Genomic DNA, 142,533 nt, shown 5'->3' with positions numbered 1-142,533 from the left:
ACTGGTGAGTCTACTAAGCAGCCTTTCTACTGATACTCAGTAGTTTTGCTTGTTCTCATCTGAAATGTGGTAGGAGGGAAGGTGAACTATGGAGGCAGGAGAGTACCCTGGATTTGAAAACCAAAGAAGCTTCCTATTACTGCTCTCAGTTTGAGCTAAAATTTCTCTATCAAGTTTGTAGCTGCCAGCATGCGGGTGGAAATTATTTGCCTTACTTTTGCATGCCTGTGTTTTGAATAACATAAGTCTTAATAAGAAAAAAAATACAGCCCGAAAGCTTGACATCGTTTTGCCCCTTTCGATGATCAAAAGTTCTTTGTGCTGCCCCTGTTGTTTTACATGGAGAAGTGGGGCTGCACAGGCAGCTGCAGAGAAGAGGATTAAACTCCAGGAGTGAGCACCTGGTGATACCTGGAGGTGATGTGTTTTGTACAGAACATTTCATTAGCTCCCACAACGCTAACGGACGCCTGTTCATTAGCCATATACGTCCCAAACCAATTGCCACGTAGCTTTATCCCAGCAGTGCCGTATGCAGAGCAGGAGCATTCTGGAATTCAAGCTAGCCCCTCAGTAGGAGATGAGGGAGGTTGGTCCATCAATATTTCACTGCATTTCTGCCCTGCGACAGAAGTGGCTGTGGGATGTTTCTCTCTAGCTCTTGTGCTTCTCAAACTTATCTCCTTGACAACTTTAAACAAGGTTTTTTTGGAACAGGAGCTGTCAAGGAATGACTCCAAGGAAGTTTTCTTGTTAAAACATGTTGGCTCGGCAGCACCATCTTCTGTTCTGCCCTTTGAACAGCCTTGGACATCACACAAAGTGAGTGAGCGTTGTCTTGGCTAGCTCAGGGCAAAAGGAGAGTTTGAAAAAGATGGAGCTCATGTTTTCCAACGCTGGGAGCCTGAACCATAGAGCTGACACGGGAGGTGTGGGTGCAGGTCTGCAGAGCAGGAGGACAGCAGGGCTGTGGCACACAGCGGGAGCTCCTTCGAGCAGCTGTGGGCACAGTGCTGGCAGCACAGTGGAGAAGGAGAAAGTGAAAGAGGCCGTGTGCAGACCCAGACTCGGAGTCTGAGGACTCCAGGGAAGTCAGTAGGTCCCATCAGTGTGTTCCCAATGCTTACAAGCTCTGATGCTTTTATCTTTGCAGTACCAAGCTTGATACCTCATCGTATTAATATATCGTATATATATATTTATATATATATATATATATTAATTATATATATATATATATATATATATATATATAATATAATATATATATATTAAATATAATATATCGTATATATATATGAGAGAGAGTATCTATGTTTTACTTCTGATTTAGAGTGTTTTTGTTAGGCCATAAGTAATTAATACATGAGCGGCTCAGATCCTTGCATGGTAATCCCCACGCAAGAGAAAAGTGCTCCTATAAAAAATACAACAAAGGCCTTAAATCTAAACCACAACAGCTTTCTTGTCAGAGACACTCGGTGGCAGGAGCCTGCAACACAGCCATCAGCCCCTTTTCAATATCCACAACACAACAATGTGGGAAATACTTGGACAGCAGCCACAGCTCTCATAGCAGCTGCTGCTACATTTTTGTCAGGATTAAGTTCATTTCAATTATAGAAAGGCTTGTGGTCACCTGCTAGGAGGTTTTCAGCAGCTCGGGTGGCCGAGGGCATGTATACAGCTATATTTAGCACTGACCCCCTTACGTTTCCTGCACTATCCCATTTGCAGAGAGCTCTGTGGACATTCCCTACAAAAGTGCTTAAATATAGATTCCTTCTTCCTTCACGGCTTGATACGATGGAATTTTTTTTTTAAGATCCCAGTAAATCCTCATTTAATTTGAGGAGAATTTAAAGGAACTGAGGAGACGGACATCGGGTCGTGGATCCCTTTGTTACTGCTGCATTGCTCAGGCTGTGCCAGTAGGGGGCTGAGCACTGCAGCTTTTGGTGCTGTCCCACCCCTTCGCTTTCCACAGCCAAGTGTAAATAGTGCCAAGGGCAGGAGTGCTGGCCATCGCCTCACAAGGGAGCATTTCATTGGCACAGGGGCTGGCGATGATGCAGGCATCAAAAAGCCGGGGCTGAGAAGGCAGCATGGAGACCCGGAGCCCTCTGTGCAACTAGTGTGGAAAGGGAGAAAAAGAGGAAAAAGAAGATGCCCCATCCCTGGAGGTGCTCAAGGCCAGGTTGGTTGGGGCTCTGGGCAGTCTGAGCTGGCAGGTGGCACCCAGCCCATGGCAGTGGGTTGGAGCACAGTGGTCCTTAAGGTCTCTTCCAACACAAGCCCTGATTCTGATACGACTAGATCCTGCTTTGACTAATGGTTACAGCCAGAGGATGCTCAATTTCACATGGCCCCCCTTGATCTTATCCTAGGTGTAAATGAACCCAAGCAGCCTGAGTATATAAGTGGTCATTAATGCTCATCACCGTGCCATTCCTTGCTGGTTGTCACCAGAGTCCTCCATCACTAGGAAGGTGACAAGTTGGCAGTGAGACGTGGCCTCCAGAGTGTCTGCACTCACAATTTCCTGTGCCTGTCTGCTTTCACTCATGTGTATCCTTCCTTTCCGTCCATGTTTGAATGAGACAGAGAGGGATTTCTGACATTTGAATGCCACAGACCAACTGATGCTGTTCTGCACGTTTGCTTGTCGTGTCCCATCAGTGCCACGGCACCATCACACAGGATGTGCTGCAGCAAAAAGGGACAGAGAGCGAAGCGGCCAGAGGACAACGTCAGCAAAAGGGAAGCCTTTGGTGACAGCAGCAAGTAGGGTGCTTGGCAGCTATGGGAAGTGGCTTCTAAGGAGAACGTCTGGCACCTCACCTTCTGGTAATGTATCTGGCAGGTGAGCCACAGCTATCGTTTGGCTTGGGGGGTGCTGTGATTTGGTTGTCTTTTTACAAATAAATTGGAAAGTGGCTAACGCCAATTTTTAAGCATCTGAATAACTGAAGCTTCGTAGCACTTTCCAAAGTGCTGCCAGAAGGTTGTTCTCAAAGGAATTCATTTTGTCTAATTAAATATCTCTGTAGAGCTCTCCAAGTATCAAACCAAAACATGCAGCACTTTGCACGCTGGAGCCTGGCATTGTGAGCTGACAGGCGGGCAGATGGAGCTGATGGTGGCGGTGGAAAAGTGAGAGGATAAGCCTCCCTTCCTACCCCGCCCCAAATAACCGGTTTTGTCCCCCGTCTCAGTTCACCCATCTGTAAAATGTCTGGAAAATACTTGCTATGGCAGGATTTACCCAGAGGGAAGCTGGTCCTGGTCACGGAGCGTGAGGCAAAGGCTTTGTGTGAGCTGAGAGCTTTGTGCTTTTTGGATGGTGTTCTGATGAGCAGGGGCAGCAGCCCTGGTGGGAACCGGAGGATTGCATTTCTCTCTGCACTGCAGCAAGGCAACACTCAATGCTTGCAAACCCCAAGCATCCATCCATTGCCTGGGAAAATCATGGAACAGATCCTCCTGGACAACATGCTCGATCACATAAAGAATGAGCATGTGATCCGAGACAGCCAGCACGGCTTCACCAAAGGAAGGTCATGCCTAACTAATCTTGTGGCCTTCTATGATGGAGTGACGGCATTGGTGGACGAAGGGAAGGCGACCGATGTCATTTTCCTGGACCTGAGCAAGGCCTTTGACATGGTCCCCCACCACATCCTCATCTCCAAATTGGAGGGAAGTGGATTTGATGGGTGGACGACCCGATGGATAAGCAATTGGTTGAAAGGCCGCAGACAGAGGGTGATGGTCAATGGCTCTATGTCCAGGTGGAGGCCGGTAACAAGTGGTGTCCCCCAAGGGTCTGTCTTGGGACCGGTGCTCTTTAACATCTTTATCAATGACATCGATGAGGGAATTGAGTGCACCCTCAGCAAGTTTGCTGACGACACCAAGCTGAGTGGTGCGGTTGATACGGTGGAAGGAAGGGATGCCATTCAGAGGGACCTCGACAGGCTGGAAAGCTGGGCTCGGGTGAACCTAATGAGGTTCAACACGGCAAAGTGCAAGGTTTTGCATTTGGGCCGGAAGAACCCCAGGCACCCGTACAAGCTGGGAGGAGTGGTCCTTGAGAGCAGCTCGGCAGAGAAGGACCTGGGGGTCCTGATGGACGAGAGACTCAACATGAGCCAGCAGTGCGCTCTGGCAGCTCGAAAGGCAAATGGGATCCTGGGCTCCATCAGGAGAGGGGTGGTCAGCAGGGACAGGGAAGTGATTGTCCCTCTCTACTCGGCTCTTGTGAGGCCCCATCTGGAGTACTGTGTCCAGGTGTGGAGCCCTCAGTACAAGAAAGACATGGAGATTTTGGAGAGGGTCCAGAGGAGGGCGACTAAGATGATCAGGGGGCTAGAGCACCTCCCCTATGAGGACAGGCTGAGGGAGTTGGGCTTGTTCAGCCTGGAGAAGAGAAGGCTGCGGGGCGACCTCATTGCAGCCTATCAATACCTGAAGGGAACCTACACCCAGGAGGGGAGTAAACTCTTCATAAGGGCTGACAATAGCAGGACTAGGGGAAATGGATCCAAGTTGAAGGAGGGAAGATTTAGGTTGGATGTTAGGGGGAAGTTCTTTACGAGGAGAGTGGTTAGGCCCTGGAACGGGCTGCCCAGGGAGGTTGTGGATGCCCCGTCCCTGGACGTGTTCAAGGCCAGGTTGGACGGGGTCCTGGGCAACCTGATCTAAATGTGTATGTTTGGTGGCCCTGCTAGGCAGGGGGGTTGGAACTACATGATCCTTGAGGTCCCTTCCAACCCGGGTGATTCTGTGATTCTGTGATTCTGTGATCCAGGCCTGCCACTGTGTGCCCAAGGCTGGCTCGCAATCTCTGGGCATTGCTGCATGTTGCACACCAGAGCACTGAGCTCCAGTCTGGAGCCAGAGGGCATCCACCACAGAGTCCTGCCCTGGCGCATCCTCTTGGGTTTCCACCTCACACAAAACACCAGGAATTTCTGCTTTCAGCCTTCTGCAGCTTTCTTCCTTTTGAAGTCCCTATGGAGTGCATACCTTGCAATACAGCTCCCCAGTTGCTGCTGTCAGCTCCTCTCTATTGAAGCATAGTGTTTACATACATTGCTGTGTTTTTGCAAGCCAGAGAGATTTTTCAAGCTTGGAAAGCAGAGGTTTTAAAAATATTTCTTACCATAACACCTTCGATTTTATAAAACCCCTAACAGTCCTTACAAATGAGGTTAAACAAAAAGAAGTGGAAAATGGCAAAGTCCTCAGAAGGTATAAATAGCAGTTGAAATGTCAGGTGCAGCCAATTGCTGCTTGGTGTGTGTTATAATATGTATGTTAAGTACCATCTCAATTACTTCTCAGACCATTCTGAGTTTGCTGCCTTTACCTATAATGAGCCTTTTCTCTATTTATAGGAGACTCTTCTATACTGTTCAAATGCTGGTGAAAGCTGTCAGATGCTGATTACCTTGCAGCAGACAATAAGGTAATCCTGGGGCTTTTGGGGGGCTCCTTTAGCGAAGCTGCAGACACTGAGATGAACGTTTGCATGCTGGATGGTTTCCATTGACAGGAATAAGTTCTTTGTTTGGCTAAGCAACTGAAAGTAATAAGGGATATGTAAAAAACGCTCAGTGTTCTGTTTCTGTATCCACTGATAATTCAGCACATCTGGTAACTGACGTGTCCAATGGCCCCATTCCTGTCAGTGCTGGAAGGCTCCCAGGGGTGGATAGGGGCTCAAGGTGATTTTTGACAGGAGGGGGAGCTCTCTCTGCACCAACTGCTGTGGAAACACTGCTTGCTTCAGGCGGAAGGGCAGGGAAAAAGCCACGCTCACCATTTTGTTCCTTTGTGTGTTTTCTCATCTGTTTGTAGGAATTTTGCTGTTCTAACCTCAGTGATTCAGGTTTATACATTTACAGCAAAGCTATATAAACGTAGCAGTAATACAAGCTTCTGTGCAAGGTGTGGTTCAAGAAGAAACATGCCTGCTTAAATCCAACAGCTTGGTTGTTTTGGCACGGGAAGGGGATGGATGGTGCACTGCTCACATCCCTCACATCCCTAGGGGAGAACACCTCCCTTGTAATGTCAGGAGTTGCTAAAAGTATGCGAGGCAGTAACACACGGTATCCAAATTTCTTATTAGCAGCAGCAGATTTCATATCAGATAAAAATATTGCTGCCCTTCAAACTCACATAAATAAGAAAAAACCAAGGACTTAAATATGAAGGGAAAGGAAGAGAAGGGAAGGGAAAGAAGCTGCAGCAGGATTCATTTCTTTGACTGAGATTTGCATGTTTACAAATAAACATAATCCCAGTTTTCTGATCACGAGGACTCCGTTGGGGCAGTTCCCTTGTTCAGCTGTTCAGCACTGTGCACCATAACTTGTTTGGGCTGTTCTGGAACACCTTTGTTTCTCACTTGCAGCAGTACTGCTGCTTACTTTTCAGTTTATATCACACCCTTTTATCCAACGACAAAACACCATACATCCACACACACACACTCATCCAAAAGCCCCAGCGATGCGAACCAATCCAGAAGCTAAAGGCATCATTTATTTCTCGGCGGGTTTTTACTGCATTCCTAGTTTCTGTTTGTTAATTTAATTATCTTTTTTCCCCCCAGCTATTCCAGGTTTTGCAGCAGGGCAGAGGCCCGGGGCCGTGCAGCCGGCAGGTGGCAGCAGCTCGTTTCCAGCGGGGCCGGAGCGGCTCCCGGTGCGGGATCGCAGGCACCGAGATCGGTGAGCGGAGCTGGAGAAGCCGAGTTCTATTTGCTCGCCAATTTTGTGCTTCATTTCAGTCTGTCCGTTTGAATATCAGATGTAGTTTAATTCTCCTGGCTGTTAACGCGCTGAGCGAGTAGGGCAGATTAGCAGCCCTTGCACTTGAATTCCCAATTCCTTTTTTGTCTTAGCTTGTAAGGCGGAATTACTTTCCAGTTTACTGCAGTGGACAAAGTGTGTGGCAAAGATGTGATTCCTTTTTACACACTGTGCTGGTTTTGGTTGGATTACAGCTGTGACCTCAATCTCTGTATACAAACGTGTGTAACAGAGGATTTGCACAAGTTGTGATAGGTGTTAGGCAAAAAGCACAGCCAGACAAGCAGAACTTCCTTTTTGCAATTCTGATCTTTGTCTCAGAACAGGAGGAATTTAAAGTCTGCTGGTATCCATCTGGTGAAGCATCCAGAACATTTTTCATTTTCATTATTTGTTTCTTCTCTGAGATATTTGCAGACTTTAACAAATTGTGTGATCCCAATGACTGTTGTAACACATCACCGAAACAATTCATACTTGCAACAGCCTTCAGAGTCATAGTATGACTGCCTGCTGAAATAGTTTTGCTCATTGATGATAGAACGTTTCTGTGTTTAAATAAGACATTCTGTCATGAAAAAAGCCAAGATAGAGCTTTGATTACAAAATTCCCAGCAGATGAATGGCATTTCAGGGCCAATTTTATCCCTGTGTATTTCACAGTTTCAGGAAGATTCAGAGGACTTCAGCATTTCATGCTGACAACAGGATGGAGATGTGGACCCACCTGAGTGCACCTCCCTGGGCTGGCATGGAACAGCAGCCCTACACTCACTGTGGAGAAGGAAATGGGACCAGTGCTGCATATTTTCCAGTTTCTGGCAGCCCCATCTCAGGAGAGGTCAGTACAAACCCTTCAGTCCCAGTTTGCAGATGTGGGTGTGAAAAATCAGTCTTCACATACAGTGTGGGATGGTAAAGAGACATGGTTAAAGTCAAGGTCCCCAGAAACCCTTTCCTCATAGCACTGCTTTAGTCTCTAGCCTACCCTTGGCATTCACATTCATTTTTCCCTTAAAGGTTTTGCATTTATTCAGTGTAATGTGTCAGTGTGGTAGGGCTGTGCCAAGCAGAGGGGCAGCCCTGACACCACCACCGCAGGCATTTACAGCACAGCTGTGCCAACAGGACATGGGGCTAAGGCTGGGGTGTTGATGTGGGATCTCCCAAGCGCTCTCAGGGCTGCTAGGTGGGCATTATGTGTGTTTTGGAGAGCAACATGCATATTTTAGCATATTTTCCCAGAACAGACAACTGGAACCTGTTTCTCCATGAGCAGAAAATAAATCCCAGTTTCCTGCAAATCTGCGTCCTTTATAACTGGATTCCACCACAAGCATCCCAGCTGCCTGCCCACCCACACTAGGCGGGCAGGACGTGTTGTGATTAACTGTGCAGTAATTGTCAGCTACAGCACACGTGTGGGCTGGGGGGGGGGGGGCAGCGGGATGACAGATGGGTGCATTTACAGCCTCCTTACCCCCGGCTCAAGAGCATGGGATTTGGGAGAGAAAGGCGGAGACTTCTGGTGGGTTCGTGCACCTTTCAGACGGGGCTGAGGTCGGAGCTCAAAGTGTTGCAGGGAGGCAGTGGCAGATGGTGCAGCACAGCGTTTCCATGGGGAAGTAAGACAGCAGGACTGAGACAAGCTGAGCCTGTCACTGTCTCATGTGATTTCACAAAATGTCCACTTTCTGTATCTCCCAAACACCCTTCCCAGGTCTGCAGCTGCAGCTACCAGCACATCAAACGGGCTCCTGTTGGCTGCAAGCTGTAGCCGTTTCTGCATTTGGCCTTTTCTGGGCTAACACAGAAATACAGAAAATGTATAAATACAGAAACCAGAAATGCAGTTGGGTGAGTGAAAGAGCTGCTAGTGTCTCTCCTGAAGTTCCTCTTCCTATGTTTCCTCTACGTCTTCCTGCCCCTCTACGTGGTCAAACCTTATCCCAGCATGAAGGAAACGCAGAGCACGCTGTGGTGGCCATGCTCTTTCTCCCCCACTGCTGTTTTTGCAAGCTCAGCAGAGAGGTACAAAGCTGCAGCAGGAGCAGAGGCACCAAGGGAAGGTTCAGCAGTTTGTTATGAAGGGCATGAAGCTGCAGATTGACAAACATCTCCTGACATACTGGGGGCCGGCACCTGGCCTGGCCGAAACCCCTCTGTTTCACTGTCACCCAGAGCTGCTCCTCAGCCCAGCAGCCTGCAAGGCCACACAAGCACTGCTGCCAGCTCTCTCTCGTGGGTCTGTACCCAATTAAAATGACTATTAACTATGGCTCTCATTAGTAAGATTGACAACGACAACTTTTAATCATGCGCTTGGCTTGTGGAAGAGGTGGAGGAGGGAACGGCTCACTTTTCCATTTACCACGGATACACTCTTAAAAAAGCAACTACAAAAATTCCCTGCAAGTAATTTGAGTGCAGTGCAGCTGGATTTTAAAATTCAAGATTTAGGCCTGAGAAGGGCAAAACATGTTTTAAATCCCCATTTTCTCTCCCAAGCCAGACGAATTTGAGCATGGATCAGGTTCAGTTAAGATTATTTTCCACAATTACTTTTGTATTTCTGCCAGGACTGATTTTTTACATCCTATTTACAGTGGTGGGGGTAGAGTAGAGGTGCTGACATGGCTTCACCCCCACAGCGCTGCTGCTAAAGACACACATGGAGCTGGCCTTGGCAGCTTACCCAGGGCTCTTGGGAAACAGCTCTAAAAATAAGCCTGAGGAGAGCAAGCTGCTTGCACTGAGTGGGTGCAGCATTGCTGGTAGCTGCGCTGCAGTCCCAGGACACTGCCTAGGGCTTCTCTAGAATCACTGCCACAAGATGGGGTTAATGGCTCAAGGCGTGCTGGGAACTGCTGGCCTGATTTATGAATATCTGATATCCCAGGTGCATGAAAGGGAGAGGAAAAACCTAGCTGTGAGCTAGAATAGCCCTGTGTGGCCAAGGGTGGGGTTGATCAGAGTGCAAAGACCAAACACAGCCAATCTGTGCTGTGTCCTTCTGTCCCTATGTTAGTCCCTGGGAGCTGTGTTCCGCAAGGGCACTGCCCTTCCCTCACCTCCTGCTGAGATGCTCGTTGGGCCACAAACCACACGGTGAACCCACTGCAGGTGCAGGCCGTGACAGTTCTGCTTGGTGCCTGGATGCGGAAGGGCTGGCACTGCGAGAAACAGCCTTGTACTGAACAACACACAGTGTCTTAAGCTGGGGGCAACAACGTTATCTTGATTTTGAAAGAAACCCGGGCCAAACCTTTGAGCAAAGCTGAACCTGGTTGTTTGCAGTGGGCGGGGATCTGCAGAAATCAGGAAGCTTGAGGCTTGCTCAAGCAGAAATGCTTGCTCAAACCGCAACAACTGAAGGGGAATTTAAGAGAGCCAGGGGCTTTTTACAAGAATTTGCTCTTTTCACACAATGCGAGTTCCTCCAAGCAAGCAGGGCAGTGTGAGAGGAAACGTGAGAGTTGCTCAGGAGTCTCTGTGGGCAAGATGGAGCCAAAAGGCAGAGCACTGTGGGCTTCACAAGAACTGGAAAAATGAATTCAAAATGAATATTCAGGTGGATTTCTGCGCCCACCCTGGCTGCAGGAAATGCGGTTATCGAGTCACTGGCTGCATTTGGCCTTCCCCTTATGACAACAGTATCCGCTATATGGAATCCCAGATTGCACTAGCAAAGTTATAAAAAAGCCAGCAAAGCCATGACACATCTGCGTTCAGCTCCCTCATGCACGGTTACTGAACTTAAATTCTTTTGCTGTCTGTCAGAGCACAGCCTCAGCAGTGCAGCAGAAAACACCAGCAGCTCCACAGGAAGAGAAGCACGGGGCCACAGCTTACTCCAGCCTCGGATGCCTGCACATAGATCTCTTCTGAGCCCAAGATGAGCTTTCACCCACAATGCACATTTGTGGTTCTTCCAGGAGGTCTCTGTAGCAGCATTATGCAGTGCTGGAGGGTTTCATTTCATTTCTCTATGCAGCTGTAAAAGGTTTCTCGGAAACCAGAGATCGTTGCATTTGACTTGAGTTTGCTTGTCTGCCAGAGGCTGTTTCAAGTTACTCTTTGCAGCCATACCGAATGAATCCCGAGGTGAGAAGGAGGCAGCAACAAGTGCTCTTTATCCTTGTTTAGAAGTCACTGCTTCTAATTATGTTCCCTCCTTGTAATCATTAATATCAAGAACTACAAAATGAGGTCAACCTCTATTAAATGCAATGACTTTGCCTGCGGAGTTGGCGATGAAAGCAGCTTCACAATAAAGGTTTCCATTTAGGGGGAAGCTTCTGTTTCAAGAAGTCCCCTAACCCAGTGCAGCAGCTTCATTTTTCATGTGCTGGTTATAACAAAACACAGAGACTAGGGCTGAGATTTTAATCAGCAAAAACCCAGGAAAAACAGAAGAGTAAAATCTAAACATGCAAATTAAGAATACAAGAATACCAAAAGACAAGTTGCTGCAGGTCTGGCAAGCAAAACCTTAATTGGCAGAGATGACTGAGAGCTGCATCCTCGAATCAACTCAGGGTCATCATGAGCAACAGCTGCATGCAGCAAGAGGCAAGCAAGAGCAGCAGGTTTGCCTCATTTACCTGTAGGTAAGTGGGAATTCCCTGCACCTGGTTCCCTATAGGTGCCCCCAGCAAGCAGATACTGTGTGCTGTTTCTTGTGGTGGTAAAATGAAACTCGTTATGGATACAGGAGCTCATTTTGAGATGTGAAAGACTACTGGCTGTGTAGCAGCACTGCTTTCTGTCTGGTAGAGGAGTGTAGTCCTGTCCCATTGGTAAGTCTGCAATCGCTAATGTCTGATTTTCACCCAGCAGTAGCATGCAGTTTAAATCGGGTCGTAGTGTTATTACAGCTATTTGCGTGGCTCTTTAGTTTGGCTTTAAGGTAGGCAGGCACAGGGCTGCCTTAAGAAATTGGCCTCTTTTTCACTTGAAACTGGAGGTAAAGATGGCCACGATTTTTCAAAGCAGCTGATAAAAGCTTTGTGACTGGGGAAGTGAGATTGTTTTATTCTTAAGGACTCCTGCAGCTGAGGCAGAGCGTTATTGTGACTTCAGCTCATGGCTACTGTTAACTGCACCATGCACAGGTTGCCATCTCTGAGGCCGTGCTGAAAGCAGATCTACCATGTCTCCTCTTCGCTGCTCAGCTCTCTGCTTTGCATTTCTACCACTGCAGTCTGCTGAAATACCATGCAAATGCTCCCTGCCTTATTAACGCCCCAGCGTGCCGCTGACGCACTGCAGACCAACCTTCCCTGCTTAAAGGGGATTCTCGCCCTTTAAGAAAAAGCCCGCAGTAATTTTCCATTGCCCTGCTCCCTCTTGCCTACGTGGCAAGAATTGTTTGCGGAGGCCGGAGCGCAGCAAGCACCGATCCTGCTGCGTTGCCTGGGCACCCGCCTCCCTGGGTGGAATTGGGATTCTGTCCTCGTGCTGTGGGTGGGTGACAAATACTGCCCTTCCAAAGCAGCCTGGGGTTGGAAACACCAAGAGCCTCCCCGAATTGTGATAATAATAGATCGGGAGTTATCGCCTGCGATGATTTCTCTGCCTTCGCGCAAGGAATTGCCTTATTAAAATGAGGTCTTATTTGCCGCTGCAATAGTTGCTTCTGCAAAGCAGCGTGTCACATCACAGAAATCATACCAGCAAAATCTCTTACATCCCCCTGCTTCTGTTGTTCTCGTTTAATAAACGAGATGGATATTAGCTGCTCTGCAGCTTGCTAAACAGATTTGTTGGGCAGCCCCTGGGGTGCCACTGGGCGAGTCCCTGCCGCAGTCTGTGGAGGGCTGTGGGAAATGCCTGAAATACTTGCAGCACTGCTGACAAGCTGTGTAGCAGCAGGGAGGACTGCCTTTACGTGCTTTATCTGCCTGCTGATGCCAGGAGAGTGCAACAGGCATTGCCGTGGTGGCTCAGGGATCATTTATTTGTGCGAGGCTGGATCTTTCCACACAGATAGCACAGCTTCTGTGTGCTTCTGTTAGCTGCCTGTATTGTTAAGGATTTTCCCTACATCAGTGAGGTCTACCTCCTGTGTTGGGAATGACCAAGTGCCCAGATGCTGAGCTTCTACATCCCAAGGTCACACTTCCCCTCATGAGTAACTTTGAGGTTAGAAACAGCAGCTTACCCACCTGTGTGCTGCCTGGCTCCCTCTGCTCAGTTATTTTTTTTGACGTGTCTCATCTGTCCCTGGATTGTGAAAAACTTCAGCTGCTGCCTCTGAGCAATCTTACTCAACCTTGGTATGAGTTTGGCCTTTGAAAAGTAATCATTAGTAATGGCTGTTTTCCTTTTCACTGTATTTTCAGGCATGAAAAGCAGGAGGTCTGGGCTCAAGAATTTTCCAGCTAACCCAGCAGCAAAGGGGGCCCCTTACTAACACTGGTTTGGCCCCTTCTGCATCAGCTCCAATGTGCTGCCAGTGCTGGACATTGCTTGGCACAGTGCAGTGCAGAGGATCTGGTCCGCCAGGAGCAGGATTCGCCTCTTGTTGGAGCAGTCAGGAATGTGGGTGAGTCACTGCTTTGCCTGAGGAATGCGACCTTAGATCTTGGTTTCTTAAAACTTTGTTTGCTTTCAGAACTGCAGTGGTTTTGAAGGCAGCACACGCTCCTGGGTCTCCTTTGCCTCTCAGTCGTAACATCAGCTTTCATATTTTTCATTTCTCTATCTTTTAGAAACATGCAGGAGGGAATACCCATTTTTGCATGCACTCGTAAGTCCGTAGGATCTCATAGAATTATCTAGGTCAGAGCATGCAAAACGACCTGGCATTGCCCATTCTTCTCTGAAGCACAGCCTTGATACTGTGGTTCTGCCACAGTATCCTGACTTCTGTCCCCAGCGGTCAGGGCTCGTGTTCTGTACAACAACTGCAGGGTTCTTCCACAGCAATGTGACTAATGAAAGCCATCTCAGTTTCCACATGACACTAGAATGGTCTTTGAGGCTGATTTGTTTAAGGAGGGTGAGAAAAGCAGAGGAGAGAACGGGCAGGGAAAACAACAGAACACAGCACAGTCTTCCAACTTCTGTAGCTTTCAACTGTTTAATTAAGCTTAGGGACCTGTGGCCATTTTGCGAATGGTTCATCTGATTTCAAAGCGTTTGGATACCTGAGGAGCTATTGCTACCTTTGAAAATAAGGCTTTTCATGTGGATGCTTCAGCATGAGCTTAGGTTCTTCCTATTATGTTTGCAAAATGGAAAAAGATGACGCTAAAATATTGCTCAAATATTCCTCGTACTGTTTTCCTTCACGAGTATGTGATATCTAAGCCTGACTGTATTTATGTAATAGATATTTTCATTATCTATTTATTGCTGTTTTGCTTTTTACAATTTATGATTTAATTCTACCAGTTATTCCCAAGTACTCTATATTTATTCAGTAGTGAGCATGGACTGCTGTAACCACATAATTATATCAAAATGAATTTGGGTTCCTTTTGTTGCAAAACATTCTAGGGCTGCAGATAGAGACTGAATGTATGATAAGCTCTGAGCATTGAGATCACAAGAAAAGCTATCTACAAAATCCTACAGATTAAGGTCATGCACGAGTTACTAATTCTCCCTCCAGTGAGGTTTGATTGCAAGACATAGTCAGCTCCCACTGACTTCTTAAAATGAGATGGCTTGAAAAATTGACCAGATTCTGTCAAATCTGCTGCTAGAAGAGCTGGAGGTGTTGAAGAAATAGGAAACTGTCAGGAAAGAAAGAAGCAGGGACCAAGAGAGGGTCAAAATCTGTGCTGGCTAGCAGCTTGAGAGTGAAGGACATCACTAAGACTCCTCCTTTTTCTTTTTTCCCTTATTGGAACTTGATCTGCTGTGGAATTATGGTGCTCACAGCAGTGTTTTTGGGGCTGGGACTGAGGCTCCATTGTGCCAGAATACACATCTTTCCAAGTAAGAGATACGAGAGCAGAGAAAATATGGAGAACAGAATAGGGGGGTAATAGGGAAAGCACCTTGATCCTACAGAAAATTCAGTCACTGTCTTCTCCCATGGAGGCAGAGATGCAACAGTCCACAACTGTATGGGGAAGGACAACAGCAGCATGTGCTTTTCTACCTCAATTTGCTGTTATCTACGTTTGGTCAACACGTTTCCCTGTGATCCATGCAGCAGAGGGTAGCACTGGGCTCATCAACTTAGAGAAAGTATTTTTATTTGTTGCATCTAAGTACTTTGAAAGGTGCCAAACTGGATATCCCTCTAGCTTGTAGATTTTCGCTTGGTGTTGACTTGCAGTGCATCATGTGGCTTTGTGCTTGCTTACCTTCTGTTACACCTTGAAGCAACATGCCACAAAGCCCTGGTTTGCTGGAAGTTAAAATTGGATTACTCTCCATGGGCCAGCCCTATGGGAATGATTTAGAGTAACTCATTTTGCCAAATGAGTGAGGTGTATCTTTCCAGGGAGAAAGCACTGTGTTTTTAATGGTTAAATATCAGTCAGCTGCACACACATTCCTCTTGAAATAACCCGTGGCCGTAACAGTCTCATCCTGCAGGAGCTGTTATTAGTCTCCCCCTTTCTTCATGATGCCTGTAACTAGGGCACGCTGCTGCCTGGCTGCACATCCCAAGGGAGCCTGGTGGTGTTTGTACAAATGTGATTGGGCTGCAAAAGGGGTGGAGAAATGCAGTTCTCTGTGCAGGATATATTTAGTGAATGCAGCTGTGGGAGGCAACAGGAACAAGAGAGCTCTTGTACTGCCAAGGCTCAGAGCTTGCAAGCCTAAATCTGCTGTTTGCTTTGCAGTACATTTCTTCTCCTCTACAGTGTTTATTTGAATGTAGATTTGCACTTCAGTGTAGCCAGAGCTGCTCTTGGAGCTTAGAAATGAGATGTCACAGTGCCAACCCTGTTAGCTCCTTCTGCAGACTCTGAACTTTTTCCTGGGTATGGAGGGAGATTTGACCTCGTTTTCTCTGTTGGAGAGACTAGTGTTGTAGGAATAGGTGTGTCATATGCTGTGGCTCCTGCCTGGAGTGGAAGCAGCCTTGCAGCACCAGGATGGCTTCTCCCCAGCAGCGGGTGGGGAGCTTAGTGCATTTTGTGCTGCCATGTAAACACCCCTGGCTTCCCTGACAGTCTGATCCAATATTCTCTTGTACGTCATGGAATACAGAGAGCACAAAAATAGGTCTGCTGACCTGCCGAGTCAAGTGGGAGCCTGTTGCCCTTAGGTGCCCAGGCATGGTGCTGGAGGAAAGGGCTGGGAACTGAACCTTGTTTGTCTGCTTTGTTCGAATGCAGTTGGGGATAAAAAATAATAATAAAGATTAGCGAACGGAGGACTGTGTCTGGCCACAGGGGATTATGAAGACACATATGTTTAGAGGGAGATGGGTTCTATCACTGCTCTCCCATGCAGAGGTGTTGTTCTGCCTGGAGAGTTCGCGTAGGAAATGCAGCACTTCCCCATAGGATGGCACGGATCTGGAAGCGCTTAGAGCTTCATTAGAACTGGCACGCTTTAGTTCTGGATGCGGCCGTTTGGTCCCTGCAGCGCTTTCAGCTCCTCACCTCCCCGAGCCCGTGCCTGAAGCTCGAGTTTCCCCGCAGCGAAGCGGTTAACTCTCTGACTAATTGGCTCCGAGAGCTCCAACCCTTCGCAGCAGATGACTGCGGGCGGGGGAGCTGCTCCCTTCCCCCATCGCAGGAGCAACCGCTGCGCCGAGAAACCCAACACCGCGCGGCCCGGCCCGCTGTGCCCCACGGCGGGGCGTCGTCCCGCAGCAGTCGGGGGTGGAGCGGCTGCGCGGGTCAGGCTGAGGCTGTGCAGAAGGTTCTGCCCGCACCGCCCCTCTAGGCCTGAGAGCAGGGAGAGAAGAATAATAGCGAACACAAAAGAAAGTGGTGTTCGCGGCCTCCTGCGGGACGCCCTGCGCCTTTCCAGGCGGCGGTGGGTCGAGCCGCCGCCATTTTGTGGAGCGGGGCGGGAGGAGCCATGTTGTGGAGCCGGAGCTGCTCCGCCTGGAACGAGACAACCGCCCTTCTGTCGCCCTCCTTTAGTGCGAAGGATTCTAGATTCAGACTTAAGATAAAGAAAATAATAAATTATATACACACAAATTAAAGACAAGAAGGGAAAGTAAGGAAAAAATGTTTTCTCAGGGAATAAGTGAGCGGCGGGAAACAAAAGTCGTCTCTAGAGGCTGCAGAAATGGCGGAGCTGTAACGTGGCGTTCGCTGTGCGGCCGAGGTGCAGGGAGATGAGGTGTTTCAGCAGGAGGAAAAAGGTGTTTTTGTGCAATATTTGGCTCCGGTAGGAGAAGGTGGCTGTACACAAAGCAGCGGTACTTTCTGATGTGGCTTCCAGGTGTTGAGACAGATAGCTTTGATTGAAAAATCTCAGGCTGGCTGCAGCTGTCAGAGCTGCCTGTTAGATGGGGAGAAGGTGGAGGTTTTTGTCAGCGTGGCCAGGCTGACTGCCCTCCAGCAGACCATCCTTAGAGCAAAAAGCAGCATTTCTGCATGGGCCTCTGGTGTCTGAGTTTACTTTCTTTGCTCCTGGATCTCTCCCTTTCAGAGCGCGTTATACAGCTGGTTTGTTTAATGAGCCTCTGGGAGAGGGAGCGTTAATGCTGGCATTTGGGAAATACAGGAGAGATTGCTGCATGTGATTTTTGGTTTTGTGACATTGTTTTCTGGTTTCAGACTCAGGAAAAGCTGCTCATCTATTTTTCATGCGGCTGTATTTTTATCCTGGCTTCCTAACGAGGCAGAGCTTGAGAAACCGTGCTGTTGGAGGCCTTTAGCGTTTGATCCAATGGTGTGTTTCCAGCAAATTTCAGTGAAGTTTGTGGGAAGCTCTGGGTTACAGAGGCAAATCAATGCTTCCACTAGAGAACTTCAGTGTGTATAAGGGCTCATTGCTCTGCTGTCCTTGCTGCCCAGACCTTCAGCGTCTTCTGGTCAGCGATGCTTGGCACAGAAATACTCCAGCCCATGCTGTGTGGCACCCAGCCCTGCTCAGGACAGGGGGCAATGAGCTGAGATTGTTGGGGAGAGGAAAGAACCTGTACGCAGCACTGGGATTTCAGAGAGTTTTACTCGTAAATGAAGCCAAGAGTCAGCTTCTTCCATGTTAACTGCAGTTCAGTTTTGCAAGGTGCCCGATTCTCTGCCTCTAAAGGAATGTTTCCTTTCAAATTTGTCTCCAACTATGAACTGCCAGAGGCAGTGATTCCTTTATCACAGAAAAAGAATGGAAAGAAGCCGTTTTGCAACCTCAGGATCATTATTTTCTTGATTGCCCATCTGTATTCTACTTGGGGTACCTTAAATCCATAGGTCAGCGTGTCCTGAAAGCAGCGTGCATCCATTGCCAGCAGCATGTGCAGCATAGAGATCTGGTACAGAGTTGATGTACGTCTTTAGTTTGCTTTTGTAAGACTGCATTATTATCATAAAGAATATAGTAATTGTGATTTATAAAAATTACTTTCCCAGCATATACTAATACACTTTTCTGAACCTCTCAGTTAGGTTCTATTTTCTCCTAAGCTTAATTCCGTTTTAGCATCACTTGAGTAGACTTTCTGCATTTAAATAATTGATCTTCAGCTTCATTTTTTGTTCCAGTTTTGGTCATTTTTGAGTGTGTATGTGTATATAAAGACAATCCTTTATTAATCTTTTAAATGTGAGGTTTTGTTCATGCAGTAAAAGCTCTCTCCAAATACTTATTATCAGTACTTGATTTTCTAGCCAGCAGCGCAATGTTTTAATAATTGGGATTAAAAAAAATAAAGTCAGTTATTAAAATCCCAGTGTTTCGATTTTGGTTGTTATGATTCTGAATTATTCAAGCATTTCACTTAATTTCCTGCACATACACACTTGTATTCCCCATACGTTTCCCTCCACAAAGTGTTCTGGAATCTTTTTTGTCTTGTGTACGTTTGCTCTTACTCAAAATTCTTGCAGTTCATTTCAGATCCTTAGGACAACATTCCGTTTAGACACACCAAGAAAAAGCTGGAGTGATTCCACTGACCTAAATGTAATTACTCAGAGTGAATTAAAGGCACAGATGTGCAAGTTAAGGCCTATACATCTGGAGTAGCAAGAAGAGATCAAAATCACAGCTTTTGTTAAAATGTTAAATGTTTCTGCGTTTTAAAATGAGACAATTTCTAGAGCTAGTTAAATAACTTTTAGTTGCGCCCAGTATTCAGTCTTGAAGAAAATAAGTGATCTTTTTGGGCACACAGAGCCTGAAGTAGATCTTCCACTGGGCAAAACTGCAGTGAAGTTTGCAGTCCGATAGTGATTGGATGTCTGACCTGAGCTATCTTGTCTTGTGCCCTAATTTTGCAAAAAGCTCCTGGCCTTATGTTGTGGCAGTGCTGTTCTGACAGTGCTTCTTTAGGCTGCGTATGTTTTTTTTACCTTTCATACCCTTTTAATAGTATGCCCTTTTAATATTAAATCTTTGAGTAAAGATAAAAATAAATTCTTAGTGAATTATTTCAGTGAGACAAGATCTTCACCACTGATGACTTGGTTGGAGAGAGAGAGAACATTTGTTTCAGCATGCAAATTTATTGCTTTCAAGTATTAAACCTGCTTATTCTCAATAGATAACGTGCTGGACGTGCACAAAACTGCTCGAGTTTCAGGCTGGGTGAGGCCCTGCCAGCAGCCAGCGTGTAGCAAATGGACTGCAGGAAATAGAAAACCTCATGGGTAACATCAGGAGCTGTTTCTGGGAAGGTGACATTCTAATCCAAGCACATCCCTGATACAGTATCACTACATCAAAAATTGGCTTTCTCCTCATCTAACTAGTGTTGACTAATATAAAGGAGTTTGTTTTGAGCTATGAATGTAAGAAGCCTTCCCTTTTATATATGCAGTGCGTTGTCGTGCTGGTTGTCTATAAAATTTAAAAAGTAGGCTTGTATAATTTTGGAGAAAAGCGTGGTTCCTGTTACTGCATGTGGCAATTTGCTGAATAATGCATCATTTTGTCAACTATTATATAGTAATCAATACATTGCCCTGTGGTGCTACCTGTGCAGAAGAGAAAGGAATGAAGATTGTTATGGAAACAGGCTGTTACTACGTTGTTTGACTTGCTTGGAACAAGAATCTCATTCTGTATTGTATTTTTCGAGGCCTGGGTTGTTTTTCTTTCTTTATTCTAGAGTAGCTGTAATTCGTCTTGCTCTCTCCGAGTGAAATTCATCATGTTTGTAAGGGCAGCACAGAGCCCTCGTGGCCCTGGAACTCCAGAGATTTTTCAAGAAGAAACACCTTTTGTTATGTTTGTCATCAAAACTTCCATAAGTCTCCCTTGACGAAAATAAAAATTGAGATTTAATAAAAAATAAGAATTAAATCTTACAGAGGTTTTTTCCCTTGATTTTTTTTTAATCTGTGAACACAAGTTTGTGCTGTTTTCCCTATTCTCACACTATTCCTTAAACGCTGAAGCAGTCAAACGTTACTGACTCGCATTTGAAGAAAACGAATTGGAAGGATGAATAGATGAATGATTTCAGGAAGTAAAATTTAAATCTGTACAGGGCACAAGTCATGGTAGGATGTCAAATTATTGGAGTTTGAAAAATTACTTTCTAGAACTTCTAAATTTTTTTTTTCAGTTGTATTTGAAATCCAAATATTCTGAAGGTTTTGTTTAGAAACTATAAAATATTGTTTTTAACTCTTTGCATCTCAGCTGTGTGTTACCTTGGAACACAGGAGTATGGTGTCTTTATTTTGAAACGTGAAGCTGGGCACAGCTCAACTAACCTTGCCAATGCTTTCTTTTTTTTCTTTTCAGACTCAAGATGAAATGATGACCATTCCCCATCACAGCAGAACACTTCTATGACTTTGCAGACTGTATTTACAACCAGAATGGTAAGAATACTGATTGCAGTTCTTCATTTTAAACCCTACAGATTTGTCTGACCTTTGCATGACTATCAAGTCTTCTAAATTTCCAAAGCAGTGAAGAGTGTCAGTACAGAGAAGTTAAAGCATGTAACTCAAGTGATAAAGCCTGACTTCACATCCTGTAGCTGTTGGTGTTAAAGTTCCTGGGAATGTCCACGTTAATCTCGTTTGCTTTCAGAAGTGATGTCAGTTATAAGCAGAGTTGCATCATTCTTCTTCATGTCCAGGTACTTGTTAGCACTTGTACAGACTCAGGTGTTGAAGTAGGTGCATGGAAGGAGTTGATCAGTATTTTTTTCTACAATGTCCCACTCCTTTTATAAAAGTTTGCCAAGCCAAGAAGAATAGTTTAATAGTTACCTAAGAACCAAACTTGACAAACCAGGGCATTCCATAAGTAGCTGTGGTAATAAGCTCCAGTAGCTAAATATATAAAAACATCAAACTTCAAATTTCAGAGCTCCTTGAAGAAAAGAGCTCTAGATTTCTCCAGAAGAACAAGTGTGTATTCCTTGGTCAAGTCAATATAAAGTGCAGTAAGCACCAGGCAGTAGTTACCTTTTTTCTGTTTGCCTTATTGTGTGTGGGAATTCACACCAAATGAAATGAGCTGGGCAGGTTTTTGGGTGGTCTTAGATCTAAAATCTGAGCTCAGACCACAACTTCATGTGTACAGAAACAGTATCAATTCTTTGCGTTCTGACCAACAAGTCAAAAAAATTGCTTGGGATAGGAGACTAAATGCCACAAAAGATATTAGTTCAATTTCTCATTTTCCTTATGATATTATTTTCGTATTGATAAATTGTTTTTCTTTGAAAACATAAAAAGAGCTGAATTGTGGTTAAAAGAGTTTAATTTTGAATAAGCTGCAGAAAGTACGGGAATATGGCGTAGCGGACTGAAAGATTTCTTTTCTTTACCATATGCTTGTGACAGCGACAAAAATTTGTTTCAAATTATTCTTGGTAATAAAACTTTCTCTTGCTGCTCCAAAGGTTCATCGTTCTAAATGGGAGCACCATAAAAGTGCTAGCAAAAGTGCCATATTAACAGAATTGTCGTTTTCAGCATTAAGTCATAGCAGCAAAAAGGGCGTATGCAAAATTTCTCCATGTAGATGTGTTTGCAGTTGTTCGTTACGTGATGGAACAAAGGTCTGAGCTTGAATTCCAGTTCCAGACCCAGAGTAGAATGAACAGCATGAACTGACTGCTAGAACTGTTGGTGCTATCACTGCTTGCTGTGTGAAAGTAGCAAAAAACTTTAGCTAGGATCAATATACCATAATAATCTTTGCAGCCACAGAGGGAAGTTGGTTCTGTGCTTAGAAGAACTTTGTCTCTATTTACCTTTCTGTTTATTGACATTATTCTGTGTCAAAGTTTAGTCAAATCAATATCAGTCATTGTGAAAAGTCCACAAATGAGAGCAGTGCAGCTGCAGCTCTGTTCACTCAGCCTTGGTGCACGCTGCTCCAAAATTGCAGGTTTTCAGAAGTGTGATCAAAGGTAATTTTTATCTGCCTGGGTGTTACTGTGTTTTTAATTAATGAATTAAATAAGAAGGAAACACAAGTGAATTAATAAGAAGGAAACACAAGAGAAAACACTGTTTATTTTATTAACACATTATATACAGGAATGGAATGTAGGAGTAGACTTAGTTTAGGATGAAGTGACAATTTCTGTGAACACACTGGAGGAATTTAAATGCCTACCACAAAATCGCTTATGTTTTTGAAGGGCTTCTGTTATCCTGTTTGATAATGACCTTCATGGAAGCTGGGGAGGAAGGTTAAAAGCTCATAGAATAAAATTGGGTGCCTAAATTGGGAGTTGTAGCCACAGATGCAGTCTCAGAAAGCATTTCCCAAATTAGTAATGGAAACCCTAAGTTGCCTCATTATTCTCTGACAAGTGGTTCATAAAACATGGCTGAGGTATTTGGTTTAATGATACAGGAAGCCAGAAAAAGAAAGTGCTGTCTAGAATAGAATACAGTGTATAGAGGAAATTGCAGTTGATCAGAAAGAAATTTAGAAACCATAGAGGTGGTAGGAACAAGAATTTAGTGTTTATGCGGAGCTGACCATGGGAGATGAAAGTGTGAGAAAGGAAACTAGCACTGTTCTTCTGTTTTAGTAGGAAAACAGAATGCAAATGGTCTGTCATTGATACATGAACACGAAACTTGTCTGATGAGTGTAGTGACTGGTTGGAGTGACTGCACTTACATTCCCTTACATACAGCTCACTAGAAGCCAAGAAAGAGGAGGAGAAATGGATCCTTCTGTCAGTCTTTTTGGAGCTGCTTTTGCCTTGGTGGCCAGGAAGCAAACGAGCAGCACTGACTCTATTTAATTAGGATATTAGACTTCCAGTAACTTTCTGGTTATACTTAAACGCAGTAGAGTAACTGACTGTTAAAAACATACATCTGTAAAAGGTACAGGAATAAATATGTTTTTAACGATGAATAATCTATTACATTAGGTAGTCCTGGGGTGTTGGAGAAAATCAGATAAGCGTGCAGGTCAGGTCTTGTTCAGTTACAACCTTAAACCATTCTGGCTAGAACCACACTGTTCTTACGAAGTGCAGTTATGTCTTAAACACTTGATCTTTTCCATTTCATGTGGCTGTCACGAGTGATCGTACTTCGTATGCTTTTCTAGGAATGTGTTCTGGGAAGAAACAGCAGAAAGGCTAGGAGTCGTATATTGAACTTCATGTCTTTATCCTTGCTGTGAAGACAGTCCTTCCACATTGAGTGACGATGCCTGTGTAAGTAGCAGTGCTTTTGCTGTACTGTACTTCTGTGTGATTTGTGCCTCATTGTGGTTGCCTTTCCCTTCTCTTCGTTGTTGGTATTCTTCCAAGGAGCACAGGCAGCACCTGGGTTCTGTGCATGCCAGCACCTTTGCATGCAGTTATGCATGCACAGTTCCACTGAGAGCAAGAGGATTAGCTTTTGCTTTGCAAGAATCTGAATGGAAATGAAGCTGCAGAACAGGTTCCCTGTACCCCATATTTTCAACAAACCAGATCTCCGATTCTGCTTGTGGAGAAAAATCAAAAGGCCTTTTGTGCTCTGCCAGTGAGAATCCAATATCTGCGTGTTTGCCCCACCAGTACTTCCTTGGCTGGAGGCTCCCTTTATCACCATGTGGGCCACCAGCACTGCTTTTAGGAGACTGCTAATGCTGTATCACCACAGTCTGTAAGGCAGCAGATTTGTGCAGTCCTGCCATACAAACTGTCTCTACCTATCCTACGCAGAGAGGTCTGCGTTTCTCTGTATTTTGCAAAGAAATGCATCTCCCAGCTCAGAATCATTTTCCTTGGGGACATTAGTGAATGATTCTTTCCAGCTGACCAGATAGTGGCTTTTCCAGGGCTGCAATTCAGGAGACTGCTGCTGCAGTCCAATTGCATGATTTCCAGTGCCGGACTAGCTCTCTGTAGGCCTTCCCTAAACATCTCAGTATTGCTGACTTAATTGCTGCCATACCTACTCGCATTACTGTTTAAAAAAAGGGGAAGAACGGGCCATCTTTTTGCCTTTAACAGAGTAAGCTGTACAAACAGAAGGAGAAAGGCATGCTAATCGCTCACTGCGATCACTGAAGCATGTAAATATTAATTATGTCATTGTCACGTTAGCTGGGTGCAGAGCAGTATCCTCACTGACTGGCTGCAGGCTGACATCTCAGATGCTGGCCAGCACATGGGGATGCTCCCATTCTCTTGGTATCTGGTTTCCATGGCAGTAGTCAAAATAGGAGACAGCATCCCGGTGAGGTTGCCATATGAGCCAGTTTCTATGGTGTTGGCTAAAAAAAGCAGGGTGCTGCGTTGTGTTTGGGCGCTTGTGGTGTTTTTGAGAGGCTCTAATGCAGACAGTGATGCTGCAGGCAGGCAGGTGAGAGGTTCCTGCAGCTCTCTGCGTGGATGGGCGTGTGGAGCAGGTGGAGGCCTCAGAGAAGGCACTAGGGTGAAGGGAGAAACATCTCTGCGGTATGTAGTGAGGTGGGCCCTGTCCGGACACGGCTGCTGGAGGGGCCCAAGCGAGATGTCCTGCCTCAAGGACGAACGAGAGCTGAGGCACTTTGTGAGCGCCTGAGGGTTGTCGAAGCCCCGTCTGGGAAGGAGGCGGCGCTCAGCTCGAGCGGGGCCGAGGCTGGGAGGAGCCGGGGATGCCCCGGCCAGGTGGGGTTGGGGCCGCCGGCAGGGTGGGCGCTCGCGGCCGGCTCCCGCCGCCTCCTTCCCCCTGAGGGGAGGCCAGGGCGGACGGGACGCGAGCCCGCGGCGGGCGGGGCGGGCGCGAGGAGGCGGGCGGGAGCCAATGGGCGGCGGCCGGCGGCCTCCGAGGCGGGGAGCTGCGGTGCGCGCGGCCAACGGGAGACGGCGGCTGGGGTGCGCGCGAGCCCGGAGCGGGGAGGTCGAAGGAGGGCGCGGCGCGGCCAATAGGAGCGGTGCGCGCCCTCGGTCCCGGCGGGGAGGGCGCGGCGCGGCCAATGGAGAGCGGCGTGCCGCGCACGCGTAGTCGGAGGCGGCGGCGGGGGGGAGACGCGCGCCGTAGGTTGGGGGCAGGGGCGGCCCCGCCCCTTCCTCGCCGCAGTGAGTAGCGAGCGGGCGGCCATGTTGTGCGGGGGGGAGGGGAGGAAGGAGTTGAGAGGAGACGGGAGAGACTCCCTCACACACACGGCACAAGATGGCCGGGGAAGCAGCCGCCGCCGCCGCCCGGCTCCCGGGCGCTTTCCCCGCCGCTCGGAACGGGGGGGTCCGACGGGCGCTCCGGGTGCCGGGCTCGGCGGCCACGTCGGGCCCGGTGCTGCGGGGTCTCCGGGGGCGACGGAGCGCGGCCAGGGGAGCCGCCGAAGGGCTGCGACGGGCGAAGGGCAATGGCGCCGGGCTGCCGAGCCCTGCCCGAACCTCGCCCTCGGCGGGCGGGCGCGGAGCCGTTCCCCGGGCGCCGGCGGGGCGAGGAGGGCGGCGGTGCCCCGTGCTCGGGGCCCTCGTCGGCCGGCAGCGGGCTGCAGTCGCCGGTAAGTGCCCGAGCCGCCCTGCTCCTCATTGTCCTTTGTCCTTGGGAGGAAAAACAAAACGTCCTTGGAGCCGGGAGGGGGAGGGGGCCGCCGTCGCTCCCGCCGTCCCGTCCTCCCCCCCCCACCCCCGCCCCTCTCCCCGAGGGCGGCCCGGGGGACCCCGGCTCTTCTCCCCGAGCCCCTCCGGGCCGAGAGGGGACCTTGGGGCCGGGGTGCCGCGGAGGGAGCCCCGCTACGACGCGTCCTCCCCGCCGCCTCTCGGGCTGCGGAGCGCTCCCCGCCCCCCGCGTGCAGGGCGGCCCCGGGCCGGGGAGCCGTGGATGGGGGCGACGGCGGGCGGCGGCCCCGGTGCTGCGGCAGGCGGACGGGGGGCTGTGGGGCCGCACCGCTCCGTGCAGCGCCGAGCCGCCCTACGACTCCGCTGCAGCGGCGAGAACTCGGGGGGTGCGGACCCTGGCACGGCAGTGGTTACGTGCTTAGCCCCGAAGCTCCCGTCTGTTTAAAGAGCGTTTGTTGCCCGTCGCTGCTCGGATGGGGGGTATGTTTTCGTAGTTGATAAGAACAAAGACGCCATGTCCTTTTCTCTTAAAAATAAAACTTAGTGGGTTTTTTTGGTGGGGTGTTGGCTTTTAACTCTTTCTAAACCAGCAAGTGAAAAAAACAGGCTGCGGATGAGACAGCTCGGTACTTTATTGAGACAATGGATAGGAATATACCGCACTTGGAAAACAGTTGTTCAGGTGCTGAACTTTAAAGAAAACTCCAACAATTACGGATGATACGATTTTGCTATTTAAATGGCAATATGAAAACTTCCAAACATGAGGAAAACAAAGATCGGTGGTGCCAAGTCTGTAGTTTGAAGTTGGCAGAATACTACAGTTGTGATTTAGGTGATGGCAGGAGAAGGGAAGGTACTTATTTAAATAGGAATTACGCGATACGGAGGCGAATGGGTTCCCGTGTGACAGTAGAAGCTTTTAAAAAGCATTTATTGGGTGACAGTTTTGTTCTTAGTGTTCAGTCCGTGCATTTTTCAGGGAGCTTGCAGTCGTTTCAGTTTATATAGCATTTCTATCGTTGTTTTGCTTGTTAATAATTTAGAAGTTGTCCGACAGCTATTGCAAGACTTTTGAAAAATGCAAGTTTAAATGGAATGTCTGATGTTTGTTTTGTGCTGACTTACGTTCAGCAATTAACAATTTAGGGGTAAAGCTGTAATTCCAAATGTGTAAGAAGTCACTGCAGTAAAGCAGGAGGTAAATATTAAGAACTTCAGTTTTAATTGGATATTGTGTGTAGCCATATTTATTGCATTCATCTGTTGTACAAGATTATAAAACTCCGTGCAGGTTTTAAATGCTGCAGTTAGAGGTAAACCTACATTTTCATTTTTTTCCTCTGCAAACACGAATCCATCGTGGCAACAATGAAAGTGGCCTTTTTTAGAGATGGAGATAGAAGTTTGAGCAGCCATTGGACTTGTATCACCTTTATGCAGGGTGCTTCATATCTTTGTTTTAGGTTTGGGTTCTGGCTTTGTAATTCCAGCAACAGTTCTGCAGTGTAGAACAGGTTCTGACATGCAGACTTTGCAGAAAAGAAAGTTCTAGCTTTAGGTGGGGGGCTGTAGTTTTTTGCTCTTTTTTAGTATGTGAGGGGACATATTTTCAAATAGCTTTGGTTTGTTTCTTTCAGCTGCTGAAGCCAAAATAGCAGCCGTCGCTCACAATGAATTGCTTGTAATTTTTAACATATTTTGTTTAATATCTGTGCATTTTTGTGTACGTGGGATGTTGGTCTTATAATTTAAATCCTTAACGTAACATGAAAACGATTTTTAATTTACCCACATATGAATGGGATTATTTCAAACTTCTTCCAGAGTATGAAGTAGCGATGGCAAATGTGAGTGCTGCAGGATTAAATGTTGAGGCTTTTCACAAAAAGCGAGGGAAGTTGGCTGAAGGTAATGCAGATATGGGGTTGGGTGTGTGGAGGAGCACGGTTTGGGATCTCATGAAGGTCGGAGAGCTGGAGGCTTTAAACTGTATTCGGAGGGGCACGAAAGAAACCTTATTTGGGGAAATGAGGTAACTCTTGACTTAGCATTCAGAGAGGCCAATGACAGAAACCATTTCAGAACTTGCAGTGATAGCAAGTAATTTTAAATAACGTTGCGTAGCCTACTTGTAGGGACTTTAATGTGGGAAGAGTGCAGGGACTGAGAAGCGTTCTGCAATATAGAAATGACTCCTAAGGAAAAGCTAAACTGGTTAAGCATTTGATCTTTTGGTCAAAGGAATAGGAGACAGAAGAGCAGATTACAGCTCTTCATGCAGAAATAGAGATCGTGCATGTTGTGTGTCAGCCACTCTGCATCTCCTGTGTTTGTCTTCAGCCAAGTATGTACAGTCACCCGTACTTTTATTTTTAGAGTTGAGTTATAAAGATGCAGTTACTGCTATTGTAAGTTTTTCTTAATTTAATAATCATCAAAAGGTCAATAAATTTCAAGCATCTTGTCTTAATTTTCTAAAGCAAAATGCTGAGTGTATTTTTTTTTCTTTCAGGTAGAGTTCCATGAACAATACCTTGTTTCCTGAATGGCTTCCAGAAGAATCGTTGGTACCTTATTTTCTTAGGTAAGAGTGGTTATAACTTGTGTTAGTACATACAGTTATTGTTAATTATATGATTGTGAGTTTTGCTTTTTTACTACTGTGGGGGAAAAAAGGCAAAAAATTCAACTTAAATTGGAAGGAACGCGTTTTATAAACGGTCTGGACTTCTTGGATGCCTTCTTTCTGCAGACACGGGTAGACTTCCAGCAATTAATGAAATACATGCCCCCTCTCTTTTCACTTTAGCTTTTCTAAGGTTATTTATGAAAGTGGACTGTATGTGTGTAAATACACACACGTGTTGTATTTGAGGGAGGTGACAGTGTATTTGTGTAGACCCAGATAACTGCATGCGTCCCGTTTCACCTGTGAAAACAGGCATTCAGCTTCAAAAACTGTATTTTTTGTATTCAGAAAGTTTGTAGCATTAATGCTTGGGCGCATGGTGACATCTGTGTGTGACAGAATAACTTTAGGCTTCAGGTATTTCTGCAGAAGACCGTTCTGCGGGGTCTTGTTCGTTTTTGGAGACCTGAATGGTAATGCTTGGTAAATACAGATATTACCTTGTATTCTAGGTACAATTTTTATCAGTCATAAGACACCCAACATGTTTTCAAGAAGTTTATATTGGTCAAGAGCATAAAGACCATAGGTAAAACCTGTGTGTGCCTTTTTTCTCTGACAGGCTTGTTTCTTTTGCTTTGTTTTTCTTTAGGGGCTATTAATGAATACGGAGGATTCAGATGGCTGGTCAAGTAAAAGACCTTGATCAGAATTGAATGCTGTGTGTGCCAGGTATGTTATACCGTTGGTTTTTTGTTTTTAATTCTAGATGTGTTATTTTTTTAAGCAAAATAAACATGACGTGTTTAAGCTCAGACCTTGTTGAATTTTCTTTCCAATCTCAGTGCATTTGAGAACTGCTGTTATATGCTAAATAATGCTCAAGGCTCTTTACTAATTTTCTGATTTTTATGTTATTTGTAAGACATTTTTTAAGAATCTGAAATGAGCAGAACTGTGAAGTAAGCCAGTGCTTATGGGAGTTGCCATTCTTGTTAACGACGACCAGTTTAATCAAACTTTAGAAATAGTTAAACTGAAGGTATTGATTTGTTAAAGGTGATGTTTGTGAGTTTTTACGCACTGTTTTTACGGAAGAAACATAGAAATTCTCTTCTCAACATTTTTTAAATTTTTTCTTTACTCTTAAGAGCCTAAACCCACACTCAGTCTGAACAAAAAAAATCTTGCTGTCCTTGCAGTGTCAGTTAACCAGCGTTCCAATGTTTGATTATTATCATTATTTTTTACATTTCGAGGTTCTGTGTTTAGAGACAGAGTAACATGTTACATTTGTGCCATGCTTTTACCACTGTATAATTAAAAGTTGGGAATCTTGTTTGTCTGTCTTAACTGGTTCCTTTTTGCAGCTTACGATGCTAATGTCCTTCAATGTAAATTCGGGACCTCAGAGCTTAAGGGCGTTTACTTGGAGATGTGTAGCAGAACTCTCAAAAATACTCCTGACAATTTGCTTTTAAATATACACAGAATTTATCCTCGTAAGTTAAGAAGACCAGTCTTACAGACTTACCTGAGTGCAGCTATTCTCCTTGGCTTGGATGAAGCAACAGCCTGCTCGTATAAGAGGAGTTAAATATCTATTTTCTTTAGGCATTTTAAATCTGTTTTGTAATGAACTTTTAGCAGTAACTCGCTGCAGACAATAGGCAAGATGGAAATCAGTCAGTGTTTTCAGGTAACAGACATACACTGTACTCCGTGGATGTGCTGCAGCAAAGATTAGAAAGGAAATATGTTGTTCAGTCCATTCTGGACCTTCGTTGTGCCTCTGCCTGAGGAGAAGTTTGAGAAGTAGAAATTAGTAGGAATGATCTGATACCTTGAGAAGAGCAGCACAGCATACTTGAAATCCCATGTGAATCTTCAGTTATGAGGGGCCAGAATTGCCAAGCGTATTACAGTCTATTATGTAGACTGAGCTGTGATTCACATAAAAGAATATTCGAACCTTGGTGATAATAATGGAGCTAGTCAAACTCAAGATTTGTGTCCTAATACTATATCTTTAAGCTACTAAAATTACCACTCTTAATGACTTGCTTTTAAAAAGTGCTTAGAGCTGAGTCATCTTGACTGACCTGAGCATTTTAGAATGCATATGAAATTGAGCTCTTTGGTCTTAATTGTTTTATATGCTCTGTATGCCATCATGATGCTGTTTGTGCTGAATGGATACTTACAATACAAACAGTTTTAAAAGTCCCTTGTTGATTCTGTGACCTCTTTGGAGTCTCTTGTTTTTGTATGAACGTGTTTTCATCTAGTAAGTGTCAGCTTGCTCCTTGATTTAGGTATGCCTTACTGGGACTCAAGGAAAGGTTTAAGTTCATGACCACACTGCAGCATGTTAATAAGGCGTAACGTTTGTAGGATTGACAGCTTATGTGGAAAACCAGTGGAACGGCTATGGGTTGTATCATCTTCACAAAAATACTTCCTTAGTTTCTCCTGATAAAGAATGTGATGTCAAGTCAGTGGTTTAAGAGCAGCTCGTCTCGCCTCATTATGAAAGGAGACGTGTTTTCCTGCTTCGTGGACACACTAGTGCTAATCTCTTGGTGAAGGAGTAGCATCTGTGCTGCAAAGCATGTTTTCTGTGGGGGACTTACAACTTCTCTTTGTACTCTGGAAATATAAGATGCAACTGTAAGCCTACCAAAGAAGTCCACATTAGCTTAAAAATCTAATCACATGATATCTACAGCAATTACTGTGACCAGTTGGATTAAGAGCTGTTTAATTTGCCGTGTATGAAAGAATGCTAAATAGGAAATAGATGTGTTAATTGTCTTAAGCTTTTGTTTACTGTCTGCCCAGTCTGCTGCTCTTGGTGTAAGCATTCGGCTTTTGTGCTGCATTTAATAGTTAGGGAGTGAATACCTCTAGGGTATCGACAATTGTAAACTGAATTGTTAGGGTGTGTTTGAAAATAGTGAAAAAAGGATCACTTGTTTCTGTACATTAACTTGTATCTTGGTGGTGTTTTGTGAAACTCACTGTTTGGTGGATTCATCTGTTCAATGAAGAGAGGTTTCACTACTTCTTAGCAGTGCCACCACAACAAATACTGCATCTGTTCTCCAAGGTTTTGCTGAGTTGGGAAGAGCGCTGTCTGGTCAGCTCTGAACTGGAGTGTTTTGGTAGAGGAGGCTTTTACTTTGTGCTGTTACAAAGCCGTATTTTATATCCTCATGCAAGTTTCTGAGAAATTACCTTAAATGAATGCTATCTCTAGATTTAAAGAAAACGAAGTAGCTTGAAGGTAGATAATGTGTTTTCGTTGTTAGAAGTGATTGAGTGCTGTAACTGGAAAACCTTTCCATGGCTGGCTTTACTTAGTCTTCATCTATTACATTGCACACTCTGAGTGTTTTATTGAGTGTAATGTTAGATATAGGAGAGAAGGAGATTTGAAGGACATAATTAAGCCTCTTTATCTAGTCCACACATCTTAAGCTTTTCATGTGTGTTCTGAGTAAACGACTGATGGGTGCCTCTTGAATGGTCAAAAGCTGGCAACCATGTTGTGTTCTACAGACTCATCCACCATTTTAGGAGTGCCTTCATGTTGTGCTTTCATTTAGTAACAGCTGTTGGATCATCATTTTAAGAAGATGTTTTAAACATGTATATTTCATGTTCATCTTGATATCCTTCACGTTTATGCCACTCGTGCACTCGTGATCTTTATTAGTTTTTCCTTCTAAAGGGATTTTTTCCCGTATTAATTGTTTGAAGTGAATTGTAACAGCAGAGAAATAACTCTGTTCATCTGTTTTTCTTTCTACTCATTTGAGTAGCTATCAGTTTGAAGATGAGAATGTATAATACTGTAGGAAATGAACCTCATTATAATGGTTCATCATCCAGGTTCATTAGTTTTTACTTTGTTGGAAGGTGTGTTCTAGTATAAATAGAGTCTGAGAGATTATGAGAGAAGTATTTTCCTTCTACATTAGAAGGCAACTTCTGTATCTCATGACTGTAGGTTGATTGGTATGGATGAAATTCAGCAAGAAAAAGAGAGGAATTGGTGAGGTCTTGACATTTCAGGTTTTATTTTAGTCTTTTTACCTCTGCATAACGTGATTCTTAATAGGAGTTTATTGGTAGGGATTCCCAATAAGCATTTTCCAGATGGAGTTTTCATATCTGGGACTTGACCATAACGAGCAGCTTTGTAAGATACAGATCAAATAACTTGTTCCATGTGAGTCTGTTAAACTATCCTACTGCATCCAACTGATACCACCTATTTGTGAAATGAGTATTTTAATTACTTTTATGTGGAAGGCAGATTGGTTTCAGCATGTTTCCACTCGGTTTATTTTCTCTTTAGGAGATTTATGAGTAGTTTTTTGGGGGAGAGTTGTACAGATTCTTATTGCACATTGCCCAGTCATCCCTCAGGTTCAGATTCTTCATAAAAGTGCCTTCCATACTTTGTGCTTGGGAGTGTTTTTATTCAAGGGGGGAACTTCAACTTCTGTCATAAGCCTAGGCTTGTGTGTTCTGGTCTGCTACGTCTTTGTCTATGTTTTTATTTTTTTTTACTATTAATTTAAGCATTTAATATACTGTTTTTCCTGCAGATGTATTGAGGAAATGATTTACTGTAAGCAAAATAACTGCTCTTGGTTGAAGCACTGGTAAGTTGTTATTCTTAATAATGATTTTTACATTTTAGCTGTAAAAACAACTAAAAAAGAAAAGAACCAACATATGGCTGTAATGTTGAACTTGCTGAAGTTTTTGGCTGAGTACACTCTGAAGTCCTTGAAAATGTATTGCTGTGCATGTGTGTGTTTCTACAAGGCTCACTTAGGAGGACCACAGCAGCATTGTTGCTGAGCTATAAGAAACAAAAGCTATCTTTCTGGAGAAGAGCTTTCATATGTAATTGTGGTATTCTGCTGCTTCTGTCACTGAACTCCGTATCTATGAGCATTATTGAATCATAAATTTGCTAGTTTAGAAGGGCTTGACACACAAATGCCTGTCACTCTGCACTTAAAATTTAGGTAACAAATGGTGTGGAAAGTGTCACAGCAGGATAAATTTGCCTTACAAGCATTTCATGTTGTCCTTTTATGCTTCTGTCAGCCCCAGGAGAGTGGCTTTGAGCAGATAGTAATTGTCTCTGTAGACTTTTTTCTTCTATGATGATTCTGTTTCAGTTCCATCTTTCAGAGTGTTTCAGCTTTGCAGAAAGCTGTAATGTTGATACAGCTTGCTGCATTAAACTGCTAGCTGATAAACCTTCATTTAAGAATCGTTCCCTATATAGTCAACATGTAAAAATGACTTGAGTCATTTGGCTTGAGTAGAAGAGTTTATTCAGTTCTGCACTGGATGAACGTGGGGATGGAATAGTCTCCATCTTCCTTCACTGAAAGCAGTTTGGTCTCGATTTGTTTGCTGACTCTGGCACGTTCTGTGACTCTTTCAGGAGCCCTCTCTGGAAATACTCAAGTCCTTTTGTTTTCCTGTCTGCTTAAAGTTCCACATCCTTGGTTCTACGTTTTCACTTAGGCCATCCATTGGAGTTGTGTGCATCAAGTGACTTTAGTAGGAGGCTCTGTATTCCTGTGGAACTGTGCTCCTTTAAGAGACAATTTCTTGGAGGCAGTTCTTCCTGTTTGAAGGGGTGTCTCATTGAGCAGTGCCTGCCTTAGGCTGCAGGTAGCTTGGAAAACATGTTGCTCCAAGATGCAGATTTTCCCTAGTTTCAGTGATACACAGTAGCTGTTAACTTTTAACTGGCTATGTTAGCAGCAACCTCCAGCAACCAAACCTTAATGAGAACAAAATGCCATCAAAGCTGCCTCACGTGCTAGAAAAGCAACTGCTCCCAAGTCGCTCACTTTCTTCTGTTCTGTTCCTGTGATGTGAGGACTAAGATAGAGAGAGCTCTTCGCAAAGGAAAAAGGAGTGGGGGGGGAGAGTCTTTATTCGCTCCAGGATGTGTTGTGGCCTTGTGCTGCTTTTGTTACACTTCATTTTGGAGCGTTTTATCAGTGAGCGCGTTGGGTCGTGAAGCAAAAGAGTAGAAAAGACCAACCTTAGGGAATTCAATTTAGTGTGTGGCATGTTTTGGTGATCTTGGCTTAGTGTTTCACCACTTCTTCTGTTCTCTAAATTTCATTATGTTCTTCTAAAAGTATTAAGCTACCTTTCATTGTGCAAGTGTATGCAAAACAGCTTATTTCTTCAGGTGTTGTAAGCAGATGTTATTCTCTCTAGCTGTTTCTTGAAACTCTTGCTGAGCTGCTGTCCACTGTTACCTTTCTTCCCTGATCATCTGCTGTAATCTCTAAGCATGATTTATTAATGTGTTGCACTTGTCCGTGAAATATCTACCTCTTTCATTTTGTTGTATGTTTTCCCATTTTTTGTCATTGAAATGTAAATAAGCTGTGTCAGATCTGGTCTATTGAGGAGGGATTAGGCTTCAGGTTACACACTGGGTAATTTTTCTGTCCTTATTTTGTAATCTTTACCTCAAGGAGAGGGTAAATGTGAAAGTGCCAATTGGAGGCAGTTGTCTTCAAGATCTGTTAATTCAAAATGAATTTGCAAAAGAACGTAGGAATGTTTGAGTCTTGAAAAGCGTATTTTAGTACCGTATGTGGGTACCTGCTAGCATGGTTCCTGCTTTAAAAATGTTTTAATGTACTTTTTAAATACTTCTGATTTTTAATTCCTTTCTTAATTAGATGGGAGAGGAAAGCACTAGGAGCTTTAATGAAGTTAATGTGCTTTGCTATGTGCAGTAAAATCTACGTGGCTTATGTTCATTCCAGATACTTTTTATTTAAATGTGACTTACGGTTGGTTTTGAAAATAATACTCCTGAAAAGTGCAGCTGTACATGAAGTCTGTCCTTGGTCACATCTTACATTAATCTTTAAATCTGAAATACCTGGAAAACTGCTTTTCTCAGTTAGAAATTGCTGATCCCATGAGTTGTTTTTCTTTCACTGCTGTGCTTACTTGAACGTGCAGTAGTGTGAACGGGGACTTTGGACTGCCCAGAGCACCTAGTTACTTACTTGGAGGCTCTTAATGTCAACGGAGGGCACATGTGCTTTTCCTTCTAGTGCAGGAGCTACCAGAGGTATCTTCAGAATCTTTAATGACTCTTGAAAGTAAAATTTTTAATCAGCTTTGAAGTACGGAACTTGAGGTTTCATCTGCCAGAACCTCGTTCTGTCCATTCAGCTCCCTCTGTTGGAGTCCATTTCTTCAGCAGGCAGTTTCTAATCTTGTATACCAGCCTTGGAGTATGAGAGACTTCAGTCTGAAGAACTTGTAACTGTGTTGGTGTCTTGCACACTTGCACTGATACGTGGCTGTTCTGTATCTTGTCATTGGTCTTCAATCTCAATACTTCAGAAATAAAGGCTTTCAGCTGACACAAAAAAATGAGACCACAGTTTTGGCAGTAAGGGATGTGTGTTGCTGCTTTGGTCTCTGAATAGATACAGTATCACGTAAGCAATTACCTGAAGTAAAAGCTTTGTAAACACAAAGGTTTCAGGAATGTTACCAGTTTGCCAGACTGGTCATTATGTTACCAGTGGTTACCAGTTTGAGGGAAACAATATTACATTGACTACCCAGGTCCTTTTCTTTATCTTGGCCATTATACTGGGTATGGAAACAAATACATCGAATAGTAGGTAATAGAAATTGGAAAAATGGCAATATTGTCTAGCTGATGTTACAGAAGGAATTGAGTATGCAGCTAGCTGGCAGAAATTTGGCTGTTCATGGTTACACTAAATGCGAGGTCACTGCATGTCTTAGTGGAGGAGTATCTTTTAGCAATGCTGCTGAAATGTCTTAGCCATCTTTTTCATAAGGACAGCTTGTAAGTAAACAAGTGGTGTGAAATCATCTAATGAAGAAGTTTCACATGAGGCATATTGATTGCTCTTACGACGTTAGCCATTACTTCTTGATGTATGAACAACTTCTAGACCAGTAGCTGTTGCAGCATTTTCTTAATTATGCTAACAGTTCTGTTTACTGCTAATTATTTTGCAAGGTCAAAAGAAGTGTGTGAAGTGAATGTGACAGGGCTACTTGCAGAGTTTTTTTGTACAACCAAGTGTAGGTGAACCTAGTAAAGAAATTTGCCCTTAAATGTTTCTTGGCAGATCTCATTAGTGTTTAAGGCAGAAAGCTAACTCAACTGAAAAGGGCTTTTCAAGGTTGAGTGATGTATAACTAAATTACATTTTTGAGAAGTGGGAAAAGCTATTATCAATAATTAAATCCACTTGTTTCTTGAAATAAACAAAACATTTTAAAGATATTATTTGTAGGGCTTCCATTGCACTGCTGTTAATGCTTCTGAATATTTGATGATAACAGTAGTGTACAAATTAGTGCTGGTGATTTTTTTCCTCATGTTTTGGTACATGTTTGAACATCATTGTTAAAAATACCCAAAGTATTACTTTATTTTCAATTGGCTGAATGAGTTTGAAATTAGGCTAGCGTATAAAACAATCATTCAAACCAATCAACCAACCAATCCACAAACTGTTTTTTTTTTAGGTTAGCAATGAAAAGAAACCCTTCCATATATTTAATTTGTCCTCAGTGAGGATAAATTGAATGCTTGAAACAAAGAACTTAGGCAAATATGTATGTTTTCAGAAGCAGAAATCAAAGATCTGATGACTAAGAGTGCCATTAGTGCAAGTGATGCACAGTGTTTATTAAGGAAAGTGGCTGACCAGATCCTGCATTCCACTTCTGTGCTGTGCTGCTTTTCCATTGTGTTTAAAACAAAGAGTAAACTTTTCTATAGAGGAATGGTGCATGAGGCCCATAGGTGGACTTCATTATGGAAGTCAGGTGGAGGCTTGCTGCACTGGTTCCATCACTATTTACTTTGCTCTTACTGGTAATTTTGAGATGAGGATGGAGAAACGTGGATAATGGGGGCCCACTAGATGGCTCCACTGATTCTTGCTGTACTGTGGGTAATTTCTGTATCCCTTCTGAGAATGTGCCCACGACTCACAGGAGCAGCATAGGGGTGGAGTTAGCTTTCAGACTAAAATCTGATTAAAGCTGTGCACATTCAAAACAAAATACATAAATATATTGTTAGAGTGCAGATACTCAAAATCAGGAAGCCATTATAAAATCTTTATTGTGTTTCAATCTCTTGTGGTCATTGTTCATTTTAGAATGATATTTTGACCATAGAGTAACTTCCTGTTCTTGATGTTTGACTGTTAGGAGTGCTAGTAGTTTCCTTGAGGTACCCCAGCTTTTTACTCTTGGAAGAAAACGTAAAGGTGGAGACATTTGACTTTTGTTCATGCACATAGAATTCATTTGGGAAGTTTGGTTTTTGTAATTCACCTGTGGGCTGGATTGCTGTTACATGAAAATGAAGCTGGACTATGGCTCAGGAGTAGTATGGTGGCTTTGCTAAAGCAACTAAACTGACTCGTGACCTTATTTATCTGCTTTCTGACGTGTTTCTTCTCAGCAGTAACCAGATCAGCCATCCTGTTTGTTTCTAAGTGTTTTTTTGTTGAACTGTGTGTCTCCCATAAGCTAGAGAACTGTATTATGATGGTGTAATTTCAATAATGTCTTGTTTCCTGTCACTGTCTTCATATAGGAAGCCAGTTTTCATACTTTAGTGTTGGTTTTGGTGGATCACTGTGTTAGAAGAAAGGACAGTGAACAGCCGTTAAAAATTTTTGGGTTAATTATAATTAAATTGGCTTTTCTAAGCAGTGTCAGCTTTAGTTGATGGGTCAGACCAATAAAGATGGTTCCCAGGGCAAATATCTCATGTTTTTCCACTATTGATTTATCTAGTGTTTTAACACTATAGGAAAAAAGATTAAATGGAGCTTTTGGGGCCTGAAAAGGTTCTTGAAGTTGAAATCATTCCTCCTCTGCTTCTTTACAGTTTGGATTCAAGTTCATATTTTTGACTTTTGAACTGATGACCTTCTTAGTTGGTGAAAAAAGTAGTTATTTTTGGGTGCATGATATGGAATGAAGCATATTCTAAGGTACTGTTGTTGAATGTCTTAGTTTAAAGATAAGATGATGTGTATTCCAACAGCGTTTTTCTTTTAATTTTCCATTAAGAATCCAGTAAGATGAAGAATGTCAAAAGGAGTCTACGAATGAGAACAAGATGGCAGTTCCACTCTTGATTGAGAGGTTGAGGAAGTGGACTAATGCATGAGTGCTGTGATATTTCTGTCCAAGAGAAGGACGTTAAAACGTGGACTCCTGTGTTTTTTAAACCAGAGAAGATCTGGGTTGTGATCATCCGATCAAAATGGACTTTGCACTTGAATTGATCAGGGGACTGGGTCAGTGGTTGTCCAGTGATGGATCTGTTTGAGGATTGGGTGGTAAAATTTTATTCTCAGATTATATATGTTTAAGAAGGGAATTAAATTGGTAAGAAATCTGTTACTATCCCATTGGACAAAATGTATTTTTTTTTTTTAAAGTGACTTAATAAAAGGTTTTGGTTTCTTTCATGCTTTGTGTTTGTCCTTTCTGGCTGAATCTTTTCTTGGTCGTGTTGATATTTAAGTGTTGTATTTTTGGTTGCTATGAAAGTGAGAAATACTTTAGCTGCCAAACACTAAAGGCAAGGTAAAAATTTTATGTTCCTAATGTTTAAAATGTGGTTTTCATTTACAAATTATCTTCATTTTGCTATGACTTCTAATGAATATTTATTCTGGTTTGTTCATTTAGGTGCTTAATGTGGGGCACTTTTTCTAAACTTGGTGTGTTGTCAGGGTGCTTCTGCTGAGCCTCCTGAAGTTATTTTAAGGTGGAATCAGTATCATGCCGAAGGCTGGGCAAATGTGTTATAATAAAGGAGTACTTAAATGTTTTCTGTAGGTTTGTAAGATGTGCTTGTTCAGTCGTGTGTGTGTGTACAGAAACTGTTACCAGGCTTCCTGGACAACATACTTCCTAAACAGTCTTTTTTCCTAAAATTGTTCTGTACGTGTACCTGAACTGTTTCACTGCTCTTTAATGTGGACATGGCTTCCTGATTCTGTACCGTGTATTTGATGAGGAAAGTTGTGTTAATTTTCTCATTGCTGCAGGTGATGGTTGCTTTTTCAAATGAATTTGAAGGTGGTTCTTACACTAAAAAAAAAAAAAATCCAGATTTTTTGTGAATGAAATAATTGAACGATATTTCAAGTACATTTCACTTGAACTTCATGGTTGTCTGTGTCAGTTGGTCTTCATGCATAAGGCAGATCTCATTCTGAGAGCTTAAGCAATGGAAGTTGTTGTTGTTTTTGTTTTTTTAAAGAAAAAAAAAAAAAGAAAGAAGTGGGCTATTCAGTGATTTTGCTCCTTTAGGCCTCTTTGGAAATATCCACTTGTACCGTAATGAGTTGTTTGTGCTTGTTGGATCCAGCTGTTTCGATGATGCTGATGTCAATGCTCGCCTGTTGAAGTTTGCTTTTGCCACGCTTTATATGAGGTGGTGTTGGATGCTGGGACCAACTTAGAGATCCACATTCAGATGAGTGGATTTTCTTTACCGTTAACCGAAAGCATTTGCAATTTTGTTGTCCTGCTCCTTGGTTCCAGTTTAGGTGTTAAGGGGTCTTCTGTAAATTGTTGGTAAACTGACGTTCAGTGAAGTGGATGCTGACAGCAGAGCGGACCTTAATGTACCTCTTGGTATGGAGATATGATAGGTTGTTGGCAGAAATAGGCAGCAGGTGTGTAGAGTTCAAAGGAAATTTATTGGTTCAGCTGGTGGAAGCCAGTTGTTTCCAAGCTGTTGGGATGCTGTGCTGCGGACAGTCCTTGTAGACAGTGGAACTTGCCCAGTGCCTTCTTCCCCTCCATCAGTTACCCAATGGCTGATTTCCATCTCTGGTTGTGATGGCTACAAATGTGGAAGAAGTCCTTGTGATTTAAGTTGTCTGTTGCTTGTGGGGGAACAAATGGCGGTCAGGATGCAAGAGGCTGGGGATGCTTGGTTCTCCTCCATCTCATCTGTGATGTGTCTTCTCAGTACCCTGGATGTTGGACTGTAGACGTGGCTTGATTTCTGAATGTGCATCTTGGCTGTTTCGCGGCTTTGAATTCTTTTGTTTAAAATCTCTTGGCAAATATTAATGAGTTAAGAATGGAAATGAGAAATAATTCATTTGATGGTGCGGGACTTATTCTACAGCAGTGCCTTCACGTTGCTGATGAGATTGCCTTAGCAGTTGGGTTTGTGTTGCTGGGGCAGACCACTAGGGAGGCGCTGTTGAGCTGGAAGGGGTTGGAAGCACTGTGGGGCTTTTTCAGCAGCTCGTGGCACTTCTGTCCCAAGCACTACGTGCAAGCATTGGATGACAAAAGGAAGGGCTTTTGTCTGGGGGTACTATGGCTTAATTTAAAAATAAATGCCCCTCGGGTGGGGCGACCCCCAAGGTGGGCTGTTGCTGGCTGCATGGCTGTGAGCTCCACTGCCATTCTTTCAAAATGGCTTGTAGCAGCTGCACTTCCTGTCCAGGGAGGAAGTAATTTTAGCCCATGCACTGAAATATTTAGCAAATCTTTAAAACAAAAGGAACAAATTACGTTTCTTTCTGGTTTCAAAAGGGTGGCTGAGCCACAGGGGGTTAAGGTGCCCCTTCTGCTGGGGTAGTTGGAAGGAGCCAGGGCTGTGGGGGGTAGCAGGCACCCTTTAGGTGGAGGCTATCTCTTTTTTTGGTAGAAATGAAGGGGTGGGTCTATGGTACATCACCTGAGTTGTGGGGTAAATGTAGAGAGTGTCAATCAAAGGCAGAGCTCAGAGCTGGGAAGGAGCTCTAGATGGCGGCTGTGCCTTAGAGAGAGCGCGCTCAGCTCCGTGCCTTCCCCAACACTTTACGCAACTTTCCCTAACTTTCGGGCAGCCTCAGGGGGCCCCCACAGCCCCTTGCCTCTCCTAGGCACTAATAGGGGGCCGAGCGGACCTTTTTCGGGCAGAAAAGCAGCTTTTGAGGGCTCCCTTTTCGTGCCTTGCTGGAAAGAAGAAGCCGTGGAGAGAGCCCAGGTCGTTGTTTTTCCAGCTTAGAAGCCATGGCGTACCTCCATTTTTGTGCGCTCTCCTAATGAGCTTTTTCCCCCGGACATTTTTGTACTAATTATCGTTTCTTTTGCTTTACCGACAGCATATTTTTGGGATTAGAATATATATATTTTTTCTTTTTCTGAATTTCGTATTTTATCATTCGAACTCTAAATATTTTGGATCTAATGTTTTTCCACGACCCGAAACTAAGATCGACTTGGTCCTGGCGGCGGTGCATGGATCAGGTAGGTGAGCAATTAATAATAATAATTTTTAGATTTCTGCCGTTTTGAGTACTTTGATTTTCGACCGATTCGGGCTGTATTCGGATGACGCAATAAGATAGAGATTATTTGCATCCAGTGTTACTTTGGGAAAGTTTGCAGGATGCTCCTCTTCGATGTTTATTCCCCCGTATTTTTTTCTCTAAAAAATGATTATTTGTTTTAAATCTCCGTTTTGCTGTGTCGATCAGTTTTGTGTATTGTTACAACAATATCATTGCAGCGTCAGGACTTTGTTCCTGATAATGAAAGCCAGTGAAACGAGCTGGGACCTTACCTTTCTTTCAACTTTTGACAGTAAATACCTGGGCACAGGACTTCAAAGCAAGCAGACATCCCTGACCCCCTCTTATTATTTAAGAATAAAAAGATGATGAGAAATAAGGACAAAAGCCAAGGAGAGGAGGGTTCAGTCCACAGCAATGCATCGAGGTATGATCTATCAACTTTCTTTTTTTTTTTTTGGTAAAACCTGTGAATACCCTGTTTACTTTGACAGCCTTGGGTTCCTGTCAGTGCTGAATACAAAACATTTTACTGATTTTTGTTTCCTTTTTAAGGAATGACCTTGAGATTGTTAGCATGCCACACCCTAATTTTTTTGGTAGCAATTTCTGAAAGTTGTGTTGTGACTTAAGGGCCCATGTCATAGTCAAAAGGTACTGTACCTTCATTCAGGGGAGCCCTTTTCTCTGTATGATGTTTTTCCAGCTTTTGAATTTCAGTTTTTAGGTTTTTTGTGCTGTGAAAAATGACCTTGTCGGTTTAGCCATTGCTGCATTGCACCATTTTACATACAAGGCAAATTTTTCTTTGAAGAATCTCAGAAGTCTAAACTTTAACTGAGGGCCATACAGAAGCCTGGTGTAGTAGTAAATTATAGTAAATAGACACAAGAAAAAGTTGCATGAATGAAAAAAAGCTCATTTTAAAATATAAACTGAAAAGTGCCTTTCTGTCCGGTAGCCCTTACTTCATTTTTTATTTGAGCTTGTGGAACTTTGATGCTGTTTTGATATTTTAGAATATTTTCATACAATTTATACTCAACTTTTCTCCAGTGGCGTAGCATTTTGTATTATAAAATACAAACTGGGGCTGCTAACAAGAGGCTGCAAATGCATTGTCTGTTTATTTAATGTATTATTGCTGGGAGTATTTTTATTTATTTTGTGAAGTAATTAGATTCTTTACAGGTTTTTATGAACTGAACCTTGATGTAGGAAAAGTATGGAATACTGACAATGTTGGTTCGTTAAGAATGCACGAGTATAATTACCAATTGCTCATTTTTATATTTAATGGGTCGACTTAAAAAATATATATATTGAAAATTAATTTACATGCATTTTGTCTTCTGGTTTGTAAATACGCCGAGTTTTGCATTTTGTTAATTTTGATGGAATTCTGGCCTGCTTATTATTTTTCCTTTGGTGTGAAGTAATTTTTAAGTCGCACTAATAAAAAAAATTCTGAACAGTTTGTGGTATCACATGTGCTCTGATGTGATGTTTGCAGGTGTTTGACTGGTATTTTTGATGTCCATTATTTAACCTTAAACGCACACTTGAAATACTGTGGGAATATTATCAAAGTGCTGTGACATTCTAAAATACATTTATGGTATTTGAGATGTATTTAGACTGCGGTCAAATTTTTAATCCTAGAATGGATGGGGGTAAGTTTAAAATGATTATTAATAACGTTAGCTTTAGGGATGTTGAAACATTATGTATAGCACCTATACAGTGATGTTATAGTAATGCAATCTGAAAATAAGTCAGATTTTCAAACCTTAATATTCGTGTTGTTAGAAATACTGCTGATATTGCTTTAGAAGTCTTATTTAAAAAAAAGAAAAAAGAGTATTCACTTTGTTTTTCTGGTTGTTTTAAGTGCGGGTTGACAGCTAAAGCAATAGTAGGTGTGATTTGCTCAGGAAATCAAAATTAAGGCAGCGTATCTGCTAGAAATACTGTGCTGAATAGGAGGTGAAAACAGAGACATCTAGCAGTAGCTGCACAGAAAGAAGACCTTTGTGTTTTTGTCCTCGGGGTGATTATATTTGCATAGTCTCACATGTGTGATTTTGCTGATTTCTTTGAAAGGTTGTTTATCTCGATTGATTTATACGCAACACCTGTTGTGAGGTTACCCTGCCTCTTCCACTGTTCTTCCCTAAATAAACTTGCTGTGGGTAACATCCCCTCACCTGAGGTGTGGGAACAATTGAACACGGGCTGTTTGTGAGTGAGCCCTGTCGAGCTGGCTTCTGAGCTGTGAGTCAGCTGAATGTCGTAAAATGGGCTTTACTTCCTGAGGTTGACTTGAAGTTGCAGGGGAAATGATTTCTAGGAAGTAAAGCCACCACTTTGCTTTACTGCAGCCCAGAGCTGCGCTCATGTCTGCACCTCAAATGCTGCTGGCCTTTTTTTTTTTTTTTTTTTCTTTTTTTTTTTTTCTTTCCTGAGTTGTGACCATGTGTACATTTGTGAAGTCCTGGTCTGTAGTCCTGGATCGGAGGTGTGGATGGTGGCAGTGGGTGGATAAGGTGGATACAACCACTACCCCTTGAGCTGGAGATGCCAAAATACAGGACTAGGAAAAGATGTTAAAGGAGAAGAAAATATAATACTTCAGTGCTCCTTCAGTGCGCAGCCTGGGGAGTATTTGGAATTGACACCTGCATTGCCAGTCCCAAAGGAAGTGAAAAGCTGTGTGAACAAACCAGAATCCGTCTGAGGGTTGTCCTGGAGCGGGTGATCATTGCTGGGGACAAAACGATGCTGAGCCCCCAGTCTGTGAGCTGAAGGAGTGCTGTGGTGGTGCCCCTGGGGGACCAACCACACCTGCCCTCATGTCCCTTCTCCCCACAGTGCTGGGCCTGCCCTGCTGTCAAGTGATCAATTCTGGGCCACCTCCTCCACGTGGGTGAGGTTCTAATAACCACCACCTGTGTGTTGGGGGCATGAATTGCATGTAGCCAAACACAGTCCTGATGCTTCCCAGCATCCTTCGTTTTACCCTTCTTGAAAGGTGGGAGCTTGTGCTGGACACGTTCAGTGCAACCCTGATGTGAGCTGCAGCAGTGCAATGCAGGTGGGGGTCCTGTGACCCCTGGAGTGGTGCAGGGATAGTTCACAGCACACAGCCACCATCTTGGTTTCCCTTGGCTCGCTCCCTGCCTTTGTTGCAGTGGCTCTTACATCCCTGCGTGCGGGGAATTTGTTACGAAGGCTGCAGGGCTGAACAGCCCATTGCATTTAGGTCTTCTCATCGTTTTGGAGGAAAAAAAGAAAGAAAGAAAGAAAAAAAGTTAAAGCAGGGTGGGCCTGAGGCTGTGTTGTTTGGAGCAGCAGCTCTGACTCGGCAGTGGCTCTGTGGGCAGGGTGCTGCAGGCTGCGCTGCCGGCTCGGCCCAGAACGGCTCGCTGCTCCTCGGCAGCCATTTTATGAAGATGTAGTTCCAGACAGAGCACTTCGTGCGGGGGGGTGGGGGAACGAGGCTGTGAGCAGAAATGGCTGCACCTCTGTCAAGGGGAGCGTGGGGCAGCTCTTCCTCTTTTGCGGCACGAGGAAGGCCACGATACCCCGCGAAGGGCGAGGGGAAGGCCGCTCCGCGTGGCATTTTGGTGCGGGTCCGGTCGAGTCACAAAATGGCTGTTCCTTTGTGCCGCATAGCTGACAGACATACTGCATTGCACTGTGTGTACTCTAAAAACAGCAGGAAGTTGCTGGTGGGGAGTTCAAAGGCCATCTTGTGCTCGCCGGGGCCGGGGATTGGCTGCGCGCTCGCCTGGTAACAGCTGGCTGGACGGCGGCGCTGCGGGAGGCTGGGCCCTGCCTGGGGCTGCGTGCGCAGCCTGCCTGCGCGCTGGGTGCTGGGAGCGGGCTGCGTGCCGAGCGCCGGCTGCTGTGGGAGCGCTGGGTGCCCTCGGTGGGAGCCCAGCGCCTTCGCTACCCTTCTCTCATCCTCTGCCTTCTGGGTTTCCTTTGTGCTTCTACGAAACGAACCGCGGGCTGTTTTTGGAAGCGAGGAGGGGGTGACTTGGAAACGAGCGGAGCTATTTTTGCTGTGGCTTTTTTTGTACTTTGGAAGTAATTGCAGAATATAGTATTCCTCAAGCACCTGAATGTCTTTCGTAGCATTTCAGCTTGCAGCATTCTTAAATCATTGAAAATTAAATTTCCTTTTACTCCCTGCACGTTTTGTACGACTGGCTTTATCCAGGCTGAGTGGAGGCAGTGACTGTGTTTACTAAACCAGAGTTCTAGCTTTCCGTCCACGCTGGCAGGTTACTGTGTCTCTGCTCTGCCATCCTGCGCGCACAGTCTCTTTCGGTTTCACTTGCGCTGGTGCATTCTTAAATGAGATTTTTCTTCTTCCTACTTGATCTTTAACCCTTTATGAAGCTGTCGAAGGCCTTTTTTGGAAAAGGGAAAATGCTTTCTCAGAGTAGGAATCCAAAGGAGTAATGTGTGAGGAATTCGTACAAACAGTGATGTAAGCTGGGGGGGGGGGGGGGCACAAGGGAGATTGTTCTTCTTTCGTGACTTCTGTTTCACATTATCCTCTCAAAGGAAATGTCTCATCAAATTACAAACGCGCAATTCTGAGAGCTAAAACTTCTCAGTTTCCTGTTTTATGACTGCTGCCAGGAATGGATACTATATATAAAGCTCACCGACTGCAGGGAGCTGCATTTAGCTAGATTTCATCTCTTTTGGATTGTGTCCTTTAGTTAAACTTTCTAAGGTAGCTAATTAAATTTTATGTTTTCTTGAAATGCGTGACTTCTGCTGAATAAAAATGGAAAACCAGAGCTCACCTGGGTAATTCAGTAACCCTTCACAAACACTCCTGTAGCACGTGGCACGTGTTTCGGCCAGAGCTCTGCTGAGCTGGGGCACACGTGCCATGCCACAAACATCTCCTGCCTGCATTTCACAGTGCTGCTGCCATGAGGAGCTGCTGTGCTGAGATCGGAAATGAAACACCTGTTCTGCTTCCTTGGGTCGATGTTTCACCTGCAGCACTGAGGGCAACAGTTACCCTCTGCGAACCTTCCCCCATTTCTGAGTAAAGCTGATGTGGAACACTCCCACAGATGGGGGAGAAATGATGTCAAGAGCACAGCTATTTCTTTCAGAGTTGAAGTGAACTTCAAGTATACACCTGGGGCTGTGAGCAGTGCCTGAACTGACGCTTCTGATGCCGTGGCTGTGCTGCTTTTGAACTCCAATCAGCTGCAGTGAGGCGTGGGTTTGGCAGTGGGCTGAAGTGGCTTCTCCTGATAAATAACATGGAGGTGTATATGAGCACCTGTTGTGCTGCAGACAGCAGTCCCAGTAGGAATTGCACTTTTAAGTTAGGTCGAGTTCTGAAGATGAGAAATGTTTCTGTGGCTCTGGAAGGCTCTAATGGATGGAGAAAATGCAGAACAGCACTTTCTTTTTTTTTTTTTCCTTCAAGGGATGTGAATATAAACAGAAAAACACTGAGGGAGGGGGTAGCCTGGATTATCGTAATTAGTTAAGCAGCCTTCTAGCAAAGGATGCACTGCCCTACTGACATGGTGTCTTACATAAATTTTGCTGGTGTACTTCTATGACAAGATGTGTGCTGAAACGCAACGCAACCCAAACGAGCTGCTTCCAAGAGGTGGTGGGGCGCTGGTAAAAACTGCCTGTGTCCTGCAAAGGATCATTGGAATGAAAGCAAAACCAATGAGAAGAAAAATTGGTGTCTGGTGGCTTGTGATGAAGCTTTTTGTAAGTGTCACACTGCTCATGCCTTCTTTTCTTGGAGCTGGGAATATCTTCTGGCTATAATATAATAAGCAAAATGTTGATTAGTCTTTCCAAATATGCAGTAGCATTTATGACCCTGCTGCTTGTGCAGCACTGTTACAAAACTATAATTTTTCAACATACGGTTTACTTAATGTTAACGTTTTGAGATCATCTATCTAGAAGCAGTCTATATGGGATCCTGTCTGGGATCCTCTCCTGGTATGGTGCTGGTAACTGCTCATGCAGCCTCACATTTTGGCTGGGCTCCTGGGGAGCCTTTGCCAAGTACTGAGCCTCACAGCTTGCTGTGCTCCTCATTGGTTTGCTGCTCACAAACCTCTGCTCCCAGCTCCAAACGACTGTGTTGCAATGTGAAGAATTCCCTGTCTTCAGAACACTCAGATCCCTAGGAAAAAAAAAAAAAAAAAAAAGTTGTAATAGTTTGTTTCTTGTGAGTTTTCTTGCTGGGTGCAGATGTGGTGTAATTGTTCACATATTAACTCGAGGAGTCATTTATGTCTCTTTCATGGGGAGGAGCCTCTGCTCTGAAGCCAGCAGGGCTGTCGGTTGGAGGGCTTTGCATGCCATGTGCTGTCTGTACAATGGAGGCTTAAGGCGAGCCTTAGATCTGTTGCTTAGAAAAAGCTTTCAACAGACACATGGAATGCGATTCTCAGGCTAGGTCAAGTTCCGTTCTTCTGAACTGCGGGTCATCTGGCACCAGGAAGGAAGCTGTGCCTCTGACTTTTTGTAACTGATTCTAAGTCACAAATTCTCATATTATTCTGTTTCTTTACCGTATTACTTCTCAAAGGAAACTTGCACATGTTAAAGGGAGAAAAAAACACAACCTGCTCGCTGCAGTAGTTTAGACTTGACTTGCATGTTGCGTGCTGTGCAGCCTCCCTGTCTTGCAGCTTCCAATTCTTTCTATCTGGCAATGTGTGCTGTTCCCATTGTGCTGCCCGAAGCAGGAGCTGGAGTGGCAGTGGGGTACGGTGAGTTCCCCCCCACGCCTTGTTTCAGCCGCCTGGAAAAGCATAGGCACCCGTTGGCTGCATTGCATGGAGCTGCTCAGTGCCGCGTGTGGTTTGGAGTGGCTCAGTAATGGATGTTGAGCGTTGCAATGCTTTGCTGCCTTCCCGGGGGTGGGGAGAGCTGTCCTTTCAAATCCGTGAGGGCCGCAATTGTACTTTCTACACTGCAACTGGTGCAGGGAAGGATGCTGTGCTGCCTTTGGACGTTCTCAATGGCACTCCTTAATCAAGCAGACAAGTTGTGACTCCTTTTGTCACCGTCTTTTTGTTTCTTTTTTTTTCTCCCCGCTAAACATCCCAGGCATTTTCAGCCTCTGGCCCAAAGATCAGAGAGCAGGAGAGCCCCCTCTCCCACTCATGAATGAACTGCTGGTTTGCTTTATTATGCAAGCATAATGTGGGGCCTTTGTAGTGGGGGGACGAGGGGAGGAAATTTTCTGGAAAATACTTGTCATTCAAGATAGCCCCATCTGCTTTGAGCTGCAGCAAAGCAGTGAAGGATATATTTAGCTGGCTCTGTGCTCAGGGTTGCTTTGCCTTTGGCATTTGGGAGTCCTGTGCTGGAGCGAGTAAATGGTGTCTGTGGAGATTTCCTTCTGCCTCCTCCCCTTCCTGTCCTTTGAGCCAGGCTGGCAAGTGGCACAAGCCAATTCAGATGGTTATTTAGATAGGATGCCTGCTGGGTGCATAATCCCCTGGTTTTTGGGTTGCACGGTGGGCCTGTTGTGCCTGCTGCTGTGTAAATGTAATTAACACCCACTTTCTGCAAGCCGGGTTTGCAGTCACGTGTGGAGGAAGAGTTACCATGGAGAATATACAAGTGCCTATCGAGGAAGAAAAGTTGCCTGTCATTAAGTGAGATTGGGGAAATATTTTTCTACCTCCAAATCCCTCCGTTTCATCTGTGTTTTGAAGGGCACGTTGATTATCTGGCAGGTATATAAGCCATGGGTTCTTGTGCCCCATGACAGCCTATCCAGATTTTCCCAGACCTGTATGTTGTATTTTAAGGTGCTGAAGAGCCTCTCTGCCTTCAGTGTGTTGTAGTTTAGAACTGGAGACACAAGCAGTGCATGAGTACTGATAACAGAGTAATGGCAGTACTTTTCTTCCTCTCCATTCCCTCCCCCATTTGCTTTGTTGCCTGCAGGAGATAAGTTCATTCACTAACCCAGGCTGGGAAACTTTAGTCTTTGTTGACTAAACTGTCTCAACCGTTATCACTAGAAAAAGCCACTGCCTCAGGAGATGGGTGGGTGCCTATCACTTTTTTGAAAATAAAGCCTATAACGTTATGAATGGATTTATTTTCAGTGATACGGGTTGGGTGTTGTTCAGTTAGCTCTTCTACAAGCTCTATGTACGGCTGTACTTCGTATAGCGCTGGCTTGTGAACTTTTTTGTTTTCTTAGGCAAAGGATGGATCCTATTGAGAATTTTCGGTTCCTGTGATCCATTTATTATCCCTTTTTATCAAGTGACCTGTAGCCACAACCACTCATGTTGCTTTCCATGGCTACAGATTTACATGGCTTGATTTTTCTTATTTGTTATTTTTACAGCTACTGTGTGTCTTGGGCCATGCATCACTATTAACTGATAATGCTTGTTCCTAGTATACGTAAACACACTGTATGTTTGTATATAATAATAGAGAACATCACATTTATATTCAGGGAAATGTTAAAAAGAAAGCAGCGTGGGATCTGGCTGGATCAGTGCATGTTACGTGGTTTGTCACATTCCCTTTGTGTGTAGAACCACCTGTGTGTAGGTCACATTAGGAAAGCATATCTGTTTGAAATAGTTGTGAGTTGGTGGCTTGCATTGTCTTTGCCACTGTGTGCTTTGGAGTAAATCCAGGGTTGCTTCCATGACCGGTGCTGCTGGTGGGCAGGTGATGCTGGCAGCCCTCACTGAAAAACTAAAGGGAGTGAGCAACCCCTTCTAGTGGTAAAGCTGGACCTAAAAGATGCACGCCCCAGGGGCTGGGGGAGATGCACAGCTGCTCGGTCTCATGTGCCTGCTGAGTGTATGGCTGGAACATGTCCCAGCCCCTTCAGCTGTGTTCCCAACCAGGATTACCATGGGGCTGGAATGCAACTGACCCTTGTGGCAGGATCATTGGTTTTGCCAGAGGAGGAGGATGTGGATTCAGGTATAGCCAAACTGGCTTCTTCCTATCCCAAAATTGGAGTCATGCTGCTGGCCCCTTTCTCCACTGTACTGCTAGGCATGATATACTTCCAAAGTTCTGGAGACCCGGTTCGTGCTGGCTGAAGCAAAAGGTGAGTGTTGGGAACAAGGGCTGCCGAGTAAAGGTGGGTGGGAGCGAGTGCTTCGTGTTCGCAGTTCAGTGACAGTGAGCTGAGATGAAAGTGGGGACCTGGGCCTCTGTCATCTATACGCCATGTGAAGCTTTGCTCAGCCATACACAGGGGTGAAGCATGTGTTTGCCTGCAGGGATCAATAAGTTTCGTTTCTGCTATTACCCGACTCCTGGAGCCTGTGCTGAAGACTGTTTTGAGCCTGCACTAGGATTACTTGGCTAGCACCAAGTGCCAGTTCAGCTTGCAAAGCCTAGCAGAGTGTTGCTGTTGGGATTCAAACTTGTTTAGATTCAAAATAGTGATGTGTTGAGTACTTCAAAATCTTATTTCTGGGAGGGATTTGGCTTATGGGAGGATCTTGGACCTTTCATCCTCACTTCTCCCACTGGCTGCATTCAACTTCTGTCTATTGAGAGCTGAGTTTTGAAGCATGGGCAGGCAGGTGCTGGTAAGAGCCATTTCCAGGGCAGCTCTTGACTCCAGCAACATGTTGGGTCAGTGCTGAGAGTTGTCAGCTTGCCTTTTATCTTCTGAGAGCATCCGCTGTTTTTACTGGTTGGGAGCATTTAAAACGTTTTGTTGCTGTTAGCAAAGATGATCTCCTATAGAAAGAAGTCATGTTGCTCAGGCGTGAAATACTAAATGCTAACTCAGGAGGCTTCAGGCTTGCTGTAATTGCCTTGTAAACGTAGATGCCTGATGGTGAAAGGTCTTATCATTGCCATTCAGCCACTTATTTCTTGGAAGGAATGTGTCCTTCTTGGTAAGGGATGATTTAGTTGTTTTTTATTTGTGTATTTTTTTCCTTCCATCCAGCAGATTCTTAATTAAAACAGAATTGCAGCCTGAGTAGTTCTTAGAAAACAAAGGAACATGATCTGCTGGGCATTAGCAGATCGTAATTCCTATTAAAAATTTTCTCACTTTAATGCAGTTACCAAAGATCCAGCTGTGGTTTTGGCATTAATGGGTGATTATCAGTACTGAATTGGAAGCGCGTGGGACTGGTTGGATGTTTATAGCTTACCCTCAATTATACTTTAGTAGAAAATAGGCCTTTTTGGATGTTAACTCATGTATCTTAAAGCAGGACATATTCCCAAACCAGCCTTGGGAAGGAGCCCTTCAGTGTTGGGTTATGTACAGTGGTGGGACCTGAATTGAAGTGTCACGTTGCTAATCCCTTGTATTCAGTTTGCAGGTGGAAGCGCTGCCCTGATTGTCTCAGTGGTATTTATTGAGATCACTTTATGGAATTGGCTTTTTATTACTATGATTTAGCATTTTAATATAGAAACGACGACAAGCACAAATCCTTTTGTCTTAACTGGATTTCATTGTTGTTTTATATTATTTGCAGCAGCCTAGAGAAAGACATACCGTTTCTCATCTACAGGACATGCAAGAGTTTAAATACAGTAGATATCAGAGTAACACAACTTGTGTTTAATTGCTTAAATTACTATGAGGGGCCTTTCCTTAGTAGGGCAGGCGTGTGCAGCATTTGTGCCTGTCACTAGGGAAATGGCCTTTTCAGAAAACACTGTTCACATCAAGGAAGAAAATGACAGTCTGCATAACGTAGGTAATGTACATGAGTGATGGCTATTCGTGTCTAGGAAGGCTGTGTTCCTCTGTCCTTCTAATAAAGCTCAGGGCCTTGAGAAACAACGAGCTCTGGCGTGGGAGGAGGCCAGCAATTGCTGCTCTGTCTTTGCACAATACTGCAATGCTGTCTGGCCCCAGCGTTGTTCTAATTTCTTCCAGCTCTTGCTAATAAATCCAATTGAGGAAAAGTTTTTTTGTTTTTTTTTTCTGTGCCCCCATGGAATACTGCCAACTTAATGCAGTGCCAGCCTGATGTTGCTATTGGTGTGGTGGCAGCAGGGCTTTGGATGCCTCCAGATGCCTTCTGAGGTCAGGGCCCCAGGGGTGGCTTCACAGGATGTGTCCTGCTGTCCCAGGAACAGCTGGTGAATCGTTTTCTTGGATGCTTTTGCAATGGTTTCTAATAAAAATCCCTTGGTTTTCTTGAATAAATGCTAGATCTTCCAAAAATCTCCACCAAAGAAGTTTCAGTGCTTCTTTGAAAGACACTGAGTTGGAAAAGTGTGGTTGAGCAGATGTCAGCGCATTTATGGGTGAATTCAAGGAGGATCCTGGGGAGGGGGGGATGGTGTGCCTGATGGCCAGCAGGGCAGGGCCTGGTGTGGGAGCTGGGAGTGCCGCAGCCGGTGGGCAGGAGCTGTGCTGGTGTGCGGAAGCAGGACACGGTGGCAGTTGAGCTGGATTTTCCTGTCCTTCTGGGAGGGAGCACTGCAATACCCTCATGCCTGTCCAAACCAACTGGGACAATGAAAGCAGCAATCATCAGTGATGATGCGTCCATTCCCCTTTGCTGGAAAAGCCTCCGTGTCTCTTACCTTTGACGTTTCAGCTCACAGCTGTTTTTTATTCCTGTGCTCCCCTAGCCCCCACCACAAATGTAACTTCTTCCATTCTCGGCCTTGCAAACAAAGCCAGAGCACCAACCACCCCAGCAATGAACTCCTAAGATGGTGGAGGAGGGATGACTGTGAAATGGCGGCCGGGAGCTTGGCTGCGTGCCCTGCGCTGGAGGGATTTGGGATGAGGCTCCCGCTGCGCTCAGCTGCTGCCCTCTGCCCGCACCCTGGGAGAAGGCAGCTGCAGGCCTGCTGCAGGGAGGCCTCACAGGACTTAACAGCAGTTCTGAGCATCTGGGGCTGAGAGTGGAGATCCGACCTCCCCGGCGTGACCGCTCCCATCTGCACGTGGATGGGCATGTCAGCAGTAGCTGCCTGCAGCTGGTGGATGCCTCTGAAGTGTGTGTTGATTTCTGCATATTGTTATGTAATTACATACATGCTTTTATTTTCCTTTGGTATATTTTTAATCACGATGAGCAGAGTTTTCCATGTATCTTGTGTAAATGGAGGAAAAATTAAACATCTGCTTTCCCTCTGTGAAGTTTTTCTGGCTCTTTATTCATGATGCTGTATTTGCAACATACTCTTAAATATAATGTAAGCATTTAGCAGCAGATAAGAGCTGACTTGGAACGAGAAGCTCCTTGTTCTAAGGATTTGTAGTCTCATTACAACACTGCTTTTTAGCTTGTGATGGTGAGATTTCTAATACTGCCTCCCTGGCAAATATGTTATGATGAGTTTTCCGTTTTCTTTAATTGGATTTGAAAAGAGGAACAGAATACGTGTTGTGGGAGAGGTTGGACGAAAAGGTATTTTGAGTAACAAAGCCTCTCACCGCTTTGTTTTATTGAGGAGCTGTGTTTAACTGAATGTTTGGTATATTAACATGTTGATGTAAAGCATGTTAACGTAGGAGGAGATAGTCTGCTCTCCTTGTACTGGATAAAGCTCCTCTCTGCTGCTGAATTTACTCTTTTGGAAAAGAATGTCATGTTTTCCAACACATGATATAATGTGCACAGTGCTTGGTGCTTTCAGAAATTGGATTGTACCAGGATGTAGAGGAGAGAAGAGCGAGAGGACCAGTGCTGGTGGTGTTGCTCACGCTGCTCCTCATGCGGCACCCCTCATTGCTCTGGTTGACGAGCAGTGATTAGGAGCTGGTGCTGTCCTCTCTGCATTCAGCAGAGGTGAATGTGGAGTCCCCTGAAGTGAGTCCGTTTCAGTGCAACCAAGCAGAGCATATGTCAGAAGCCACGTGCCTCACACTTGCATTTAGGCTATCCCAAGCTTTGAAGCTTGGCTGCGGCTCAGTTTTACTTGTTGACAGTTCAGTTAAAATATAATCTCTTCTCTCTCTACCATCAGTCACTCGGCATCCGAAGAAGCCTCTGGCTCTGACTCTGCAAGCCAGTCTGAGAGCGAGCAGGGCAGCGAGCAGGGCAGCGAGTCTAACAGCAGCTCCGAGTCCTCTGAAAGTCAGTCTGAATCCGAAAGTGAATCAACGGGTTCGAAATCCCAGCAGACCCCTCCTGAAACCAAAGAAAAACCAGCCTCTAAGAAGGAAAGGATAGCAGATGTTAAAAAGGTATTGCCCCCTGCTGCTCTGCAGAGCTGTTACCCTGCACCCACCGTGGACGGGCAGAACGCAGGGCATGAACCTAGCTGTCTTTCACTTCCCTGCCGCTTGGCAGCCTGAATTGCACGTCAACCAAGCAAGCTCCCTACTCTGGTGTCCCCAAGCCCCTTGCTGGCCATTTGGTTTGTGTACGAATGGCCCTGTGTCATTGGTGTGAGCAGGAGCTTGTGTGTTCGACGTGACAGCCCTTTGGGCACTAGGCAGGTAATGGAGGAGGAGAAGGAGCCTGTCTTCAGTAAGTGACGCTGTCATCTCATCCTCTCCCTCCATCCTTCCATTCCTCTCTCACGTCTGATCTCTCCATCTAGAAATAGTAAAGCTTCCCCACGGGTTGCAACTTGGGAAAGTGCTTATCTTCTATTTGGGCCACTTAGTTTTGTTTCCATCACTACCTGCCTCTTTGGAAAAAAGATGAAAAAAGTGGTTTAACCTTTTTATTTGTTATGTTGAGGACAGTTGTGTGGTTGTTGTTTTTGTTTTTTTTTCACAGCTCCCTTAGCAATCCCTGTCCTACCTACACAGGCAGGCTTGCCCTCACCTTGTTGCTGCACAGGTAGAGGAGGGCACGCAGGTGGTGCACCTCTGGTTTGGTGCTGCACCTCCATAGTGCAGCAACTGTGCCTTGGCTCTCTGCTTGACCCAAGAGGTGGAGGCACCTGAGTTACACACCAGATGCAAGATGAGGGGAAAAGAGCCCAAGTGCCCATTCGGAGATAGGAACTTGGTGAAGTGAGATTTTTGGAGGGAGGAAGGTCAGGTTAGGTCAATGATTTTCTGCCTTGTGGTGTGTGACTCGCCTCATGCATAACTGTGGCTTGTACTTTGCACAGCTCATTCACAAGGTGGAGTTTTGTGGAGAAATTGCTATGTATGTGACGCATAAGAAGAGCAGTGCTTGCAGCCCATGTTCCCCACATACCTGGAGGGCAGAAGTGAGAAATACAGCATCCGTATTTCTTCCTCTCACCAACCTCTGGCCTGCCTGCTCAGGTTGCAGTAAATCTCCCATATTTAGGGAATGCCAGGGAAGGATGCATTTGCAAGGCAGTTGTGGTAACAGCGTTCAGATTTCTGTTTCATTGTTGATAAGTGGAGTCTACTGGAATTTGTCTCTTCTGTGGCCTTCTAGAAGCACGTTCCCAACAATAAACATTAAGATTACACCATGAGGGAACGCATCCCTGTAGAAGAGGATAATTAGCATGGATAAAACTTCTAAAGGTCAAGACACCCTTTAATAAGGAAGCTTCTCCCTCCCTTAATTCTGCTGTTAATGGGCGTTCTCCTTAGCTACCTCTAACCCAGACATACCTGTTTCCCTTGAATAACCAAGTCAATTAATTATATTATTGTTTATATTCTATCTCTCTAGACACACCCATGAAGGTGAGGTTCACTTGTGTGTGGTTCTATTCTGATGTGTAATGGGAGGCAATTCTTCCTCCAAAAGCTCTGCCACTTAAAAGATAAAAAGACAAATTCCTCAAATAGTTGGGAGAGCGTTTTGAATTTTTCTTTCATGTGGGACAATAAACAATCTCTTAATTTCTCTCTGCCTTTTTTCCTGACAGATAGACACGCCAGCAGTTAGGCTGCTGTCATATTAGCTTCTTGCTTTTCCAACAGCAGCAAAAAAACCAAAAACCTGCCAGGCTGCAGACTTGCACTCACCATGCCTGCGGTCCCAAGTCACTGCAGTGTCTGGCAGTGCATTTTGATTTCTTTTTCCTGCCAGCTGCTTGCTGAGATACTTGAGAACTGGAGGGAGGGAGAAGCAGATACATGCTGAATAGGTTTAGAAAGCTGAACAGTGATAAACTGCTGAGGGCCAAGGCAGAGGGATTGTTTTAGGTGTTGGAGAGGTGGGTCAGGGGTTTGCATCTGCCCTGAAAAGCTTCTGTTGTTATGTGTCACCAACACGGTCACGTTCCTGTACATCAGGACATCAGTTCTTGAATTCCTCTTCTCCTCCTGTCCATCCAGAGAGAACAAAGGCTTGCTTTTGTACGCAATGTGAAGTTGCTGTGGGGCCTGGTTACAGCACACAGAGCACAACCCTTTCCAATAGTGAGCTCTGCACTTCCACAAGACCTGCACTGCCGAACCACATCCTGTCCATGCATTCAGGAGAAGAATAAGGTGGTCTGGCTCACTTGCCATCCAGGATGGGTCACAGGCTTCGCACGTGAAGTTGCTGCTGGTGACTTTTTGCCACTGGGCTGGGCAAGCAGCTAATAGGGTTTCTCTATGGAAAACAGTAGTGAGGACTGTGTGCAAGACCGAATCACCCTTTGTGTTGGTAGGTTCATTCATTCCACCTGCACAGTGCTGCCTCTTGCTGCTGAGGCTGGCTGCCTCAGAGCTCTGTCCTTCAGCCTGAATAAGGTAGAAAGTGCTTTATGCCCTATGGGAGAGATGACCAGTATAAAGATAATGCTAAGTTAAATTGTATGCTTGAAAGCGTTACCAAATAGCCCAAAATAATCATGATCTGTTTCAGATTTTTAAGCGTATGTCTACTAGTTGCTGCTATCAAAATTCCCTAATGGTGCTATGTTGATTCTTTTATTTTTTTCATATTCACGGTCAAACCTCTCTAGAAATCAGAAATAATGGAGCGAAGCAGGCCTGCTGATGGTCTGTTTATTTTGCAGATGTGGGAAGAATATCCTGATGTTTATGGGGTTAGGAGGTCAAACCGAAGCAGACAAGAACCGTCACGATTTAATATAAAAGATGAGGTAAGGAAAAAAAAAAGAATGAGGGATTACTGAACATATAAAAACAACTAAACTCAGAGAACAAAGGCTGGTCTCATCTGCATTGCCTTGTGAACACCGAGTCCTAGCCTGGTTTGTGGATGGTGGAGTTCAGAACTGAGGTCCTGGTGCTGCACTTGAGTCTACGTGGCCCAAAATCTCCGATCTCAGAGGCCTGCTGCATGGGCTGAGGTCTCTGCACACTCATCCGGCCACTAGAGCGAGGCGTAGCATGGGTCTGCCCTGCTGTAGAAACCTGCTGGAGAGGAGCGGGTGCATGCTTAAAAAGGAAAACACAAAACCACAATGAAAATCCAAGCAGGAATAAAAGAAAGTGCCCAGAAACACCTCACAACGATCAAACAGATGTTGTCGCCCATCCTGGAATGGATGGTGCTCATAAATGCATTTGTGTGTGTGTGTGTGTTCAGCATTACGAACCATCACTTCAGTTGAATGTCAGGAGTATTTTGTGCTTTAATTGAAGATGGCAGGCAAAACTTGCTGTTGTTCCTATCTCAGGACTTGCTTTTTCTTTGAAGATGCAGCCTCCGTTTCCATCTATCAGACCTTGTGCACGTCTGCAGATCTTCAGGAAGGTTAAGTAGTTAGAGAGGAGAAAAAAAAACAGGCTTAGACTGAAATTGCAGGGTGGGATACTTCAATGTGAAAGCAGTTGGGAATCTGCAGAGAAGTAGCCAGATTTTGGGCAGGACAGGAGCCTGGTGGTGCTCTCAGCAGGTCAGGCTGTTTGTGCTTTGATGCCAAAATACACCGGTGGATGCCTGAGAACTGCGAGCATAACACAGGTCTCTGCCACCTCCTGCGCTGGATGTCCCTGCAGCAGCAGTTAGGAAGGCCCTGTGGCACGTCATTGACTTGGGTTTTGTTTTCCTTTTCAAGTTCAGGAAAGCCCAGGCTCCCCGGCCGCCTCTCTGTGATGCCCCAGCGTGCACTATGCGCTGTGCTGGCACTGTCACACCCGCCACAGACCTCGCCTGCAGCCCCAGTGCCCTGTAGGGGTTCAGGTAAGTCCTGTCATTTTTTGTTTTACAATATTACGTGGTTTTGCAAATGTTGTTTTCTTTTTCAATATCTTTATTTCCTTCTATTTGAGGTACGATAAAGTTAAAAAAAAAAAATAATAATTCTGAGATGTACAAACTTTGCTATACCACAGAATATTGTAAAAAACAAAAACAAAATCATCTGAATGAGCCCTTCATTCATGGAAATTAATGAAATCGGACCAATGAAATCTTCTCCTCCTGAAGCAGCAGTGCCTGCTTCCCATAGAGCAACTCCAGTGGCGGGTGTGACGTGTCAGGCACAGTGCTGCGGCCTCGCAGAGATGGGACGTGGCAAGTCTTGCTGTTGGAAGACCCAAAGCAGCAAGGGGAGGGCACAGCACAGCTGATCCTGCATGGTGCTGAGCGCTGCTGGAGCTGGCAACGAAACAGGGCACTTGACATCACCTAAGATTGCTTCTTGCCTTTCAGGGCTAAGCCTGTCACCAGTAACCTGCTCTTGTTGTTTGCTGCTTGGGACTTCCAGCACCATGTCTAGGAGCTTTGAATTGCTTTCTTCCCTAACACTTCTATGCAGTACTAGCAAGCAGCACTGCCTGGGCAGCAGGTCAGACTCGGTGCCAGGCTGCAGCACTTCCAGCCTTCTGACTGCCCCTGGTCAGGGTGGTAGAGTTGTTTCAGGTTTTGGAAGCTGCAATCTCTGCCGAAACCACCAGTTTGGGCAGAGCTCCTTCCCTTAAGTGCCTGAAAGGCTTCTGGGAAGTGCCCTGAGGGCATTGGGCACCTCATGGAGCTCTCTGAAATGGAAGCAGAGAGACTGGCAACTTCTGGTTGGGGCAGAAGTGTGGGCTGTGAAGGGCAGGAAGCAGAAGTGCTGTTTTGCATAAGGTGAAGGAGCTGCCCAGGGCACTGAAGCTGGCTCCAGGAATGAGAGCACACGTGAGCTTACAGTACAAACGGTCATTGCCTGTGCATTTTGGGTGCAGCTTATAAATCACCTTCAGGTTTCATGAAGGGGAACTGAAACATGCAGAACAGGGCAGTCAGGAAACAGCGTGCCCAAAACAGGCACAATCCATAGGCTATAAAGAGGATGGTTTGTAATTTGCATTAGTAATAAATGTCACAGTGCATCTGTTCTGTGAAGGAGGCCACAAGTTGTGCGCCACAGCTGTTCCCAAAATATGTTTGGTTTCACCACTGTAAAAAATACATATTTCTGCTCATCTGCATTTTGATTAATGCTCTTTCTCACATCTTTGCTGAAAGTTCAGATTTTAGACATCAGAGACACAAGAAGACTAAGTGGGAAAGCTGACGGTCTCCAGCTTCTCCAGGCTTGGCCTCTGCTAAGCCTGAAATGAGCAAATCCCTGAGCTCTGTCTGAGATTTAGGCCTTCCCATCTCCTAGCAGGCAGCATGAGCTCCGGAGCACTGCCTGGACCATGCCAAGGGGCTGAAGCCCCCTCCGTGGGCTGGTGAGGGGACAACCTTGGGCAGTCTGTAGGACCACAATTGCAAAGCTGCTGCTGCTTTGCTCTGCTTAGTGCGATGTTTGTGGTGTCATGTCTTGCATAGCATTCCTCCATGGTAAGCTGCAGCAGAGTTAATCTAGAAAAGTGTGTGCACTGTAAGTGCTAGCAGAGAAGAAAGGATGGTGGATATCCCATCTCTGGAGCAATTCAGGGTCAGGATGGATGTGGCTCTGAGCACCCTGATCTGGCTACAGAGGTGTTGCCTTTAGAGGTCCCTTCCAGCTCAAATGATTGTATGAAATTATATGGGAGGATTGGGTGAGGCATGGAAAGGGAGGACTGACCCTTCATCTGAGGTGGGCAGTGCAAACAGTAAGAGGCAGGTCCCTAGTCCAATGGGAAGAGTGGCTTAGGAATTGATTGGGCACGTTGGCAGCACTCAGTAGAAGGGGATTAAGGAAGGCAATTTGGGCAGCACTGGTGTGCAGGCTCAGAGAGAGAAACACACACCTGGCATCTCTTGCTGGACTGATAAAATCCTGGTGGGGACTGAAGGCTGAATTTGTCACTTGTGCCCATGCCACCTGGGGAGGTGACGTTATTAAAACACGAGCTTAATGCAGTTTTCCCTTCCTGCTGAAGGTGGCTGGTGGACACCCTTGGACCAATTGGAGCAAGTCGGTGCTAAGTTCTACAGCTGGGTCAAGAAATCTGAGAGATTGCTATAGTATGGTCTTTTAAAAATTGTTTTAATTGTTTTGTAATTACTACATGTGGAACAGTATTAAGCAGCTTTCAGCCATGGCAGGACCTGGGCAGCCTGGTGCTAGGATGGCAGGAAGAGTGGGTGACAAGTGGTGCCGGGGTGGATGAGGACACTGGGGAGCAGAGGCTGAGTCATTGGGTGCGTGGGGTGGCTGTAGCAGCAACAGGCAGTGGTGACTCAGGCTGGGACTGGCTGTGTCAGAGCTGAAAGATCTGGGCTTGCTGCCCGAAAGAGACAACAGCGCTTTGAGCAATGCAGCTGGAGGCAGCTGAGCTTGGAGTCACAAGTTAGATTTGTTTCAAGGCAGAAAGAAAAGAGGAAAAGGTGAGTTGTTGAGCAACAGCTATGTAGAAACTGCAGCAGCAGGAGAAGAGCAGAGGAGTTGGGGAGTGGACAGCAGGATCTTGAGAAGTAGGACTTTGTCAAGTGGAATGAAGTTCAGAAGACAATAAAGGATGTATTTGGTCTTCTACAAACTTCACCAAGTTAGACTTGGCAGCTCTAGGTTAATGGTTGGACTTAGAGATCTTTTCCAACCTAAATGATTCTGTGATTCAAATCTTGTCTTCTCTGATGCAGTGCAGAAGGAAAACTCACTGCTCTCTGCTCATGGTTTGCCTAAAGACAGCAAAAAGTAACTGCTCATTGAGAGATGGCTGTTGAAAAATATCCCACCCGCACAGCTGCAGTCAGCTGTGCTGCAGTCACTGCTGTCAGCCAGTCCCTTGTTTCTTGGATGCTTGGTGTGTGAGACAGGGATGTCAGGCAGTGGAACAGGCATTGAGCACGTTCACACTGAGCTGCAGGGCAGGGGTGTCACTGTGCCACACGTCAGTCTGGCATGAAACCCCCGAGAGATTCATCAGCGCCCTCGGTCTGACACAGCATCCGATACTCCATTTTGAGCAAAAAGGAAGTTGGGGAAAAGGAAGATGGCAATGAAGGCTGCAGAGATATTTGGCATGTCTTTGTACCCTGCCTTGACTTCTGATCTTGCAGCTCATGCCATTTCATGTCATTCTCTGAACAGCTCTTGGCGTGAGCCTTGCTGAATGTGGTGGATGTACAGGAGGCACAGACAAAGACAGGCTTCATCTGCAGGGCCTCTCCGACACAGCTTGGATGTTGCAGCAAAAAACATCATTGAAAAGAGGGTTTCAGATGAGCAAGATGCATACAGCAAGCAGTCCTGAGGCTTCTCAGAGCATTTAAATCCTCTTTAAAAATCTTCTGCTTTCTTCTGCAGTTTGCTCCCTGCTGATTTGTGCTTTCTGTAGCAAGTGTCTAAGGCAAAGTCATCTGTTTGTTTCGGGGTGCTGTGTGTGCAGGGATCTGTTTCTGTGGTTGACTGGCTTATACAAAAATAGGGTTGTGCCCAACAAAGCTTTTCTAGCTTTCTCAGCCAGTGGGAGTTGATGACGCCCACGTTTAAAATAGTTCAGCAAGGACGTAGCATCTCTCTCGATATATTTAGCTAGAGAGTCTGCTGGTGGAGGCTGGTATGCTTGCAGGAAGGAAAGCAGCAGGGCAGGGTCTGATCCATCTGCTTCCTCAGCTGCTTTGGCTGTGGGAGAAAAATTCAGGAAAGCAGGGAACACCCTTGTGATAAGAATGTTGTCCTTTTAGGAGAATTTCCTTCTGTACAGAAAGCTTCTGTAATGAGAGTAGAGCTGGTCACGCATGTGTGATTGCGAAAGGTAGGTCTGCAGTCACAGAAACGCAGTCTGATCCATCCCCGACCATTACTGGGTTCATACTGACGTGGCAAGTATGGATGCTCTGCATTCTGCCACTGCACTTTTCAGTTACAGCCTTGTAAAAGAGCTCAGCTGCTGCAGGAGCTGTGTGGGGCAGTGGGCAGCACTCCTGCAGCCTCATGGCTCCCCAGAGCATCCTTCTGGCTGCAGGGAGAGCGGTGCAGCTGTGCCTCAGCTCACCCCTCCCCACCTGCATGTGTCCAGCTGTGTCCTTGGGGAGACGATCCGGGTGAAGCCTACAACCTCATTTTTCTTTCTTTTCAATTAAAGGCAAGTAGCGAATCTGAAAATGAGAGCCCAAAAAGAAGAGGCCAGAAGCAAGTGAAAAGAAAGTAAGTTTCTAGGGAAAAGAGTTTTGAATAGTGGAATTATTATTTATCCATTGGTTTTCAGAGTAATACTATTTGTTTGACAGACATTATCAACATGAAAAGCTTGTAAAATGAATTATTTACTATTTTCAGTAATAAAACTCTGGGTGATAAAAATTCAAGTATGAATGTAAACCTAGGATGGATGAAATTTTCCAACATTTTCACTGTTTTTTTTTCCCATTTTGCCTGTCTAGGAAATCTAAAGAAGCCAGCTTCACTTTTTGTTGTCAGTCTTTCACTTCTTCATGATGTTATTTATTCTTCAGTGACACTTAAAATAGTTTAACCTTCACTCCTTTCCCGTCCTTAGGAAATGGAGAATAAAATGCCAACTCATTTTTTTTAATCTCCCATAACCCTCTGACAAGTTAAAACATCCCATTAACACATTTTGGGGATCTCATCACAGTGGCCAAATTTGCTTATTTTTACTGCCTTTTCCATCCAATCAATACCTTTCAGTTTTCCTAAGCACTGAAGTGTGCTGATGAGGCCTACTGAGCTGCCTGCTGGAGAAAACTCGAGCACAGCAGAGTGCTATGTGATCCAGCTCCCTCTCTCCTCTTTCTTGCTTTTAATTTCTCATTCTGTTGTGTACAGCAGTGCAGCACAACAGGGGAGGTAATAGAAGCCAGGGAGGGCGGCAGCATCAAGGGAAGGACTCCCAATGTACCCCTTGGAGAGAGGGGGCATTGCAGAGCTGAGGTCTTGCTCTGAACTACCCACGTGGAACCTGCTTCCTTCCACGAACACACAGTGGGATTTGGCTTCAACCCTGGAAGCTTTAATTGCCTGAAGTTAAATGGCATGCGACTCAGTGCTCTGGGTTTTGAGCAGCAAGGAGAAAGTGTATCAGTGCGTGTCGTAAACCGTAAGCGGAAGCGAGCGCTTCTCAGAAATGTCTGATTATTCAAAATCACCCCGAAGATTTTTTTTCCCACCTCATTTCAGAAATGCGTAAGTGGGAAGGAAAGCTGAAGAACTTGAAGCACGCCTGGCCGTGCGGGGTGCAGCCCTGCCACAGCACGTGGTGGGAGCCACTCGTGCTGCTCTGCTAAGCCAAATCCAGGTGACAGACCTGTTCCTAGAGGAGAGGATTACAGCCTAAAATCCCCAACACAACACATCACAGTCAACAACTTGTTAGCAAGAGTGCAGTGGTGATCTGTTGTGATCGTGGCCTGCTAGGATCAACCCAGTTGGGTTGGGTGCCTACTTAGTCAGGTATTTGTGTTGAAATATGGTGGCCCTTGATCAGCTACTTTTCTGACCATAGAAAAAAGTGGAAAAGAGAGATTTCTGGTGAAGAAGAGGATGAAGATGGAGGGGATCAAGGCACCAGTGCAGAGAGCGAACCTGAACCGAAGAGAATTAAAGCAAAAAGACCTGTCCAAAGGAGGTATGGAGTGGTTGGTTCAGTCTGTATCTTTTTCTGTGTGTCTTTCCTACCTTTATGAGGGTGGAGAGGCAGCTGCCATTTGCTCCTAAAGCATGTTTGTTTTCTTCAGCATTACCTTTGATTACAAGCCTGTGGACCTGGTTGCTTTGTCCAGTGAGTGGAGTAGTGATTTCTGTGGTAGTTACAGCAGGTTAAATGTCTGGGAATCTAATATCTGAGATGTGTTTGTTCTTAAAGACTTCAAAAAAAAAAAAAGTATGTAGCAGTAAAACACTTTCTCCTAATACTTATTTTAGAACAATGGCCAAAACCAGTGTTAAAAAACCTCCGAAACTCCAGCGTGGGAAGAAGAGAAAGAGACAGGTGTCATCTGAAGATGACGACGACGATGAAGATGGTGAAACTCCTAAGAGACAAACTCGACGAAGAGCAGCCAAAAATGTCAGGTATCAAAAAGTGTGAGGTGGCTTGCTTAAGCAGTGCATGTGCTGAACAAGCGCTGAGCCCCAGGGTAAATACTGGTCTTGCTGTGCTCTATGTAAGAAGCCATTCTTGTGTTTCTGGGCAGAGTCAAGGGCTTTTTATCAGTTTGGTTTTGGTCTTGTTCAGTTACAAGGAAGACGACGATTTTGAGACGGATTCTGATGACCTGATAGAGATGACTGGGGAAGGGGCTGATGAACACGAAGACAACAGTGAAACTATTGAAAAAGTCTTGGACATCAGGCTTGGAAAAAAAGGAGGTGTGTCGGCTATTTCTGCATTCAGTCACGCACTCTCTGTTTCTCTTCAACTGCTCCAACGTGTTTGCAATTTTGAAGCCTTCCAGTGAGGCCCAGGGTTATTTCAGTGCTCTTCACCCTTTCCTGCCTGCCTCTTATTTCTTCCTTCTAGAAGGTTTTTTTTATTTGTTTTTGTTTTTAAACGATCTATTATTGAAAAACCTAAAATGTCAAGTTTATCTGCTTGGCAGCTGTCTTTTAGTGTGTACACTATTTTAAAGATGCAGTCATTGCTCTGCAATTCTTGTTTTTCTCCCCTTTAAAAGATAAAATAGCTCTTCCAGTAGAGACAGTTTTTGTAGCTCCATTGACAAAGCCATAATGGGAAATAAAGCTAAGGCTTTGTTCTCACAGCCATACAAAAGTGTTTTTGTAAAACTGAATGGTCTTGAATATTTTCAAGAGACCTTTGAATTATATTAAAGAAAAAAAAGGCATTTATGATAGAGATTTAAAAAGATCCTGTTGTGTGGAGAACTTTTGTGTGCCTGTCTCATCGGGTTCAAGAATCTGTAGGACATTCTTTGTGCTGTCACAAAGGATGTGTTAGAAAAACGACTTCCTGCTTCAATGCAGTTCGTGGCCAGTGGTTTTTAACAAAGGTACCAACTGCAGCCTGATTTCTTTTGCAGCCACTGGTGCTTCCACCACAGTGTATGCAACTGAAGCTAATGGCAACCCTAGTGCTGACTTTGACCCTGAAAAGGATGAGGGAGAGGTTCATTACCTGATCAAATGGAAAGGCTGGTCGTACATCCACAGCACATGGGAGAGCGAGGAGTCCCTGCAACAGCAGAAAGTGAAGGGCCTGAAAAAACTAGAAAACTTCAAGAAAAAGGAGGAGGAGATCAAGCAATGGTATGCTCTATTTCAGCCAGTGATATCTGGCTTTGGGTGAATCTTCTTTAGCCATAGGTACGCACAGGACTGAACACATTCATTTTTTTTCTTGCAAAGCATATTCCAACCAAAGCAAACGTTTTCAGTTCACAACACTTTTCTCTCTCTCTGCCTGCTGTAGAACCATCCCCCTTATAGAAATGATATCTGTGGTACTGAAAGGGAGAAGAGGCAGAGCTTCACAATGCTGCCAGTTCTCAGGCTCAGGAGTTGGGTAGCTGAGAACAACTAAATGGTGCACGAGTGAATCTGGCCCTGGAGGTGATACAGGGGCTCCTAGTTAGCAGTGAAACCTGGCATGCTAAACTAAGCAGCTGTGCTGGGAAATTAGGGCTCGTCTCAGGACACGCTGCTGAATTTTGCTTTGCAGGCTTTGTCAAGGCAGCCTTGTTAACCCTTGTTAATGATGAGCCTGTTTGTATGTGAGTTTTTGTCTGACCTCCCCAAGGACTATAAAGAGAGCTTCTGTGTGTTTCCAAAGTGATAAAGCTGGAGCAGCAGCTTCCATCCCCTGACTGTTTGATTTTCATTTTTGTGACTAATTCTTGCAGCAGAATAAGGAGTCATTTAGCAGGGAAACAATGAGTATCTGTAACATTTGCTTCCCAGTGAAGCTTTATCATAGGAGATGCTTTAGGAAGCATTAAGAAATGTGTCATATAAGCAGTGGTTTGCTTCAGTGACTTAGTTACACAATCATAAAACAAAGTAGAATTTCTATACATGGCCTCAGTAAGCACTTCAACACTACGAAAGCATTATAATGCTTAATTTGTTTTTCTTTGTGTATCTAGGCTGGCCAAGGTATCGCCTGAAGATGTGGAATATTTCAACTGCCAACAGGAGCTGGCTTCAGAGCTCAACAAACAGTATCAAATCGTGGAGAGAGTAATTGGTAAGTGAATCCAACACTTTTGTAAAGGGATGAAGTAAGACAGAATGAACTTCCTCTTTCTCTTTGCCCTCCAGTATCCCTGTAGAATGGCATTGAATGTATTTCACTCTCCAGGTGGTTGTTGAAGTTGCTGCTGCTGGTGTAGTTCTTTGACCTCAGTTCTTTGCAGGCAAGGTGTTTGCAGAAGCACAGGCCTGGCTGCTTCCAGGTCTGCTTTCTGTGACGCTGTGGTTAAGGATGTGGTTAGGCTGCAAGGTGGCTCAGGGGTTAGACTTTCATGATTTGTTAAAAATAAAAAATGGGACTTTGCACTGATATTTTAGCAACGTCAGTCAGAGATGCTGGCATCCAGTTGCTTTGGGAATTGGCCTAGAGAGCTGTACAACCTATTTCCATACGATTCTTATCAAAGCACATGATGCTCTGTTTGTGCTGCTCCCCCTGCTGGCTCTCAGCACACCAAACCCTTGTTTCCTTTGTGTCTTCTACCACAGCTGTGAAGACCAGCAAGTCTGCGACAGGGCATGCTGACTTTCCAGGTAAAGGACCATTTTTGGCCTCTCTAAACTTTTCCTACTAGCCAAGACTTGTGCTGTGTTTGTAGGGATGAATTAGACTGCCCTTGTGAACCATACTTGTGGTTCAGCCACAGAACTGAGGTTTGGGCTGTTTTGCATATTTTGCAGCAAACAGTCGCAAAACATCCTCGAATGACCCCGAATACCTGTGCAAGTGGATGGGACTGCCCTATGCAGAGTGCAGCTGGGAAGATGAAGCTCTGATAAGCAAGAAATTTCAGCACTGCATTGACAGCTTCAACAACCGTAACAACTCCAAAACAATTCCTACCCGGGACTGCAAGGTTTGCTTGCTTCTCTCCTCTTGCTTTGTTTCTCCAGGTTGGGTAATGAAGCAAACTGTGTGAATATGAAGTTTTGTCAGAATAAAAGTCAGAGAGTATTTTCCAATCTTTCCTCCAGCATTTGAATGGTTGTTTGCTGTTCTCGTACTTTAGGCAGAGATGTGAACCCCTTTTGGCTTCATTTACTCGAGGCATGGTGAGCATGGGGGATTGGGAACTTTAATTAATCCTTGCAAAGTGCTTCTTCCTGAAGAGATGCTGCTCTTGCAATGCAGATTTTTAATATCACTTGAACAGAAAAACAGCACACCACGGAGAAGAGGAAGTCTGCAAGATGCTGATACAGTGTGGGAGTACATGGAAGAAAAACCAGAAGGGGCCAAAACAGAAAATGGAGTTTGCTCCATCTAATAGGCATTATATACAACTTATTGCACTCTTGTGGGGACTCAGCCCTGATCATCAGGACTGGAGGTCAGCAGGCAAAACATAACGGTGCTGAGGGGCATCAGAACTGTAGATACCAGAAGCAGATAAGAAAATGTGGCTGGACAATAACTGACAAACCAATCTACACTCATTGCTGATTCTGCAGATTTAACTGCTGAATTTTCAACCTTACCTTGTCTTTTTCTTCAGGGGGCTTACGGTGTATTGTTTTCCTCAGGTACTGAAGCAGAGACCAAGATTTGTTGCCTTGAAGAAGCAGCCTTCTTATATTGGCAGTGAGAACCTGGAGCTGCGAGATTATCAGCTGGAGGGCCTCAACTGGCTTGCTCACTCGTGGTGCAAGTAAGTACATACACTGAGTGATGCAAATGAGCTGTGTTCATTGTGGGTCTCCTAAGCTTTGTCCCAATGGGATCTGACCCTCTTGTTCTCAAGTGAGGTTTTTACCCAGCCTTGAAATGATACAGACGCATTAAATCAGGACTTAGGTTTGTTCTCTTCCTTCTCAGGAACAACAGTGTGATCCTGGCTGATGAAATGGGCCTGGGGAAGACGATTCAGACAATCTCATTCCTGTCGTACCTCTTCCACCAGCACCAGCTGTACGGTCCTTTCCTGGTGGTGGTTCCTCTGTCGACTCTCACCTCGTGGCAGAGAGAGTTTGAAGTGTGGGCACCTGAGATCAACGTGGTGGTTTACATCGGTGACCTCATGAGCAGGAACATGGTGTGTAATCTGACAGCAGAGCCTGTGGGGTTGGATGGGAGCACTGGGCGCTATCCTGTGCAGCGTGTAATGTGTGTGACGTGCTATCTGCTGGAGCAGCTGATGGGGGCTGCTGAGCGTCCTCTGAAATATTTAGACAGGGCAACAAAAACGTGCTGTGAGCCTGGTGGCGTCAGTGAGATGATGGGGTAATGTCACAACAGCAAGTTGCTTGACTTAATTTTGTTACTTGTCTAAACTTGTGTAAAAACCACGTGTGCCCTAAAACAAGCTGCTCCTTGGACGCCCTTTGCTCATCGAATGGTACACTGAACAATAGAGCTTGGACTTGATTGGAGATCCTAGCTGTAGCTACAGTAAAATGATTGTTAACTCTTTGATAATATTCCTTGATGGTAACATCTGTCGTTTCTCGTAGATACGTGAATATGAGTGGATCCACTCTCAGTCTAAAAGGTTGAAATTCAATGCACTTATCACCACATATGAGATTCTCCTCAAAGACAAGGTGGGTAAAGCTCCAGGGGTGTTCTATTTAGATCCTCTCTTGCAAATGGGGAAGCCAGCCACTGACTAGTGGGTTTCACCTCTTTTTCTTCTGTGGTGATGGAGAACACTTCTTTTCCTCCAGGCTGTTTTGGGAAGTATTAGCTGGGCCTTTCTAGGCGTGGATGAAGCCCATCGTTTGAAAAATGATGACTCTTTGCTGTACAAAACATTGATTGACTTCAAGTCCAACCACAGGCTGCTGATCACTGGCACTCCGCTTCAGAATTCACTCAAAGAGCTCTGGTCCCTGCTGCATTTCATCATGCCTGAGAAGTAAGTCTCCTGTTGGTGCTTCATAAAATACCTCTGTATGTTTGTCTTGGCCACTGAATAAACTTGAAGGAGAGCAGAATGGCAGAAATCCCTGAATTAAGCTCAGTGGAGTTAGACCAGCTTAAGGGGAGCAAACACTGGTGAGGAAAAGCAGAGTTTAAATGACTAACACAAGGAGGATTTCTGGCAGCAAGTTCAATGAAGAAACTTAAAACACGTCTTTCAAATCTGTCTGCTGTTTTCAGTGCCATCTCTAAAAAGCTGAACTTGTTTTAAGCAATCATCTCAGCCATTTCTGAATTTCCCAGCACATGGTGTTTCAGCTGTTCTCACTAAATGTTTTATGGCAGTCCCTGGGAGTATTTCTCAAAGACAGCACTGCCTAGCTGATTGTTAGCTTGTCCTCATTATAACAGATGTTTTCTAAAAAACAAAACAGGTAGTGTGCATTGCCAAGACAGGCATGTCCCCAGACTCATCCAGATGATGTTTGACTACAGAAGGAGCTGTCCCCTAATTCTTTGTTGGATCACAGAAGAAGCAAAGGAAAGATCTGAGGTCTCCCAGGTAGAGAAGGACAGATATCCACATTTCAGAGGAGTTAGAGAAATCAGCAGTCCAAGAAAGTAATCTGAGCAGTGTAAAACAAAAACCAGTTGACATAACCCTGCCTAAGGATGGGCTCTGTGGGAAGTTCAGAAACTGCTGTTAGGTAAATCCTAGCAGGTGACATCAGAGTAAATATTGGGGAAACCTGGGATTTTGGGTCCTGGAAGGTTGATGTGGAACTGTGAAGCTCAAAATAAAATACTTGGACGTACTTAAACCCAGAGAGCTGCTAGCTTTGCCACCAATCTGCTCTATTAGCCAGAGAAAAGTGAACTTTCTATCCTTCATTGTACATTCATACATCAACTCGATGGTCTCCTATCTCATTGTGTAGTGTTAGCATATTTGATACATGCTGCTTGGTACCACAAGATATTCTAACTCCTTTCTATTACTCATCTCTGTCACTAGGTTTGAATTCTGGGAGGATTTTGAAGAAGATCATGGGAAAGGTAGAGAGAATGGCTACCAGAGCCTTCACAAAGTCCTGGAGCCATTTCTCTTACGCAGAGTGAAGAAGGATGTGGAGAAATCTTTGCCAGCCAAAGTGGAGCAGATCCTCCGTGTGGAAATGTCTGCTTTGCAGAAGCAGTATTACAAGTGAGTCATTGATTAAGTTACTGGGAGTACCAGCAGAAGTGGGCGCATCTTTCTTTGTGACTTGGGAATATGCACAGTATATATAGGACAGAGTATGCTGTGTCCTTCAGAAGGCACCAGTGTGGCAGCCAACACCTGTGGCAGGAAGGTCTTCCCAGTAGGAGTGCAAGGTAGGGTTGGGTGGTATCTCCCCCTCCAGCTCTGGACTACTGGATATGCTTTTCTAGCATCATAGTAATTCAGCTGGCCAGCTTTGTAGGGCAGGGACTGTATCTTGGCAGAGTAAAGCTCAGCACGGAATTGTGCTAGGGAAGAGTGTAGACTGATGCCTGAATCAAAGTGTCCCTGAAGGTTTTGTATCTCGGGCTCCAGCAGGCCTGCTTTGCGCTGTGAAATGATCTGATCTGTTTATTTTCCTGTCTGCAGGTGGATTTTGACAAGAAACTACAAGGCTCTTTCAAAGGGAACAAGAGGAAGCACGTCTGGTTTCCTAAACATCGTGATGGAGTTGAAGAAGTGCTGCAACCACTGCTACCTTATCAAACCTCCCGAGGAAAATGAGAGAGAGAATGGCATTGAGACCCTGCAGGTGGGCAGAGACATTGCTTAGCTTCATTTTTCCTTTGTTTTCTGCTTCCTGCCATTCTCCCTCCAACATAAGATCTGGTGAAGCTTTTGCTTCTGACCATGGGAATCTGTCATCACAACTGAGCCACTGAATTTCCCGCCCTTTTCATACACTGACAGCAGAACATTTTGGCCATTTTGAGCAGGAGGTGAATGCAGTGTGAGAACTATCTTGGGTGATTTATTGTGTCTGCGCCTTCTACTGTCTAAGCACAGATGGTTTGATTAGAGAGGTACAGGAGAAGTATGGCCCCCAAAAAAACCAGTTCTCTAGTGTACGTAGGAGTATGGTTGGAAAGCACCAGCTGGAATGACGGTTACTTTTTCAGTCTCTGATCAGGAGCAGTGGAAAGCTAATTCTCTTGGACAAGCTGCTGACCAGGCTGCGGGACAGAGGCAACAGAGTCCTGATCTTCTCCCAGATGGTGAGGATGCTGGACATCTTGGCAGAGTACCTGACTATCAAACACTATCCTTTCCAGGTGAGAAATAGCATGTGGGGTTCACCTGAAAGTTCAAGAAAATAGGGAGGGAGCTTGAGCAGTGAGAGGCACTTGGCTTCTAAGGCTGTCCCTGGCATTCCTAAGGGTGGATGGGTTACAGATTGCTTTTACTGAAATGCACTGAATGGAACTGGAAAGTCCTTTCGTTTCAGTGTGGCACTCAAGGAAGGGAACGTATGGAGAGGCAGAAGCCAGCTGAGAGCGTGGGATGCCTCACTGTGTCTGATGCTTCTTGGGCACGGCACATCTCTCTTTGTAGATGTTTTGCTGTCTGTAAGGGAGGATATTGGTACGTCCTTTGAGAGCTGCAGATGGAGGCTGCTCTTACAACAGTCTCGGTAGTGATGTACAAAGTGAGAATCAAAAAGATTGGCATAAACCTGCACAATGGATTCAAACATTTATTGGTGGGTGTTAATCACTAAACAGCCATCTTGTGGTTCGGACCTTGCCTGACAGAAACACTCATGTCCATGATCTATCTCTGTAGCTGAGATCAACTGATGTGCTTATGTCAAAAGCCCTCAGATGCAGATCTCCCTGCATGTACCAGCACACTGTTTTGTACAGACAGCTCAACACTGAAGCTTGCTTCCCTTGCTGGCTCTCTGAAGCTATTTAGAGATGCTGTTATCTGCATTTCTTTTATCTGAGGTGGCTATTGCATCCTGTGCAGCTTGTTTCCATCCAATTGATGCTGACTCACAGTGACATGCCATCTTTCTTGCTGTTTCTCTGGACTTCTGTCACTGCTTGAAGGTTGCTGTGTGGGGCATGTTTCCAGCATACAATCTCAGTAAATAAAGCCCCATCCTCTGCTGGGCTCCTTCTCTGGCCTTCATCCTGTAATAAGCCCTGAGGAGAGGATAGAGAATGCAGAGATCCTGGCTGGGGGCCTGTAACAGGAGCTGGAGAGTCACTGCTGTGTGACTGCTGCCTGAGCATACCACCTCCTGCCCTCGCAACACAGTGTAGCTATTTTTAATTGGTGGCTATTTTTAATGATTAAACACTACAGGCTGGGGCTATCAGGCTCCCAGAACTTGATTGCAGCAGCTCTACGGGGCTCTTTTCCTTCTTTATTTTTAATTGTTATTGCTGGTTTGTTTTTTTCTTTCAGCGCTTAGACGGCTCAATCAAAGGGGAGATCCGAAAGCAGGCGCTGGACCACTTCAACGCCGACGGCTCTGAGGTATGGCAGATGGGTCCTCCCTGCCTCCAGAGGGGTCTGGTGGGTGGCAGGAGGGAATTAGCTCAGTTCATTCCTTCTTACAGAACACCTGGCCCTTTTTAATGCAGACACAACACATTTTGCAGTCATTCATATCGCTTGTTTCAAATCTCCCACATCCAAAGAAAGGGGCTGCAAGGCAGATTTCCAGATAGTGCCAAAGAGGCTGGGAAGAGCCATAATCTAGCAATTCTCTCTTTATGGTCCGAAGTATGAGCCATTTGCTAAATAAATCCTCTAGTCTGGAGTTGTTTGTGGATATGAAATGGCAGAGGCAGAAGGGAGATTTTAAGACTAGGTAGGCAGTAAAGTCTGGCATTGGAGGTGAAAGTCTCTGGTGTAATAGGAGAGGGCGTGCTGAGGCTCTTGTCTAGGCTTGCTGACTCACAGTGACTGGTGCAAGGCACTCGTATGCCATCCCCCAGCCATGGGAAATGTCTGTCCTCACTCCAGGAGCCTGCGCTCTTGTTTGGCACAGGAGATGAAGAGGGTGCTGTGTGACGGTGGGAAATGTAATAAATAAAAGTGAGAAGACAGAAGTGCGGGTGGGAGAGAAGGGAGGAGGACTGTCCATGGAAGCTGCTCTTTCTCCTCTCCTGGGGGTTCTCAGATAATCCTGATTCTGTCTTGGCACCCTGTACCTTTGGGCAGCGACTCAAACATCCCATGTTTGGAACTGATCTCACCCCCAACAGACTGCAGACAACAAAAGCACGTGTCTGTCTGCTGCCTTCGTGGGGATCTGATGTGCAGTGTGATCTGACCTTCAGAAGTGACTCCAAGGTGCCCTCACCTGACCTTCCTCACTTTGTGCCTTGGCTTTCAGCCTTTTCCTTCTCTTTGAATGAAGTACGAACACACCAGAGCCTCCCTTGATGTCCTTGTGTGACTTCGTAGTCACCATTTCTATCTTATATCCATGGTGATAGGCTGGCTAACTTAGTTGTTGCTGTTTTTTCCCCCAGGATTTCTGTTTCTTACTGTCAACACGAGCTGGAGGGCTGGGAATTAATTTGGCCTCTGCTGATACTGTTGTTATCTTTGATTCGGACTGGAACCCCCAGAATGACCTTCAGGCTCAGGCTCGGGCTCACCGCATCGGACAAAAGAAGCAGGTCAGAAGAGTTGCCTCGAGTCATTTTCTCTGTGGCTTCAGTGTGTGCATTTAAGAGAGCACCTACATCACTAGAACTTGTGAAAGCATGGTCTTTTTGCCCCAGGTCCTGGTTGTAGAGTAACGTTATCCCAAGGGAAACTCACTTAAAGGTCAGGAAACGAAGTCAGCCCAACACTGCTAGATGTTTCTGTTGATGTTTAGTCCTGGCATGGTTCTGAATGAAGAACCCCATCAGTGGCACCACTTTTCTTAGCCTCACATAGTCCTGCTTTTTCTTGCCCTATAAAAATTGCTAGATAGAATATCCATTTTTTCCTAGAGTTTTATTACAGATGTGGAAAGTTTGATGCTCATTAGGATTTAGTGCGATTTTTTTCAGTAGATTTGTACTTTGCCTTTTGTACACTACAAGATATGTGTTAAGCATCCTGATTTAAAGTGGTCCCCCTGAGACAAAAGAATGTGCTTGTCTTTATTCTAAAGTGGCAAATCTGTGCATGAAAGTAGCATGTCAGCAGACGAGTCTCCTCTGAAACTCAGGGATGCATCACTGTGTCAGCACAGTGTATTCAGGTCCTGGAAAATAGCTCTGTTCTTCTCTTGCCCTTCAGGTGAATATTTACCGCCTGGTCACAAAGGGTACAGTTGAGGAGGAGATCATTGAAAGGGCCAAGAAGAAAATGGTGCTGGATCATTTGGTGATCCAGCGTATGGACACCACTGGACGGACTGTTCTGGACAACAACTCTGGGCGATCCAAGTAGGTGGTTGTGTCAGGAGGCAGACACATCTGATAGAGCACGTGGCATAACCAGCTTCACCTTCTGATAGCTACTGATTTGATTGGGTATGGGGCAGAAGAGAGCTTTCACTAACAAGTAGTGGGAGTTTCCACTGTTTTGCCTCACACAATCATTAATTTGGACATCCAAGATAAAGATGATCAGAAATTGAAATGCATTGCCTGTTTTTCTTTACCTCTTCCCACCAGAGACCATCCTGGTCTGAGGGAAGCTCGTGGTGGCAGCATGGAACAGAGTTTTGTCAATGACCTCAGACTCTCCCCATTTCCTCTCAGTAGATGGGGCTTGTACCCCTTACAGTAGCTCTCCAAGCCAGAGCAGGAAAGAGATGAGCGCTGAGAAGAAATCTTGCTCCTCATTTTAAATGGGAAAAACTTCAGAATGGCTTTGTGCTGTGACACAGCTGACTTAACAGCCCTAAACCCTTCTTCATTCTCTTTCTGTTTGCAGTTCAAATCCTTTCAACAAAGAAGAGCTGACAGCTATTCTGAAGTTTGGAGCTGAAGATCTCTTTAAGGAGCTTGAAGGAGAAGAGTCAGAGCCTCAGGTAGTTTGAAATAGAAATAACATCGCTGTCGGTAGTCCTCTGCAGGTCTGCACTGGGGATGTATTTATGTCTGCTCACTCTTTGTATTTTCTCTGGGCACAAGAGCAAGTTGGTGAATAGCGTGCGTGGGAGTCCCAGGAAGCTGAAGGAGGAGAGCTCTGGTGCTGGGATCAGGGGCTGTTGTTGGGGGTTAAATAACAGTGGTCACCAGGAGAGTCCCAGGGCTCCCTAGGATTCCTGAGTTAGTTATAGCACAGCTTGAGGAAAGCTTCAGTCCGTGTCTCCTCTGAGCACCTCCAGCTTCTTTCTTTTTGGGTTGTTCTCATGGAGACTCTAGAGCCAGCACAATGAAGTCAAATAGGTCACTCCCTCCTTTCTCATCACAGCAGTGCTAGGGAGCTTATTATTGAGTGCTTTGACCAATTCTCTTCATGTCTCAAGTAGCAGAGCTACCCCTGAGGGAAAGAGTTTATACATCTCACTGCTGGAAAATTTTCCCTGCTGCTCAGCCTTGATGTTCTTTTTCTTCTATCACTGTTTTTATATGCTTTTGTACCACTTGAGATAGTTCATCCCTGCCCCTCACTGATGACACCCTGCAGGTGTTAGAGCTTCATTTAGGACATATCAGCACAATCAGTATTTAGCTATTGCACCCCGTAACTCTACTCTCAAAGCCTTCTGTTCCTTCCTTCTCTTTGACACGCTTTCCTTTCTGACTGCTAGGAGATGGACATTGATGAAATTCTGCGCTTGGCTGAAACACGAGAGAATGAAGTGTCCACCAGTGCCACTGATGAGCTGCTGTCACAGTTCAAGGTAGACACCATTGTAGTGGGATGCAGGAACGTGGCTCCCCATGTCTTCCCATAACGGTGGGGTCAGGAACAGACAGAACAAATCAGGCCCAGTGAGAGGTGCTCTGTACAAAGCAGCTTTCTGAGGGGCTGCCTGGACTTAGTAGCTGGGCAGATGTGTAGGTATTCATTTCCTTTTATGTGGTCTTGAAGGCTGTGAATAAAATGCTGAATTTACCAAATTTGGAAACAAAAACGATAACTTAGGCTCAGCAGTACTTTTTAAACTGCACGTACTTTCTCGAGAGTTGTTAGCCCAAAGACGTGGCAAAGAACCAGGAATGTAGTGACATAAGGATCAGTTATACAGTAATTATGGAAACGTTGGCAAAACTCCTGTGGAGAAGAAGTTGAAGCTTAGCAGACAGCTCTGGGGTATTCCTGCCAGGGGAGGGAATTTCTGAAAGCGTTGCTTTGCTTATAAAAGGTGGCTAACTTTGCAACCATGGAGGAGGAAGAGACAGAGCTGGACGAGAGGCCCCAGAAGGACTGGGACGATATCATTCCCGAGGAGCAGAGGAAAAAAGTGGAGGAGGAAGAAAGGCAGAAAGAACTGGAGGAAATCTACATGCTGCCTCGCATCCGGAGCTCAACGAAAAAGGTACAGCGTATCTCCAAGAGCTGAGGGGCTGGAGGCCAAAGCTGGCAAAGGCAGTGCTTACGGGGAAGCTTTCCTGTGCTCCTGCCCCTTCTCCAAAGCTGGTTAGGGGTGACCCACAGAGTCACATTGGCCTCTTGTTGGCATCAAGCATTAGACCCGTGGTTCGTCATGCAGTGTAGGAGCTCACACTGGATTTGGTACAACTCATGCTGGGCTAGACACAGAAAACCTGTAGTGAGCACAGGGCAAAATAACTACACTCAACCACTGCAGACCCTACTGAAGTTTGTGGTTTTCAGTTCGTTTCTTTCCCTCAGGTTCTATAGCTGTTCTTACCTAAATGTTTCTCTTGAGGGCAAAGAGATACCATCTTCCTAAGTTTGTTTTTAGGTGATGTGATCTCCCCGAATCCAATAGGAAGCAGTCTGTGAAACCGCTGAGATACGGGACTTGGAGAGGTTGTGAGCTCTTCTTGGGGATAAGATGAGGAAAAGGTTTAAAGTGGAAGCTAAAGAAGGATAATTTGTATTTGTGTGATTGCAGTAAGGCAATTGCACCTCACTTTACGGGTGTCTTGGTTTTCAAAATACTCCAGATACCAAGGAGCCTAGGGTACTATAGCACAGAACCGTGGAAAATTAAGGTCTTATACCTTAGTAAATCAAAATGCAGTTGAGAAACTAGGCTGTAAAGGAAGGATGACCACGGGAGTCTTAGCTAGCCAGAAATGGCAAGCGTGCACAAACTTACTGGTGTGATTACATGGCCTGCATCTTCAGGGATTGGTGCTGAGTTGATTCAACATAAAATAGTGCCAGTGCACGGCAGGTAAGAAAAAGATTGGCAGATAAGCAGTTAAACAGCCCTGCTATCCTTCTGCTGCATACAGGCTCAAACAAATGATAGTGAATCAGATGCAGAGACTAAGAGAAGGCTTCAGAGATCATCGGGGTCAGAAAGTGAGACTGATGATACCGATGATGAGAAGAGACCAAAGCGCCGTGGACGTCCTCGGAGCGTTCGAAAGGATACTGTGGAAGGATTTACTGATGCTGAAATCCGGAGGTCAGTGCTGAGCAACAGGGATGGTTCAGTAAACAAGTATAGAAACCCCACACAGGTGTTGAAACTGCCTAGGTAATCTAAGAGAAGTTCAGCTGTAAGCATATCAGTGATTTATATGAAGCTAGTTCTTTGGAACAGCTTCTGCGCTGTTGTCCAGTTCTGTTTGCTGCTGGCTGATGACTTTAATATTCACATCTGAGCAAAATGGGCTGGAATGTCTTCATTTAGGCTGCAGTCAAGCTGGTACCTTCCTAGAATCAATCCCTGAGGCAGCTGTCCAACCCAATCTGTGTGGATTCTGTGTTACATATGAGACTTAAGTGCCATGAGATAGCGCTGGAGAAGCCAAGGACTCTGGCCGTCCTGACATTGTTCTGGCAGCAGTCCTGATGAGTTAAGCCTGAGTGAAAGGCAGGCTCTGTCTGGCAGAATGAATCCCATGAAAAGCAGTGGTCCAGTCAATCAGAGCAATAGTGTATCCTCTCCTGCACTGCGTCCCAGGAGTCAGCTGGGGGCTGAATTCCAAAGTATTATTTTCTTCTCATATTTTCCTCTCCTTCTCAAGCCTTTCCCTCGGGCCCTTTGTCTTATGGCTGTGCCCAGAGGTTTAGCCAAAAACAGAAAAGGGTTTGTGAGTTTTCGTTGCTTCTGTCTCTAATAAATGTATTTTTAAAAGGCAGATATTAAACCTTTTTGCATTGTGGCAGATGCCCTATATGCAGCCCTGAAACCATCGAAGAGGAACGAGGTGTTGCAACGTGACCTATAACAGCTGTTTTAGTTAAAGTGCTGTAGCTGAAAGAGGAAAAGATGGAAAAAAAGAAGGGAAAAAGTAGCTCATTTAAAAATAATCTGTTAGTTGAAACCATTGAGTCTACTTCCAGCACACAGCACTGTTCAGTCGCAGCAACAGTGCCTGACTCTTGCCTTGAAGGTGCTGTTAACAATGGCAGTGATTTTCACAATAAAAAGTAAGAAGTAAACATAAATAGCAATTCTTGTCTGCAAGGCTGTGTGATGGATTGTACCACGTTTGGCTGTTCTGCAAGAGGTTGTTACACTTACAGCCTGAGCTTTAAAATTACTAATGACATTGATTTAGTGCCTCTTGAATCCTTGGAAATTGAAGTTAATAATTACCCATACGGTGAGAGCTAATGCTTTCTTCTATTTTTTTTTTACACTACAGTTGTCTCTCCTCGTTCTTGTCATCTGTCAAACATCTGACATTCATAACAACATTCTGTTCTTCTCCAGCTGAGGTCACAGAACTCTTTGTGGGGGTTAATGGATTAAGCTCCCCAGTCCTGAGCGATGCTTAGCTAATCAGTGTGGAATGCGAGCTTGATAATACGACAGGCTGTAATTAATATATCCAAACATATTTGTGATATTGGACACATGTTTTATGGCAGTTGCTTTAGTTCCCTATTTTTTTTTTTTTGTTCTTAGGTTTATCAAGGCTTACAAGAAGTTTGGACTGCCTCTTGAGCGGTGAGTCTCAACCTGGCCTTTCTCCAAAGGGTTATCATGGGGGAAATGTTGTGTTTCTGAGCTCTGCCATACACATAAGTGTTTGTCAGCCTCACCTGACAGCAAGTTTGCTGTCATGTGCTCCAGTAACCCAAACGCTGCCATATGGTCTTTCATGTCTCAGTTGGTGGGCAGTGATGAATGCTGCCCAAAGAGCAGCTGGAGCACTAGTGCTGCTGGCAGAATCTGGCCCTCGGGGCATTTCCATCCTGCCTTGAAAGAAGCAGGAGCAGCTGTCTGAACAGCAAATGTAACCTCAAACACTTGTCAAGTTTCTCCATACATGTTACAAGGGCTGCTGCAAAAGTAATTCTCCTATTTGATGATGTTGGCCACTGATGTCAGAGGCAGGTCTTGGTGGTAGGGCAGTAGAGGTTGAAGTTTCCTATGAACTGGGAGATTATGATGAGGGAACTGCATACAGAGCTGAGTACTGGCTTCGTTGCAGTGGAAATGATGGTGGCAATGTTGGAATATCACAGAGTTTGTGCAAAGTGGGTACTGGAATGCTCACACAGAAAGGTCACTGTATGCAAGTTGCCAGGACCTACTGGATCAATACAAGGCTGAAGGTGACAGTTTACTGGATCACATTGTTACTGGTGTCACCACTGTGGGCTGGAGTTAAAACAGCAGCCACGGTGTGTTGACATGGAAATTCTCCATCCAATAAAAATTTCAAGACAAGGCCTCAGTGGATGAAGGGATGTGCAGTGTCTTTTGGGAGAGGAAAGGCGTGATCCTTCTGGATTTCCTGGAGCCCAGACAAACCATCAACTCTGACTGCTACTTTGCAGTGCTGACAAAGCTGAAGGCTCAAAATTCCTGAGTCAGGCCAGAGAAGAAGACAGGGATAACACCAGGCCCTGTGCCAGTTTGGTGGTATTGGAGCACGTTGCCAATCTTGGCTAGACTGTCCTACCACACCCACTGTATAGTCTGGATTTGGCACCTTCTGACTTCCATCTGTACAGGCTGATGAAAGATGGACTGCATGGCAGTGTTCTCCTAGCAATTACAGCTGTGAAACTTTGTGCACCTCCACTGGTGCAGATTTTTACAAGCATGACATGCAAGCTCTTTGCTGGCAAAAATGCATAGCTAATAGTAGTGACAGTGCTAAAGAACAGTGTTTTGTAGCTGAGGATTTGCAATGTCAAATGGTGCTGCTGTGCTCTTTATATCTGTTGTTTCCATGGAAATAAATAGGAGGCATTACTTTCAGAGCAACCTGTGTAAATTCCAGATTGAATGTGGAGCATCTTTCTCCCTCTTGAAGGGATGGGGGGAAAGACATTGCCCCCAGCTCTGGGTCTGCACAGCCCAGTGCTGTGCCCCAGCATGAATAAAAGGAGATGTGTGCATGTGGTGGGTCTGCTAAACTGGCACCCTGACTGAGGTCTGGGAGCCAGAGCAGCAATCCCTGCGTGTGTTGTCTGAGAAATGACTGTTTTTTCAGCTGGTTGTACTCTTTGGTTGTGAAATGCAAGGTTTGTATGGGCCTCGATGTTGTGAAATTCAGCCAGGCAAAAGAGACAGCAGATGGCAGCTTTTGACCACCAAATGGAGCTAAGGCAGCACTGAGGAGGGGGGCATAAAGCACACTGGACAGTCAGTGTGCTGGTTGTGCCACAGATAGACAGTTCTCACCTTTGCTTTAACACTAACGAAGATGAAGGACTGGGTCTGTTACACCACATCTACACTGTGTTGCAGTTGTCAGAACTGAAAAAAGGACTAAAACCTGTGCCAGTCCCACTCATGAAGGTTTCACACCTTCCTACACACACAGCATTCATTGACAATCAAATTGCTCAGGGAGCGACTGGGATAAGAAATGCTACATAAAATATAAAACTTGCAATTTGTTTTTCCCCTTCCCCAGGCTGGAGTGCATTGCCCGGGATGCTGAGCTGGTGGATAAGTCTGTGGCTGATCTGAAGCGTTTGGGGGAACTCATCCACAACAGCTGTGTGTCAGCAATGCAGGAATATGAGGAGCAGCTGAAAGAAAACCCAGGTGAAAGTAAGTGAGAGCATTGCTGCAGTTAGAATGTTTTTGGTGATGAGATGATGAGAAGCCATTCCCTTGCTGCTGAACGTGGTGGCCATACCACATTGCAGCTTCTTAAATCATCCCATCTCCACCAGGCAGCTGTTGCCAACGGAGATACACAGGGATTTGGAGATGCAGGGCTGGATTTCCCACAAGGTCTCTGCTGCTTCTGATGTGTAAAACTTCTGAAGCAACGCTCCAGCATACTTAGATGTATTTTTAAGGTGAGGGATGCTTCAGTTGCAGATCTAAGTGAATTGATAATGATAACTTATACTGGGAACCTACGTTAGCAGATTTTGTTTAAAGAAATTGTGAGTAAGGTGTTGATCTCTGTGTCTGTCTAGGCATTGTTTTTTTCCACACAAAAACATCCATTCCTAGTTGCTGTGTTTTGTTACTAAGCAGGGAAAGGACCTGGGAAAAGAAGAGGTCCTACCATCAAGATCTCTGGTGTCCAAGTGAATGTGAAATCCATCATCCAGCATGAAGAGGAGTTTGAAATGCTGCATAAATCCATCCCCGCAGACCCAGAGGAAAGGAAGAAGTGAGTGTGAAGGGCTAAATGGGCAACACAGAAAGAGGCTCGGGGAATTTGGATTTTGTAGTGGAAAGAAACTAGCCTAGATATGTGGATTTGCTTTAGCCCTGCAGCATTAAGAGCAGCTCATGTTTGCAATGCCTTCAGGTACCGCCTGACGTGCCGTGTCAAAGCTGCCCATTTTGATGTAGACTGGGGAGTGGAGGAAGATTCTCGCTTGTTAGTGGGAATTTACGAGCATGGTTATGGAAACTGGGAACTAATTAAAACAGATCCGGAATTGAAGTTATCTGATAAGGTAGGTGGTTTTGCATGTTGCTTATATTGGGTCCATTACAGTCTTCGTAGAGAACACATTTGATTTCGTCCAGAAACAGATGTTTGTTTGTAGCCAGTCCAAAAATAATAATAAATAACAACAAGGAAAACGGCAACCTCTGTGGAATGCTGCATGCTTGATGGAAAGCAGAGTTGTCTGATTTGATTGGCAGTAAATCTTCTTTGAACAGTCCCATATGCGCCACACTGAAATGATGCAGGGGGAAAATACTAATGCTGACATATGTGGTTCCATGCACAGTATAGAGGGTGCTTTGCATAATTGTGACTTGATATTTCCTCGAGTGTCTCACGAGGAGCTGAGTTTGAATTTCTGTTTGGAAGCTGTTTTTCACAGATTTTACACTGCTTATGTCAGGAGTGGTCTGTGTTGGCTTCGAGGGTGTAGTTCCATGAGTGGCTGCAACAGCAAAGCCAGCTGGAAAGCCTCTGTCTAGTTCCTCTGTTCCTCAGTCATTCCCACAAGAGCTCTTTTTAAGGGCCACGTTGAAATGAACCTGGTTACAACTAAGCAGCCATCCCTTGTGTCAGCACCATGGAAGGAGTGTGCACTGCAGCACTGGACTGAGGAACACTGGGACACTTGGCTGCCAATATGCTTCATTACCACGGCATCCCCTCTAGTGCTTTTAGCAAAGATCAGACTGTGGTCGAGATCCTTCCTATGTGAAGTTTCAGAAAAGGAATTTTACAGTTTCCTGAGACACACCATCCAGTAGTAACCTTAGCTGGTAAGCTGAAATACGTCCTCCACAAAGCAGTGCCTTGCAGCCTTGTTTTCCAATAAAAGTTGCTGTACCAGTGTCTGAGGCCGTCAGAGAGGACAAGGCTGCTCTGACAAGGCTGTCATAAGAGAGTCTAGTGAATCAAAGTGAGTGGACTCAGTACTGCAGTGCAAGTACTTGCATTTTGCAGGGCTTTTTTTTTTCTTTGCACATCGAAGATTGTAGAGAATCTAGAGAGCTGCCTTGGGATCCTTTTTCCTGCAAAATGCTCCAGGTCTTGCCTGGTGCTTTGCTTATGGATAGACAGGGGGAGTCTGTGTGAAGTTCTGCGTGAGGTTGGTGGAAATGCTTGAGCTCTGTCATTCCCTCTAGAAGGTGCAGCATCTCCAGCCATTTGCTGCACCTGAAAGGAGTTGTGCCAGTGTGTAGTTCTTTTGCCAAGGTTTGATATGTACATGTAAATGTAGATATTTTTTCTTCTTTATCAAAGATCCTACCTGTTGAGACAGATAAGAAACCTCAGGGAAAACAGCTCCAGACCCGAGTGGATTATCTACTGAAACTGCTGAAGAAGGATCTGGAGAAGAAAGAAAACATGAAAGATGGGGAAGAGGTGAGACACAGCTGCTTGGCTCAGGGCTTTTCAGGACGAGGGGTTGGTTGCTAGTAGGAGTCAAGCTTGTGTGGCTACGTCACTGAGTTTGTCCTACATGAAAGAATATTGGATTGTCTGCTGTCTGATTGCTTTGCGATGCTGAAGTGATAATTGGTGGGGGACAAGTAATTAGTTACTGCACTTACCAAAGGACTGCAGTATGGCACTCTAATTCCTAATGCTCTAATGCTAGATTTTCAACTTTTGTCACTTAGGAAAAAAAAAAAACAAAACTCTGCAAGTTGAGTGCACACCACTGAGGGAGAGCAGGATGCCTCATGCCCTGTTTAGTAAGCTATTTCTGAGAGGTGATGGAATAAACAAGTCTGTGTGCTGAAAACTCCCTCGAATCTCAGCAAGGGGCACTTCAGGCTATTCAAACAGAACGTAAATTGTCCTAGAAAAAAAAAAAACAACATATATTTTTTTTTCTGCTTTCCTTTTTTCCCACATGGAAGTTGCATCATGATAGGCTCTGGTAAATATGCACAGAATACCTGGTGTCAGTGGGAATCGGGTAGTGTTCATCCTTGCTACCTCGTTGTCACTGGTCCATATACACCAGTCTATAGATGTTTGAGATATTCCCTTGGCCTCTTAAATTTCACAAGCAATTCCTCTTTCTGGCTGATATTTGTTTGTCTAATTTTGTATGTGGTCCGCCAAGCTTTCCTGTGGTTCCTCAGGCATCCTGGCACCCTGCAGGACCTGCAGCTGTTCAGGAGATGGGCTATGCCTCTAGGAAGCAGCTGAAGGTATTTGCTTGCTCTGACTTGTTCTGTCTTCTCTCCAGGGCAAGCTAAAGAAGAGGAAACCACGAATAAAGAAAGAGAACAAGGCTCCCAAAGTCAAAGATGAGCATGGGAACGAACTCTCCCCTCCTCGGCACTCAGACAACCAGTCAGAAGAAGGTGAAGTCAAGGTGAGTCAGCTTGGATAGCAGGTTTCCTTGGGCTGTACTGTTACTATGGAAACTCAAGTTGAGAAGCACCCCTGGCAAATGTCCTGAGGAGTCAAGAGGAGCTATAGAGTGCATTCCCACAAGAGACTAGCAAGCTGACAAAAAAAATAGCACAGGTGTTGAGGTGGAAGAAGTGCCTTTTACCACCTGCTTTTTTAGGTCAGTACTTGTGGTGCTTTGGGGAGGATGCTAGAAGGGCCACACGTCCACGTGCTGACCTGCAGGAAAGGTGGTCTCAGGACAAAATCTGTTGCCCTTATAAAGAAGAGAAAGAAGAATTGTTTCCTTCTCCTTTTCAGTATATCAGTCAGTGGTGAAGCTGGAGTTTACCAAGGTCACACTGTTGCTTAGAAAACCTTCTGTCATTGAGTGGTTTGGCTTGTAGTCTAAGGCTTTTTGTTCATGTTCTGATCAGTATCTGCCTTATGGACTGAGTGTTCTCCAGCACAACTGGCATAGGAAAGTGGTGCTTATCTGAAGTCTGCCAGGGGCTCGTATAATTTTTATGCCTTCTTGTTCAAGGTTGTTTGGGTGGATTGTAGCACCGATCTTGCTGTCGGGTTAAAGAGGTGTGAGGGCAAATCTGGATGGATCTCAACAAACGCTTGCTTTTCAAAGATGCATGTTTTATGGAAGAATGTGTATGTGAGGTGAAGGACTCCAGCTTTGACAGTGCCGTGACTGATTTTCTAGGATGATGGCTTGGACAAGAGCCCAGTGAAAAAGAAACAGAAGAAGAAAGAGAACAAAGAGAACAAGGAAAAACAGACAAGCACTAAGAAAGAAAAGGAAAGTGATAAAGAGAAAAAGAAGACAAAAGAAAAGAAAGAGAAGGTATGCAATACTCTCGTGAGCAGTTGAAGAGACAGGGAAGTCTAAGCAGAGGGGTAGGCTGTGAGTCCTATTAAAGGCCCAGAGTGAGGAGTCATTAATAAAATACTGGGGTGAGACCTTATCCATTTTGCAGCCCTGCTGAGCTCCTTAGCGTGTAGAATTGCACTAAGGAGTGGAAAAGGCAACATATCCTAAGCCTTGTGAAAAAGGAGCAAAAAGGAAGAAAAGATTTTGTGGGACTGTGTGTAAAGTATAGCTGTCCTGTGACAGCAGCGTGGCTTAATAGCTGGTGTTAAGGAAGAAAGGGTGCAGAGCACGGAGCACTCAGTTCAAAGTTATGTTCAGCTGTGATTTATCACAGGATTGGCAGCTACTTGTCTGCATTCCTCTCTAATTTAAATTCGCCCCAAATAACCTAGCAGACCGTTCTGCCAGGACTGGATTAACCTTGTGACTGTTCAGGACCCATCAGAATGAGTGTTTCAACACCAATGGTATGTCATAGGCTAAAATGTCCCTTGAATTTTGGGTATGACTGCCTTTAGGCTGAATTCAGATTGGAAGAGAAGTAAAAGGTTCTGGAATGATTACCTGATGTACCTGCCCAGTGGACAGGTGTGTGCTGTGTGCTCACTGTGTTTTGACACCGAGGTCACAAGTACAAACCAGAGAGCTTCATTGTGCATGCAGGAGACAGTTTGCTTTCCAGTGATGCTTCATGTGGTTCTGATTACAGATAAACTATATAAGTAAAAAATTACACCTAATTTAAATGTGAGTTTGCTTTCCAGAACAGCTAGTTTGAGGACTAGTGATGCTGTGTGAAGTTGCAAGTCTTCATAGGCATGAGTCTAGGCTGTTTGCAAGGGGCATATATTCTTTAGCTTCCCCTCTCCAATGCTGTTTTTTCTCTTTGTGAGTATAACCATAATATTCAGGTCCAAAACATTGGCTCTTAGTTCCCTCTGCTCCCTCAGGGATGACATAAAGCTAAACAGAGGCCTTACAGCAGAACAGTTTGAAATCTTGGGAGGAAAGTTGTAGGAGCTGTGCCCAGGGTTTAACGACTGCCAGTAACAATAGTGTGCAGGCTGTTACTTGGATCACTTGGGGTCCTGCAGACTGGTTCATCACGTGATGTAATTTGTCCTTGTAAAGCCTAAAGGTGGTGAAGCCAAATCTGGAAGTAAAGGGAAGAGATCGCAAGGTCCCGTCCACATTACAGCGGGGAGTGAACCAGTCCCTATTGGAGAGGATGAGGATGATGATCTGGACCAAGAAACATTCAGCATAGTGAGTATTTCTGCAGGAGATGGGATGATAATGGCAGAGCCTCCCAGTAAGCCAGTGTGTGCTTGTACTTGATCCGAGGGTGTGTTTTGGGTGTCAGCACTGATCTGTAAATCCACTTCAGCAAGGAGAGACCCTCCTCAAAGAGCCCCACACCAATTTCTTCTAGTTGGCCTGGCAGCATGACAGAACAACCCTGCCCAAGAGATTGCCCAGCAAGGGTTGTCCTCTGTGCGCACCAGCAGCTGCTGTACATGGCACCTCAACAGGAAGAAATTTCAAAGCTCAGAAAGCTGTCTTCTTCAGCTGATCATATCACAGAATCATAGAATGGCCTGGGTTGAAAAGGACTTCAAAGATCATCCAGTTCCAACCCCCTGCTGTGTGCAGGGTAGCCAACCACCAGACCAGGCTGCCCAGAGCCATATCCAGCCTGGCCTTGAATGCCTTCAGGGATGGGGCATCCACAACCTCCTTGGGCAGCCTGTTCTAATGTGCCACCACCCTTTGAATAACAAGCTTCCTCCTAATAGCTAACTTAAATCTCCCCTCTCTTACTTTATAACCATTCCCCCTTATCCTATCACTATCAACCCATGTAAACAGTTACTCCCCATCATTTTTATGTGCTCCCTTCAAGTACTGGAAGAATAAACTCCCACTGCTCACTTGGCAGCCTGAGTCACAGATGATGCAGCAGCCTGATGTGGCAATCTTGTCTGCTGTAGGGGCCCGGGAGCCATTGGGGGCTGCTCTAGGTGGCAAAATACAGGGGGACTTAAAGAGTGACCTTGTATGGCTGTAGTTGGTATGCAGTTGTTGGAGCTGTGTAAGCACATCCCTAGCTCTGTAAATGCTCTGGCAGCAAACGTGCCTGCAAGGCTTGTAAAAATAGCCTAGCTGTTGTGACAGATGCTTCTTTGTCTGACTTACATAGTGAAATGCTGAAGTATCAGTTTTTAAAAACAGTTCCGTACTTTGAAATCTCTCTATTTTCAAATCTGTGTATTCCCTGTAGGCCCTATGTTATCTTTATGGCTTTTTTTTTCCCCCTTTTATTTTCCCTCTGTGGTGCGTGAAAGGTCCAGTCAGGCAGTGGAAACCTGTCTGATGTACTGCCTGTGCAAAGTGCTGATGCCTCCAGTAGAAAAAGGTGATGCTTCCATCTTGTGTCTCCCGGACTTAATAAAAGCAATAGATTAAAGCAAACACAGGCTGGGATGGACAGGGAGGCCATTGAGAGCACTAATTCAGCTGGGGCTGCTCGTTCAGCGTGTTGATGCTCAGTTCCACTTCCCTGCCTGTCCTGGGATCAGCCCGTGTGCCTTTCCTGTTTGCAAAGCAAATTGTTCACCTCCAAAAGACTGAGGGGACGGCACAGATGGAGAGACTCATCATTTCCTGATTATTTTCTGCAGCACGTCTAACGAATTGCTGCTTTCAGAGATGGTTTCTCCTTGCCTAACGGTTAGATAAAGCTAATACCTCATGCTAATGAACTTCTTTCAGCTCTGATTAACCAGAGAACAGTTGCAGAGCCCTTTGCCAAGTGAATCACTTTCTACTGTTTCTTTCTCAAGTGCAAGGAAAGGATGAGACCAGTGAAAAAAGCACTGAAACAACTTGATAAGCCTGATAAGGGACTGACGGTTCAGGAACAGCTGGAGCACACACGCAACTGCCTCCTAAAAATTGGGGACCGCATCTCTGAGTGCCTTAAAGCCTACACCGACCAGGATCTTATCAAGCTATGGAGAAGGTGAGGGATCATTTTGTTTTCCTTTGCTGATCTGTGATATTTCAAAAGGGCACTTTGGCTGCTGGGTTTTGTGTGGATGAGTGTGCTGTTTGCCTCTTACTGAATGTAAGAGAAACCTCATGTTCTGTAGCCCATTCAGACCTTGATCAGCCTCTGGTGAGGGTTTTGTCTCCAAGTTGTGCTGGTTTCATTTAAATTGATTTCAGAGCTAGTTTAGAAAAACCAGTGCAAAACAGTTACTCTACTTCGAAGGGCTTTGTTCCAACTCTCCTGAAACATCCTGTCCTGAGCTGGAATGTGACTGTTTTCCTTAGAGGGCAGAACTGATTTGGTGTTGGTTTGAAAGCAGATGGCAGTTGAACAGCTCACATAGCAATTAACAGAAAAAGTTCATGTCCTTCCAGGAACCTATGGATATTTGTGTCAAAGTTCACAGAATTTGATGCCAGAAAACTGCACAAACTCTACAAGATGGCTCATAAGAAAAGGTCGCAGGAAGAAGAGGTGAGATGTGAAGTGCCTTTCCTCTGGGTGCTTTCTTTACCACTTGTTGCACTTGCCCACACTTGGGCACAGCTGCTTCACAAGGAGGTGGGTGGCCCACAAAATGGGGGATCTCCAGCCCAGGGCCTGACAAACTGAGCCACCGCTCACGTAATCTGAGTTGTGGTCGAAGAGCAGCTGAGCTATAACTCTCTTACCCCTTCCAGGAGCAGAAAAAGAAGGAGGACATGGCCAGCATGCCCAGCGCGAAGAAGCCGTTCCGCCCAGAGCCTTCGGGCTCCAGCCGTGATCCTGCCATGGCCCAGTCTCACGTGCCTCACAATCCTCATTCCCAGAAGCTCCACATGCCCCCTTCCCACGGCCAGCAGCAAATGCATGGGCACCCACGTGAAAGCTACGGCCATCCCCCCAAGAGACACTTCAGCAACACAGGTGAGTGCTGGGAAACCAGAAGCAACCATTGCTCCTAACCTAGTGGCTGTTTGCTCTTGGACACAGATTGTGGCTGCTCAGGTTTGAAGGTGATGGGATGGAACGTACACGATTGCTGTTCTTACTGCTGGACTAGAAAACATGATAACAGTGTGGGGAGAGAGTATGAAAAACAGGAGAGAATGAGATTAGCTAGAATAATGGTGGGGAAATACAAGGAATAAAATGGGATCTGTATAATTCAGGGAAGAAAAAGTGAAAGGAGCAACAGTTAAAGGTTATCAGTTGAGGATTGAGCAAAGAAGTACTAGGCTTAAAATGAAAGCACGGAATGCACTTCTCACTGCTTTCCTCATTGCAGACCGAGGAGAGTGGCAACGAGATCGAAAGTTCAGCTACAGTGGCAACAGCAACCAGATGTGGGGCGGGGAGCGGCATCACCAATACGAGCAGCACTGGTACAAGGACCACCACTATGGGGACCGGCGATCTCGTGGAGACCCGCACCGCAGCTCTGGGAACTACAGACCAAATAACCTCTCCCGCAAGAGGCCGTACGAACAGTACAGCAGTGACCGAGACCACAGAGGCCACCGGGATTATTACGACAGGTAATTGTAGTTCCTCTCAGGGAGGCTGGCAGGGGTTTGCAGCAGTGCACGCAGCCACCGTGGACAAGCTTCCTTAGAATCGTTAAGGTTGGAAAAGACCTGTAAGAACATCCAGTCCAACCGTCACCCCATCGCACCGTGCCCGCTAAGTCACGTCCCTCAGTGCCATTTTCCTTGGGGAGCTGACCTCCATCCACCCGTTTTCTCTCCGCAGGCACCACCACGACTCCAAGCGCCGACGATCCGACGAGTTCAGGCCTCAGAATTACCACCAGCAGGATTTCCGACGGATGTCTGATCACAGGCCGCCCATGGGGTACCATGGCCAAGGACCTTCGGACCACTACCGGTCCTTCCACACAGACAAACCGGGAGACTACAAACAGCCCCTTCCTCCACCTCACCCTTCCGTATCGGACCCTCGCTCGCCCCCCTCTCAGAAATCTCCTCATGATTCCAAGTCGCCTCTCGATCACAGGTCGCCTCTGGATAGGTCGCTAGAACAGAAAAACAATCCAGACTATAACTGGAACATTAGGAAAACGTAAAGCGACTGAGAAGGGGGGGAAACACATCTGGAAAGACTTGGATGCAACAACCAGAAACTCTGAACATGCTGCTATCATCTTGCTGGGTCAAGGAGGATTTTGGAGGAGCAGGTGGAGGAAGACTCAGTTCTAATTTGGGTTCCCATTTTGTTTCCCCCCCTTTCTCTCATTGAACGTTGGAAACAGACTTGCCTCATTCTTTTTCTTTGGTTTGTTTTCCCCAATCCGACGGACACATGGTGAATTTTCCTCAGCCACAGTGTTTCCTCAAAACTGAGAAGGCGGATCAGTGCTGCTTAGGATTGTGCCAGAAGGCTGTGTGCCTGCTTGGTCTTGATGTTACGTGACAGATGCTGCTTTGGGACTGGGGATAAACTGGTTGGGCTGGGCTTTGTGTGTAACCAGCATAGGTCAATGGATGGTATATTCTGGGAGGGATAGGAGATTCCCTCAGCATCCAAGCTGTTGTTGTCACAAGGGCTTGGTTGAAAGAGGAACTCTGTGTTCCTACAGTGACTCCAAAGGAGTTGGATCCATGCTGGTGACAATCCATCATTTTTCTGGACTCATTATCATTTCTCGTGTCTTTATCCATTTCAAGAAACTGGCTCTGCTCTGTCTGCCATTGTGTCCACTGCCACAGAAGAGCAGAGGGGGATCCAGGGCTGGAATCAGCAAATCTTGACTCTGGGAGACTCTGAGATATGTGAAAAAAGGCAGACTTCTTGTGTAGCAAAGGCTTATTTCACTTCCAACAAGTAGGAAAGAAACTAGGGTGAGAGCAGTATTTCCTCATGGACAGGGCACAGGAATTCGGAACAAGACCCCTCTTCTCTCCTGACGTGGGCAGCTTGGATATCCAGGAATTAACACAGGTGCTGGTTGGGAGCTGTGAGTTACCAGGACAAGAGATGGCTCTTGGCATCTAGGGACCCTGAAGCTCCTAATTCTGGGCAAGTCATTTCTCTCTGTGCTTCACAAAATGGTGATCGCAAACCTATACTGCAACCAACAGATAAGGGGTGGTAGCACAGAGTTGAATGGCAGTGCTGTGAGCTGATCTCTGTCTGGGAATGGTCACACCTGTCACCTTTCTGCCACTGTTCAGCAGTCCAAGTTGGAGATGTGCCTGCGGGCTTAGCACTTAAGTGAGGAGGAAAGAAAAAAAAAGAGGGATTCAGGACTTGGTACTTAAAAATTCCTGGTGCAGATGTTTTAGAGGCCCAGCGTGGCAGAGGGAGAAGAGGGGTTTGCAAGCCCATCTCAGCGGGCAGAGCAAACATTCCTCCAAGTGTTGGAGTCATTGCAAATGATACAGAACAGTGTCCAGCCGGCAGTGTGGGGAGCGGTTCTGCACAGGTTGCTGATCAGAAGCCAGTGTGGTCTCTGTCAGGAGAACTGCATCCCTGCGAAGAACAAGGCTCTCTCAACAGCCAGGCTGCCCAGAGCGTGGTGTCTGCGGATGCTTCGTCTCCCAGAGATCAGTATTAAAGATCAGGCCGTTTCCAGGCTGCTCTTCTTGGTGGGGGGCAGAAGTTGAGGCTCTGTTAAGATGCCAGTATATGACCTTAATAAGCTGTGATGTCCTTTCCCTGATAGTCTGAGGGGTGTTGAGGGCTGGCCTTCCTGCTCCAGGCGCTTTGGAAAGCGCACACAAATCAACACTAACCCCCACGTGTCCACGCCGTGCCGGAGGCGTTGAGGCAACGCGTTGCTGCTGCCTTTCTCACTAAGCTGTGATTGCACTTGCTGTGGTGTTCTACAAAGAGGTCCTTTCTTTTCAGAGGTATTAGCTTTTAAAGTAAAATTGGAAGAAACCTCACAGGGGCAAGGAGCAATTGCTCTTTTCACGTTCACACAGTGGTGCTATCGTGATGGAGAGTTTGTGCCATACAAGTCGTAGCAAGAGGCAATACTGGCCAGACCAGTGTTACGGTTGGTGCAGGATAACTTCAAACTTCCAACAAGAGGCACTTCTGTGCCTGTGCACGAAGGGTTCTGTTTGTCCCAGGTTCCAAGCATGAGGTGGTTTGGGTTTTCTTTCTTGAAACCAGTGCAACAGCAAAAGCTTTGCTGTAGCCAGCAAAGAGTGGTCCCCACTGTCACATCGTTCTGCCACTGAACGTGGTTACCTGGCTACCTGGTTTTGCTCACTCACAGTGGATGGCTCCTCACTGGACTGCACGTTCATGTGTTCATTTGCAGGGAAAGTCTTCCCCAGGTGTGCGTGCACACATTTTATCCCCTCAAAATAGGGACCAGACGTAGTGGCTTGGTGTGAGTGGCATTGGAGAGGACAGATCCACAGCCATAAACGTTACTGCGGTGTCTGTGTCAGCACCTGGTGCAGCTCTTCCTTCTGAGCCAGCTGTGGGGTTTCCTCTCTCCTCTTTGCAGGAAAAAGTAGCAATGTGTTGGGTTTGTTTGCTCATTTGTGTGTTTGTTGGTTCGTTCGTTCATTCGTCTGTTCATCCGTTTGTCTTCTGAAGAACGTTTTTCAGCCTCAGCCCTGGGAAATGTTGTGAGTTCAGCCCATGGAGTCCTGCAGAGCAGACAGGCCGTGCGGTGCCCAACCGAGGTGGCTCTCTGAGGTCCCTCACGTGAACAGTTTAAGTGACCCCCACACAAATATTTTTCTGCTTTCACTCATTTCCTCCCCACCTCCACCTCCCTCCAGGGAGAGAAGGACTCTTACTGTAAAAGTCTTTTAAACCTGTTGACTAAAAAAACAGTAATTAATATTAATTTATATTTGTGGGAAAAAAAAAAAAAATGCCACTGTCCTAGTGATTTCTGATGTAAATATGTTGTTTATATAGTATGTATTAAATTTTCCTACATTGTAAAACTGCTGTACTTTTGATTCTTGTATATTAAAAAGTGTTCCTGAGGTTTTCAGAACTGTGCCAGACTGGATGCAATGCGGGTGGGGTGCTGAAAACTGGGGGTGTCACAGGATTGTGGGACCCTTCTCTGCATGCCAGGATGGGTGTTTTCACCGTGCAGCAATAAGCACTGTGCAGCAATAAGCATGTCCAAGCTGTTCTTCTCAGCTCTTCTATGTAATTTTGCAGCCTCAGGTGATAGAGGAGGGGTTGATCCAGCCTCGGAAACCCCTTTGGATGGGAATTTCCACCTGATCAGGAGAAGCTGTGCCATTTCCTCGCTGGTTTCCATCCAGGATGGTGGTGATGTTTATCCAACCTTCTGCTCTTTGGGATCTCCGTGGGTACACAGTCCTCTTTTTGACCCTTTATTGGGACAATTCCCCTTTCCATGTTCCCTGTTCTTTGGTGGCATTCTCTGCTCCTTCCCCCTCTCCCCAGCTGCGATGCGATGGGCTCTGCTTCACTTTGCTTTTTCCCCTCCACCCGTTCACACCGAGTCCCCAGCGAGGCACAGCGCAGGCACTGAAGCCATTTCTCCCGAGTTATAAGAGCTCATTGTAAAAAGGGCTTTTGCTTTTCACACCTGCAGCCGCGGCGTCCGCCCCTTTCCAGCCTCTCTTCTGCTGAACCGAGCCAAGTTTCGACCGGGAGTGAAATTTCATGGCTGAATTACGTGCCCCTGAAAAATGGGTTTCCTAATGGAAAGAATGATGGGCTGTCAGAACGGCCAGGGGCTGGAGGCCCTGCAGCGGGGCCGTGGGAGGCGGGCTGCCGTCCTGCCCTGAGCACAGCGCCGTGCACCCAGCCGAGCCCGCGGGTCTTCGTTCCGCGCTGCTTCGTCTCGTACGCAGGGAGAAGGTGGAGAAGCTCGGGGCGGACGATGCCGCAGGTAAGGATTTGGGCACGGCGGTGTAACGTCAGGCTGATCCGCTCACAGACCATCCCCAGCCCAAAGGGATGGAAGCCCAAAGCCCTCGGCCGTGTCAGGGCGCAGCGCAGCGCCCGCCGTTCCCCAGCATTTCCCCTGCCCGCCCCGTGCCTGGAGCCGAGCCCCGCCTCGCGTCAGGCCGCGCGTTCGCCGCGTGCCGTGGCACAGCCGGCCCTGCAGGGGGCGCCCGCTTCCCAGCAAAAAGCCGCCCGGGGGGAACGCGGACCTCGTGCTGCCCTGCCGGCGGACAGGAGCTGCGGGGAGCCGGCATGGGGCGAGATCCGCACGGTTGGGCCAGTTCCAGCACAGGGATGAGGTGTGAAAGGCTCCTCGGGTTATGGGTTGAAGCGAACTGCTTCGGGGAAGGGGCAGAAATGGGGCAGCGAGCGGCGAGCAGCACCATAGAACACACCGGGAACAAAACGAGACCCACTGATTTATTGTCAAAAAAACCCTCAAACTTTACTTGCGTTTCTCTCAATAAATAATTTACAGTATGTACAGGCGGTGACACTCCGTGGGTCTGAGCGCAGGGAGGCGGGGACCATCCCGTCACAGCCCTCCCTTCCCTACGCCTTTATGTTTCCATCGATCGGGTCTTTCTTGGCCACACTTCACCTCTAAGCAGAACTGGGTCGAACACAACCAAAATAAAGTGCTTCACTGTTTGCTTCTAAAATAGGGATACCCCAACCACCTTCTAACAGCCGACCACCAGCTGGGCTGCTCGCCCCAACAGCGGGACTGAGCCATGCGGTAATTAAACAGGCTTTCCTTGGCTGGAAATTACCCTTGATGGGTCATTAGGGGAGGTCTTATGGGGTGGATGTACTTGTTGGCACGCTGTGGGTTGGTCAATTAAGACCACATCGCACCACGGCTGTTACCTATGGGGTAGCAGCAAGAGACGGATGTTTCCTCTGAGTGAAAAACTCTCTGCCTCTCAAAATGTGGCTTTTAGGTTTCCAGGAGACGAAAGTCTGGCTATTTAGTATAGCAAAAACGTCCCCATCAGCCTTGCTGAGCAGTCAGCACGTGGGGAAGCCCAGCAGCCCAGCAGTTGGTCTCCTCAGTGCCGTCAAACTGCGATATCCTTATTTTAAAACCTGCCTGAACAGAATTCCTGGGGCACCAGCAAACAAAGCAAGGAGCAAAGTAGTAAACACATCTTTTTTTTTTTTTTTTTTTTTTTTTTTTCCTTTTTGTTTCTTTTCTTTCCTTAAACGTTTAAAAACCAATTACATCTCTTCATCTGTACAGTCACACGAGATCAATGCCAGGGCTCTATATATTAAAGAGACGATATAAATTACATCCATTGACACAAATTTTTGCATTTCTCTGCTGCTTTACAAATGGAGCTCTAGAGCTGTTAGGACACAATGAAAAGTCACGCTGAGTATTTACACCAGGCTGCCTCTTGGCACCAGTTCTGACTGCCAAAGGTCGCCTATTCCCACCTCTTTTGGTGCTAGCTTGACTCGTCATGCCCAGAGACCTCCCTTGAGCAGGACGTTCCCCCAAGAGTGATGCATGTTTGGGGGATGACTTATGGGAAATTCCCTCTGAGGAAAGGAGGGAAAATCCACAAAGAGGTCTCCACGGTGCAGACCAAAGGTGGTCTCGTTTTGTTCAGTGAGCAATGAGGTGAACCACAGAGGAATACGGGAAGGAGAAGGGAAGCACTGTGTGGTGGGGGAAGGAGATTACCAATGGTCTCGAGGGAGGGAACAGACATCTGGGGGCAGATGGGGAGGGGGGGCCCTCTGCTGCATCCTGTCTCCTGGCTGAATTTCTAACATTGCCCCATTCCAGAGACAAGCCCAGATGGGCTTAAGGTGCAATGGGTCTGCAATGGGGTTGCAAGTCATGACCCTGGGAGAAGGAGTGGAGCAGAGATCTAGCAGCAAACAGAGAGGGATGCTCCTGCTTCAGGACCTGGCTGATCCACGGGCAGGTAAGGGGGTGCGGGGCCCGAGGGGGTGCAGATGGGGTCTCCCACTGAGCAGCCTCCCCAGTGCCAGTTTTAGGGGAGCAAACGGCACAAGGAGCTCGTCTGACACTGGGCACAAGTTAAAGAAAATGCTTGAATACTGGCCAGGTTTCTCCTGTTGCAATCAAGAGTCCTCAGCGGGTCTGGGTAGAGACAAGGGAGCCAGGAATAAAACTGTGGAGTGAATCAGTGAATCAGGTGAAGTGGCTAAAATAGCAGATGCCCTTTGAACCACAGAAAACACAAGCTGTAGCTTGAGGATCACGGCCTCCTTCCACCATGATACCTTTTTTCTTTCTGCGGTCAGCCCCACCACTTTGGCCCCTGCCTGCTGCTCTGCATTGCTTCCTGCAGCGATGGGGCTGCAGAAAGAAGCACACCCCAAAAAGTGGAGCCCAGCCACATCACGCTTGTGGCTCCCTAACACAAAGCCACGTTCACACACGCCAACATCACAGTCACCATGAGCGTTTTGGGACCGTGGAGCAGCGGTGCAAGGAGGTGGGGGCTCCCCAGCACTCATGCTACAGAGAGGAGGAGGATGAAGGTGAGGGGAAGTGGGGAAGGACCACCTGAGGTGTAGTCCAACAGAATCTCCCCAACGTCCTCAGGGCATATAGTGTTCCTCCAGGGCAAGAGCTGGGGCGATGAAAGACTGGGTGCTGGAAAGGAGCTGAGATCTGAGGACGATCCACGTGCTCCCCGTCGGATCCTTTTTCCAACCTCTCCTTGTCCAGTGCAGTCATCTTGTCCCTTGTCCCCTCCTGCTCCCCTTTCCCCACAGCGTGAAGGAGCAAAACTCTATAACAAACCCAACCAACACTGACTCAAACTCAGCAGTGCTACCCAGAGGGCAGGGAGGGCCCAGGGATGCTCCGAGGGAGCCGCGTTTCCCGGGGCTAGGGCCCGTGTCCTTTCATAGAGGTGCAGTTTATCTTTGTTGGAGTGAAGCATCTTCACGTCCTCAAAGGCATAGTAAGCAGCCAGCATGAAGTTGACATCCCCCGTAGTCAGGAGATCAAAGACGCAGGACTGGAAGTAGAGGTCCTCTACGGGCAGCTTTTCCCTGCACTTGGCCGTGGCGGATTCGTAAGTGAAGGCCTCGGGGGGGGCCGGCAAGCTGGGCCCCTTCCTGCGAGCACGGCCCTCGGCGGCCTGAGCCAAGCGGAAGCTCTGGAAGTCAATCTGTTGGTTGAGCGGACAACCCCGGAGGCACAGGTAGAGGCCCTGACTGTCCCGGTCCTCCACGGCGTTGACCACCTCCTCCGGCATGCGCACGGCGAAGGTGAGGTAGCGGCCCACCTGCCTCACCACGATGGTGGTGCCGATGTACTTGGCCTGGATCTCGATGTGCTGACCTGACACCTTCTCGGTGATCTTCAGGCTGTTGGCTCCGTGTTTGTCGCCGCCGTTCTTGGAGCCGTCAGCAAAGGCGGCAGGGAGCTCGTCCATCTCCGCCTGGTACACTTTCTGCTCCACGCATTCCTGGAAGCTCTTGAAGATGATGGTGAGCTGTGGGAAGAGAAGGATAAAAAGGAACGGGGTTACAAGCTGAGACACCGCCTGAGAGCACACAGCCACCGCCAGGATCAAGGTGCGAGGTGAAAAAGCTGCTGCTTGACCTAGCTAGGACTACGGCCCCCACTTCAGAGGTGGGCACTTTCTCTTAAGAAGCTGCCCCAACTTTTAGACACGCAGACAAGATAGTGCTCCAATTTTACACGCTCAAATATGGTCATCCTGCTTCAGCATGGAGGTAAAGGCACCACGCACTGATGCCAAGACCCAGAGCCTGGACTGAACGCGCCACCTGGAGCTGTGCTGTTATCTCCAGGCCCCACGCAGAGCTCCCATGCAGCTGGAGCTGGCTGCAGGATCACCAGGCACAGGCCTGTGGTGGCATGCCCATGCATGCAGCACTGTCTCACCCCCAGGGCCTGGCTCCAATAGGTGGTAGAGCTTCTCTGGCTCCCATGGTATTCACATCCCACAGTCCCAGCCTCCTCCCTTCCCCGGCTTTGTAGACGAACAGGAGTTTTTCCTTTGGACCCCTGAGCGTGTTGTGCTCCATCTCAACCGCATGCATTCAGTATCTTCAAGCAGGCGTGATACAAAGGGGAAAATGGAGGCAACTCAAAGGCCTGGGCTGAACACGTGGGTGGCTCCCAGCCGCTCTGCTCCCAGCAGGAGCCCAGAACTGTCCCTGCCCCTCTCTCCCACCACTCTTCCACTGAGCCCCAGATGCTCCCAACCCAGTGGCAGCTCTGCTGTCCTCTCCTCGGCCGTGTCCTGAGGCACCACCTTGCAGCACCACCCCTCCCACAGATGTCCTGCCGCCTTCTCTGGATCCTACCCTGGTCTCTGGCTGGAAGGCATAAGGGTAAGTCACAGACTGTCAAGCAGAAATACAAAGAGCGCCTTGGAGGAAGAGGCTTTCCTTTCAACAGCACATGGTCCACTATCAGTGGCCCAGGAATGCTTCCCGTAGCTCGTGCTGCAGATCTCATGACTAATCTCTTGCCACCACAAGCCCGTGAGGCAAATAACGGGTGAAAAGGCTCAATTAAAATGGTGACCTTGGGATCCAGACTAGAATTGAAGGTCCCTGTGTCCTTGAGGACCACCTCCCTCCAGCCAGACTTAACTGCACTGCTTCAGCAAGTTTTTAACACTCTTTGGTAAATAAGGAGTTGCAAGCATCAGCAATTATCTCTAAGGATGTTTATTAGGGACATGTCAAAACCAAAATGTCAGCTTCAGCTCAGGCTGAAACAGTCACATCCAGAAGTGGTGGCTGTTGGGGTTTGTTTGGACCTCAGGTGTCCCTGAAAAAAGTGCTGCCATCTTTCCCCGTCTGCCTGTGCACAGACATCTGCAGTCCCTCAGGAGGGGACTTAAATTTGTCATCCCCATTCTTCTGTGTGTATTGCTCCCTAAGTTACAGCAGCCATGGCTCTAAATTGCACCGGGAGAGGTTCAGGCTGGATATGAGAAAAAGTTTCTTCTCAAGAAGTGTTGGGTGCTGGCACAGGCTGCCCAGAGAGTGGTGGAGTCACCGTCCCTGGAGGTGTTCAAGAACGGTGGTGATGTGGCACTAAGTGACATGGTTAGTGAACATGGTGGGGATGGGTCAATGGGATGATCTCCGTGGTCTTTCCCAACCTTAATGATTCTATGATTCTATCCCATCTCTCTAACTGTAGAGACAGACGAGGAAAATCTGGATGAGCAGCTGATATTTACAGCCAAACACCCGCTTGCAGAGGAACTCCCACTCTTACCCTCCCCAAGGAGATGGGCAACTTGTTGAAGAGACAGCTTTTGGGAAGAAATGGCATTCGGAAGCACCTGCACCCTGCTCAAGAGCTTTGCCCAAGGCTCACCTTGCTGGTGGCGGTCGCTGAGGAGCCAGGCAGCACCGGCGTGTTGGTGACCTGGACGTTCAGGTAGTTATTATCAATGAGCGGCCAAGCCCCTTGCACCTTGCAGGTCTGGAAGGTGTCTGTGAAAGTCCTGAGGTGGGGATCCCCGAAGAGCCCGCAGTGGGTATAGTTGGGAGCTGCCGAATGTTTGTGAAAGCTCTTCTCATAGTGGCAGATTTCGGGGCTGTCAGAGCGCTCCTGGCTGTCCCCGGGGGGCAATGTCCGGAGGCGGGGTTGGGACGTGGGTCCATCCTTGGAGCAGTTGTGTTGCACCATGAGATCGTCTATGCCATGCACGGCCGAATGGTAGGCCAGGTCCCCCCTGCAGGTGCGGGCGGTGCGACGGGTGCAGTGCGCGTAGGCGCGCAACGCCGTGCAGAATTCCGGGGTTTCCTCTGCGCCCAGGTGGTGCGAACCCGACGTGGCCGCCCAGAACTCAGAGTTGCACTTGAGGATCTTGCATGGAGACGTCACTGCGAGGCAGGGAGAAAACACAACGGGGTCAGTGCTTGCGTGGTCCCCAGCTTGCACGTCGTCGAGGTCCAACTCTACCCCCCAGCCGGGTTCCCGCAGCCCAGCCCCATCACATTGGTTGCACCGCGTGACGTGGCCTCGCTCACCAGACGTGACCCTCTCACATGACCCCAGCTCTCATGCATCAAAGCCAAGGAAGCCAACAGAATGTGCCCCGATTTAAGCCGAGAAGGGAAAGAACACCCGGCCTTCAGATGAATGTTCCTGGGGGAAAACGGGGTGTTGAAGAATGGGACTCATTCATTAACAGGATAAGGCAGGATCACTAATGTGGTGGGAGAAGCAGTGGGGTTCTTAATGTGGTGGGAGAGATGCAATGGGGTTTTTATGCCCTTTTAGCACTTGACATTGAAAACGGTGCGGGGCAAATTACCGCGTGTTCTGCCTCATCTTCACCACGGCAAAAATCCACGGATGGGAAAACCCATCCCCAGCACAGTCACTGCGCCCCAGACATGCAGTGATACCAGCACCGGGCAGAGCGGGATCCGAGCTCAGGCACCGCGCTGCCAGGTTTGGTGCTGCAGCTGAGAAGCTGTGCACCAATCCAGCAGCACCCCATGCTGCAGTGCACCCCCGGGTGCTCGGGGAGCCCGGGGCGGGAGGCAGGAGGCCCGCTCCCCACCATGACCCATGCAGAGAGGGAGCGGGAGGCTGACGCAGAGGAGAAAAACCGGCACAGCAGGGTGCAGGCTGCCAGCCGCCCCGCTTGCTGTTGCCCACGCGGAGAAGCCGAAGGCAGCAGAGCCTCTGCCGGGCTCAGCAAGCTGGAGGAAGGGAAAGGAAATTTGGATCCTGCTCTTTTTGTTATTTTTTAATTCCCCTTCCCAGTGCCTATTCCCCAGGGTTGTGTGGCTTCCCTGGAGCGGAGCTGAACGCAGCTGTGCAGAAGCACATGGCGTTCACTGAACAGCATGCAGACACTGCTTGTGCCAATCCAGAGCCCTGCTGGGTGAACCCAGGCTCGCACCACTTAACATTCATGGTGCTTTCCTTCCTCTCTTCTCCATCAAACCCCTTCAGAGGGCTCGGAGATGGGATCAGGCACAAAAGGCAGCAGAGCAACAAGAGAAAAAGCCCCACTATTTCCAGATGCTTTTGCATGTGCATATATTCCTGTCTTGGCGCTTGTTTAGAAGGAGGCTGGCAACGCATCTGTGCCAAAATCATTTCACGTTTGTTTAAAAAGAAAGTTACAAAACCCAGCATTGTTGCAGGGAAAACAGCGTGTTTTAGTTTTAAACACTGCAGTGTTGGAAACCTAAACACAGTCAGTGCTGGAAAATCAGAAAGAGAGAGCAAAGCTATAAAACACTCAGCAGTCCGGCTCTTGGGCTGCGTGCTCTTTCCAAGAAGAGTGAAGTGCAAATAGGAAACGGTGACAGGTTCCTCACAGCTTTAAAATTCTTGTTTTAATAAGCACAGATGCTAGCAACAGCTCTGAGAACCCAGGAGCTGTTTCAGCTTGGCAGTGTCCAATTTAAACCTGCAAGAAGCACTGTGGAAACCCTCGCATCCCGCTGTAACTTGCCATCGGCTGGAGGTGACCTGAAAACAAGCTTTGGACCTGAGACATGGGCTGACACTTCTGCTGTGGTTGTTACAGCTCATACTATAGCTGCACAGTGCCTGAATGCAGAGGGAGAAGGGAAGGTCGGTGCTGGAGGTGGCATTCCCAGTGGAAGGTATGAATTAAAATGCACACAGAAATTTGACTGGTACCACTATACTGGTACCACTATCCCTGACGCCTGTGGCACCAGGCAACAGGATCCTTGCTTTCCCATTATGCCTAATGCTTTGCTCAAGGGTGCCCTGAGGCTGCACACAGACAGATGTTGCTGCCCCTGGGAACAACAGGACACATCCCTGGGCATTCAAGACCCCCAGCCCTGGTTCCAGACACCGGGATGCGCTGTATGGAATTTTCAGCAGGAGTGAAGTCACAGCCCATTGCTCAATGACCATTAAGTCCAGCTCCTGGGCAGCTGCTGCTGCAAAACAGCCCCCAACGCTCTGTGCCCAACGCATCCCGCACTGCCACACCACTGAGGATCACTCACTTTATAAGGTTCAGGGTTAAAAAAAATAGTAATAATACCCACAATGGCAAGGAAGCCCATCTCTTCCCTCCCTGAGCCCGAAAGGGGGAGCATTCTTCTTTAAGATGTTATCGCTTGGGTTTGGCACCCGTCCCCTTCTCACTGTTTCGCACGCGGCCCCATATAAGGCCACATTTCCAAGCCAGGTGCCGTGGCAGCAGCGCATGGGGCGGTGCACAGCAGGGCTGCACACAGCCGTGCTGCTCCATGGATGTGCCTCTCAGCAGGCTGGTGGTTTGGCAAAGCCCTGGGGGTGCTGCCTCCTCTTTTTGCTACGGTGTGGACAGGCCACGGGGGCTGGATGGCTGTGGGTTTGCAGGCAGGGCTCGGCGGGCACGGCCTTGCTGTTGGACGCAATGATTGTGCAGGCACCTGTGTGAGTCAGCCCTGGGCAAGACACGTGGCTGCCACCACCACCACGCTGGGGACACAGGACAGAGCCACCACGGAGGGCAGCAAACGTGTCCTGTTCCACGCCGTGCCCTTCCCCTGGCAGCAGCTTTGGCACAGTCACGCAGGCTGTGCATTTGTACCCGGGCCAGGGAGCGATGTTTATTCAATTTCACATAATCTATTTTCCATCTCCTCACAATGGATCTGTTTTTGAACCACAGATGACTTAGCACAGGAACAAACCCCTCCTGAGCAGGAAACCGAGGAGGCTCTCCAGGCTCTGCATGACACCCTCATCTCTGGGTGACACTGTCACTGTGGTCTGTGGCAAACGGACCTTCAACCTGACGACTAGGTGGTACCAATAACACCTGGCCCCCTCCCTTCTCCTTCCAGGGGCTTGGTGCCATTCAACCAAGGGACAACATTTCCTTCGGTGTCAAGGCTGGCACTCTGGGAAAGTTTAAAGCTAGACAAAACATTCAGTGACAGCCACTGTGCCAGCCCAGTGTCTGCGGTTGTTCAAGTGTACTTCCCAGGAGGACTTCTGCAGCCCAAGGTGACCACAGGCTAAAAAGCAATGCCCCTGCTGTGGGAGTTTATCACCTTTACAAATGTGGGTCCCGCTTCTAAGTGGATTTTATCTGCCTTCATTGTAAGGACATAAAAAGAACTAGCGAGTTTCTCCGAAGCAGTAAAAAAAGTCCGTTAGTAACCAGCATGTGTTTCCCACAAAGATATTTACACACGGCAATCAACTCACTTGTCAATCCTCCAGATAAGCTAAACGGTTTGCACTTTTAAGTTCCCACTGCAAGGTGTTTGCCCAGCCCTGCAATCAGCCTGCTGCCTCCCTTCCCCACGGCAGGAGGCTTTCTGCAAGGCTCACCTCGCCTTTGCCTGTGCACACAGGGATCAGTTTATCCACCAGCCACGGCCATCCATGAGCCATGGCCATCCACCAGCCCCAGCAGTGTGCCTAGCAGTGGTGAATTCACCATATTCCACCAAGTGCACTTCAGTGCTTCCCAAAATCAGCTGCCATCAGAGAATGACAGAAACGTTCAGATTGGAAAAGACCGCTAAGATCATCCAGTCCAACCGTGGACCCATCACCCCTGTGCCCACAGAGGATCATGAAGGTTGAGGACGACCACTGCGGCAGAACCACACTGTGCTCCCCTCCGGCACAGCTCCATGCCCCGCTACGCTGCACGATCCAGGGGTAAGTTTTCATGCTTCCTCCACACACACATCCAACTTTAAGAGCCAAACTTTAACCGTCTTCTAATTATCAGTGCCCCTTCGTCGGGCGTCAGGTTGCCCAAAATTCATTTACCCAAATCACTCTCCTGCAGAAAACCAGCACAAACCCAACAATTCATCCCTTCTCCTGTAATTTCTCCAGCAATGAGAATTACTGGAAATTAGCTTCTGTAGGCAAAAGCCGGTTCTTTTAAGAGTCTTGGGTGCATGTTAACCAGACCTGTTAATTTTAAAGCGTTCACTGCTAAGAGATGTTGTTTAATATCCTCTTGGTTACTAACGGGCTGGAAAGTATTTCATCACCCACATGTGATGCAAATACATCACCCCGCTCCTTTCCAAATACATGGATTGAAGTGTAGATGTGCAAGCCTCACACATGCAGTAAAAGGCCTTTTCGGAGAACACAGTAAAACGTAATTACCTTTGGCCTCACATCTGAGCACGCAGACTCGGGCTCCTAAACACATATTTATTTAAGTAATCTAAATAAACATATTTATGCCGACACCTCCATAGGAAAGGCACGGCTCTCGGCTCAGTTCGGGGAGCGTGCAGCTCCTGCATGGACATCGCACGCAGGAGAACGATGGGGAAAGGGCTGCAGCACCCACAGCGCTCCTCAAACAACCTACGGAGTGCATCTCCTCCTGCGGATCTCCTCCTGTGAGGTTTTGGGGTCCGGATGGGGATGGGCAGCATCACCCTCGGCCCAGCTCCGACCCCGAGCTCCGCCAGCGACCTCCTTTGAACTGCTAATCAGAGCCAATCTTGCCGAATAATAGCCTGCTTATTATTGCCTCGTTTGCATAACAAAGAGGCCCAATAAAACTGATTTGACTGTGCTCAGAGGGGGTGTGAAAGATCAGCTCTGAGAAAAGAGCTGCAGGAATGCAGCAAACTGCTCCAAAGCCTCAACCCAGGAAGAAAGACAATGCAATTTGCCATCAAGAAAAGCCCAATAGACCAATAAATTACCCATGTGCAAAGGGATTAGATCAGGTTTCAGTTGCGCTGAAGTGGGGGGAGGAGGACCGGGAGGAGGGAACTGCAGGAGAAAAATAAACCTGGCTCTTAAAACGGCTGCAGCTCATATTTTGCAAGGGCGTGCATGGGGAGGTTGGCTCAGCTGAGGCACCTTCGGCGCTGCAGCCTGCATTTCGTGCTCTCTTCCAGAGGCCAAGGCAGCAGTAAATGCATTAAAAGCATTAAACGCACAGATGCAATAAAGGATGTGCTGAGAACTGGGTTGAGTCTGCAGCATTTTTCAGCCCAGCGGTTGTGTTGCTTAAAAGGATGCTGGGGAAGGGCTCCATTCGGTTTGTTTGTGCTAAAAAGAACACAGAAGTTTTCCCCTCTCAAGCACTATAGCATCTGGAGGACCTGCCACAGCCAACTCCCCGTTGTCCTCAGCACCGAGTTCATGGCCCCCATCCCTCTTCTCCCAGCATCACCGGCACGGGGCAAGCACAGGCAGGAAAACAGCAGCGTCAGTGCCTTCCCTGGCCACGAACTGCCAGATGCTGTGGAAGAAGCCCACGACCGTTCCTGTCACAATCGGCCCTTCTGGCTCCAGGTCACCGCACTGCGGCACGCTTAGCGGGGCTGAGCGCATCTCCTCCCAGTGCCCAAATGGGAGAGCTGACATCAGCGCAGAAGCAGCAGCCCCGTGCTTTGGAGCTTGTTGTGATGCTGCTTCGACGGGACCCAGCAAATTTGGAGACATTCAAGATGGACCGGAAAGGAGGAATGAGGATTCACGGCCGGAGCAGCAAGTTGCAGGTTGGCCCATTTTGCTCTTCGGCTTCACTCAAACTTCAGCAGTGCCTTTACTGCTTGGGTTAAAGCAGCAGCCTGGAGCTGTGCTGCTGCTGGAGGGTTGCTGAGTTTTGCTTCACAGATGCAGATGGAGAGCTGGTGGACAGAGGAAGACAAGCGAGGGAAGCAAGCTCCTTTGATTCTTCATCTGCAGAAGGGCACTAACAAAGCGGCTCCCCGCCACGTCACACCACGGGTTTTCCTGGCTGCTCTCCCAACACCAACAACATCTGTGTGAACCACCTTGGAGGAGTGCTCCATTTTACAGATAAGAACATAGGGCCAGGCAGGGATTCACCCAAGGTGAGCCTAGTGGAAAACAAGGCGGTTTTCCTCCCTCAACCCCTATACGAAACGTCACCCCCAGCTTCTCCAACAGCACCTGTCCCTAAAGCAGCCACACGGGTGCCCTCGGCCACCTCCTCCAGCCACCAGCCCCAGCCACCCCAGGCCTGGCAGCCCCACAGACATCTGCTTTGGATTTCCATTGCGCTCCGTGCACCCGAGCTGTTTTCCCAGGGTGCCTTTGAAGGCACAGCTGCCACCCACCAGCGCCCGCGGGCCCCCCAGGTGTGGCAGCGGGTCCTTCACCCTCCTCCTCCTTGCCCGGGCCGCAGCAGGGCTGGCAGGGAAGCACTCAATGCTTACAGGTGTGGATTCCCTCTAGGAATAATCATCCCCGCTGTGCTCTTGTGAAATTTCAACCCTTCAAACGCAGAGGTAAATGAGACACAAAATGAGGAGATGGAGAAAAGCCCGGAGCACATAAATCTGGATGAGGCAAATTTATACAATTAAATGCCTGCCAAAAAAATTGCGGCATCTCCATCGGAGGCGTTGGTTTGAGCGCAGGGCGGGGGGTGGTGGCACAGCACCCAACCCAAAACCTAGGTGGGCACCCAAGAAATGCTGGGGTCACAGCTGGGGAAACACAGGGACCAAACAGCCCATGAGGTAAGAAGTAACAGAAAACCACCCAGCTTCGCCCACCCATCCTTGTGCTCAGCCATGCCCATGGCTGCAAAGCCCAGGGCCAGAATCTCTCAGCATGCAAACTGCTCAGGATGCTCACGCAGTGCACAGCAGGACTCAGCACCCTGCACATCTTGCTGTTCTCTCGTATCTACAGGGACTGCAGCCCCGCACAGCACGGCTGGGACGTTGCACAGAACTGCTCAGTTGTAGGAGCCAGCTTGTTCTCTGCAGTCAGAGCCCTATGACTTCATCAAGGGGATGGCATCTGGTTTTGCAGTTGGACATAATTCAATTCTCCCCCTCGCTGCAGGAATTTCAGCTGGTGAAGCAGTGATTTACTCAGCCAGGCTGCACTTGAGTGCAAAGCAATCTCGAGGCTACAATCGAACGCTCTGTTATTTTGAGAGCTGACGGACAAGACGAGGGAATAAATATCCCAGTGATGGGAGCTCTTCTTCTAATCCTGGCTGTTGCCAAGTGCAGGTTGCAAGGCTTTTTAAAGGCACTTAGGGGCTCTCCTGTTAGAAATGTGCTCCGTGCCCCAGGATAAGACTCCTCAGCTGCCCCATCTGCACATCTGAGCACAGCCGCATCTGAGCATCCCCCATCCCACCCCAGACCACTACATCCCCACCCCACCCCAAGCTTGCAGCAGCCCTGAGCTCTCTCCAGCCCCATTTAAACCATCCGGGACACCAAGTGCTCTTTAGGCCCCCTTATTTCACATTTACTGGAGTACCCATTTAGCTGTGCCAAACCCCCATTGCCATTGCTTTTTTTCTTGCCATTCCTCTAATGTTCACCCAGGGCTGAGCTGGAGGGAGAGCACAGAGCTCACTGTCACCGTGCCCCAGCTCTCTGGGACCAGCAGGTTGGTGCTTAGCCCCAAAGCCCCAGGTCAGGAAGTTCTTTGGGCTGCACCGAGTGCTTTCACACACACACCCGCATTGGCCACAAAAAAGGAAACCTCAGATGCTGCCAATATAAACCCAAAGTCACCCCTAATATTCCCCCATTTCCAGTCAGCAAGGACCTAGAATCTTGGGAAGGCAATTTGTGGGGGAAAAACAAGCAAAGTGCCCACCCCATATCCAGGTACAAGGCCAGCTCAGCATGCAGTATAACAGGGAAGCCCATGTATTTCCAGGCTGACGTTTGAATCTCTCCCCACTTCCCAGCACTGACAGTGTCCTCCCAGTCCCTGGCCCTATTCAAGGTGCTCAGGTGGTGTTGGTTCAGCTCCTCTTCTCAATATTGGCTTAATGCTGTTATCACATCCCTCCTTGCCAGCGTGACAAAAACTTTTGGGCTGGATCCTTCGTGGGAATCCACCCCTTTGCCCAGGTGGACCAAGGGCAGAAAATGTTCTGAAGGCAGAAGCAGCCAAAGCAAGCCACCATCTGGGAAAGCTGAAGTGAACTAAAGGACATGTGGGAGAGCAAAAACTGGACTGATTTTCAAAACGATTTGCAAGAAAACTCAGTGCAGCCCCAGCTGGGAGGCAGAGGCACCCCAGACACAAGGGTGGGACAATACCCATGAACATCCCAAGTGTTGGTGTGAGCACCATCCTGCTCCCCATGCAGGACTTCTGCCAGTGGTAGCTTTCTGTACACCAGTATCCCCCCCCCAGGACCTCCATGGAGTTGAAGCCAGGTTGAAGTCATTGGTGTGAAAGCAGTACACTTGAGAATGAAGCCCAAGCTGCATGTAGGGGGGGTTACGCAAGTAAATAAGTAAGGCAGGACTCGATGAGGCAGCGACCCAGCCCACCAAGCCCCACGTCCCCCCAGGTTTTGGAGTACTACGTGGCTTCCTGGGGCCGCGACACCTTTTTGGGGACTCTGCCAAAATCCTTCATGGGAAACCAAGAGGGGGAAAGGAGGAAGAAATCCCCCCTCCCCCCCGTACCCCATCCCCATCTTCCCACCCCCAGAGCTGGCAGCGGGCCCCCCAGCACCACACACGGGCAGCACCATCTGTCTGCTCCCTGCTCCCGCCGGCTCCGGATCGCCCCGTTTTGCCAGTTCTTTGCACCTTATTTGACTGCTGAAGGGAGAATCAAACAAAGCAGGCGGGCAGATCGCGTATCAAGTTCTTTCTTGCACCGTAAATCTCACAGCCCCAACCCGCTCGCAACAGGGCATTGTGGGTGCTGCGATGGCTTAAACCCCCAAACTAGGCGTTTGTGCAGGGCTGGGGGGGGGGACGGCTCGGCGTGAGCACGGCACAGATGGGCTCACTGCATGTAAGACAGGAGGGCGCAGAGCAGCGCTTTATTTATTTGCTGCATGTGCGTGCAAGACGGCTGCACCTACAGTTATGCAAAAGAAAGGCATAAAATTTGGGAAAGGGGAAAACTTGTGCTCAAATGCAAGATAAACAAACCTGGCAGAGCGGAGCGCAAAGGCTGTTCGCTCTCCCTCCTGCTTTCTCTCCTTCCCCCCTCCACTTTTTGCAGGCAGAAAAAAAAAAAAAAAAAAAAAAAGGAGGTAAAGAAACTGGAGAGTTTTGGAAGGAACAAATCCGCCTCTGTGGACTCGGTTTCCCCTCCCCCAACAAAAACAAGCACTCAGGGCTTGAAGGAATTTGCAGGCAGAGATCTGCCAAAAACATTGTGAAAAACTATGGGGGATTCATTGGAAACAGATGGCGTTTTCAGCTGTAATTCTGAAATTCTCTCCTTTTCTGACACAATACAAACAAACCGGGGGTAGGGGCCGGGGGGGGCAGCGGCGTTACGGGGCAGCGCCGGTGCGGGGCCGGGCCATTTGGTCGCCGTGCAGCCATTTGCTGAGCCCCCCCTCAACCCAACCTCCCCCCACCTCGACCATCCGCGACCGAAACAACGATGCAAAGGCTGCAGCACCCGCGGAGGGCAGGAAGGTGACGGCGGAGGGGGGGCAGCTGGACCATGCATCCCGCCCCAGGTGAGCACCTCAGGGCTGTGCCATCCCCCACCGCCTTCCCCATTCCCAACCGCATTCCCCCCGTCTTGTTCCCATGCCAGCACAGCAGCGGCGATCGAAGCAGACCCCCCCGGCACTCGCACCCATCAACGCATCAGTGGGCATCAGGCGCGCTCAGGTGCCCCCACCGCTATTTCAGGGCACCCCCAGGGACGGAGAACACCGTGGTCTGACGGCTGCTGTCAGAGCGAACCCCTTCTGCATCGCCCTGTTGTTTTGGGTTGTTTGAATTATTATTTTTTTTCTTCCTTCTCCCTCCCCCCCCCCCCCCCCGCCTCCCAAACCCTCCCGATCGTCTCTTTTCCCCGTGAGACGAGGCAGCGGGGAGACAAAGAGGTGAGCGCACGGCAAAACCCCCGCAGCGCTCGGGGGGGGGGGGGGGGGGGGGGGGGCGGGGGCAGCAAATCTCAGCCCCCCACTCCACTCCTCCCCGCTCCTCTTAAACATGTGGCCAAGTGCTGCGGAGAGCACGGAGGCCCACGGGCAGGGGAGCGGTGATATGCAGGGGATGGTCTTCAAAACAAGAGGTTGGTCCTTACCTGGAGGGAAGATGCAGAGAAAGACAGGGAGGATTTGGAAAAGTCCCAGGGCTGTGGATCCTGCCCCTCTCCCCATACCCATCCATCCAGCTCGAGCTTTAACCACTATCCTCTCCCTGGAAGAAGAGTTTAAAAAAAAGAAAAGAAAAAAGAAAAAAAAAAAAAAAAAGAAAGAAGAAAAAAATAAATAGGGAAGGGAGGGAAAGAGGGAAAAGAAAAAAGAAAAAAAAAAAAAAAGGAAAAATAAATCAATCGAAAGAAAGAATAAGAAAAAAATAAAATCTAAAAGCCCCACATGGCTCCGAGGAGCGATGCAGGGACGGGCGGCCCCAGCTCCTCCGGTGCCCTCTGCACTGGAGGATTACAGTTTTCCTCCTCCTCCTCCTCTCCTCCCGCCCAGCCCCGGCCGTCCGTCACCCGCCGCCCGCCAATGGCCGCCTCCCGCCCCGCGCCTCCTCCACTGCGCGGCGGCGGGGAAGGGGCAGGGCCGGCGGCCATGGGAGGCGGAGGGAGCGGCGGGGGGAGGCGGCAGGGATCGGGGGCGCGGCCTGGGGGAAGCGGTGCGGTGCCCCCCCCCCCCCCCCCCCCCCTTCAAATGTCAGCGTTTGGAGCTAAAAGGCGCCGAGGGGAGGGGAGCTGAAGCGGGGGTTGTGGGAGCTCGCCCACCTGTGCGGGAGGTGCGAGCCTTTCGCAACCTGTGATGTGAACCCGGCTGAGGTAGAAGGGCGGCTCTGAGGTCCTCAGCCCTGCACCGGCGGTCCCCGGGGAGGTCTATCTTTGGGAGGGGTCCCTAAATGCAGCCAGCAATGCAGTGCATTGTGTAACTTGTCCTTTCTCAACACCTCCGCTGAATTCGTTCTGGATGTGCAACGTATCCTTCTTTTTTTCTAGGGAAAAATCCCACTGTTTGTGACATACGGTTGCCCCGGTGAGTCCTGGAGCTCCTTCCTGCTCCCCAGCAGCAGCTCCGAGCACAGCAGACGTTGGTTTGCCCGCCGGGCTCCAAAACCCTTCTTCCTCCCACCCTTGGGTGCGCAGTGAGACGAGGCGAGCAGGTCGGACCTGCAGGTCTCAGGGCTGCGCTCCACCCAGGGAAAGGCAGAGCCAGGAGGAAAGCATCCCCTTAACAGCCCTCTCGGATCTGTTTAAAATTTCCCTCAAAGGATATTTTAGCCACAGTGAATTGAAGACAACTCCTGAATGAGAGTGCCCACGGGTGCGCTGTGCTCTAACTAACGTGCTTTAACTTCCCCATTTTGGGTCGTCAGCCCTCCTTTGATGGACTGCTCTCTCACCCTCTGAATGTTTCCTCTCCTCTCTCCCAGGAGTTTTCTACAAAGAAGGATGCTGGCTGTTCTCCTGCCCTTCTCCCAGCTCTGAGTGCCATCTAACATGGGGCCCTTCCTGCCATGGCCCAGCACAGCCTGCAGATGCTCACTGACTTCACTTCCAGTTGTCCTTGGGAATCGCCTTCTGCCTCACAGCACTCCGAAGGATGCTTTTCAGCCTGACGGTAGCTTCAAGTCTCCAAGAAGAGTCAGTGATTTCCTCCCTACAAATATCCCTGCAGAAAGCATGTGGAAGAGACAAGAAGATATCCCTGGAATGGAGGGATCTAACAGTCCCTGCCTGGTTCTCCTCGGGGGCCTGAGCCCCTTGGCCTCCAGATGAAGGAGGGCTTTGTCCAGGCTGCAGCCAGAATTAAAATGCTGGAGCTTTTCCAGATGGGACCCAGATGGGATCCAAAGATCCTGGGGCTTTGCCTGCTTGATGGGAGATGTGTCTGGGTCCCGCAGCTGCACACAGATCGTAGAATCGCAGAATGGTTGTTGGATTGGAAAGGACCCCAAAGATCATTCAGTTACAACTGCCGGGTGATGCCCGCTGAGGGCAGAGGGAGCTCCGCCAGGAGGGAGCTGGTAGGCTGCATCCAGGTCTGGGGCAGTGGGGGAGGAAGGCCTACAGCAGGCGCCTCTCTGTGGGGGATGTCAGATGGGGGCAAGTAGGGACCTTCCAGCTGCTGCTGCCACCCAGGGAGAGGTGCTGATGGCAGTGGGAGGCTATGAGCTGGGGGAGCCTCGGCCTGGAGAGACGGGGCCAGGCACACAGGCTGCAAATACCCTCCCCATCCTCTCACCTCCTCCACTTCTCAGCCCTAGTTCCTTTCAGCCCACCCTTTGCTTTTCCTCCGGTATGAAAAATGTCCCTCCTGCTATCACTGATGACAGACAGCGTGATCTATTTGTTTTTAACTTGCAAAACAGCCAAATGACCACCATTCAAAATCCAGCTGCTAAATAGCTGCTGCAAGGCTGGTCGGATTGTCTGACCTAAAGCCTCCTCGCTTTGGTGTTGCTGTTTTGTGGCAAGCTGACACATGGAAATGATACACTAAAAATCCCGTTTGAGGCGATATTTTAAAAATGAGATCCTCGTTGGAGCTTCTGCCTTTGGTACAGGAAAAGCTGTAAAGCAATGAGCTGTTGCCCCTGGCTCTGGTTTGTGAAAAAATTTCTCCTTGACTTTGCACAGTTGCATCACGCATTGCAAATGGGATTGCTGTTTTTGGCACTGATCAAAGCAGCGGATTTCACTGGAGAAAACAACAGATGTGTCCAAACTGAAATGGCAGAGCATTAAAAAGCCCCAAATAAGGTGTGTCTCAGCTCCTGCTCCCTGCTCTGTGCTTTTCAGGTCACCTTCACCTTTCTGATTAGCTGAATCAAAGACCTGGACTTAAAATCAACCACTAAAACCGAAGCAGCGTGAAGCTGGGATTTCTGCCTTGCCCAATGGGGCTCTGCAATATGTGTTGGAGAGCTCTGACTGCAGTTTCCCTTGCTCCTTTCCTTCGTGAAGCCAGGATGAGGCTCCCTGTTCAGGCAGCCCAGCGCTTTTTGCAAACAATATGTGGGAAACCACCCACCGCTATGTGCAAACACCTCCGAGGCACAGTGGAGCTCCCAGGTGACAGGCAGGGAGAAATCCCAGCCTCTGTCAGCCGACAGAATCCTGCTGATGCTCAGCCGGCCCTGCTGGTCTGAATTTATTTTTCAGAGCGTTTCCCAGTGCGCTCTGCCCTATGCCACACTATGCATATCTGTGGGCTTCAATGGGGCTGAAGGAATGCGCCTAATTTGAACCCTAAGGTTTAAAGGTGATTCCTTTCCTTACAGCCTTCCTAATGGAATTACTCAACACCTGTAATTATATCACTAAAATAGTAAATATGAGTATTTCTGAGGGCTGTAACTGGTAGTTAGAGGAGTCCTGGTCTGCTCCTGACTCTCCTGTGAACTTCCTTTCATGCAGTGATCCCTGCACAACTGCAACATGCCTTTGCCTTCTCTGCCTCAGGACAAGGCATCCTGTTCGTGTCCTGGCTGGGGTGAGTTGTGATCAGGAAGTTCATCTTGCACCGTTCAGCAATGAGACGTGCTTGGGTTAAGCAGAAAAAAGCTAATCATTCCCTAAAGGAGGAAGGGAAGTTTGTAGTGGAAACCCCCAAATTATTATCTGGGGAGGTTTGCGAACCGATTCCAAAATGCTTATGGAAGTAAAAGCAAACACCTGTGCTCTGAAAGATTCCCTTATTAGAGAAAAAAGCTCTGAACGAGAAGAGAAATAATGAGAAAAAAAAAAGCCAACATTTTTCACATCTTTCTGCAGTAAGTCACACCTCTTGTGTTTGCGGTATACTGGGAAATTCATTTCCTTTCCTCCGCTGTTTTTTTTTTTCTCAATTATTATTATTAAATACTTTTGCAGTTTCCCCAGCTGACAGCACAAGCAAACTCTGCTCTCCCTGAACTGTGCGCCTCGAGGCTGCCCAGCAAGTGCCTGAAGCCTCTTCCCTCCAACCTGTCACCTCGCACTGCTGGTAGCAAAGCGTCCCTCCAAGGTCTCAGCCACGCACCGAGTGTCTGTTGTGAGCGAATGGGGCAGGCGTGCTGGAATTGAAGGCTGCTGCGTGGCAAAGTGCAGGAAAGTGTTGGCTGCCTGGGATCATCCACCTGCCTCTGTGAACGTTAGACTCACCGACCTGGCTATGCAAAGAGAGGCCAGTGGGGCGAAGGTGGAATATGCATAGCTTCGTAGCACCAGTAAGTAAAGTAGGAATGGTGCGTTGTCGACCTGCAACTTTGCATCTGCCGAGAGTGGCTAATTAACGGCAGCCCTAATTGAAGTTGCTGTGGATTACCATGCTTCAGGCTCTCTGTTCCGAGAGCCTGCTCCAGACTTGCAGCCACAAGTCACCTTGGAGCACTCCAAACCAGCACAAGGCAAACAGAAGGTAGAAAACTTTGTCTCACTCATCACAGAAAGTGAAAGGTGGGGATAGTTGCAATCAAATTCAGTTCGTCACGTCCCTGCCTATAACAGAGGGATTGCAACTAGATGATCTTAAGGTCTCTTCCAACCCAAACCATTCTATGACTGTGATTCTATGATTTTTTGTCTCGTATTTTTTGACTGGTGGTATTCCTTTCTCTCTCTTCCCCTTGATTGCAAAGCCTTGTGGGGTAAGAGTGCTGCATGGGCAGACTGTAGCTCTCCCTTGTTCTGTAGGGTTTGGAGGGCTGCCTGGCATTTGCTCTCTGTGTATTTCGTTCTCTGCAGGGTGTTGCACTTTCTGGTCTCCTCTTTGGGGTAAGAATCACTACCTCTGTAGTATATCTTCCGCACATCTGGGCTTCTCTAAAAAAAGAGGTGGGCTGGGAGGTGCCCAGAACGAAGTTCAAATGGCCACACGTCAGCTCAGCAGAAAAGATGGGTAAACGTGAACTGCCAAAAAACAAACAGCACTGAAGAATTCGCACCCAGAGCTGGGTGTTTATCAGCAGAGACAGAAACCAGGCTGTGCAACGGGACAAGGGGGCAACCTTGGCTTTCCCTGCCGCCTTTAATAACTACTGCTGTCTTGAGAAAGTGCAAACAGAGCTCCTTAATCCCACCCCAACCTGGCAGGTCAGCTGAGGACATCTCCTGGGTCTCCACGTTTAAAGGTGGGCCATGACACTGTGTGTGTTTGTGAATGTGCATCTTCAGCTGGTTGAGAAAGGTGTCATTGAGAGGTCTTATGGAAAATGCTCTGTGAAACCCAGCTTGTGTCTCCTTGTTTCAATTCCTGACAGCGATGGACAGAAATGCAGCAATCCCATAGCACACATTTTGTGCAATTATTGAGGTTCCGAGATGCTGATTCAAAACTTTTTCCTGAATATCTGCAGAAGACGCTTTCCTTTTCATGGAAGGCGGGGGGGGAGGGAGGGGAAGGAAGCAAAAACTGTAAATCCAGCACTTCTCTATGTATTTCAGGAGGTGAAACTGGGCCGGTGGCAGCTTTCATGGGGGGAGCAGCTGGGGGTGGCCGTGGCCCCACTGGGTGGTGCTGTTAGCCCTGCACCGCCTGCACAAGGATCCAGTTTATAAAATAAATGCAATCCAACGCCGCCTTAAACCACATGACATAACAGCAGCTTGCGAGCTCCCATTAAAATCTCAATTTGGGGAAATTGATTCTACCTCTGAGCAATTGCGATGCAATTACTCCAACAGGCAGCAATCAAGAATCACATCAAAACAACACCAAACTTTCATCTCCTGCCTCACAACCACCACCACAACAAAAAGCACCTGTCTTGCAAACACAGCCCAGCTTCCTTCAACGTATATAACATTTAAGAAGAGCAACGTGCAGGTCCCAGGCTGGAAGCAAGCCTGGACAGGGGGTGTAGGGCTGGTGCCTCTGTACTGTCCTGACTCAGGGCGAGCTTCTGCCGCTTTACACTTCTCCCACCTCTGCATCCGGGCTGAGACTGGGGGCTGTTTGCAGAGCCAGTTCCCCAGCAGCGAGGCCAGCCACTCCAGCTGTGTGTACTCTCCCTGCACGCAGCAGCAGCCGCCCCTGCCCACCTCCCACATCTGGCCAGCTGTTAGGCATCGCCCACCCTGCCCACGTCCCACATCTGGCCAGCTGTCACCCTCCGACTCGCAATCCCCACCCAGCGCTTTGAGACCCCAGCAGCGCATCCGCAGACCAGCTCGGTCACAGCGACTGGCCCCGCTCTGAGCAGACCACCGATGAGAAAAGGGAATCTTTTCCGTTCTCATCGGTGGTCTGCAAAGAATTATTCGGCTGGCTTAGCCCAGGAAGGTGCAGCTTTAGCGGCGACCATCAGGAGGAGGATAAATTAATAACCGCATGCTAGCAGCAAGCCGGCCGGAGGGGAAGGGGAAGAGCCGGGGTTCCGTATGGAAGAGGCCGGGGAGGGAGCAGGCAGCCGGGGCCATGCGGGGGGCCGGGGGCAGCATGCGGCCGGGGGGGCCCCGCGCAGCTCCCGCTTACCTTAGCGGCCGCATCAGCCTCTCCAGCCCTCCGCGGGGGGGTGGGTGCAGGGAGTTTTTGGTTGTTGTTGGTTTTTTGGTTTTTTTTTTCCCCGTTTTTTTTTTTTTTCCTCAGTAAGAAAATAATAAGAAAGAAATAAAAAAAAAATAATAATAATAATAAAAAAAAAGAAAGAAAGAAAGAAAGAAGTAGCGATGGCGGGGAGGGGGGGGGGGGAAGGAAGGCGGCCCCCCCTGCCCTGCGCAGGGCAGCCCCGGCGGGGAGCAGCGCGGCCTCGCTCAGCGGGACGCGGGGAGCCGCATCGCCCTCCCGGAGCATGTGAGAGGCAGAGGAGGAGATGGAGCCAGATAGGGAGGTCTCCTCCCTCCTTCCCTCCTCCCTCCTTCGCTCCGCGCACGCTGAGCAGGGCCGTTAGCATGCGGCGGAGGGGGGGGGGGGGGGGGGAGCAGGAGCAGCCCCTGCTATGGGAGCTGGGGGGTCCGCGCTGCAGCCCTCCTTGGGCAGCACGACGAGGCTGCAGGGTCACCCCGACACGAGAGGGGTGGGGATGCTCCACCTGCAGCAAGAGCTGTGGAGGGGATGGGGGCTTGAGGCGCATCATTGTGTTGGTGGGGTATTGTGGGGAGAACCGATTTCGGGGGAGGGAAAGGAATGCTCTGCATGGATCTTTCAGGCAATAGCAGAGAGATGCAGACCCTGGGCGGCACCCCTGTGTAACCCCTATCTCAGTCTCTCCCTTCAGCCCCCTCACCCACTGGGATGAGCCCAGGGTGGGCACCGAGCTCCCATGGAGACTTGGGGATGCTGTGGCACACGTGGGCACCAGGTGCCCGCATTTCTGATGGGAAAGCTGTGGGTGCAAGGCTGTGCCAGCCGGAGTGTCACACACACAATTAATTACTGCAGCCCCAGAGCCACAAATGTGCTAAATATGCTGTCGGTGTAGCGCGTGGATAATAGCAACCCTTTGCAAAGCGTTTCTTTCTCTCCTTTCTCTCTCTCTCTCTCTCTTTTTTTTTACCCAGCTCAAGAGACAACAATTGCAGAGAGCACACAGCAGCTCCGCGGCTTGATTAAGTCAGCAGTGAAGACAAAATGTGCCTACACAGCTTAAGGAGGATCTGAATGTGTGCTAGGTACAAATTAGAAAATGGATGTGATTTAATCACAACAAATCTAAACAACCCTGCCACAGAAACCCTGCCATCCAGGAGGTCTTTTTCTTAAATGTGGATGTGATGGGTGTACAGTCCTGACAAAGGAACAATGTGTTTGAGGATGAATTGTTAAAGCAAGAACAGAGAAAAGGCTGGGAGAAAGGCCGATGTATACCAGATATGTTATCAGCTGTAGAAAGAACCATTTTCTTCTGTCATACTTACTTGCAAATTACTTCGCAGCTCTGAATGCTGTGGGGTCTGGATGCTGTAGCAGAGGCAGGGCTGCTGCTGCCAGGGCTGGGAATGGGCTCAAAACCTTGGAGGTCTTTCAGCAATCCCCATGGCCACTTCTCCCAGCTCTTATCAGCACGCCGTTAATCTTTGGCATCACAACAGCAGTTGGCACCTCCAGTTCCAAGTGCAAGGTGCATGTCTTTGACCTTGTTTTCTGTGCAGCAGCGTGGTGCAGAGTGCAGGCGGAGGTGTAAAGGCCCTGGTTCTGAGGGTGTAGCTCTGCCCTAAGTGTGGTGGGGAGATGCTGTGGGAGAAGAGAAGGACTCTGTGGAAATGGACTGTTGGTCTTACTGATAGGCTTCAACATCACTGGTATGAATTAGCTCGCAGTACGTAAATTCCAGCCAGATGCTTCTCTGCCTGTCCCAGGAATGCCCAGTTTAGTGCTGTACTGCTCATGAATTTATCCTTCTCCCCACATAAGGACCTGCTTGGCCACAAACCAAACCAAGCGAACAGTGCCGGTAAACTTTGTCCTTCCACAAACCATTAAAGCAACGTGACCGAGTCGGCAGTTAAAGGAGGAGCCTGGCCCTGGGAGAAGAGTGGCAGTGTGAGATCAGCAGGCAGGTGGTGTCCTGGGTGCTGCAGGGTGCAGGTGACATTGGGAATGGTGGCATGTTGGAGTGTGAGACTCGTGGAAATCATCTTCACTGGTATCACTGGGTTGAGCTGTAGGTATCTGGGTTGAGCTGGGTTGAGCTGTGGGGGCAATGGAGAGTGTGGGATGCACAAGTTTTCCATCTTCTTTTCCATTTTCACAGAAGTCACCTGAACACGTTATTTCCGTGCTGCAACTCTCTTCCTGACCTCTCCAGGATCTGGCTGATCCTGATCTCCAGATGAAAGATTGCCACCTGACGGGCTGTGAACACCAGCCGGTGAGATTAGGCTCTGAATTATTAATCCAATCAATGACTGCCTCCTTTCATCATGGAGGAGGCACAAAGGAAAGCTATGGGGGCCCTGGAAGGGAGGGAGAAAGGAGAAAGGGAGAGAAGTAACCGGTGCAGATTGGTGTCCCTTGGGTGGAAGCACTTCCATGCCTGTTTGGTTCTGGAGGCAGGGACAGCAGCACCATATGATTGCCTATTTGAGGCATTCTGGGGAAACTGATGTCTCTCAGCTCCTTTCCCTGTTGCATTCAGGAGGAACGTACCATGGCCCCATCCTAGTGAAGGACCAGGGGAAAGGGAAAACTCCCCGGTTCTGAGCCCCGTGTAGGAAATGAAGCCAACTGGAAACAAGAAAATAAAACAGCATTTTTACTCCAATTTTCGAGAGGTTAAAAAAAGCTATTGTGCTAATAGAGCTATTCTTTCTGGGAAGATAATGCAAAGCATTGCTTCGGTGCTGGCCAAAATGTCTGAGAAACATTTTTCCCCCATTTTCATTAACATTCAGATCAACATTACAAGTGAGATAAGAAAAGAAATGTACAGTTACAATTCTGTAGCGCTTTGTGATCACAACCAGATTCTGTAATCCCTACTCAGGGGGTTTTAAGAGTTCAATTTAGCTTGTTTCAGAGCATAGCATTGAGCTCAGCCAATGCTGCTCTCCCATACAACCCTCATCTGCTCCCTGGTCACACGAGAGACCCGCGGCAGGACAGGCTGCGCAGCCAAGCAAAACCTCCCTGGTGTATCAACTGCCCTGGATGGGGACCAAGCCAAACCTCTTTTTTTTTTTTTTGTCCCCTTACAGCCATGTATTAGACTCTTCTCTTATTTTGAGTCTGACATTTGCTTTAAGCATCAGAGAAAAATGATAGCGGTTCAACTGCAGCCCGAGCAGTGAGTGCACAGCGTGGTGACTGAGAAACACCACGAGTCATTGCTGTTGCCAGGTATTCCTAGAGAAAATATTTAGGATGTGGTCCAGGACAGGATTTGTAATTCTGCCCTGCCACTGCTGCTGAAAGCTGCATGTGGGCACATGGCTTGTGTGCCACTGTCCCTGCCAGCAACCTGTGGGCTCTGACCTCAATGGGGCTCTGACCCACAGACAGGACCGTGAGCAGAAGCATTCCTCCTCCCTCTCCTGTGCTTCAAACCATCTGACCTCAAGGTGCTTGTGGCAGGCATAGGAACGATCCCTCGGGTTCAGAGTGGCTATCCCACACTCATATTTAGGCTCCAGGTGAAATATCTGGCTGAGAGTGACATTTAAAGTTGAGCAACCCTGTTGGTTATATGGATTTAATGAAGGAACTGTTAATTTCAGTGCCAGGCTGTGCACAGATAAATCAGAGAATCATTAAGGTTGGAAATGATCATCAAGTCCAACTATCAACTCATCACCACCATGCTCACTGAACTGAAGTTACAGAGATACAGAAATGGACAGGAGTCAAGTGGGCTTCTGGGAGCAGCCCCAGCTGCTGACAGCTTCTGCTGTCATTCCTCAGTGTTACATCTCAAGATGGAAGAGCAGCGGATGGCAAGAGGATGCTCCCTCAGCAAATGTGGTCCCTCGCTGTGACACAGAGCTCTGCCTCCACTTCCAGGCTGCTGTAAGATTAGAGAAACATTTGCTATCATGATGTTCCCTAAAGCAATCTGTGAAGGACAGCCTGGGGAGGCATTTGGGTTTGATGTGAATTTAGGTTGCACTTTGCTGAAGTGTTTCATTCTAACCACGCTGATTAGGCTTCCTGCAGCGAACATTGCATTGAAGACAGGTCTTGCCAGAAGGTCCCTCAAGCATCATCTGCCCGACAGTTTGGAGAACCCACCCCTCTCTGGATAGTTCAGTCCCACTGGGTGCTACAGCGTGTGTAGTCTTCATTTCAGAAGGCTACAGCTGAAGAGAGATTGTAGGGATAACATTGAAGTAGAGTAACGCGATGGCCAAGCCATAGACCAACCCTTGGAAAAGAGAAAGGAGCTCCAAGAAGCTGGGGGTGCCCAAGGGGTGCCCCTTGCTGGGACCTTCAGTGCCGCTCACTGCTCCGCTCCGGTGCCTTCATGTGGGGGGAATACAAATTGGGCAGCACTGAGCATATGGAGGGGGAAGAATGCTCAGCTGTGAATTTCGGGATGGGTATTATACAAACCCAGCCACCAGCCCATCACCTTTTCAAAGGTTTCAAATCCGCTACAAATTGCCTCTGAATGACAATGAGAATTTCTCGCCCTTCACAAAGCCACCCATATTAGCATCTTTATTGGAATAAACTAGCTAATTTCTCCAGTTGGAGGGCTGGTCTGGAGAATCCCTAATTCCAATTAGATGGATATTCATCAAGCCGCCTGATGCAGGCGGGGAGGCAGGGAGGGGCTCACCACCTGCCAAACCCAGATCAGAGACAAAGAGAAGGGGACGACTCCGTCCCCAGGGCCAGCAGCAAAGCTGGACATTGCGGGGTCCTTTTAATCCTCAATTTGTTCTTTGTGGCACTTGGTAATTCCCAGGCGCAGGGTGGGGAGGCTGAACCCAGCCTGGCAGGAATAATGATAAATCTGTGTGCCTTGCTACTGCTAAGGTGCCTTTGATGACAAATATACCTTCTACTAAGGCAGGCTGAGTGCAGCTGGGCTGAAGCACACATGGACCAGAGGGAGGTACAGTCTGTCTGTCCGTCCATCCATCCCGAACAACCGTGCAGCAACTTGTAATGAGTTTCACTGTCAGCATTTATCTTGTAAAATGGGCAGTGGGATTTTTCCAAGCCAAGGCTTGTTGCCTTGCACTTGGCTGCACTGCAAAGGTGAAATTTCTTTTGCTGCCATTGATAAATTTCACACAGAGAAATGAAAAGAAAAAAAAAAGATAGAACTTGAAGTCCACAATACAAATATCCTCATACTAAAATCCGATGATCTTGCAGGTAAATGGAGTTAATCTTTCATTATTAACCGAAAACATGAAGAGGGCTTTTCTTAGACTTTAGCTCCCTGCAGCAGGGTTTTTTTAGATGTCAGGGGAAAATTTTTCGCTCAGAGTGTTGTGGACGCCCTGTCCCTGGAGGTGTTCAAGGCCAGGTTGGATGGGGCTTTGGGCAGCCTAAGCTGGTGGGGGCAAGCAGTCCATGGCAGGGGGTTGGAGCTGGATAGGCTTTAAGGTCCCTTCCAATCCAAGCCATTCTATGGATCTTATGAGTATATGATTTATTTGGCCATTCCTAGTGCAGCACTGGCTTGGCCCATGGCTGGGAAGTCAAGATCCGGCCAGGAATGGCACAGATCACATGGAGTGACTGACAGCAGGAGGGTATTTTCCCTTTGTTTTTGAGTTCTTGGATTTAAGCTCTGGGATGTGGTTTTCCATGAGCAGTGAAGCCTTCAAGTGGTGGCAGATCCTTTTGCAGCAAGCCCACACTGGGTGGATTTCTCAGTTCTTCCCAATTGATAAACACTGTCCCCAGTCTCCCCATGCTCTGTCACACATCCCGTGCAAAAAGTCCCAACACTGATCTCCCCTCACCTCCTCGGAGGGTTAATGGAAACAGGAGATGTCAGTAAACAAGGCTGGGCTGCGGAGGGGAGTGGGTCAAAGGACAAAAATGAGGACAAGTCTGCACATAGCCTTGTGGCTGCCACCTGCCCCAGCCCCGGGATGGAAATTGCTGCCTGACTCTCTTCCTCCCATTAAAGTATCTCCCTTCATCAAGACTGTGCCTATTTGGGCTAAAAAAAAATGACTAGTTCCATTTTTTTAGAGGGTTTATTCTCTCGCAAACAAGAGGCTTATCAAACTCCCATGAAACCAAATCATCTCCTTCTGTATTTTTGCAGGCTGTTTTCTGAGGCCCAAGGGATTCTGCTGAGGAGGGGATCTGACCCAACATGTGAAGAGCAGTGTGCAGTTACTGACCATCACCCAGAGCACCGGGCTGCTGCCCTGCCTGATGTGACCTGCAGGACACAGACACGCAATGGTGCAGAATGACAGAGCTGCTTGCTTTGTTACCGGGATTGAGCCTTGCTATGGACTTATTTATGGTGGAAAAATTATCTTTGAGAATTGCTTCACCAACCTCTGACAGGCAGCCGCTGCTGGGGTGGGAACCATGAAGGGTCCGTAGGTTTCCCTATCCCTTGCAGGTGCTGTGATCCCAAACATCTTTCATCAGTGCCCTGGTGATGGGATTAGCGTGTATTAAGAGTTTCTCTTCTCATCTCTCCCAGGGAGGATCAAATGCAGTGAAATATCCCATTTTGCTGGTTGCTTTTTGAAAAATGCGTGGTATGTGTTCATGTTAGGAATGTAAGGTCAAAGGAGCAGGAGCACAGGACACGGGGCTGCATAAACCCTTTTAGGACATTGGGTTCGGTCCACGCATTGTAGTCCTGTTTGCAAAACTGTTCTAAAACTAGCGTGTTTGTTTACCCTCAGCACATGTGCTACAAAGGCTCCTCCTGAATCACCAGTGCTTTCTGGGAAGAAACGTGGAAGGAAAGCTGTGGGTTTCGTGATCCCTTGTCCCTTAGCCAAAGACCAGCCCCTGTACCAACGTTGCAGGAGCACCATGTCCTGCACCTGTGAGCATTCTCCTGTCTGGGCAAGTTTCCACTCTACCCAAGGGACACAGAACTGTTAATGAGGTTTATCCCATTGCTTTACGTTGGCTGGTTAGGTCTGGAGAATGTGGCTTTGAGTTTGAAAGTTGTTTTGGCAGAAATCAGCGCTGAGCAGAGACCAACACCGTAGATTGCATTAAGGGATGAATAAGAGGGGATGCTGAGGAAATTGCATCCAGCTGAAATAAGGTATTGGAGCAGGTGAGTTTAAAAAACAAAAGTCATTTAGGCTGCATGAATATATGAAGCACATGGACACCGAAGCAGGCGGACACTTCGGCAGTGACCACCAAGTCAGCCAGGTCACTCACCTGCCATATGGTTTGAAGCAGGTCCCGCATTGAACAGTGCAAATAGCAAGACCACAAGCCCTCTCAGGAAACAGATTGACAAAGACAGGGGTTATTTAACAAGTTTTGGGGAGAAATTAGTGATAGTGCTACTTGTTTGCAGCAGCAGACTGCTAAAAGACAAGCTACTTGTTCTTTTTCAAAGGCCTTGGGGAAAAAAAGGGCCATCATTTCCAGGCAGGAATTCTTCTGAGGAGAATATTTTTTGTGCCTGACTGAGAAGAGATGAAAAGGTCAAAGAAAATTAAATTCACATGCTCAGAACATTTTGGGGCAGGTGTTTTTCCTAAGCCAGATTTCAGGCTTGGGAGGGCGTACCCAGGATTTATGCCCCTCCTAACATTTCACCTGTTGCACAAGCACTAGAGGGCAAAGGATTTCACAGCCCTGGCAGCCTGGCTTCTCTGGACCCAACTCAATAACTTTGCTTCAAGCTCATTGCAATTTGTACAGCTCAAAAGAAGGCTCAGATGAGCACTCCGGTCTGGCTGCTCATCACTGCATTTCACTTGGCATGTAGGCTACGGATGAGGAATGCACAGAATTTCCTTTTCCACCCCGTCAGATCCTCTGTCTTGAGCCTGGCCCAGCCCCAAGAGCACAACGGATGCAGCTGGAGAAGGGCAGGTCCAATCTTGCTGCTCAGCTCCAGTGACACTTAACCTCCTCTGCTGCTGAGCTGCTTGCAGCTGGCAGTGGATGCTAATGAGCATCAGCCTACTGAAATGGCTCATCAGGGAAGGAAGGGGAGTCGATTCCTTTGACTGGAGAAGGCAATAGAAGCTGGAGCTTTTGTGAGAGAAGATGACGCTCAATCTCAGTGAAGGTGGTCTTCGGTTTTGCAGCTCGGTTTTTCTATTGCTGTTGATCAGTTTGGTAAGGTAACAGGACTATGGGTCTCCCTTCTGGCTGCTAAATTTGCTGTCAGCAGTTTTGCCCCACTGTAAAGCTGACTACAGCTAACTCTAATTTCTTAGTACGTGGGAATCAATAGGGAGCTCTGAGCTATCAAATAATGAGGTCAGTTAATCCCTGGTGTTGCTCTAGGGAAGGTGTTGGGGAAGAAGAATGGCAGCCTTTTGGGGCAGGCTGTCTTCTTGGTGACACCTATGTTGTCTGTGGGACAACAAGGCTTTCTCACAGGTCTGTTAGCTTGGCCTTGGTTGCGAAGGGAGCTGTAAACATAGGATCAAATTCTATCTTATCTCATCCCTAAAAATGATTTTTCTTGGCCTGGAATGGAACGCTCACTGGCTTTTTTCCTAAAGCAGCTGTATAGCAACGATGGGATTGAATGAGTCCTTTCCCTTGAGCTTAAGCACAATTTGTGGATGGGTAGGAAACTGCTGTTGCATCTCTGATACAATAATAACAATAATTCTCACTGTTTCTGAAGATACCCGCATTTAATTGCTATCAGTGATGGCTTTACTGGTTGAAGCATCTTTATCACATTAGGAAAACAAGTTTTGCTCCAGGGACGCTCCTAAGAAATGAAGAAGAGGATTTTATTTATATATTAGTTTTGGTGGAATAATCCCAACAAGCAACGCGTAAGTTGCTGCAAGTCAGATTCAAAAGGCGTTCGAAAATATTTCTCTTCATCCCCAGACCATAGCTTTCCTTTAAGGGAAGGACAGTGTCTTAAAAATAGCCTGCAATTGCATTTGTTAATTAGTCTTTATTTTATTTATATGTTTAATTTCATTGGCGTAGTTAAAGGCTGCATAGGCTGAGAGAATTAGCATCATTTTTCTCCTACTTACTTCTTTGCCTGAGATTTTCTAGGACTGTTGAACTTTCTCTTCTGATTTTTGCAAGGTCTTCCTTTGCAGGGTAGAAGCAGGTTTGCCTGACAATGTTTATTAACGTAATCAAAATATTAACAAAGACCTTCTTTAAACAAAGTGCTGGCTAGGCACTGGAGCGAAATATCTGCTAGCAAATCCTGTAAGTCTAAAGTAGAGAGGAACCTTGCTCAGTCATTCAGCTTTGTGTTCTAATGGTACTGTGATTTTACAATTCAGTATCCGTATAGATCTCAATTGTCACTTGATTTTTTTGCAGCATCAAAGAGAAATAAAAACTCATTTGCTGAGAGTTCTCAGGCTTCTCTCTCCAGCAGCAAAGCATCTAACCTTAGTTCTTGTACGTATTGCTCTCTTTGGCCTCCTTGCTGATTATTTTGGGTTGGATTTAGTTTAACCCAAAGCAATCATCAGGTCACTGTGACTCTGGAAACAATTTTTTTTTTTTTTTAATAGCTATTTTGCTCTTGTCTCCTTTTGTCCTTCCCTTCTTGCTGTAAAGCAAAAGGCTTCAGTTGTCTTTTCTCCAGAGAGATCAACAGCAGCGTGTGGAACAAGTGCTGTGCTAATGAAATCCTGTCCTCGCTTAATCTAAACAGGGACTTTGGCTAAATTCTGTTTGCACAGTGACCCCCCAGCACAGAACGTCCTGAGGATGGCTCAGCCTGTGGGGGTGGTCCTGGTTTCAGGACTGAGCCTAAGGATTTCACCCGTGTGCTGGGATCCCGGTGCTGATCCCATCCACGGCTCCTGCTGCTTTGGGGACAGGGCAGGAGGGGAAAAAAGCAATGATGGAGAGGAAGGGTCCTGCTGCATAGTAGAGCTTTCTGCTCTGCATGCCTTCTCTCTTCAGGTAAGGGCAGAGCCTACCTTGCTAGTGCATAGCGTGGAAAATTCCCTCCTAGCCTCCGAAGCATAGTGCAGTGATGCAGGATGTACAAAATGGACAGCATTTGAAGTGTTTCCTTATAGGATAATCAGAGGAAGTCATTGTATTAAATATCCATTTGTGTCATTAGCCTTTTATTTGGTGCTTTGTCCAGACATCCTGTTTGCTTCCCCTTTGATGTAATGAATGTTTCCTGTGCGCCGGGTCCCATCCAAAGCTCCCGTGCAAAGGTACCGAGCTGAGGTCAGTTGTGTCCTCAGTGCATCTCTGGGTTCACCTTGTGTGAGGAGTTCTGGGGTAAATCTAGAGCTCACCTGTTGCCCTCAAACTGCCCTCCTTGCGCTGTGAGGACAAAGAGTCGGAGTTGTCACTTCCAGGCATTTGAGATCTCACGCTATTCTGGTTGGACATTACAGCAATGTTGGCGTGTCACGCTGAGTGCTTCTGAGGTCTGGTCTGGCACTCAGGGCACGCGGAGCAAATGCTGAACTGTAATTCCATATGTTAGGAGACAGCAGGTGGGAAGAGCTGTGGCCTCTCTGCCTTTCAACCTAGGAGTTGACAAGCTACTCTGCATCCCTCTCCCTTCCTCCTTCTTGTTCCCATACAGGGATCGGTGTCCTGCTACTTGTCTGCAGCAGCTGCCTCATATCTGCTACCTTATGGATCCCTTCCAACTCAGGATATCCTATGATTCCTCCTTCATCATCCTTCTGCTGAACCTGGGACCTCCACGGTGAGCAGCTAAAGGTATTCTGTGTCTACACCAGGGAGAAGAGAGAAGCTCTCTGTGAGGCCTGAAAGTATGATGCATGCTTATGAGCAGGCTCTAGGCACGTACAATGTACTCATTAAATGCCACAAGGAATGCTGTGCCAGCAGGAGGGATTCTAGCCCCCAAAAACCACTGCAAGAGCTGCACGACCCCTCATCCCCAGGCGGGAGTGGGAGGACACCTCCATCTTGTACTCTGCATCAGTCAAAGAAGTGCTCTCCTCATTTTCTGCCAGTTTGGGAAGGGTTAACAAGGGAAGCACAGCCCCCAGGGGCCAGCACTGTTGTTCCATGCAGATTGGCTTGTTCTTGTTTCTTCCATCGATCGCAATCACTCAGAGCTGTGCCTGTAACAAACTGCCTTAAATCATTGCAATCATAATAAGCACACCTTGGTAAATAATGCATGAGGTATCCATAAGCCTATATTCATTAGGAGGAAGGCGTATATAGAGCATGGTAATCATCTGGTCTCAAGGAGGCGCTTGGCTGGTGGGGCTGAGCTGGGTTTGGGGCAGGCTCCCCAGTCCCTCCAGATGTTGGAAATGTAGGCAGGTTCCTTGTCACCTTCATGAATTTTGCACGAGATGTTTAAAAGGCCTCTAAGGTTCACAACATAATACAGGTTGGGTGGAAGTGGGCTTGTGGCGAGTCTCCAAATGGTATAATAGCAAGGCATCACAATTAATCGTGTTTAATATGTTTTAATGACTCAAAGCACATAGTGCGTAACAAGTTTTGTTGTGAGAGCCTCGTAGCCAAGTTAATGGTCTGGGTATTAGAAGCCATTGTTTTAAAACAAATTAAAAATGCTTTGTTTTCCCTTTTTCTTGAGGAGCAGAGTGGTGCTACAGCATGGAGCTCCTTTAGGGCAGTTCCATTGGGCATTAGTGCCATCCTGGTGCTGTGGCCTTCACTGCAAGGTTTTCAGGACAGACTGCAAGGGAAATTAGGCAGAAATTTCCCCCTGTTCTTTTTTTTTTTTTTTTTTTTTTTTGTGTGTGTGTGTGTGTGTGTGTGTGTGAAATGACAGCAATAAGGACGGTTTTCTTTTGTACGGTTAGAAGGGATGGAGCTGCAGCAGAAGCATTCCTGCTCGTATCAGACAGCTGTGGATGGCAATGGGTCATTTCACTCCATTATGGTTTCTGGCAAGTGAGTATTAAGGGGTGTGTGAGGGCATCGTTTCTCAGCGATGACTTCATTTGGCTGTCTAAACAAACAGCCGTTCCTCACCAGGTGCAAAGGGCCTTCTATTTGTTTTTTAACTTTGTGAAGGGAGGGGAAAAAAAAATACCTAAAGGGAAAATAGCAGATCCTGTCTGTTTGACAGCCATGGTGGTCTCTGCCACCTCAGAAAATAGCAGCAATGAGCACTGTGGGGACAACTCGCTCCTTGTTCAGCCCCAGTGGATGTCTTCATTGTCAGGGTAAGTCTGTTCGAGAGCCTCCAAACCTCCTGGTGATGCTGGTTTGCTCAGGGTTGTCTATATCCAACAATCCAATCCCTAGAAGTGCTCAAAGCCAGGTTGGATGGGGCTCTGTGCAGCCTGATCTGGTGTGAGGCAACCATCCCATGGCGGCTGGGAGCCCATGCCATCCTATGGAATCTTGGAAGTACTGGTGGGTCTGCTGGCCCTGGAAGGAGACATTATCTTTGAGAGCTCCCAGAGATCCCATCTCTGCTTGTAACCAAACCAGAATATTTCTGCTTTATACACACAAACCATTTATATGTACTTCAGAGCCCTAAGTAGACCACACTTTAGATAAATTGAAAAACTCTGCTCTCCTGTTGGCAGACACTTCCTAAACTTTCACAAACTGCTATGCCTTCATCTTTGAAGCTGTGTTTTTGTCCGTGATACTCTTCCTGGAAGAATGTTGCAGAAACTCACAGCTGGTGGTTACAGTTAAACATAAGGAAGAGCAGTCAGAACTTCTCCTCTCCAAAAACATATATCTGAGTGCCAAGCTCTGCCTTATCTCCAGAAACAGTCTGAGAGCTCGAGATGATTTTTGGGTCCTGGGTTCTCTCCAGAATCAATTCTTTGTGCTTTCTTCTGGTGTAATTGAAGAAATAAATCCCCCCAGCAGCTCAGCTCCATGCAGAGCAGAGCCCCTGCTGAACTAAAGTGATGATCCTGTCTATTCTGCAGTGTTGTTAAACTGTCTTTTTTTTCTTTCTTTTTCCCTGCAGTTCTAGCTGCATCATCTGTCACAGAGAGAAGCAAAATGACAAAGAGAGAGACCAGTAAATTTTAAGCTAGAGAAGACCATTCAACCCAAGCAGAAGCAGATAAATGGGGAATCATTACCTTCACTGCCCTCATCTTTACACCAAGCTGCCTTGAGTGCCACCTGCCTGGGTGATGTCACAGGAGATGTGGCCATGTGAAACCATGAGTCCTGTCCCCATCTCCTGGAAGTGGAACCCCTGTGCTGGGGTTTGCTGGGACTGGGTGTGATGCGATGTAATGGGGAAGCAGCCCCTGGATGTGCTGCTCAGAGCCCATCAGATTTGCTCTGAGCCAGGAGTTGAGCCAAAGCCTTCAAAGGTGAAAGGCTGATCCACTTGCCACCCCCTGTGCTGCTGAGTCCCTGTGCTTTGTGAAGGAGATGCTGAATTTGGGGAAATCACTCCTACAACCCATAAATGAATGCATTGTGAAAGCCCTGCTTGCAAACGCACTGCAAAGAAAGCCCAGCAAGGTTGCAGACAAAAGGCAAGGACAATCAAGTGAAAGACTCCCTGGCTTCAATTATGGTCTGGAATTTAATTCCAGTGAGTTTGGTGGGGTTTCCCTACCCCCACAGCCAATCAGCCCCAGGGAAGGGCCAGCTCTCAGGCATCTAGGAGGGCTCAGGACAGCCTGCAGAGATACTAGGCTCCTAAGGGGTTTCTTATGCACAGAAAGTCTTGTAGATACCAGAAGCTTGTGCAGATTACTTCTGGGTGAAGCCGTAAAGCTGGAAGTGAAAGGAGCTGGGATGTTCTTTAGGCTTGGAAGTCCAGGCTGCAGAGAAGAGAGGACAGAGAGTTAAAGCCTGTAAATAGTTCAGAGCTAATGAAATGGCTGGGTGTGGGGAAAAGGGGAGAATAGCTCCTTTTTTGAAAGCAGATGAGGCAAGCATGCCTCCCAACATACTTTGTGCTCATAAAACCCAGTCTGGGTTTCTAGGTAACTAATGGAGATACCCTGGGGAGAAGTTTCTAAGAGTTTCTCACAGTTTCTAGATTTGAACAGCAATGCTGAATATTGGCTGTGGTTGTTATGATCCAGGCTGACCTCCTGGCTATCCCTGTTAAATCCCAAGTCTTTGTATCCGAGTGTTGTCCTAGGGCTGTTCATCCTTCTGTGGAATACCCTTCTGAAGGGTAAATGCAGAGGAAGGAAGCAGCTGCTTCCAGAGGTCAGTCCTGCACAGATGAATGCAGGCTGCCCCTGTGCTTGCAGAGCAGAAGGAGCTATAGATAAGGGAGAGGACTGCATGTTCTGTATGACCCTACAGCCATTGTTTTATCTTCGGATCTATTTGATTCCCCTACTATACAGTCTCTAGGAGGGCATACAAATTGAAAGCTAATTATGCAACTTGATACTATCAGTTGACAGCTGCCTATCTCTGCCCACATTTCCTGAGCTGAGGAAACCACCTCCACACCTGACTTGCAGCCTATGGAAAAGCCAATGTGAGCTGGCTGGGAGGGTCAGAACACTCATACTATAGCCATCTTATGTGGTTTCCTTTCTTGCATTCACAATGTGTGGTAGGAGCAGAAGGGTATTTCTTCAGCTCGATTGGGAAGAGCATCTGAATTGCCATCTCCTCCATGTAGCTGAAGAGTTCTGATGGATGGGAAATGCCCAGGTTTTCTTTCAGTTGGCAAATTCTGTGCTCTCAGTGATATCCTGATATCTGCGCCAATCTGTGCAGTTTTCAGATACCCCCTCCCCAGAGCTTGAACCAACTCGTTGCATTTCAGATTACGTACAAAACTTCTCTGTTGGCAAACTTCTCTGTTGGCAAAGCCATAAAAAAGGTTTGAAGGATATTCCTGTGTTTCCCAAGAGCACGCAGCTTTTGAATTGCTATTTCCCCTGGTATGAGGAATTCTGGAAGCTAAAGCCAGCCAGATGATCAGTATCTCTAACCACATCATGAGGGCTCCTCTTGGGAAAACGCATCTGTATAACAAGTTGTCCTAGGTGCATGAATGAAGTGTTGAAAATCAGCTGAGGGGCAGAACATATGGGGAAGGTGCTTCTCTGGGTGTGCTGAAATGTTATCTCCGAATTGCTCATTAAGACTTCATTTTAGTGTCCTGATTCAGATCCTGTTTATTCACGTGCAGTCAGGAGTGATTTCCCCTGAAGAACAGCAATACCCTGCATCTTGAAGCCCTCTTTGGTTTGGAGCACAAAACAGTTTCCACTTAACCTCATTAGAAGCCCTCTTTGAGGGGAATTCTCTGTCAATATTGAGTATAACCGCCTTTGGCCCATGCGTCCTTTCCTCTACCTGGCTTTGACCATCAGCCCCATGTCTGTTATTTTTGGGATCCAGTAGTGCTGCTTTGGCAGGTTGTTGAGGCAGTTCTCAAGCAGTCATTCAAACGCTGTTCAAAACCCTCATCTAATAAGCTAGAAGCACAGCAGCTTCCAGAGCTGCACTCCATTCCAGCAACTCTCTTTGCCAGCTAGAAATTACGCTATTTTCCAATTTCATTATTACCTCTGTTTTTTATTACAGCATCATTAGAGTGAGAAAACTGGAAAGGAAGTGGGGATTGTATAATGCAGGAAATAGTGAATTAATACCTCTACCATATGATGGAATGGTGCAGAGCTGTGACAGTGTCAGGGAAATATAGAGCAAGTAAAGACTGTGCTGGCTGGATGAGGATAAGACTTCTCTGTTTGCTCTGAGGAGTATTTGCTCACAGCAATAACTGTTCCTCAGAAATGCAAGATTTGCATTTTCTTTCTGCGTGTGCACGTTGCAAATAAAGCCATCATGAGGATATGGAATGTGGAAAAAATAGCTTTTATTACAAATAGATGGGCTGTAGTGTGTTGGCAAAAGAAGGCTGATTTATTGCCTGAGAATCAGAGCATTTTAAGGAAGGGGCTATGTATGATGATAACAAAGAATTGTCTATTCCTTACTGTATGGCTCTACAGTGCTAAGCCCTGAGAAGTGTTTATTAGCTCTTGAGCATTTATAACTACCAGCTTCAGCAGGCTGCAGTGAGTGGGAAAGCACAGCTCCCGCAGCCAGCAGTGTGAAGGGGTGTGCCTTTCATTCTGAAAGGGTAGGCAGCACTAAAGAGAGAAAAGCACCGGTTTTGCTCCTTTTCTTCCTTTCTGCTCCTTTTCTTCTTTTCCAATGACGTCTATATTTTCTGTCTGGGTTCTCTGTCCTTACACTGACACACAGATCAGACCCATTAGTTACTGTGCACCCCGGAATTTGGGACGAAGGACAGAAATAGGGTACTCCTAGCTCACGGTTTCTGCGGCTTCTTGGATAAAAGCCTCTGTGAAATGCATCTCCTAAAAACCCATTTTGTTTGTAGTAACACCAGAAAGTAATTAAATGCTGGTATGTATCATTTTTATTTTGACGCTGCCTTCTGAGATGCTAAGCGATTCGTTAGCTTAAACAACTCGGAGCACAATCTGCATGTGTCTGTTGTGCAGTTGTCAGATGGCAACAAATGTGCTTTTAATCACAGCTTGTTACTCAGATTGCTGGGTTGCGAAGGGATGCAGCTTTTGGAAGCGACTTCTTTTATATGTCTTCTGATCATCTTGCTTGCCCGACAGTGCTGCCATAAAGATGCTTCAGAGGAGCTGCAGGGTTGTAAGAGGGGAAAACAAAAGTATCCCAGGGTGAACCGAAAGCAACAACGGGCACAGGACTCTGAATTTTCAAGCATCAAATTTGGATTATCCATTTCTAGAACTTCTCAAAGCTTTAAACTCTTTACAGCCTGTTGAGAGCAGAATGATCTCTGACTTCCTGAGAGGAGGCCAGCGCTGGGGTGGAAGGATGCAGCTGCTCCGCCAGCGCTGAGCGCTTCAATAGGATGTGAGGACTCCTTCTGCATCCCTGAAACCAAACCAATCCCTCCTGCATCCCTAAAACCACACAGGAGAGGGGAAGGGAAATGCATTTATCTGCCACAAGCCGCCAGCAGTTGTTCTGTGCCATCCCACTGCCACTGCAGATTCTGGCAGGGTTGAACCCCAGCAGGGCTTTGGAGGTCTGAGATTTGCAAAGGCAAATTATGGGATTTGAAATAAAATGCCAGGCGATGGATGAGAAACATACATTTATTGAGGTGTAACAGTCAATTGCGTGGCTGTTAAAGAGGTGTAACTGTGTATTAAATAATCAGTTCAGCTGGAATTTGTTTAATATAATCACAGCCTATTAAACCTGAATTAAGTACAGAGTTAAGTGTCTCTGGGACACAGCTGAAAACACTGCCAGGAACGTTTTATGTTGCCTGAAACCCATTGAGGAAAACTCCCACAAACACGGCCTCTGCGAAACTGCCCTTCATTTGATGCAGGAAACACAATATGGGATTTTGGGCTTTTTGTCTGAACTGTGGTTATCTAGCAAGTTTTGCCTGATCCGAGACTCAGTGTAGATGCAAAATTACCTGACTGATTTTCTGGAATGCCTCCTTCATAGATTTTGTATGGCCTTTTGTGGTTCACTTGCACATCTTTGCTCCCCTGCTCCATGTGCAGCCATTCACACCAGCGCAAAGTGAGTCCAAAGTAAATGTGAAATGCTGCAAAGTCAGCACAGATTTGCTCTGAGCTCGCTGGGCTCACAAGCGGGGGATGTGAACAAGGAGAAACTCTTTGGCTCTGGAAATGTGAGGTTGGAGGACCCCCACGGCTGCCCAATGCTCAGCTCCCCCCACCTTCTCGCTCTGTTTCCAGCAACACATGGTGGTTTGTGCCCCGGTCCCTGGACTATGGGTTTGCAACCTGAGTGCCTCCGTGTAAGGAATGCAGCAGCCACAATCCTGTTCCCCTCCCTCCTGCTAATTAGCCCATGTTTAACACCCAGACAAAACTGCACCTGCACTGCCCTGGGAAGCACAATGCTGGGGCAGCAACAAAGCGCTGTGTTGTGGACCCTGAAAGCTCTGAGCTCCATTGCACGCTGCACTTTGAAAAAGGATGATAAAAAAAGGAGGAGGAGATTCTCTTGCTCCTACTTTTCACTATTGGAGAGAATGGGTGAAAGCCCACAAAAGCAGCTTAATAAAGAGGAGAGGGAGAACAAGGAGAGGGGAAGCGAGGGCAGGCTGAAAGGAAGGAGGACTTTCCAGGTTGCATTGTCCTCTTTGCCTTCCAGAGATCCTGAGTCAATGTCTCAAAAGCCGTCGATGACATCAAGTTGATTGGTTTTGCTGCAGCCCTTGAAAGCAGTGGTGGGGAATCGATGCAGCCCAGGATCTGCTTTTAGGAAGACAAAATGAGCCTTTATTCATGGGCACGACAAAGGTTCCAGCACTGCTTTGATGTGCTGACCAACCAATGGCCCCTTCACCTGTTTCTTCCCTTTGGAGGAATGGTGCGATTCATTTTCATCTGTCTCTTTGGCCACATTCTTCCTAGAAATCGTTGCTATTCAGGAATAGGTGAAGGTTTCCTTTTCAAAATCTTTAATGAAAAGAGTATAAATAATGTTCTGCCTTCCACTCAAGACGGGCAGAATTATTCCTTCTCCCACCTATACAGATGGAAGGAATGGTTATGTACGGATTGCGTTTTCCTACAGCCAGGCTGGATGACAATCTGGTTGACTTGTAGGACACAGCTTTTCGAAGATGCTGCTTCTTCAGCAGCTGCAATGCTCACGCTGGTGGGATGTCTGGCACGTGGGACCACGGAGTAAACGCTGAATTAGGAGACTGCTCACAAAGGCAGTGGTACAAGGTCTCATTAGAGGCTTCAGGCATAATGTGGCAGAACACTTTCAGGCTTAAATAGCAGAGTGATCACATCAGTCCCTGCTAGAATCCCTAGGTGTCTAAGGCACTGGACATAAATTAGTATCATCAGTTCAAACACCTTGAAAATGGGAAATAAATTATGCCAGACACTGGAGACAGATGGCATCCATACACCAGGCAGAGCCAGAAAGCCCAGCGCTTTGTGCATCTGTAGATAAATTCCCTGAAGCACCTGGAGCAGCAGAGAAGAGAGGAAAAAGTGATTTGTGCCTGAAAATGGATGGTTTTTTTGGAAGTATCACTTCAGCTTCATCCAGAGCACAAGCAGCAAAGAGAGAAACTCATTCACTAACCCAGTCTTCTGCTGTGTCCTCCTATAGGGATATAAATATGGCTGAAAAATGCCTGCACTGTTTATTACTTTGAAGTCAAATGTGCACCAGCTATTTTCAGAAACACGGGAGAAGTAATGCCTTCTGGCTGGCTTTGAGTTGCTAGGTCTGAATAATTTCCCTTTCCCTGTCCCCCTGCTTTTATATACACATGGAAAGGCAGACATGGATATTTTAATGTATGTATTAAAAGTAGACCAAAAGTTAGTGTGCTGTTTGGAGATGTGTGGCATAGAAATAAATCGCAGAGGAGAGCAGGGAAGGAATGTGTGCTGCTCCCTGGCAGCCTTGGCTCGCTTGGGGCTGCACAGCAGAGCAGAGCTCCTGCCTCACAACCTCAGTACGAATAGATCAAGCTCTTTTATTTCCCACGTGTAGGGTCACTGTTATTTGCTTTCTGACCTATGCGACTGCATCAAACCAACCAAAAATGCCCTTGAAAAGCTGATCCAGGTCTAACCAGTCAGTAAGATACGGGACTTGGCAGGTAGCAGAAGGCTACAGGACCGATCCTCAGCCTGATGCCACCAAGACCAAAGGAGATCCACACGACAGCACCCCACACTTCCCAAAGCTCAGAAAGCAGGAAGGAACATGAGGCAAAGCTGATGGCATAGCCCAAACACCAGAACAGCTATGCACAGGGTTCCCTAAGAACACAGCCTGCTTGTAACACTCATTATTGCTATCCATGGCTTTCCAGCCATACAATGGACAGACAACTACATGACAACTCTGCACTGTCTCTTGAGGGTTCCGTGTGCACCAATGGAGAGACAGAACTCTAACAAAGAGAATGGCAGTGCTCGAGGTTGTCTTAATTGAGTGCTAATGGGTCCCAACCGGGAGACAGGCTCAGCTGGGTGCCATTTGCTCTAATTGATAAGAAGCCCTGATTGGGTCCTTAGACGGTGCTGGTTCCTCACTGAACTTACTAAAGGGAAGCTGGAAAAGGAAATCCCCATTGCTTAAAAGGGAGAAGTTTTAGTTATGGATTTTCTGCTGCAAAGCAAGTGGAAAGATTTTAAAAGGAAAAAAAAAGCACATGCAGTGGAGCTGAGAATGGGAGCATAGTGGATCAAATGAAGTTGTTTTGAAGAAATTATTTTAACGTGGAAGGAAGTTGTTCAGTGCAGGTAGGAGAAGGGTCTTTGGCAGGGGTTGCTGGCAGTTACTGATAAATGAGAGCTGTGGTTCTGCTCCTGCTGTGCTGCTTGGGCAACGAGTGAGCTGGGAGATGGGGAGGCTGCAGGAGGTGGGAATGCTGTTGCCCGGCTCCATCCTTGCTTGCAGCTGTAGAGCTGCATGCACGGCTTGCAGGAATGCCCTGTGCTGGAAGGAAGAGTCTCTGGAGCCTCCCAGTTGAGGTGTGGCTCATCAATATCGTAAGGTGAGGATGCTTACTTGAGCTTGGGTAGCTCTAGTTGCTGCTATGTGAGCAGTGGTGTAGAGCTCTGAGCTCTGCTGCCATGGAGGAATGGGGTCAGCAGGAGAGCAGCTTCCTTCAGGGTGGCTCTGAGTGTGCTGGTAGTGCTGATATGAGTGACAGTCTTCAGCTTATAGATGTGATAGCTTCTGTCCTCCTGGAGCATGCTTGTTGCAGCCCTTGCTCACAGCTGGGATAGATGGGCCCGAAGGAAATGGGATCTTCTGCTTGTTCCTGAGTCTGCCAGAGTTAACCCTGTGCAAGTAAAAAGGAAGCTGAGTTACAGAGAGGTCATGCTTCAAATGAGGTCCAGCAAACCTAAATTTATCCTGTTCTCTGACAGAAATTAGATTGGAACGATGCAAATGGTGGAGGCTGCTGTTTATTTTGCTTCTGTGTTGCTGAAAATCCTGGACGTTTTCCTTTTTTGGCCAAACTGACCCATGGTGCCTGACTCGATACCTCCAGTGTCTCAGCTGGAGCCTTTCAAGTCTTTCTTGCCCTTAATTTCCTTTCCTGCAGGAGGAGGGAGTTTAGCAGACATTATACAGCCTTGCTGTGATGCCAGGCACTGACAATAGTCTCGTTACTGAGCATCTGTCTTCCTCTCCCTTTTCCTGCTAGAACCATGAAGCACTCACAGCTGTAAAGGCAGCTTCTGAGCATGGCTCACCTGCTTGATGCAACTCGAAGGAGCTCCTTAGAGAGCCCCTGTAAAAGTATCCAAGGGGTGGCTGGGTATTTTGTTAGGGTGGATATCTTGCCTCTGATGCATTTTTTTTGTTCATGTCTTTGAGCTATAACTGGTAACAAGTGTTGTTTTTCTTTTTTTAATCGCAACCTTAGATGGTCAACAGCAGATGCTCTGGGGGAAGGGGTGAGGGAGCAAGCAAGGGACGACCCTTGTGCTGGTCTCTCAGATGCAGCTACTAAACAAGACTGCTATAATCACATGAATTCTGTGTGTCTCTGACAGTGAAGAAAGAAAACTACAGCAGGCATATCAAGGAGTCCAGCAGAGTCTCATCACTGAGTGTGCCCTGCTGACTTATCAGCTTTTAAATTGCTGACAAATGACAAGTTCCTGTAATGATCCAGTTCAGGGGGTCCCTACTTGGAGAAACACTGGGATCCTTCTGGCAGGGTCATTACTGGAGGTCGTTAATCACTGATTTGATATTCAAAGCTGATGGCAAAGTCAAAGCGGGTCAGCGTGCTAATGGTCATCAGCAGTGGCAACGACCAATTTCCCCAGAATTATTGTCAGCACAAGCAGCAATAAGCAGCTTAGGAAAGGCAATCTTTTATTTTTACATGGAAACCAATATGAGGTGGGTTGCATGAGCAGAGTGAACCACCGCCTGACAGGAGGCAGACCTGCTTCTAATTGGGAGAAGAGAGATGCAATTGTAATTCTGCAGGCAATAAATGTTTCTCAGCTGAGAGCATCTGCTGTCATCTTCAGCTGAGGAGTTAAGCAAGGTGATGCTTCTGGTTAGTGTGAGGGAGCTGGTGTTCTTCACAGGTGAGTGGTGAGGATGAGTCCATCCTCGTGGCTGGAGAATGGCCCCTGGTGTGGGGCAGAGTCCTGTGTAGCCCAGTTTGGAGGTGGTGTTGTGAGTTCCTGAAGCTATTGCTTGGCTCTTTCATGGGAGCATGCTGCCTAGAAAGGCTTCAAATTCACCTTCTGCTTTCTGGCTGTCCCAGAGATACCCCAAGAACAAAAGGCAGGTTCCTGGTGCTTTTCTCCAGACCCACATATGGAGGCACACAAAGAGTGCAGGCTGCTGGTCTGGCATGTGGGCAATTTGCTGTGGGCCCTCTCTTTTATGTCCCGTGGTACCCTGTTCTGTTACAGAAGCTCAATCTTCCATGAATGCAAAATATAATAAAAATACTTTATTTAGCTGTTTTTAAACACCTTAATGAGTAGTTTTCTTTCATATATTTTTATTCACTTTGAAACTCAAATGAGATCACTAATTCCACCCCAAGGGCATGAAGCAGTGCTGCTGTTACTGCTTAAAGCAGTGAGTGGGGTCCTCCATCTGCACTTCCGCCTGCACTGATGGACTCGAGCTGCTGTGCTGATGTCTGTGTAAAATCAGTACAAAAAGATGACCTCTGCCCTATGCATCTCCCAGACTAACTCCATCCTGTTATCTCATTTTTCTTTGGGGGAGAAGGATTCCAGCTTTGCTTCAGGGGTTACTCGTTGCTCTGAATTATTGTCTCAGGATATGTGAATCTGAGCTGCATCTTGAAATTATTTCTATGGAAGCATGTGTGGTGTGAGAACAATACCTCTGGAAATTGGGAGAATGGGACAAGTGCTGCTTGATCATGCTGACCTCTGCCAAAGGCAGGTTTCCATCTGGGGTTGAAGCAGGAGCTTCATCTCTCGTTGCTGCTCTGCTGTCTGAGTGGTTTTTGACTGGTGCAAGTTTGTCCAAAATGGACACACATGTACTAGGATTTGGACTTGAGACTAGCAATTAATTTCGCATAATACCTTTGTTGTCCCTGCCTTCGACCACATTTGAACTGGTGACCTGGAGATGAAAGTCACCATAGTCCCTTAATAGTCCCCTGAGGCAGGCAAGGCAGCCTCCTTGCTGGCTGTGCTGAAAAGGCTTTTTCCCTGCCTTCCCCCCAGTTTAGCCCTCACCCACCCCCTGGCTTCCCACCTCCTCCAGCTCTTCTTTGCCTGCTGGGCATGACCAGGATAAAAGGAAGAGCAATGAGAGCCATATGTGGACCCTTTTAACCCTTCTGTATGGCCTGTGGTGAGTCTGGCAGTGGCAGAGTTGTGTGATCCCTGAGGGTCCTCTGGATTACTTGAGTCTCTGGTCATGGCACTGAGAGGGGGTCATGTCCTGTGGAAAGCCCCTCTGATCTTACATCTTCTAGAGAAGAAGTGAGGATGTCAGTCTTCTTGCCTTCTTGTTTGTGAGCTGTGCACCTGGGGTCCCCATCACCTGGCTGTGCCAGTAACCTTGGTGAGGTAGCATAGCTGTTATCCTACTAGTGACCAGACCTACTTTGGGATGGGTGGCAACCCCTCAGCACTGCTGTGTGGGCTTTCTTCTACTGGTGGTGAAGGTGCCATGTTTTGGGCTGCATCCTTGGCTATGAGAGCTGGAAAGTTCCAGGCCTTCCTTCAGGCTTTTGCACCTCACTGCAGCATACTCAAACATTCTCCCAACTCTTCTGCAAACAAGTCCAGAAATCAGAGAAATGCTGAAAACCCCACGTGTCCCACTCTGCCTTTGTTGGGCAGGCTGCCAGATTGGCGACACAAGCATTTTAGTAGGAGGGCATTTTGCAGCAGGCTCCACGCTGGAGGCTGCTACAGCCTTCCACATCTCCCCACCAGCTGACACTGAGCAGGAGAGGCAGCCCTTCCCCAGCCAACCAGTTCTCCCCCTTCTCTCACAGACATCTTAAGGACCTTACAAAAGCTTTTGCATGTGGGCTCATGGCCCTGGCAAGGCAGAAGCTGCCTGCGGGCGGGATAACCCCCATTTGGACAGCTTGATGAAGACATCACTCATCAGGCATCAGCCCTCTCCAGGTAACAAATCTCCTGGCCCTGCTTTGCAGGAATGTCTGCAGTCAGCACTCACACCTGAGGCTGTCCTCCTTCAAAGCCCTTCCTCTCTTGCGTGTGCTGCTTTTGGGACCAGGCCCTGAGAAGAGCCCCAGCCAAGCACCTCCCGGCTGTTGGAATGGTGAGAGAATGTCAGCATGGGGCAGGAGGGAGGGGAAGAGGGTTGGTCCTGCTAGAAGGAACCCAGCTTCCCCTCTAGGTTGTCAGGATCCAGCTGGGAGGATGGCTAATAGAGCTGGGCTGCTCCATTAGCACCCATTCCTACCTATGCCTTTTAATCAACCCTACTGTACTGGTATTATTAATAATGAAACTTTTGTACCATATTTTTTTTTATCCACCCCAAAGGTTACAAAGTGAAGTGGAAGACTGAGAAAGGGTTTACATGTGTGAAAGATGTTAGTTGGTGAGGTTGGTCCCGGTCTGTGAGTTAGCATCCCTTGGTGTCTTGCCACGAGGAGGTGATGAGATGGCAACTCAGTCTTTCTGCTGTCATGCAGGAATAATACAGTGAAGGTGCTCAGCTGCAAAAGTGAGGAATGGTAGCTCTATGAGGCTCCATGTCTTTTCTACACTGTATGATAGATGGGGGATGGCCTCTTTTCCCGGGTGATAATAATAGGATGAGAGGTAATGGC

General features: G+C 47.1%; 2 protein-coding genes across 2 annotated transcripts; one reads left to right on the top strand and one right to left on the bottom strand.

Annotated features, from left to right (window-relative positions):
• Positions 1-42,284: 42,284 nt before the first annotated feature.
• Positions 42,285-91,504, top strand: CHD2 (chromodomain helicase DNA binding protein 2; the record flags this gene model as incomplete). The annotated part of the gene is made up of 38 exons (XM_079540711.1): positions 42,285-42,346; positions 54,892-55,111; positions 57,817-57,903; positions 63,218-63,279; positions 64,598-64,720; positions 65,017-65,166; positions 65,330-65,463; positions 66,135-66,360; positions 67,197-67,297; positions 67,792-67,836; positions 67,984-68,159; positions 68,827-68,951; positions 69,119-69,335; positions 69,754-69,843; positions 69,967-70,157; positions 71,178-71,366; positions 71,793-71,955; positions 72,323-72,475; positions 73,617-73,688; positions 74,693-74,842; positions 75,456-75,604; positions 76,098-76,194; positions 76,921-77,013; positions 77,479-77,652; positions 78,542-78,717; positions 80,170-80,211; positions 82,136-82,275; positions 82,714-82,852; positions 82,994-83,144; positions 84,401-84,523; positions 85,359-85,487; positions 86,220-86,360; positions 87,519-87,653; positions 89,231-89,409; positions 89,814-89,913; positions 90,120-90,345; positions 90,707-90,956; positions 91,171-91,504. 38 exons carry the CDS (start codon positions 42,285-42,287, stop codon positions 91,502-91,504), a joined length of 5,514 nt encoding a protein of 1,837 aa, XP_079396837.1.
• Positions 91,505-98,114: 6,610 nt separating this feature from the next.
• RGMA (repulsive guidance molecule BMP co-receptor a) lies at positions 98,115-117,998 on the bottom strand (the record flags this gene model as incomplete). The annotated part of the gene is given in 7 exon segments (XM_079540996.1): positions 98,115-98,825; positions 100,697-101,208; positions 111,332-111,447; positions 117,681-117,714; positions 117,717-117,831; positions 117,833-117,895; positions 117,897-117,998. Coding segments are annotated over 7 exon segments (1,653 nt in total).
• Positions 117,999-142,533: the final 24,535 nt, after the last annotated feature.

Source organism: Tetrao urogallus (genome assembly GCF_951394365.1).
Source record: "Tetrao urogallus genome assembly, chromosome: 11".
Taxonomy (NCBI): domain Eukaryota; kingdom Metazoa; phylum Chordata; class Aves; order Galliformes; family Phasianidae; genus Tetrao; species Tetrao urogallus.
Note: the sequence above shows the minus strand (reverse complement) of the source record. Positions and strands in the feature narration are given on the sequence as shown.